The sequence below is a fragment of the Chiloscyllium plagiosum genome, unplaced genomic scaffold (assembly GCF_037043375.1).
Source record: "Chiloscyllium plagiosum isolate Xiang-an unplaced genomic scaffold, Cpla_swu_hap1 HiC_scaffold_30, whole genome shotgun sequence".
NCBI lineage: Eukaryota > Metazoa > Chordata > Chondrichthyes > Orectolobiformes > Hemiscylliidae > Chiloscyllium > Chiloscyllium plagiosum.
In genome coordinates, this window is record NW_028270168.1 from 40247514 (window position 1) to 40391692 (window position 144179).

At 41.0% G+C, this 144179-nt stretch overlaps 1 protein-coding gene across 4 annotated transcripts; it reads left to right on the forward strand.

The window, feature by feature from the left end:
• Positions 1-2743: 2743 nt before the first annotated feature.
• On the forward strand, positions 2744-74447 carry LOC122563731 (uncharacterized). Of its 4 annotated transcripts, none has more exons than XM_087976901.1 (9): positions 2744-2841; positions 8132-8320; positions 9499-9555; positions 22584-22674; positions 24784-24959; positions 31725-31899; positions 49275-49446; positions 66834-67073; positions 73053-74447. In XM_087976901.1, the coding sequence occupies exons 2-9, from the start codon at positions 8246-8248 to the stop codon at positions 73108-73110; spliced, it is 1044 nt and encodes a 347-aa protein (XP_087833027.1). In that variant the 5' UTR covers positions 2744-2841; positions 8132-8245; the 3' UTR covers positions 73111-74447. The 4 variants fall into 4 exon arrangements, with proteins under 4 accessions (XP_087833027.1, XP_043573813.2, XP_043573812.2 ...); XM_043717878.2 differs by having other exon boundaries at positions 2745-2841; positions 8132-8323; positions 73053-74445; XM_043717877.2 differs by lacking the exon at positions 2744-2841 and adding an exon at positions 2868-2945 and having other exon boundaries at positions 8132-8323; positions 73053-74445.
• Positions 74448-144179: the final 69732 nt, after the last annotated feature.

Here is a 144179-nt window from a genome sequence, read left to right on the forward strand (position 1 = left end):
GCTACTGCGGACAGGCCAGGAACCTCTCCTGTGTTCAGCAGCTGGCACCCATACTGGAAGTGCTGTTGAATCACTAAAGAGCACATTTGAGCTTTTTGTGTGACAAATGCAACCAAGAAGGAAAGGCCTGCATTTGGGTAGCAGCTGACTTGACCTCAGGTTATTGCAAAGTACTTTGCATTTAATAAAATGCTTCACAAGTGTAGTCATTGTTGCAATATAGGAGATGCACAATTTGATAATGATAGGATCATCTGTGATGGTGATGTTAGTCGAGAGACCACTGGGAAGAACTCTCCTCCTTGTTTTTGTAATAGTGCCATTGGCTGTTTAGCAACTATCTATTAGAGAAGAAAGGGGGCTTTAACAATGATACCTCTGACAATGTATAACTTCCTCAACTATACAAGAGTGACAAACTACGCTCCTACTCTGTGAACTACTTTCATACACTATAATAAATTGTGACTTCCTTGGGCTTGTGTTTAGATTCTGCCCTGCTTCCCTGGCATGAAATTATACATAAAAATCATTAATATGTTCAGTCATCACTGACTCTATTTAATAATTGGATCGCTTTGCTTTTAATCATGATTTGAAATGAGAAAATCTTCAAAGTAAATGCAATTTGTTTAAAACCCAACTCCTTTATACAGAACGTCATGATTTGCAAGGCACTACAAGAGAGTAAAATAGATTTCCATAGGCAATTGCTATTTGAAAGTTACTATTTGCTTGATGAGAATTAAATTTAGGGGGAAATAGCTAGGTATGGGACTAAATTGGACAGTTCTGACACAACAGATTGAATAGCCTTCTGTGCTACTGTGCAATTATATGATTCTAATAAGCTGTTAGCAAAGACTGTGGCTGACTCAAAGTATCTCATCAAGGAAATTCATGCATCACTCACTTGCCCTTCAAATAAAATGATAACATATATTTTCCTCTTGGTTCTAACCATGCAGATATAGATATTGACTGAGGTCTGTAACAGGTTTTCCTGTTTGAAAACATTTTGTTTTGCCTTTCTTCTTCACTCTCTGAAGAAGTGAGGAATGATGAGGTTATAAGATCACTGCAGTGAAACCACATTGATATGCTGTGGTGTCCTTGTACAATATGTTTCAACAAAATACAATGATTCTCTGTCTTTACTGATAACTCAGTAGCTAAGTGTGCTACATGGTGGTTGTGGGTTCATATCCCAATCCTGGAATTTGTGCAGAGTATGTCAGCTGTAATCTCATGGGTTGCAGTGACAATTTCTGGGTGAAATGTTAAGCCAGTTAGTCCCCTCAAGTGAACAATAAATACCCCATAACACTGTTTTGAAAAACAAGTGAGCTCTCCTCTGTGTCTTGGCAAATACTTGTCTTAAAAACGTCCCTTTAAGTGCCCACATAATCTGGTTATTATCACATTATTCTTCATTGGATCTTGCTGTGCAAACATTGGCTGCCACATTTCCTCCATAATGATAGTGTCTGTACTTCAAAATTACTTCATGGACTGCAAAGCTCTTTGGATTTTTCTAAGGGTGTGAAAAAGAATATAAATGCAAGCTATTGAATCATTCCTCCCTGAAGAAATTTGTAACTGGGATGGGCAGTTAACTTTGACAAGGTGCAAATATTGTCGTTGACCTCGGAACCCTAGGCTAAGAGTGGCGGAATCGGTCAATGTCATATTGCTGACCATTATTCAATGACTCTTGGAAGGTAGACATGTAGGAAGATGGAAATTGGTGGGTGACTGATCAACTGAGCAATCGTACTGAATCTCAAAGAGCTTCCTGACATTCAGTGGCATGTTTCCATGGTACGAAAAACGTCATTTTGATGAGATAATGCAGACTACTTCCAATTTAATCAACTTGTGAAGGAAGGCCAAAATATTTGGATTGGGAGATGATGGAGGTGGGTGGGGGGGTGAGGAGGGGTGGTGTTGAATCTCTGCATTAAGATGGATGATACATAAGATACTCCTGAATTCTTTCAAAATGAGTTGTATTCTTTTTCTTTAATGGCTTTGATCAAAACTTTGAAAAACTTGTGAAATCAATTGTAGGAATTGCAATTTCCTCTGTTGGATGCTATGTGAAGTGCCAATTTGGCAAAGGTATAAACAGGTTCTAATAGAAATTTCAGCTCGAAAAGCAAAGCTCAACCTCTTCATGGTTCTATTTAATGGTTAGAACCTAAATCGATATTTTTATAAAGAATAACTGCTATGATTTTGCTTCACTTTGCTGTTTATTTCCTTGTTCTCCAGTTTTCAAACAGTGATGTCTGGTATAATATTATTTTTGACAATTTAATTTTCTTTCAATTTGTAACATGTCAATATTGTTTTGTTTTGCAGTTATCTGTGTACTTCAACTGTCACAATAATCACATGGATGATTATTTTTAAAAAGCTTCTCCAAATCCAGTCGTGGAGCAGTTTAACAGGCCAACTTACTAAAGCTCTTAAATCTCATCAAATAAGGCACTACAACTGAACAACTAATTGTTGTGCATCTAACTGCCCCCGCAGTGTTTTAGAAGTGGGGGAAAAGTACTTTCTTTCGACAATTTTTTAATGACAAAGCTTTCATGAAAATAGTGGAATTAAGATGTGGAAGATGGATTAAAACGATGTATGATTATAAAGCCCTGGATTATGTTTTGCTGCCTCCTGTGTTTGTTTACTCATCAGATCAGTCATGCAGTTACTAAGAGTGACATGGCAACGTTAGGCGGTATGTGTACACACTTGGAGGTCTCACATGATTAACAGATTGAGAGCTGGCGTACTGCTGCTCAGAATGACCATGTGTCAGGAAACCAGGCTGAAAAGGTAATTGAAGTAATCTGTGCAGGATTCTTACACTGCTCCGAATGACCAAACAAGCTTTGCTCAGATAAGATCATTCTATTTCTTTTCAACTCTGACATACAAAGGTAGGATTTTGCATGATGCATGCTGTGCATTTTTTTTGATAGAAGATCTCACTTCTCTATATACACAGCATTTATTACCAGCTTGATAGAAGTTCAAGGTAATTGGTGTAAGTGTACTTCAGTTACTCTCTTATCCCCAGTTGTACATGATGTGTTAAACTGTACCTGTTGATGTTGCCTTCCTCTGGTGGTATTATGTTGCTCATTGTACAAGTCAGCAACAAGGCAGTAGCAATCATTGCACCAGCTGTCCTTGTAACCCCTTCCTTTGCCAATGTCAATTTAAACAGAAACAGGCAGAGGTTTTGTCCTATCTACAAGATATGCTGAAAGTGAGAGACCAGCTATGTGTTCTAGACATAGTAGGAACAGATGAAATATTGAAAATTTTGTGCACATACTATATGTAGAGATCGAACTCCAATAATGAATGACAATAAGATAGTAAATATTGTTTCTTTTACAAATTATGGTAGTCACAGAAATCTTAAAGTTATTGATTTATTTTCGTTGAACATTGGTTGCTACACTATATGTTTCTATTAATAAGTCACAGTTATCATGGTCAATGTTGCAATATTATCGTACTTATGTTAATGGACCAATGATGCAGTGACCTAGGCTATTAATCTGGAAACACAAGCTCAAATGCCACCATGGCAGCTGGTGAATAAAACTAAAAAATAAAGCTAATATTCATAATAGTGACCATAGAACTATTAAATTGTTGTAAATCTGCCTTCTCCAGTCTGTGACTCTAGGCAAGGTGATTAACTCTTAACAATGAAATTGTATAATAACTCATTCAATGATATTCAAAATGGCAGTACACCACCATCTTCCAAAGAAGAATATTAAATTTATGGAAGAATATTAAATTCTGTCCTAGAATTATTCTTTAAGCTCATGAAAGAATTACAAAACAAAAACCATACAAAGCAGTTTAACAAGGACATCAGGGTATTATGAATCCAGTGTCAAATTTGATCAAATGGAACTTTCTATTTACCTTTATCTTGTGATTCAGTGTAAATTATAAACTATTATTTAAACTTGGAGGAAACACAGGGCTAATGACACTGTTTACAAAGAAGTAAAAGACTATTATCTAACTGAAAAAATGTTTACCAAATAAACAAAATGAATAGGATTAATATTGATAGTGTGCATTTAACACTGACAAGTTTACTGACACATTGATTGGAGAAGGCTCTGGGTTTTCTGAGATTCACAGGAGGGTGGTAAAATTGAAGGAATAGGTTGGAAGCTGCTTTGAGGAAAGAGCTAAGTTTTCCCTACACTTTTACCCAAAATTGATATTTTACTCGCTACTTCCACTCAATCAGTTATCGCTAGTCTGTTTGCCATGAAGTCAAACTATAAAACACAGTGGGGAAGGAGAAAGTGAATATAAGAATAACAGCAAACTCCTAACCAAGGAGATTGAAATGTTTCATAAGTTCTTGAAAAACAAAAAGCTTTTTACATATTAATTGAAAAAATGAACTAAACACAACAGCTGTCAGCACAATCTCGGGCAGGTTATTTATGCTTTGTCCATTCGTTGGCAGTTAAGAATTAGAATTAGAATTCCTACATTGTGGAAACAGGCCCTTCGGCCCAACAAGTCCACACTGCCCCTCTGACACCCAGACCTATTACCCTACATCCCCCCCGACTAATGCATCTAACCTACAGATCCCTGAACTTTATGGGCGATTTAGCTTGGCCAGTTCACTTAACCTGTACATCTTTGGATTGTGGGAGGAAACCAGAGCACCTGGAGGTTAATTTTGCAGCAGAAGCATCAACTAATGTTCCACAACTGTGGTAACATTTCATGGCCAGCAGAGGATGCAAAATAGTTTGAAAGTTATTCTACCAGCAAAGAGAAACAGCAACATCACTAGTTAGATATATCTCAACCAATCTGCATTATTTGTAAAAGTGTTCTCCCTCGCCTGCAATTTTGGACATCACCTTTTAGGTGTGTCACATTTGTGACACTTTTGCACATGATTTTTCTCAAGTCTGTTTTCCTAAAACAACAGGTAGCGAAATATACTAAATGCAAAGTGGAAAAATAAGAAGTGGAACTATCAATCACAAAGTTCAAAAGCGATCTCAAATGGACAGTCACCAATCAGCAGACAATAGCAAAAAGCTGGGATAGCCCCAGTGAAACCATGCTATATAGATCCTGAAAATTCCTCTCCCATCTTTTTTTCCTCTCTCTTTCATTACACTGAGGACCCATTATTGGAAATCAATGCTGGAACTTTTAGTTTCATTGGAGGAATAAAATCAGCTTTCTTGGACCAGCAGTTTGTTGTATAAAACATCTGAGTCTTCCATTTGAGCTATAAGGAGAATTAGAATAGGTTGGGATACTTTTTCTCGAGCGTCAGAGGCTGAGGGGTGACCTTATAGAGGTTTATAAAATCTTGAGGGGCATGGAAAGGGTAAATGGACAAAGTCTTTTCCCTGGGGTGGGGGAGACCAGAACTAAAGGGCATAGGTTTAGGGTGAGAGGGGAAAGATACAAAAGGGACCTAAGTGGCAACCTTTTCACACAGAGGGTGGTACACATATGGAATGAGTTGCCATTGGAAGTGGTGGGGGCTGGTAAAATTGCAACATTTAAAGAGCATCTGGATGGGTATATGAATAGGAAGGGTTTAGAAAGATATGGGCCAAATGTTTGCAAATGGGACTAGATTAGGTTTGGAAATCTGGTCAGCATGGATGAGCTGGACAGAAGGGTCTGTTTCTGTGTTGTATGACTCTCTATGACTCTATGACTCTGACAGTGCAACACTCCTTCAGTACTGCATGAGTGTAACCTTGCTTATCTATTTCAGTTTCTAGAATGGGGGTGGGAATGCACAAACCTCTGACACAGAGACACACTTTGCCCACTGAGCTCAACACCCACTTCTTCCCTGTCATACCCATACAATCATAGTTTCCAAAAGAGCCTTTCATGTGAAACCTCCAGGCTTTAACATTATGCAGCTTCTCTTTCAATTTGGTATGCCACCACTTCAAAGGTTTGCTTAGGTGAAATCTGCTCTTCAGAAACCATGTTTTCTTTATTTATTAAATTATTTTCATTTGGATTCTGAAATAATTCTTTTTCTAGGATTGTCAATTTTTCTTTTCCCATTTTCCATTTTGTGTGCTCGTACGAAGGTGACAATTTTCAGTTCTGACCTTTTTGCAACTGAAAAATCACAAAGAAACAAATTGCCTCCTATAAATAATCCATATGTATTTGACACATTCTATTCATTGTCAGGCTTCTTCAATCCTGCTGTTTGTATTTGAACATAAAACTTCTCGGGGGAGGGGAAAATGGAGCATTTCTGCAATACTTTTACAGTTACCTAGTTACTTGTAACTACAACATTGGGCCAATGGCCTCCCAATCACTTAAACTGTGTTCGAATTCCCATCTCCATTGACAGTCACATCATAGCTTTTTTGCAACTGAATGTCAGCAGCTTTTGTTCAGGGATAAGTGGGAGGGGTTTTGATGTCAACAAGGGGGAAGATGTTAACACAAGGTTGTCACCCGTTGAGTATAAGTACATGAAGAATAGGAAACACAATCTTTTGATAGAGAACAAGGGCAGTATCAATGTCACAGTTTTGGTTGGCTGGCCTACGTTCCTCAAGGTCCCAGTGCATAATTTGAAAACCATTCGATGTTTTTCTTTTCACTTGGTGTTCTGATTTAGTGCATATAAATCTGTTCAGTTTGTTCCCATTGGAAGGTCGTGTGGGGGGGGGGGGTGGTGGGGGGGGGGGGGGGTGGTGGTGGGGGGGGGGGGGTGGTGGTGGGGGGGGGGGGGGGGTGGTGGGTGGTGGGAGGAGCACTTTAAAGGAAACAGAACACAACAAAATGTTCATAGAATTCCAACAATGTGGAAGCAAACCATTCGGCTTATTGGGTTCACACCAATCCTTCGAGTAGCATCCCACCCACAACCAACCGTCTTGCCCATCCCTGTAACCTTGCATTTTCCATGGCCAATCCACCTAACCTATCTATCCCTGGGCACAATGGGCAATTTAGTATGGACAGTGCACCTAACCTGTACATCTTGGAACTGAGAGGGGAGACCAGAGCACCCGGGGTAAACCCATGCAGACATGGAGAGAATGTGCAAACTTCACACAGTCACCCAAGGGTGGAATTAATTGTGTTTGTGAATTCCTCAAAAATACAGAAAGGTAAACAATCTGAGCACCTTGACTTTGACATTTTGAAACATCAATGCCATTTCTCTTTGCACAGATTTGCTGAGAATATTAAATGCTTTCTATTTTTATTTCGAGCATCGACAGATTTGGCTTTAGCTCTTGTGAAGCCATGTGCTCACTCCAGGGAATCTGTTACTCATTTTGTGTGTACGTCATAGCTTCAAATGGTCCATCTAAATTGCAGAATTAGTCTTGGACAGCTTCTACTGCATTGAGTGCTGAATTCCAATCAGACAGGTTTGAAACTGGACCTTCTTGGACCTTAGGTATCGTCCTGTCCCACTCAATGCAGGCCCCGCTATGGGCAGCAAACACAGCACCAGGGACTCAGGGTCGATTCCACCTTCGGTTGACTGTCAGCGTGGAGTTTGTACATTTTTCCAGTGTCTGCATGGACCTCCTCTGGGTGTCCTGGTTTCCTGCCACAGTCCAACGATGTGTAGGTTAGGTGGATTGGTCATACTGAATCAGTGAACTGTATACAGGGATGTTCAGGCTAGGTGGATTAGCAAAGGGAAATGCAAGGTTATAGGGATAGGGTAGGGGAGCGGGTCTGGATAGGATGCTCTTCAAAGGGTTAGTGTGGATTCACTGGGCCGAACGGCCTACTTCCACACTATAGGGATTCTGGCTTATTGGGAGCACCTTTGCATCTACGTCAGAAGTATACAGATTCATTCTCATGTTAGTAATTTGGGTTGGCTGTGTGGCGAAATTTGCTCTATCTCTCCTGTAATTTTAGACTAATGTCACATCTGTAAATTGGGTGGATGTTAAGATCTATTCAGTCTACCCTCTCTTATATGTGACAGGGTTTTCTATTATAAGCAAAATCATCTGAAGAAACTAATTATGCAATAGGGTTAGGGTTATATAGTACATAATGAAAGGAAGAAATCGTGTTGTTCATTCTCTTTCAGTCCCATCACGAAGGTGGATAAACACCACTTCCCCATTGTGTAAACCACCTGCAACATCCATCAAGCCAGTAGCAGATGTACAATTGTTTACCACAGAAAGACGCCAAATAGACCATGGTCCTGCAGTACACCCGCTCAGTCTTAAGGAAGATTTTCAACAGTGTTTTATTCTGGTGGAGATATATGTTGGTGGTACTGATTTTCTTTACTCTTGAAATTTTCAGCACGCAATATTGTCACAAAATATTTCAGTAAAATAAATTTGCTATCTCTGCTGAACTAGTTTAGTTATTTGTTTATCTCAAGCTGATAATGCATCAACATTTGTGTGAAGAATGCTATATTACAAAATGTGCATATACTATTGAAATGTAAATATAAATATTTTTATTTAAATAGCAGTTTGGAAATAGTGAATGTCTAACCATTATTTGAGTTAAATTGAATGTCATGCAGGAATCTGTGCTGGAACCTTTGCTTTTACTATATCTGTTGGTGACTTTGAAAAAAGAATAGAGAACTTTCTCACTACATTTGCTGATAGTACCTAGTTAGCTTTGACAGTAAAGGTGACGAAAATTGTCAAAGGAGCAGAAAATTGCAAAGAGGAACAGAAACTTGTGAAACAAGGTTGATGATTAAGTGAGTGGGCGAAACTGTAGCAGAGGGAGTTCCATCGGGGAAAGTGCAATGTCATCCATTTTCCATCTAAGGAAGTTAGATCAGTGCAGTTTCTGAATGGTCAGAAGCTAGGAACCATGAAGGAGCAGAGAGATGTCAAGGTCCATGTACAGAAATCATTGAAAATTTGTGAGTGGCTAAGCAAAACGTAAAGGTTCAAAAAGTGTCCTTTATCTTAAGAAGACAAAGAGCAAGAGTTGAAATTTATGTTATACCTGTACAGCACTTTAGTTAGCTCCATCTTGAATGCTGTGATCAGCAATCTATAATGCACCTTAGAAAGGATATATTCCTTAGAGCAGATATAATGTGTGATACAGCAACAGATTGCAAAGACTGAGGTTTCATTCCCTTGAATTTATAACAATAAAGTGTGACCTAATTGAAACATTAGTAGTTGACATTTAGTCACTGTTTCCTGGTAGGGGAGTGCAGAGTGAGGAGGCATAGCCTCATGATGAGTATCAAATTGTTCAGGGGTAAAATGAAAAAAACTGAGGGAGATTGATTTGCTGTTAGGTCAAGGTATTGTATAGTGGAACCAAAGCTGGCAGATGGAGTTAGTTCATAGACCGGCCATGATCTAATTGAACAGTAGAACAAACTTGAGGGGCGGAATAGCAAGTCCTGTTCCTATGTTTCCTTGAATGTATTTAACGATTAATTCTTTTCTACCATCCTCACAGCCCAAACTGCACTCGACCAGATTTAAAATTGAACCTTTCTCCTACTTGACAAAAGCAGTAAGTCTTAATTTTCCTTAATAAAGCATATTAAATTAAGTGAATAATTGTGTTAAACATTTTACATTTTATAATTTCTGGTTAGATTGTATTGTAATGTAATGGTGAAGGAGGTGAAAACTCCTCATTGTGGTTGTGATGTGAATGATTGAGGAACAAAACCACCAAGTGTATTTGTTAAATTTGAGCTCCCTGTTAGAGAGGAGTCCATGAGAATGTAAACCAAGGTGCAATGTACAGTTGCTGGAGGCTCTTAGTTGAAACATCTCAACATTGCTGCTGTGCAAACTCCTTCAATGGTAATGTGTGTGAATATATCGAATGTCGTTATAATGTGCTGTTCTGTATCAAACAAAACAGATGGCAGTCTGAAGTGGAAGAAAGCTTATGGTACCTGTGAATTGATAGCTCAACAGCAGTCAGGAGAAGGATTAATAAACTGAGTTGAACGTCTGAAGTGATCAATAGGGGTAACTTAAATGTGGGGCTGGGGTTGGGGCGGGCAATAAAATCAAAGATAGGAAGACATATCGATGAAGAACATAGGGAAAAGGATCTGAAGTAGGCTTTGGGTCTTTCAAGCCTCCTCACTAGACAGTGAGACTATGGCTAATCTTCAACCTCAACTTGATTCCCCACTGAAACCCCTAAGTTCTTTAATTCCCTTTGAACCCATATTGAGTTTACTTATTTATAACCTCTTGAATTTATTTGAAAAATATTAATGTAAACTGGACAGTTTTTGCTAACGAAGCGGATGAAAGGTTATTGGAGATATGCAGGAATGTAGAGTTGAGGATAAAATCAGGTCAGCCATGGGTCTTATTGAAATGCAGAGCAGTTTCGATGGCCAAGTTGCCTATTTTTGTTCATTGTTTGTACATTGGAGCACTTGGTCCATGAGTTGGGTCACAGCACTGCCCACGCCATTGTACAGGTAACTACCAGGTTTCTAGGCAAAAGATCTAAACATCTAACACCAACCTACACTATCTTACAATAGTATGATAACACTTAACAATAGAAAAAAAAAGAAAAAAACTGTATTAGTCATTTCTTAAATATTGTACAAATAGTTATATACAAGGTAAAGTGGAGTCTGTACGCAGTGGTGATCAAACGATTTACAAGTTATTTGGAATTTTATACGTGATAAATTACATGAGGATGTGTTGACCTCAGTATCAGGGTAGAGTCAATGTATGAATGGGGCTTACTGTGCTGAGGGAAGCTTCCTGCCTCACTGGGAGGGTTGCCCTAACCAGGGCTTTGTTCCTCCATGATATCTTGGCTGGAATGCTGGACTGAATGCTTCATAGAGGGACTGGCTCATTCAAGGGCTCTGGGCTAGAACACCACACTGGATCCTCTCTCGGGTAGTCTACTTTTATCCACCCCTTTTATTTCAGGCCTGCTGTACACTGAGACCTTTCTCTCCCAGTCGGGGTGGGTAGGAACAGCTCTGAGTCAGCTTCTGAGGTCATTGCCTCAAAAGAGACAGGCTCAGAGATAGAGCTCGATCAGTGACTGGGACTTATCCGGGATGAGAAATGGGATCAGTGACTGGGACTTACTCAGAATCAGGAACAGTGACTGGGACTAGCACTAATCAACAGGAGCTGCAGGGTAAGGATCGGGATCTGCTTCTTCCAATCCCTCTAAAAATAGGTGGAACCGATGGCCATTGCCCTGGACTCTTTGGGTTGTCTCACTGCAGTCGTCTCTGGGTCTGGTCAGCCTGATGATGCTCATCACGAGGCACAAGGAGCTGGAGATGCTGTGCAGCTCAGCTGCTGGTCGAAAGTGCTGTTGAAGAAGATTCAGAAAGCAAAGTGAGGTGATGATGTTCCAGGTTGTCCCTTTAATCTTTCTCTATATGCCTTTCTCAAAGGTATGGTTGCCTGTGTTCAATACGAACATCAGGCAGAGACAGGACGATCCATTCAGGTGATCACTTTCCATATTTGGAGGACACAGAACAAGGCTTTGAACCTTCAACTGTCAAGTGCTGTCCTTGTCACGTTGTGCCTCTGGCCTCCCACTGAGCTGGTGCCACCCATCTGTGTAACATTCTTATAACAAAGCAGGTCCAGTGGAGGTGAAGACAATGATTCATTCTGGAACACTGTGGCCATTAGCACCTGGCCAGGCAATTCCAGCCTGTCGGGTTTCAATGCAAAGTTGATTGTCCAAGATCTGGCTACAAGAATATTGTCTGTTTCAGCTCTGCAGTTTGCAAATTGCGGAGTCCATCTATGTTTAAACTTGACGTTTCACATTTCAAGATTTTATCAATGAGAAAATATCAATATTTCTGAAGTAATCCTGGAGATCATAGGTCATCTGGACACAGTTAAGGGATAAACTAAAAAGGAAAATCAAAGAATCATAATTTGACTGTTTGATAACCATTTCAACAAGAATGCCAGCCTTCATTAAATCCTTGGACAGTGGGTCAAATGATAGACACTTTGGACTGGATATCTTTCTTGAGTTTCAAAGTCACCAGCCAATGGAAACAGTCTCAGCAGATTTGCAGAATTATTCACCCACTTACCATAGAATTCCTACAGTATTGAAACAGGCCACGTGGCTAACAAATCCAAACTGACCCTCCGAAGAGCACCCCATCCAGACCTATCCCCTTATCCTGTCCCTGTAACCTTGCATTCCCCAAGGCTAATGCACATAACCTACACATCCCTGAACACTATGGTTAACTTAGCATAGCCAATTGATCTGACCTGCACGTAGGGCAGCACGGTGGCTCAGTGGTTAGCACTGTTGCCTCACAGGGCCAGAGACCCAGGTTCGATTCCAGCCTTGGGCAACTGTCTATGTGGAGTTTGCACATTCCCCCCCCCCCCGTGCCTGAGTGGGTTTCCTCCCACAATCCACAGGTCAGGTGAATTGGCCGTGCTAAATTGCCCATAGTGTTAGATGCATTAGTCAGAGGGAGATGGATCTGAGTGGGTTGCTCTTCGGAGGGTCGGTGTGGACTTGTTGGGCCAATGGGTGTATTCCCATATTGTAGGAAATCTAATCTAATCTTTGGACTGTGAGAGGAAACTAGAGCACCTGGCAGAAATTCACGCAGACACTGGAAGAATGTGCAAACTCCACACAGACAGCCACCTAAGGCTGGAATTGAACCTAGATCCCTAGTGCTGTGAGGCAGCAGTGCTAACCACTGAGTCACAATGCCACCCATCTACTTCTTATAGACTGAGCTTCTCCTCTCAGAGCATTCAACAAATCAATAATTGGAATAAAACTAGTGACAGAGAACAAAACAAGAGCAGCATAATCCGAAAATTTCACAACACAAAACTGCCTGCTGCTCAAAACCCAATCAGAACCAGTTCTTTGTTTTTCAAATGTCTCTGTGGTTTGCAGGCCAGCATTTGTCCTCCCTTGATTTGCCAATTCATCATCCAACCAGCTATTTATCTCTGAGAACAGCAATATCTTGGTGCCGAATCATTGGTGGTATCCTTACAGCAGCAATTAACCTGCATTATCTTTCCAGGCCAGTTTCCTGTAGTAAACACCTATCATTGTTCTATCCTTTTAAAAATAAGTAGCTGTTCAGTATTCAATTCTCAACTCACAGTTTCAAACCAAAAATAAGGAAAACTAAAAGAAGAATTGTGATAGTTTCAAAAATCAATTCATACAGTAGACTTTATTTTAAATTGTGAATACTGGCATTAATCGAAATAAAGAATTTCTCTGTTTCTCAAACAATTAAATAAGGTGGTCTGGTGAGCTTTTTTCCTGGTAATACATTTATGCAGGAAAGCTACATAGATAAAAATGCATCTTGGTGTTGACAAGATGCTGCAATTACTTAAATAGAAGATGTGTTCTCATAAGGCGTAGGACCTGCACATTTTCTCAATGCTTGGTAAAAACACAGCTACTAACATGCACTGCTAACTGAGTAAAATGTGTCACTGTTTGTATTTGCCACAAAGGTAAATATTCCTGGATGGGCGACTCTGATGACCTAACAATTTAAAGAGTGCACTATTACAAAACAACACAATAAATTATTTAAAGCAATAAATGTTAAGTGTTGGATACTGAAAACAAAGAACAGATTTTTTTAACTATATAGAGAATTGTCAGACTGGGGAACCACTTTCAGGGCTAATAGTTGAGACAGAAATTGTGTTCACAGTCTGAATGAGATTATACGATTGTTGAAAGAAAAGATGATATAGGCCAGGTAAATGTGATTGGAAATATTTGTTCATGCAGAAGGTAAACATAAGTATAGACAGCTTGACCTGAATGGTCTGACTCTTTGTTCTAATTTCTATGTTTGAAGTAACTAATTCTGAACTCTGTGATTCAATCAGTCATCATGCCAGACTTATATGACATGCATCACATCAACAATTTGAATCAATTCATCCCAAGTCTGAAACAGAATGACAGGTTGAACATAGGCAGAATTGCCAATCCAGTTACTCTATTGCTTTCCATGTACAGTACTTTCTAAGAACACATACTCTGTCAGGTCTTTGCTAATTATATTTACCCTTAATATTTATGGTCATGAGATTTGTCACATTATTTTGTCCATCATAGTTCAATTGAACCATATGTAAATAGTTGTTATATCCTGCATATTCTCTGCTCTGTGTTTAATATTTTTTATATTTCTGATGATGGTGTGAAACATTGTACAAAGTTAGTCTGGTAGTCACGGTGCCATTTTTGGGGTCCTTGAATCTTACAAGAACCGATTCCTGAAATTTTGCAGCTTTCAGATTGTAGGGGTAAAGATTAAATTCTGGCAATTGCTAAGAACTGGTTGAAAGAGGAAATGGCTCCAAATAATCAAAATATCTGCATCACAGGTAGACAGGGTGGTTAAGAAAGTGTTTAGCATGCTAATCTTCATGCTCATGGAACATCATGTTGAGGTTGTAGAGGACATTGGTGAGGCCACTTTTGGAGTACTGTGTACAGTTCTGATAGAAAGGATATTTTAAAACTGGAGAGAGTTCAGAAAGACTTACCAAGCTAATGCCAGGACTGGAGTGTTTGAGTAATAAGGAGAGTCTGGATAGGCTGGGACCTGTTTCACTGGAAGTTAGGAGGTTGAGGTATGACCTTACAGAGGTTTATAAAATCATGAGGAGGATAGATCCGGTGATCTGCAATGACCTTTTTATTGAGAGTGGGGTGTTCAAAACAAGGGGGCTTATTTTTAAGGTGAAAGGAGAAAGTTTAAAAGGGATTTGAGGGACAACTTTTTCAAACAGAAGCTAGTTTTTTTTCCTTTGTTCTGTCATAGGATGAGGGCATGGCTGGCTAGGCAGCATTTATTGCCCATCTCTAATTGCCCAGAGGGCAGTTGAGAGTCAACCACATTGCTGCGGGTCTGGAGTCAGACCTGGAAAGGATGGCAGACTTCCTTCCCTAAAGAACATTAGTGAACCAGATGGGGTTTTCCTGACAATTGGCCATGGATTTTAGTAGTCATTAGATTCTTAATTCCAGGTATTTATTGAATTACAATTCCATCTTCTGCCATGGTGGGGTTTGAATCCAAGTCCCCAGAGCATTACCTGGGTCTCTGGATTAACAGTCTAGTGGTAATACTACTAGGCCATCACCTTTTTGTATGTGGAATAAGCTGCCAAAGTGGTAGATGCAGTTAAAGTTACAACATTTCGAAGAAATTTGGGCAGATACATGAATAGAAAAGGTTTATAGAATCATGGGAAACTTGGTTGGTATGGACGAGTTGAACTGAAGAGTCTGTTGCCATACTGTATGACTCTATGACTCTGTGACAGCAGATGGGGGTGGTGGCGTTTTAAATCTGTTAGAGACCTTGCCTATAATGGAAATGCATAATCTCTTTGTACAATTAGTAGAACCAATAGTGCCAAAAAAAATATCAAGAACTTATTTCTGAAAAGTCCTACAGGTAATTTAATCGACTTCTGCTGTAGTACATGCAGTTAACTGAACAAGCATAGAACAAGTTCATAGTTGATTTTAATTTAAACTCGATTATATCATTCACCCCTTGTTTAATAAAATAAAAGGGCATTTAATATCATGACTTTCATCTCAGAGTAATGTAACAAACACCTCCCTGTTGCATATTTCTGCACAATGTTATTTCTGCTCTCTGGTCTAACACAGGCATCCTTTCAAGTAATCAGGCTGGTTTCACATATGAAACATCTGATTTCACATGTCATACATCTGGTTTCACATGACATTCACCTGGTTTCACATGTCATACATCTGGTTTCATATGTCATACATCTGGTTTCACATACCATATATCTACTTCATGTTCAATCTCAAAACAATGTGCCCTAATAACTTTGAAATGAGAAAGTCTTCAAATGTTGATTTTTTTAAACAAACAAAAGCAGGTCTAGCCTTGGGCTACTTTGTTGAAACTAATGTCTAGCAATATATCTATCAGCTTTGGAGAGTAGTCATTAAGTGAAACACATTTTTCTGATGATGCTGCATTCATGTAATGATAGTATGAGTGAATAGCTGCAGTCTGGGAGGTGAATTGAGAACTCCCTTTTCTTTAAACACAGAACATTTATGGAAGTGATACCTTATAAACAGAATCATCCAAATCAGTACAAGGCTATTCAGTCCCAATTGTAGGGTTAGCAGTGTTGAAGTCGCACATTTATTGCTGCACGATAATGGGGAATGGCCACAATTTGGTGCTCTTCTGTCATTCTACATTGAGGGCCTGCATCCTGTGTAAAACCATTAGTCAAAATGTTTACAAGCTATCAAATATTTTCATTGAAACAAACTGTACCTTGAATGAAATGGAATGACATGATTTGAAAAATTAAATGTTCCAGCACCAAGCATGAAATGTTATTGAAAGTTTCATTACAGAATGTACTTCTTGTAAGAATACATTGACTGTGCACTGAATTAATTCAAGATGGAGGACTGGAAAAAGTTGTGGCTATAAGAACTGCTCCTTTTATGCGGTATTTTAGGTGCTGGAGGTGATTTCCTCAAATTCCAGGAGCAGCAATCACTGTTTTATATGCTGTTGCATTGTTTTGAAGCTTTGAAGGGAAAAGGATCAAAACAATGACACTTTTAAAAAGGAGGAAGACAGACAAAAGGCAGTGACCACATGGTCAGTGAGGAAGAGAGAGAAAGAAACCTACCCTGCTAACTGATACAGCAGTGAATCTGCACAGTCACTGACTGTTTGAGTTCATGTATCTCTGGATATCGGAGTGCATCTAGGAAAAATGCACAAACAGTGAAATTTACAGCTGACCTTGGAAGAACATGTTTGGGAGAGCTCACAGCACAGGAACAGATAAGTGCTTAGTTTTTAACGTGTAACCTTGCTGTGAGTCTGCAGTATTGAGCAGAGTGGATTCTTTCTTGATTATATGTTTTATTGAGATCTGTCTCTTGAGTAAATTTTAAAATATAAACCATAAGTACTCAGTTAGCCTGGAGTACTTTTTTTAGAGCAAAAGGATGGTGCTATTTTCTGGGTCTGTAGATTATGAAGGACCAAAGATGGCCTTTGGTAGAGTGATATGCCATTCTTGTTGGATGTGGAAGTTTAGGGAGAGTTTCTATGTTACTGATGATTATGTCTGCAGGAAGTGTCTTTGGTTGTGAATCCTATCAGATCACATGGATTGGTTAGAGTGACAGTTAGAGGCAATGAGGAATTTACTGGAGCTAGGGGGTGTGATAGATGGTGGTATAGGAAGGGAGAAAAGCTGGAGATACAGTCAGGTAGATGGGTTAACTCCAGGAAAGGTAGGAGGGGTAGGCAGGTTATGCAGGAGTCTTCTGTGGCTATCCCCAATTCAAACAAGTATGCTGTTTTGAAAAATGTAGGGGGTGATAGACTCTCAGGGGAATGTAGAACAAGACAGGCTCGAATGTAATGAGGGTACGTCAAAGGCACAGGCAGACATTTCTGCGGCCAGCAGCAAAAGAGCAGAATAGTGTGTTGTCTCCGTGGTGCCAGGACCAAGGATGTCTCAGACAGGGTGTAGGATGTTCTCAAGGGGGAGAGGGGCCAGCAGAGACATTGGAACTAATGACATAGGAAGAGAAAAGGATGAGATTCTGAAGGGAGAATATAGAACGTTAGGCAGGAATTTAAAAAGGAGGTCCTCGAGGGTAGTAATATCTGGATTACTCCAAGTGCTATGAGCTGGTGAGGGTAGGAATATGAGGATAGAGCAGATAAATGTATTGCTGAGGAACTGGCGCAGGGGACAAGGATTCACATTTTTGGATCATTGGAATCTCTTCAGGAGTACAAGAAGGACTGATTGCACCTGAATTGGACGGGGTCTAATAGACTGGTAGGGAAATTTGCTCAGGATGATTTAAACTAGTAAGGTGGAAGGGTGGGAACCAGGGAGATAGTAAGGAAAGAGATCAATCTGAGACTGGTACAGTTGGGAAAAGGAGCGAGTCAAACAGTCAGGGCAGGCAGGAACAAAGCAGAGAACAAGGTAGCACTGATCAATTAAACTGCATTTACTTCAATGCAAGAGGACTAACAGGGAAGGCAGATGAACTTAGGGTATGGTTAGGGACATGGGATTGGGGTATCATAGCAATTACAGCAACATGGCTCAGGGATGGACAGGACCGGCAACTTAATGTTCCAGGATACAAATGCTACAGGAAGGATAGAAAAGAAGGCAAGAGAGGAGGGAAAGTGGCAGTTTTGATAAGGGATAGCATTACAGCTGTACTTAGGGAGGATATTCCTGGGAATACATCCAAAAAAGTTTTTTGGGTGGACCTGAGAATTAAGAAAGGGATGATCACCTCATTGGGATTGTCTTATAGACTCCCTAATAGTCAGCGGGAAATTGAGAAACAAATTTGTCAGGAGATTTCAGTTACCTTAAGAATAATAGGGTGGTTATGGTAGGGGATTTTAACTTTCCAAACATGGACTGGGACTGCCATAGCATTAAGGGTTTAAATGGAGAGGAATTTGTTAAGTGTGTACACGAAAATTTCCTGATTCAGTATGTGGATGTACCTAGTAAAGTAGATGCAAAACTTGACCTACTTATGGGAAATAAGGCAGGGCAGGTGTCAGTGGGTGAGCACTTTGGGGCCAGTGATCATAATTCTATCAGTTTTAAAATAGTGATGGAAAAGGATAGATCAGATCTAAAAGTTGAAGTTCTAAATTGGAGGAAGGCTACTTTGACGGTATTAGGCAAGAACTTTCAAAAGCTGATTGTGGGCAGATGTTTGCAGGTAAAGGGATGGCTGGAAAATGGGAATCCTTCAGAAATGAGATAACGAGAGTCTACAGACAGTATATTCCTGCTCGGGTGAAAGGAAAGGCTGGTGGGTGTCAAGAATGCTGGATGACTCAAGAAATTGATGGTTTGGTTAAGAAAAAGAAGGAAGCACATGTCAGGTATAGACAGGAGAGATTGAATGAATCCTTAAAGAAAGTAGGAGTATACTTAAGAGGGAAATCAGAGGACAAAAGAGGACATGAGATAGCTTTGGCAAATAGAGTTAAGGAGAATCCAAAGGGGTTTTACAAATACATTAAGGACAAAAGGGTAATGATGGAGTGAATAGGGCCCCTCAAAGATCAGCAAGGCAGCCTTTGTGTGGAGCTGCAGGAGGTGGGGAGATATTTTGCATCAATGTTTACTGTAGAGAAGGAAATGGAAGACATGGAATGTGGGGAAATAGATGTTGACATCTTGAAAAATGTCCATATTACTGAGGAGGAGATGCTGGATGTCTTGAAATGCATAAAAATGGATGTATGCCCAGGACTTGATCAGGTATAGAATTCTGGGAAGCTCGGAAATGATTGCTGGGCGCTTTGCTGAGATATTTGTATCATCGATAGTCACAGATGAGGTGCCAGAAGACTGGAGGTAGGCTAACGTGGTGCCACTATGTAAGAAAGGTGGTAAGGAAAGGCCAAGGGACTATAGACCGGTGAGCCTGACATCGATGGTGGGCAATTTGTTGGAGGGAATCCTGAGGGACAGGATTTACATGAATTTGGAAAGGTAAGGACTGATTAGGGATAGTCAGCATGTGCGTGGGAATTCATGTCTCATGAACTTGATTGAGTTTTTCGAAGAAATAACAAAGGGGATTGACGGGGGCAGAGGGGTAGACATGATCTTTATGGACTTTATGGATTTCAGCAAGGTGTTCGACGAAGTTTCTCATGGGAGACTGGTTAGCAAGATTAGATCTCATGGCATGGACAGGTTGGACTGAAGGATCTGTTCCCGTGCTGTACGTCTCTATGACTCTCTTTGGCTCAGAAAATGTTTTTGAGATAAAGTGAGGGCTGCAGATGCTGGAGATCAGAGCTGAAAATGTGTTGCTGGAAAAGCGCAGCAGGTCAGGCAGCATCCAAGGAACAGGAGAATCGACGTTTCGGGCATAAGCCCTTCTTCAGGAATAAGGGCTTATGCCCGAAACGACGATTCTCCTGTTCCTTGGACGCTGCCTGACCTGCTGCGCTTTTCCAGCAACACATTTTCAGCTCAGAAAATGTCTGTTTGTCCTTTTGTGTTACAGTTGGCCTAAAACAGGTAATTCAGCTCAATCCTTCTTTCCAACTCTGAACCTTAGCCCCTGAGTTTAATGATGTAATAGTGGCATCAGTGTTCACCACAGGAATTGCCTGTTGAAAAGCAATCATTAAGAGCAATGATTATTGATCCCACCCTCGCAGGTGCTTGGTAATACATAACATGAATATTCCTGAAAAGAGAAACATATTGCCATCAAAACAAATACAAGAATGTCAAATTTCAAATGATTACAACAATTTATACAACAGGAGAAAAATGGTACTGACTGATTGGTAAGTTGACGGTGATTGTTCAAAGCATTGCTAAGAAGACAACAATGGGCTTCAAAATAGTTCAAAATGCAAAAAAGCCTCAATGTGTTCTTCTGTTTGTAGAGACTAGGTTCTGGTATGTGAATGTAGATGACTTCTAGCAAATGTAACGAAGCCACATTATGAGCAACACTGAATATCTTAAATTGATTATCTTACCTTAAAATTAGCTATTGTAGCTGTTACAATATTCAAAATTATCCAACAAATGCTGCCAAAAAACACAGTCCCATCTCTGTGACCACTTGTATTGGAGTTTGTAAGCATGGGCTGGTTGTGTACAGTTTATACTTTGCCTGTTACAACCAAGTCATTTGATTAATTCAGCCATTCATTGGGACAGATGTCCCATGCAATTGGCATCATACTAATATTGAAAATCATACATCAATTATATGGTATTAATGGAAAATAGCGCTCACTTAACACTGCACTTGCTGAATAATCCTTAATGTATCACTGTCTACATTAACAATCAATTTAAGACAAAGACTTAAGCTCATAATGTCACTCATTTATGCATGCAACAAGTGACATGCATTCTTCCTTTCTCTGCCATCAAAAGGAATATAGCCAATCCTTGTACCTTTTATTTTGAATTACCCAGGAGCATGAGGAACCTAGGGCTCCCCACTGGTTTCTCCATGGAATTGCCTTCGGCAATCTGAGTCAACCTGCTAACGTATCAAAACCATCTTCTCCTGTAATATAGGTTGTTGTGATTTCTTCATAAAATTTGGCATTCTAAAATTTGTCTTGATGAGTGGAAGACAAGAATCTTTGGTGACCTGTCCCTGGTTACAACTTGTTAGTCTAGTACTATTGGATTCCAAATGCTCCACTGCCTTGAGTTGTAAAACCATGCTTGCAAAAATTTTATTCCAAATATTTATTACCATTTGAAAACTTATTTTCTTAAATTCCAGGCAGGTACATTTCTCTGTGTTCAGAGACAGCTCAAAATGGCCACCAAGAAAGATGAAATGAAGTTCTTTCAATAGTTCCCATTATGACTTCTTCAAATAATCTGAGCAGGAATGATCATACAGCTTAATTTAAGGAAATCTAAAAGAATAGAAGCAAACTCATTGGTGATTACGTTTGTGCCATTTTGATCAGAAGACGCTGTTACATTGCACAATGGATTGTACTAATTAGAAATAGACTAAGCATGGTGATGATTTTCAGTTTATTGAAAATCAATGTAAAAACTCAGAGTGAAATTAGTCATGCTGAAATTGTAAATACCTGCTTGACACATGTGCAGCATGTTGAGTTTAGTGTGAGCTGATTGGAGGACAAAGAAATGGATTATTTAATTTCAGGTCTTTTAAATTTATTTAGCTTTCTACAAGTTGTGGACCTAATTTCCCTTGAGCACACCTTGAGAACTGAATGTGCAAATTTACAGAGCCAATAATACTGGAAGTTTTGTTATATTCTCATCACATCTCCCATCAAATTAGTAGGACAGAAAATATCCCCTTGCCTACATTCTCTCATGGAGGTTAAGATAATCATAGCCATGTTGAATTGGAGGGTAAACATTTGCACAGTTAGATCTGTTTAATGTACAAGTCATCCTATTGAAGAAGTGGAACATATATAATTTTAACCATTATCATTTTAGATACAGAGGCTTCAAATACCCTTCACATTGTGCAAATAGAGCTATACGTTTATAATATCTCCTGGCAGTTATCATGGGTTATGTTTTGTTTTGTCCCTGCACAACGATATTTCTGCATTAACTGGTTTCAAGGAACCTCACACACAATTCTCATTACAAACTGAAACCAATCTGTGCTCTCATGTAATCTTGATTCAAAAGTAAATTGGATAAGTTTAGATTTTCATGAAGAAATGATAATCTTTTATGGTTTACCGTACTTCTGAATATCTGCATAAGTTATATCGTAAAGAGCAGAAATTGATAATAAATGTGGATTTAACACTAATTATTTCTGAACTCAGTTTTAAATATATATAAATATTTCCCATCTCTTATCAGGCTGTATTCTAATGGAAAGAGTTCATTGATTGTTGGCGCATGTTGGTGAAAAGTGAAACCCATTGTTTACATTCTTGGCAACTCATCAAATGCTTTGCTTTAAAGGTTGAGTTTAAAGGCCCAGCTCCAAGTGCAGCAACAAGACAACTGTATGAAGATCTCGCACTCACTTTGGAATCACAGCAAAAGCAGACAGGTCTGTTTTTTTAAATGAGAAAATTACTAAAAGATACCAATATTCCCCCATGAGCAAAATCAACATTAGGCTTTTTGAGACAACAACATTTCTGCGTTTGTAGAAATTTGGTCACATTAGATTTCATTGCAAAATAATCAGATTCTCACGTTCAGAGTTAAGAGACGTGGAGCCATTGTCAGTTGATCCCATTAAGCTGTAATATTTTAATTAATGATTGTTAAAAGCAACATCTAAAGACAATGTAGAAGATACTGCATTGAATATCCTCGAAGTGAGCAAGAGCCAGAGAATTGGAACTTCTTTTGGCCCACATCTTTTTGAATATAACCTCTGAAAAGACAAGTTCAGTGACTTACTATAAGTCAAGATTTCAAAGCTTTCACGTGTATAAAAGCAAAATATTGCAGATCCTTGCAGTCTGAAATATAAAAAGAAGGAGCTGGAAATATTTAAGAAGTCACATAGCATCTGTGGAGGAAGGAACAAAGTGAAAACTGCTGCCTGACCTACTAAACACTAGTTATATATTCTGCTCATATATATAAAGCTATGTTGCCAATTAATCCCTCACTTCCTTTAAGGTTTGTATGCAGCCTATATGATGCTTTGGCATGATTGCACTGTGACAGTGCAATGTTAAGCTTTAATCATTTTCAATCCTTGAATACTGTTACTTCAAAAAAAAATAAATGTACATTTTTTTCACATACTTTATTCTGAGAAGTGGGAAAGTCTCATATCTGTCACCATCATATTCAGACTTGGTATGAGTTAGTGATGCAACAGACATGCTTGCACAACATATTAAACCTCAAATTCACAAGCAAAGAACTCTTGTTAACTGGTCACATTTCCTGTAAAGTCAATTGAAATAGAAAAGCAGCTTGCATATTGAAAGCATTTTTCACATTCTACAGATGTCCCAAAGTGCTTCACAGCTAATACAGAATGTTTTAGATTAACTTGCTGTTGTAAAGGAGAAAACAGGACCACCAGATTGTGCACTGGAAGCTTCCACGGGTAACAATTGGTTTTCAGTGCTTTTTAGTTGAAATTGGCCTGGCCTTAAAATCCACTCTAACAAATGGATAGGATCTTGGTTAAAAATCTTTACTGTAAGATCGCACCTCTGGCTGTGCAGTGTTCCCTCTGTAGCAAGCGTCAGTTTCTGAAGTGGAATTTAATCCTGTAATTTTCTGCTTGGATCAAGTCATTCAGATATGATGAATAAAATTCATGGACGTTGCAAGAATTAATCAGATACTGAGGTCACAACAATTTTTGGCCAAACCAACCTAAAGGTTCTAAGGGTGACCGGTCCAAAGCCAGTAAATTCTGCACAAATAATTTTAAGCAAATTTTAATGGAAATACATTGGTGGTAAAGTGAGCTTCATGCAGTATATCTTAATCAAGGCCAATGTTGTGTCTTCCATATTCATTCATGGGACGAAGGTGTTGCTAGCAAAGCCACCATTTATTGTGCTTGAGAAGGTGGAGCTGAGGCACTTCCTGGAATAAAATTGAATTATTTGCTTGCTAGGCCACTTCAGAGGTCAACTAAGAGTCACCAACTAGAGTCATATGTCGATCAGGTCAGTTAAGGACAGCAGATTTCATCCCCAAAAACAGAATTAGTGAGGTTTTTTTTGAAAGTTTGATAGTTTTCTGATTTATTTTACTAATTTACTTTAAATTCTGTGGCTCTTGTGATGGAATTGTTATTAAGGACCATTTCATTAGAAAAGCAAAATACAGCAAATGTTTGAAATTTGAAATAAAAGCTAAAAGTGTTGAAAGTGTTCAGTAGGTCAGACAGATCTGTGGAGAGAGAAACAGTAAATACTTAAAAGTATTGTACCCTGCATCATATCTGAGGGGCCTTGAAACATTCATCTTGTTTCTCTCTCTACAGCTGCTATCTAACCTGCTAAATTTTTCCAGCTTTTTCTGCTTCTAACTCCAAGCCTTTGAGGTTTGTTACCATGCTGTATGACTCTCTGATACTACCAGTCCAATATTGTAATCAACAGCTACCATAACCAATGCTTAGTTGTTTTTTGCCAGTCTCCTTCATTCACTTATGTTTGATTTAATGTTTCTGCAGATGGGGTGATTCAAAAGTTCATTAGCTTGCAAGAGGAAAGTAAAGAGTCGAGGAAGAGAATTATAAGAATTGAAAATGACATTGAATGCATTAGATCAGGACTGGCCAAACTGCAAATGGAGTGGGAATACAGACAGCACTACTTATTGACAGAATGGAGTGACACCAAAGAGCAGGTAATCAAACTATTTCTTCCTTTCCAGCTTTAGAATCCAATATTCCTAATCTTTAAACGTGCATTCAATGCATCCATGACAATGCCACCTTCACACTTAAACATTCAAGAACAATATTTATCAATTTAAAGTTATAACCAGTGATAATCTATAAAACACAGGCATAGATTCAGTCAGGCACATATAAATATGTTACAGTGAACTTCTATCATATTCTGAGCTAACAAACTAGCAATGCTTCCCTTCCATCTCCACATACATTCTTCTCTCAACACATGCACACACACCACCACACCGATATCCACATTTATTCACACATATATCCACTCAGACAAACGCATGGAAACACTCAAGCACACACAAGTCACAAGCAATCATACAGATTCACCCACACACACAAATCTCAAATGTGTAACGTGGTGTTTGTGGATAAAAAGATGTTATCACATGATGGTTGGCATGGACTGGTTAGACCAAAGGGTCAGTTTTCGAGCTGTATAACTCTATGGCTCTTTAACTAATCGTCTTTCCAATGACTGGTTCTAAGTTCTTAATAGTGTACAGTGGCAGACAAATAGCAACTATTGTGTCTTAACAAGAAGATGATCTTCACTGAATAAGGCATAGTTTATCTTGCAACAATAACTGGTTCATTAGGCATTGAGAAAGTTTCATGGTGGTTTCTCTCTTTAAGCCTTTGCGGGCTTTCTTACGCTACCTTCCCAACCTTGCTTTATTACCTTTGCACCACATTGTTATGGTGGCCCACTATAGTATTTTCCTACCACAGACATAAGTATTAGCCACTGCTGGGACTTCCCAGTATTCCTGGTATCTGTACCCCCAGTCAAGGTGCTGTCAGGCCACAGCTGCCTTGCACGGTTCCTGTCAATTGGCCTTGGTACGTCAAGTAAAAGGAATTAGGTAACTGGAGTATACCTTGAGATTTTGGTGACTGATGGAGGTCTGGAGGACAAGCAATAAGCTGGAGTCACATAGTTACTGCTCTGACTTCCGCATTGGATTTTGATACCCTCCAGGTTCTACCTGTCATGTGGAAATATTGAAAGCTGCATATTGATGGGGCAGGATAGTTATAATCAGGATGTTAATGGTTGCTAATGCATGAAAATAGACCTCTCACTGCTCACCAGTGAGAATCTCAACTCGCCGTTCAATACTTGGTTGCAGAATGGAATTTTTTTTTTACTTTTGACGTTCAGAAGCTCCTCACTCACCGCCTCTCGTGCCTTTCTCGCCTTTGCCCTCATTATTCAGGCACTTACGAAGGTTTTGCCATTGTTACTAAGATTATAACGAGAGCTATAGATATAAATCTGTCTGATATCCCACCTGGGCCAGTGTAATCTCATCAGAGTGAGTGGAGTCAAAAAGTGTTCCTGATGAGGAAAAAGGAATTCCTGATAAAGAGCTTATGTTCAAAACGTTGACCCTCCTGCTACTTGGATGCTACCTGACCGATTGTGCTTTCCGACACCACACATTTGGACTCTCATCTCCAGCATCTGCAGTCCTCACTTTCTCCTCAGAGTGAGTAGAGCCTACTGCAGTGTCCAATGTTAGTTGCTTCAGAACCATTACCTTGTAGAACATATAATATAATGAATAAAATCAGAGACTGGGGAGTGGGGGGGGGGCGGGTGGTGGTGGAGTGTAGTATAAGAGGTTAAGTCTGACTGAACGACAGGGTAATATAATACATTATCAAAAGAAGTATTACAATGTCACATGATCTTCCAACTTCATGAAGTTTCATGGCAGGGTAAAGCTATAGTATAATGTTTCTTAAATATAATTAATCCTTTCCTGACCTCAGAAGACTCTATAAGGATTGCTTAGTGCCATAACAAAACCAAGGATATTACAAAATGCCGTTAATGAGGGCAGCGTTTTCTTAAAAAGGTTGGCATCTTGGAAAGAACAGTGCATTGGCAGTATCCACAGCTGGCCAATGGGATTGCCCTCTTACTTTCACAATGAGTGGGTCATTGGTGAGCTCCTCCCCATACCCACGTGACAGAGCTGCCAGCCTGATCAGAATTCCATCAGTTCAGCGGCGTCACCAGGAACAGTGGCTATGTCTGAGAAAGGCAGGTGCCTGGTAGTTTGCACCAGATAGACCGAAAAGGTGTTTCTTAAAATACACAAATTATAATCACAGAGGGAAATCCTCTCCAAGTTCATCACTCTGTACAGCGTCCACTCCTTGAATGCTTTTCCTCACCCACTCCAGCTGCCTGCATTTAAATGGAAACTTCCCCATCCAGTGCTGAGTTTTTGGCAAAATGCTGACAGGGGCGGTAAAATGGTCCAATGGGGTATTTGAATGCTTAAGTTTGCTTTCCACCTCTTTGTGATAGCAACTTGTTTCGAATTGGCTTATCCCACTGTAGATGAAATGCCTTGGCCATCCAGGACATGGTTACTAAGCCGTTCTGGCACAGGTCCCATCCCCCTCCCCCAAACCTCTCCATTTTACTGGCACCTCTCCCCAGTCTCCTACTTCTGGTGTATTCTGGCCTTTGTGCATTTGGGAATATTTTGCTCTGAATGAATATTCAACAGTAAGAAAATAAGAGTTAATACTAATAAAGTCTTGAACTTACTTGAAAGCTTTCAAACACATTTATTATATTAGTAGTAAATCCCTTGTGCATGGTGAATTAGAGAATTGCTTTTTTCTTATTCATTTGCGAGGTGTGGGCATCGCTGGCTGGCCAGCATTTATTGCCCATCCCTAGTTGTTCTTGAGAAGGGGGTGGTGAGCTGCCTTCTTAAACTGCTGCAGTCCATTGCTATGGGTTGACCCATAATATCCTTAGGGAGAGAATTCCAAGATTTTTACCCAGCGACAGTGAAGGAATGGTAATATATTTCCAAATCAGGATGGTGAGTGACTTAGAGGGGAAGTTGAAGGTGGTGGTGTTCCCACTTATCTGCTGCCCTTGTCCTTCTAGATAGATGTGGTTGTGGGTTTGGAAGGTTCTATATGAGAATCTTTGGTGAATTTCTGCAGTCCATCCAGTAGATCATAAACACTGCTGCTACTGAGTGTCGGTGGTGCCAATTGAGTGGGCTACTTTATTCTGGATGGTGTCAAGCTTCTTCCATGTTGTTGGGGCTGCTCTCATCCAGGCAAGTGTGGAGTATTTCATCACACTCCTGACTTGTCAGTGGTGGACAGGTTAGAGTGGGTCAGGAGGTGAATTACTTGTCGCAGTATTTATCACCTCTGAACTGCTCTTATAGCCGCCGTGTTTATGTGGTGAGTCCAGTTGAGTTTCTAGGTCAATGGTAACTCACAAGATATTGATAGTTGGGGATTCAGTGATGGTAACACCGCCAAGGGGCAGTGGTTAGATTGTCTCTTATTGGTGATGCTCAAGCCTGGCATTTGTGTGGTGCAAATGTTACTTGCCATTTGTCAGCTCAAGCTTGGATGTTGTCCAAATCTTACTTCATTTGAACATGGACTGCTTCAGTGTCTGAGGAATTGCGAATATTGCTGAACGTTATGCAATCATTACCGAATATTCCCACTTATGATCTTATGTTGGAGGGAAGGCCATTGACAAAGCAGCTGAAGGTGGTTGTGCCCAGGACACTACTCTGAGAAAATCCTGTAGAGATGTCCTGGAGCTGAGATGATTGACCTCCAATAACCATGATCATCCTCCTCTGACTCCAACCATTGGAAAGTTGGCCCTGATATCCATTGATTCCTGTTTTGCTGAAGCTCCATGATGCCACATTTGGTCAAGTGCCGCCTTGATGTTAAGGGACGCCACTGTCACCTCACCTTTGGAATTCAGCTCTTTTCTTCATGATTGAATCAAGGCTGTAATGAGGTCAGCAGCTGAGTGGCCCTGGCAGAGCCTAAACTGGGCAGATTATTGCTGAGCAGGTGCTCTTGATAGCACTATTGATGAAGCTTTACATCATTTTACTGCTGATTGAGAGGAGGCTGATGGGGTGATAATTAGCCAGATTGGATTTGTCCTGCTTTTTAAGTACAGGATATACCAGGGCAATTTTCCACATTGGCATGTAGATACCAGTGTTGTAACTGTACTGGAACAGCTTGGCTAGGGGAGCGGCAAGATCTGGAGCACATGTCTTCAGTACAATAGCTGGAATGTTGTCAGGGCCCATAGCCTTTGCAGTATTAGGTGCTTCCAATTGTTTCTGATGTCACGTGGAGTAAATTGAATTGGTTGAAGACTGGTATCTGTAATGATGGGCACTGCTGGAGGGAGCTGAAATGGCATTTCTGGCTGAAGATTACTGCAAATGCTTCAACCTTATCATTGATGTGCTGAGCTCTTCCATCACTGTGGAGCCTCCTCCTCCAGTGAGTTGTTTAATTGTCCAACACCATTCGTGACAGGATGTGGCAGGACTGCTGAGCTCAGATCCGATCTGTTGGTTATAGGATCACTTAACCCTGTCAATCACTTGCTGCTTACAATGTTTGGCATGCAAGTAGTCCTGTTTGGTAGCTTCATCAGGGTGATACACCATCTGTCCAGTGCTGCTCTTGGCATGGCCTCCTGCAACCTCCATTGAACGAGGGTTGATTCCCTGGCTTGATGGTAATGGTTGACTGGGGGTTATGCTGGACCATGAGGCTACCGATTATACTGGAGTACAATCCTGCGCTGTTGATGGCCCATAGCACCTCGTGGATGCCCAGTCTTGAGTTGTTATATCTGTTCAAAGTCTGTCCCATTTAGTATGGCCATAGTGCCACACAACACGATGGAGGTTATTCTCAATGTGAAGGCAGGACCTCATCTCTACAAGGACTGTGTGGTGGTCACTCTTACTGATATTGTTATGGACTTATGGACCTGCAGCCGGCAGATTTATAAGGATTAGTTCAAATATATTTTTCCCCTCTTGTTGGTCCCATCTAGCAGCTATGTCCTTTAGGGCCGACCAGCTCATTCAGTAGTACTGCTGTTGAGCTACTCTTGGTGGTGGACAATGAAATGCCCCATCCAGGATACATTTTGTGCCCTTTCCATCCTTAGTGCTTCCTCCAAGTGTTCTTCAACATGGAGGAGTATCGATTCATCAGTTAACGGAGGACATTACATGGTAGTCAGTAGGAGGTTTCCTCACCCATGTTTAACCTGACGCCATGAGATTTCATGGGGTTCAGAGTCAATGTTGAGGACTTCTATTTCAGTTCCCTCTCGACTGCATACTACTGTGCTACCATCTCTGCTGGGTCTGTCCTGCAGGTGGGAAAGGACATATCCAGGGATGGTAATGGTAGTGTCTGGACATTGTCTATGAGGCATGATTCTATGAGTATGACCATGTCAGGCTATTTCTTGACTAGTCTATGAGACAGCTCACCAATTTTGGCACTAGCCCGCAGATGTCAACAAGGAGGACTTTGCAGGGTCAACAAGGCTATTTCTGATGTTGTCTTTTTTGGTATCTAGATCAAGGCCAGGTGATCTGTCTAGTTTCATTTCTTTGAGACTTCGTAGCAACCGGTAGAACTGGGTGGCTTGCTAGGCCATTACCAAGGGTATTTGAGAGTCAACCACATTGTTGTGGTCTAGAGTTACATGTAGGCCAGACCAGGTGAGGATGACAGATTTCTTTCTCTGAAGGGCATTAACGAATCAGTTTTTCCCAATAATCAACAGTAGATTTTTAATTGCAAATTCTTTTCTTATTGAATTCAAATTCCACCATTTGGGTTGGTGGGATTTGAACCCAGGTCCATAGAACATTAGCTGAGTGTTTTAATTAGATTAGATTCTCAACAGTGTGGAAACAGGCCCTTCGACCCAACAGCCCACATCGACCAGTAACCCACCCAGACCCATTTCCCTCTGACAAATGCACCTAACACACTATGAGCAATTTAGCTAGGTCAATTTACCTGACCTGCACATCTTTGGACTGTGGGAGGGAACCCACACAGACACCAGGAGAATGTGCAAACTCCACACAGACAGTCGCCCGAGGCTGGAATCGAACCCAGGTCCCTGGCGCTGTGAGGCAGCAGTGCTCGCCACTGTGCCACCCGTGGATTCCTAATCTAGTGATAATATCATTAAGCCATTGCCTCCCCTTTAAAAGTAGTAGAAGTGTTATCAGCTTAGTGTGGTGTAACAAGCATTACAAGAAGTGTACATAAAAGCATAGGAACATTCAATCCCCAGCTTATTCTGACACTCAGAGCTGGTCTGCATCTTAATTTCAGTTCCCTTCTTGGTGACACATCCCATGCTACTTTACCTAACAAAAGGCTGTGGATAGAGTATGGCTGATATATTCTGCAATTTGCCCACAACCGCAGCTGCACTTGACTTGAGTAGTGGGTACCCTACAGTGAAGGTTTTGTCACTGCAGCCAGTTTCATACTGATGTGTAACAGGCTTTAGAGTAAAACATTACATTCAAAATGTAAGTAAAATATGCTGGAAAGCTTAATTTAAAATCAAGCTGTTTGAGCATTAAGTCAGTCAGATTTTAAAGGGAAAAGATCATTTAAGCACTTCCAGTGAAAATCTTTGCCACACCTTCTCACCTGAAACGTTTACTACTTTTTCTCTTACAAATGCTGACTGATTTGTACCTTGCTGCATTCAGTACTAGTGACATGATATTGCAATCCAATAAATCTTGCGGATTATGAATCCTTGATTACTAGGAAGCAAAACAAGGAAAACGATAAAATAAAACTCAGAACAATCTGCTGTTCCTCATTGAATTCTGCAGGTGTGTGATGATTGCAGTGAGCAGACAGTGGAGAGCAAGGAGATGGATGAAACATTGAAACCCAAGATGTCAAAAGTAGCAATCCAGTCTCAGCATGTCACACGCCAACAGAGGAAAGATCATGCAATAAGGAACGGAGTGGATCATGGCTGCAGTGAACAGGTTACTCAGACAGGTACTTCATGAATAATTTTCAAATGTACATTATTATTCTTTATTGTTTTTCTTTGTTATTGAATTTGAAGTCATTAAGTTTTAGTGACGATGGTTCTGTTACTGGCTCCTGACCAGCAGGATATTATGACAAAATAAAATTCAAATCAATCTGGTTTCGAACAAGGGAAATCATGTTTAACTCATTTATTCAAGTCCTTTGAGGAAGTTCTAACCAAAGTGGCTAAAGCGAAATCTGTAGCTGTGGTAAACTTGGATTTCCAATTCAGTAAGGTGTGACAGTAACATTACACACAACACATGGAGTTGGGGTAACATATCAGCACGGATAAAGAATTACTTAACTAACAGGAGGCAGAAAGTGCGGACAATTTTTCACTTTGGCAGTACGTAAAGTGGAGTGCCACAGGAACTATCGCTGGGTCCTCAATTATCGGGTGGTCTATACTAATTTGGATAAAAGGGCCAGCTGTATGGTAGCTAAATGTGTTAATGACAACAAGATATGTAGGAAAGTAAATTAGCAAAAGGGGGTAAAGAAAAGTTTTCAGACTGGGAGAACAATTGGCAGATGTGGGAAAATGTAAACTTGTGCACAACGGCAATAAGATTAGAAGAATAGTATGTCATATAGCTCATGAAAGATTCAAGAACTTGAAGATGTAGAGGGATTTGGATGTCCCAGTACATATGTTAAAGAATGCTGGTGTGTGGTTGCACTAACTGACTAGAAAGTCAAATAGAATGTTCGCACTTAATGCAAATAGAATTAGAAACTGTGTTCGGCTTTGGTCTCATTATTTGAAAAAGATGAATGCATTAGAAGCAGTTCAGAGAAGATTTCTACAACTCATTCTGAGATGAAGAGCTTCTCTTATGAAGACATGTTGAAAGGTTAGGTGAGTCACTGTTGGAGCCTAGTTTAGAATGAGAGAGATCTTATGAAAACATAGAAAATCTTAAGGGAACTGAAAAGGTTGGACGCCTGGAGGATATTTTCTGTTGTTTGGGAGACTAAAACTGAGATATAGTTTAAAATTAAGAGCTTGCCCTTTTAAAACAAAGAGAGAGAAAATAGTTTTCTCTAAGATTATCATTGGCCTGTGCAATTCTCTTCCCTACTTAGAAAGTGGTGGGGCCTGGATCGTTGAATTTATTTAGGCTTGAGTTAGATTCTTGACTGACAAGTTGGCAAGGCGTATATGTGAGGCGTGTGGAGCACAGCGAGGAAAGAGGAGATGAGACCATAACCAGATCACCCATGGTCTTAATGAATGGTGGAGCAGGCTCAAATGGCTGTACAGAGATTGGAACAATGTCAGTCAGGAGGATCTCATAGAATATGAGTTCCCTGACTGGGGCTGTTAACCTAGTCCAATCAGGGAGCCCCAGCTGACAAAGAAGAATGGGCACGTCAGGGGTTCTGTTCACTCTAGGGTCAGCTCTGACCTAGCTGAGTCAGTGCACATATAAGTGAAGGATGGCTTGGTGAAAGGATACTGGCTTTTGTGAGGTTACTTTAGTGGTGACGAGTGTGGGATGCTGGGATTAATGATGTGACCATGCAAATGTGTCTAATAGCTGAAGCTGAATTGGACTTCAAACGCGTATGATGACGGGCTTTATTGTTAGAAAATGGCAATGCTTTGAGCCGCTTCTCCCCGGAAGATCCATGACCGGTGGTGTCATCGCTAGAGCAGTCATTTCTGGTATTAAACTTTCTGGACACCCAGTCACTGTTGACAATACCAGACTGTGGACACACAATGGTTCAGTCCTGGCAAAACTAAAACAGCTGGTGGTGATGGGACAAGCAAAAAGGGCCATCACAACCAGAATTGAAACCTCTCTGGATCCAGGGAAACCAGATCACAAAAGAGAATGACATTTCATTATGGGGAGCAAGAACGATTGTCTCGAGCAAACGGTCACCACCAGATAACGGCTGAAATCTACCAAGGTCATCCAGATGTTTCCAAAATGAAGACACTGGCAAGAAGTTATATCTGATGCCAACATTGCCACATTGGTTGGGCACTGCCCAGAATGTCAATAAGGACACATTACTGCCTCGCATTCATGGGAATGGCTGGGTAAACCCTGTACTTGGTCACACGTTGACTATGCCAGTCCTCTCATTGACTCTATGATTTTAGTCATTGGGGATATCCATTCGAAATGGTTGCTCATGCATAGAGTTAATTTGTCAAACACAGGGTCGATGATTGAAAAGTCTTTTTCTTTGCATCTTTTGCAATTCACGGATTCGCAAAGGTGTTGGTCACAGACAAGGGGCTATCATTAACCAGCAGAGCTTTTGTGTGTTTCCAAAAGTCAAATGTCATTTGGCACGGAAGGACAGCTCCAGACCGTCCATCATCCAATGGTCTGGCAGACAGAACAATCCAAACTTTGAAGGTAGGCTTAAACAAATAGCCTACAGCTTCACTCGATACCAAACGATCCCAGTTCCTGTTTGATTACAGGACCACTGCTCATGCAACTCGAGGGACATCTCCAGCAGAGTTGCTTATGGGGAGACGACTCCACACCAGCATAAGTCTGATCATCCTGGACCTGGGAGGGAGGATGAAATGGCATGGGGAATTCCAATACCGGACACAAGACTCCTCTAAGCAAGACAGGTGCTTTACTTCATGGAAAAAAGTTTGCTGTCAAAACCACGGTAATGGCCCTGCATGAGGCTATGGTTGAAGTGAGGTCAGGTCCCGTGATGTGCAAAGTTTGGGCCAGTGAGACAGTGCTGAACAAGCATGTGGACCACATGAAAGCTGCAGCCTTGCAAACGGGGCAGGGAGCAAAAACATATCTGGTTCCTCAGAACATCTGGCAAAGCTGTCAGAACTTGTGGGTTCTCCCTCTCTGCCTAGTGTCGGAGGAACCTCTGAGGCCAAGAGGGACACGGCAGATGTCGCAGCCCCAATACTGTTACCGCCTGAGGAAGAAGAATTTCAGCTGAGACGCTCTAGGCGCAAGGGGCGGCCTACAGTCTAGGACAGACTGCCAGAATCTGAGGCACAGTCAGAGGAACCAGTTTGGTGACACAATGCCCCAGTAGAAGCTTCAAGAAAAAGAATGGGCCTACATTCCAAGAGAGGAGGATACACTGATAGGAACGAGGCCAGTCAGGTGGACCTCATAGATTATAAGTTCCCTGATTGGGGCTGTTAGCCTGTTCCAAACAGGGTGCCTTAGCTGACAGATATAAACAGGAGTTTCAGGGGCTCTGTTCACTCGAGGAGCTGGCTCTGAGCTAGCTGGGTAAGTATTATATACTATGCATGTATAAACAAAGGGGGACTTGATGACAAGATATCGGCGTTCGAGGAGTGATTTCAGGCTGAATGGCCTACTTCTGCTCCTGAGACCTATGTTATTGTGAAAGTAATTTTATTGGAATTTGCCATGTCAGTTGTCAGTGAGCTCTGATAAAAATGTAGCATTCTGGAAAATATTAGCGTGATCCAAAGCAAACGTTTGATCAACACATCTCTATATGTCACTCAATAATCTCTCTCTTTGGAAGATCTAGAGTAACAGTCCAGAAACCGAGACACAAAACTGGAAGAGAGAATCAATGCTGTGCCAACCCCTAAACTAGTTATAAAGTCATAGAGTTATACAGCATGGAAACAGACCCAGCGGTCCAACCAGTCCACAATCCCAAACTAAACTAGTCCACCTGTGTTTGTCCCAAATCCCTTCAAGCCTTTCCTATTCAGGAAGTTATCTAAATGTCTTCTAAATGTTGTAGCTGTACCTGTACCCACCACTTCCTTTGGCAGTTCATTCCACACATGAACCATTCTGTGTAAAATAGTTGCCTCTCATGTCTTTTCTAAACCTTTCTCCTCCTACCTTAAAAATAAGCCCCATTTATTCATGCCTGCTCTGGCCCAGGCTAGACTGTGCACTGCTACAATGGTGTAGTGAATGTATGTTAAAATTTGATAGTGTTACCTCAGGTTGTTTGTGAAGGAGACAGCAATCTATCCTTTGAGATCTCAGTAATGAATACATTGATTCATTAACAGTCACTGAATGATTTTTGTTGAACCTCTATATTTAGAGTCAGAGTATGATCCAGTTTCATATTGTGCTTACGGCAGAATATATTCATTGAATCCCTCCAGTGCAGAAACAGGCCATTTGGCCCAAGCAGTCCACAACAACTCTTCGAAGAGTAACCCACCCAGACCCATTCCCCTACATTAATACTCTACATTTACCCCTGACTAATGCACCTAACCTGCACATCCCTGAACATTATAGGCAATTTTAGCATGGAATGTGGGAGCACCCGGAGAAACTCACGCAGACACAGGGAGAAATTGCAAACTCCACACAAACTGTTGCCAGAGGCTGGAATGAAACCCTGGTCTCTGGTGCCATGAGACAGCAGTGCCAACCACTGAGCCACCATGCCGCCCATAATTCTATATCCATGCTTCACTCCTGATCCCACCCGGGAGCTTATTGTAGAGTATTCAGAGCAGTTTATAGTTTGAGATATTGCCTCAGGCTGTTTGCCATCTCTCAAAATAAAGAGCATCCTCATGTTTACTTTTGCTTTAGCAAATTGCTTGTTGCTGCCTGTCCGTTGAAGAATCATTGAGTCCATGTAAATTCTTCCAGAAAATGTATTTTTTGAAATGCTTAAAAAAAAGACCAAATTAATCACATTAAAAGACATGTCGTCAAATTGACCACATGTCGATCATGCCTCTTACTCATGCAGGACCATTTCTATGGTTTCAACGCCAAACTTTGTCCCCTGAAGTAAACTGTGTCTCTCGCTTAGCTGACCTTTGTATCCAGTATTGGCATTCCTGATGCTATTTCGTCCTCCCCCCTTCCCTTCAGATCCAGGAAGATCAAGTTTAACCTAATGAGCAGTCTTCTCCCCATTAGTAACTCTGCTGGAGCTATCCCTGTAGTTGTGTGAGGGGTGGTCCTATAATGTTCCTGCCATCAAGCACCAAGATATCTTTAATGTATTTTTCCATGGCAATTATTTATTCAACAATCTCTTTGTGTATTGTTGAAGTCAATCACTTGCTTTTGATTCAGATGTATAAAGTTTTACAGATGGTTGATAGCAAATGTATCAACTACAGTTCATTTTTGATCATTTTTAATTAAGTGACCATATACTCAGCTCCTCTCCTTGCAGCTTTTGCATTATCTGAAAGTGCGGAACAAATGATTTCTGAATCATTCTCTCTATTCTACATTAATAACTAAAAGAAATATTGAGTTCTATTTTGATATCATTAGGTACCTTGTTAGGATTAGTCACATTCTTAAGTATGTTGTGATCATCAAAATACATTGTTCACTTTTTACAAAAGTTCAAAGTTGTCACAATGGTGGTTAATGTGAACTATCAAGTTTCAACTTCCATTATCTGATTTAGTACATGAGACATTTATGGACTAAAGGTGTTTTTTATAAAGGAAGAAACATTTAAAATAGCTGTAGCTGATCACTTGACCACAGACTTCTACAGGTTTGGAAGCCAGTGTGGAATAAATAAAATTATCTGAACTGAAATTCCCATTTAATCAAAAGGCATGAAACCAACTGAGTCAAGCATCACAAAATTGATATCTCCTGTTTTAATTTAGACATGTATGATAGATTATACATATTGGATATGAAAGGTTACCTGCAGCTATCTAAATTGCAAAGACAATGGAGACAGACTCAGGAACATGCAAATAAATCGCATGTAGCTGCTTGGCAGAGCAAGTAAATTATTAGGAATAGTGGGGATTGGGCAACTCTCTCTCTTTCTTTAAAAACCAGCACCAATGATAAAACAAATTGGAAAACCTTCCAGAGAATTCAATACTTGCACAAATTTTTCGATTGCTGAAGATACAAGACATGAACTAAAAAGCTGTGGTCTCAGGTTAACTATAACAACACAACTCTAGAACCTTTTAAAACTGCATTTTCTTCATCTTCCTATGGTAGTAGACATCTTCTCTTTTTAAGCTTTATACATGTGCTTTTATGTTGGATGTTGCATTTTATTATTTTTCTCAGAGTTAGTAGATAATAAACTTCCTCTTTCTTTCACTCAAGTCCACATTGTACGTGGCTCCTTCAATTTGGTCTAGAGAACTAAGAGTCACCATAGTTCTACTGGATACTTTCTGTCATTAGAGAGAGATGGGTGGCAGTAGTTTAACCTGAAGGTCACTGCACCACAGATGAGGACAAAAGTTGATGAGGACAAAAGTTGAGGAGGACAGTCCTCAAGGTAACCTTAGCCAGTGCAGACATTGAATCCACACAGCTGTTATTACTCTGCATTCCAAACCAGCTGTCTAGCCAAGTGAGCTAACTTACCCCCTCTCAAGTATAGCTGCATACTAAAAAAAAACTTTGTTGTTGTCAATAGAGGGGTTAAAAAGAGGGAGAGCTGATTCACACCTCCCCCCCCCCCAAAACAAAACATAGCAAAGTAAAAATTGGAAATTTGTACGCTCTGTTTAATTTCACCACAGTTATGCAGGAGAACTTCAAGATAAATTTAAGACTGCTGTGCAACATTGTGTCTTCAAACTGAGATTGCCAAGTGATTCTCCATGTGGTAAGGATTTCAGCCAGAAGAGAAGTTTAACTCTATTGAAGATGTTGATAGAACACTTGCAGAAGCAGTCAGTGGGCAGGGAGGATGGAGACTGTTAACACAGAAACATACTTTTTTCTGTTACATCTCACAGCGTCTTCTGGCATTGAGTTTCATCCTTCATTTTCTGGCTGTCCTTGGACATAATGTTCTGAGACTGATTTCAAGCTCAGAAGACACATACTTGTTTTTGTTGCATTGTTGTATCCAATCTTAGAAACTTTGCCTGAGGATCCTCAAAATCAGAGGATACATCCTGACTTCTCTGTTGAGTTCCTCTGAACTAAAATACATGGATTTGATCCAGGAATTACAGACATTTACTGGAATTTGTGGGGTGCAGTAACATGAAGAAAGTAAGGACTGCAGATGCTGGAGATCAGAGTCAAAAAGTGTGGTGCTGGAAAAGCACAGCAGGTCAGGAAAGGAGCAGGAGAGTCAATGTTTGGAACACCTCCATCCAAGGCCCCAAAGGATCTTTCTTCCATCTGGCAGAGATTTTCCTGCACATCCAAACACCTGATCTACTGTGTCTATTGCTCTCGATATGGCCCCCTCTACATCAGGGAGACAGGACACCAACTCGCAGAACATTTCAGGGAACAACACTGAGACAAATACACCAAACAACCCCACTGCCCTGTGTCTGACCACTTCAACTCCCTCTCCCACTCTGCCAAGGATATGCAAGTCCTGGGCCTACTCAACCATCAAATCCAAGCAACCCAACGACTGGAGGAAGAATGCCTCATCTTCCGCCTTGGGACCATTCAACCATATGGCATCAACATCAACTTCACTAATTTCCTAATGTCCCCCCTCTCCACCTCATCCCAGATCCAACCCTCCAACTCGGCACCAGCCTCTTGACCTTTCCTACTTGTCCACCTTCCTTTTCACCTATCTGCTCCACCTTCCCCTCCGACTTATCACTATCACCCCCGACCTGCATCTACTTATTGCCTTCTCAGCTACCTTCCCCCAGCCCCCAGCCCTACGCTCCTATTTATCTCTCAGCCCCCTTTGTGCTCCCCAATATTCCTGATGAAGTGCTTATGCCCAAAACGTCAACTCTCCTCTTCCTTGGATGCTACCTGACCTGCTGTCTTTTCCAGCGCTACACTTTTTGGTGCACTAACATACTGATTATTTTAGCTGACTAGTAATAGAGTCCTGGGCTAATGGAATTCCAACACTACTGTGGCAGAGGGAGAATTTAAATTGACATTGAAATTACAGGATTATTATAAATAACCACTGGGTTTGTTCATGTCCTTCAGGGAGAGAAATCTGCTGTCTTTATTGTGTCTGGACTATTTGTGATTCTAGACTTAGAGCAATATGATTGACTCTTACCTGCCCTCTGAAATGGCTGACCAAGTGACCCAGTCATGAATAATCTGCTACAAAGCTTTTAGGTCTTGGTGGAGGGTTGCTTTTCAGACTGGTGGCCTGTGACTGGTGGTTGCTACAAGGATCAGTGCTGGGTCCACTGCTTTTCATCATTTATATAAATGATTTTGATGGGAACATAAGAGGTATGGTTAGTAAGTTTGCAGATGACATCAAAACTGGAGGTGTAGTGAATAGCGAAGAAGGCTACATCAGAGTACAACAGGACCATGATCAGATGAGCCAACGGGCCAAAAAGTGGCAGATGCAGTTTAATTTAGAAAAATATGAGGTATTGCATTTTGGAAAGGCAAATCAGTGTAGGACTTATTGCACTGAGAGTTACAAACACCTGTCATATGACTAATTAGCAGTCTCAGAGTGTATTGGAAAATTGAAAATATGTAACATTTGGCTGTGAAATAGATATCAGAGTCGGTTACTGTTTAGACAACAATTTGAATTTGACAAATCGGTTCATATTAGGCCACAAGATACTAAAACCCAACAAAGTTTGAATTTATTGTTTTTGCCAACATTAAGCCAGTGAGACCATCCAATGTTGGGGATATAAAAAAGGCAGCATTTTGAAAGTCAGACAGAGTAACTGCCTTGAGAGAGTAACTACAATTGATAGTAACTACCATCAAAACACACTCTATCAAAGATACTTTTTCATATGAAACATCTTCGCAGTAAAACAAGATGACCCAGGGAGATCTTCAGCCAGAAGAAGACACACCAATGACGATAACTGCTGTATGGTTTTGAAATTAAGTTGATGTAATTTTAATAAGTGTTTTATTGGAACAGTATATTTGTATAGAGTTGGGGGCAGATCATAAGCAGCTAAGAGAAAGGTGGGAGGGGCTTAGAGTTATGAATAGTTATTGTTTCATATTCATTTTTAGAGTTAAAGAATAAGTTGGTATTAGAGGTACACAATTCTTTATTCAAAGCCCTCAGGGCTAGCTAGTTTTCAGAATTCGGAATTTTTTGGATTTCAGAATACGTGGCAGTTTCACGGTGAAATAACAAAATTTTACCGAACAGCAGACGCACCTGTGAGTACTGTGAGTCCTGAGACATCACTGCCAGTGCTGGGCTACGCTGCCACGTCACATGTGAGTGACATGGGCTGAGTGAGTGTGGAGTTGGGTTAACTGTTTGCATGCCAAACAGCCTTGCTAATGAGAAACAAACTTTACAAAGAAAGCTTCGGATTTCTGAGCTTTTCAGATTTTGATAAAGGATTGTGTCACTTTATTTTCCCTTAATAGTGGAATTTTGGAGTTCTCTGTTGCTTATATTTTAACAGATTATGAGGCGTGGTGAGCTTTTCTGGGTGTTTGGTTTAATTTACAGAGGGGTTTACCACCATGTCATAACATTATACACTTAATGGTAAGGTCCTGTGAAATGTTGCTGAACAAAGAGATCTTGAAGTGCATGTTCATAGTTCCTTGAAAGTGGAGTCACAGGTAGATAGAATAGTGAGGCAAGTGTTTGGTATGCTTTCCTTTATTAAGTATAGGAGTTGGGAGGTCATATTGTGGCTGCACAGGACATTGGTTAGGCCACTTTTGGAATACTGCGTGCAATTCTGGCCTCCCTCCTATAGATAAGATGTTGTGAAATTTGAAAGGATTCTGAAAGATTTAAAAGGATGTTGCCAGGGTTGGAGGGTTTGTCCTATTGGATGAGGCTGTATAGTCTGGGGCTATTTTCACTGGAGTGCCGGAGGCTGAGGGGTGACCTTATAGTGTTTATAAAATGATGAGGGGCATGGATAGGGTAAATAGACAAGGTCTTTTCCCTGGGGTCGGGGAGTCCAAAACTCGAGGGCATAGGTTTAAGGTGAGAGGGGAAAGACATAAAAGGGACCTGAGGGGAACCTTTTTCATGCATAGCATGATGCATGCATGGAATGAGTTGCCAGAGGAAGTGGTGGAGGCTGGTACAATTACAACATTTAAAAGGAATCTGGATGGGAATATGAACAGGAAGGGTTTAGAGGGCAATTGCCCAAATGCTGGCAATGGGACTAGGTTAATTTAGGATATCTGGTCGGTGTGGATGAGTTGAACTGAAGGGTCTGTTTCTGTACTGTACATCTCTATGACTCTATAACAGTCATAAACTGCAGGGCCACAATATGGCAGCTTGTTACCACCTTCTCAAATAGGAATGGGCATTAAATGCTAACATTTCCAATCATTTTTAAATGTCGTGAATTTTAACAGAAGTCCCCATCTTGCAAAAATGATATCATGCCTTCCTTAACAAGCTGATACTGAATGTCCCTGCTCTTTCCAACTGCAGTCCAGTAATAACCTCCCCGCAAGGCCTTGTTACTGACTATAATTCCACTGGTCCCAATTTGAATGCATCAGTGAGATTCTATATGAATCCAAGCGTAGAATGTTATTTAAAATCTTCAACCTTTCTGTGCTTGTACAATCATTACATTTACTACCCGATGCCTCCTCTGTGGCCTGCCTACATAACACCAGTGTCTCATTCCCATCCAGATTTGATTCCTCTATGTGCCAATATAATCAATGCATCATTAGCAATGACTGTCTACTCCACTGCAGTTATTCTTCTCTTATTCATTGCCCATGTGCTGCCTCCTGGAGACATCTTCATGACAGGAAGAGGAATCATTGAAGTGAAATTATTTTGTTTTTATTGCTTTGAATGGGATTTGAATACATTCCAAGATTAGAAGGATGGTGTCATGAAGATTAGTATATTCAGCTTCTCCCACATCTGTCTCAACTGTCTGAATTATTATGTTATTTCATTGCATGTCCAATAACAATTCAAGGACAGGAGTAAACTCCCAGTATTCATCCACTAATCCTGCACAAATTGGTTCCCAGATTCATCTGTTATAGACCATGCTGCAAATTAGGTGGGAATTCCTAGAGGCCTGGCACTCCAACCACAATGCCATAAACAAACACACAGATTGAGATACCATCTATCAACCCCTCAGAAAATGAACAGGAAATGACATCACCACAAACCCCAGGAACCCCATCCAGGACAATCATATAAATAGAAAGCAGGAGACAACAGCTTCGCTTCACTTGGAGGTCGCCACTGATGATGTTACCTAGCCAGGTAATGAAACGTCTGGATATCAAACCTACAGCTCAGCGAGCAAACCTACACCCTAAACCTCAACCTAAGCTACAAACCTTGCAAAAACCTATTTGCTTGTTCTCCCCACATCCGAGTAGGTTTCCTCCCACAGTCCAAAGGCATGCAGGTTAGGTGGATTAGCCATGGTAAATACAGGTATACAGGGATTGGTTGGGGCATGGGTCTGGGTGGGACACTGTTTGGAGGGTCACTGCAGATACAATGGGCCAAGTGGCCTTTTCCCGCACTGTCAGAACTCTATGGTTCTAAACTTTGGCACTGGTTTGAGTGCACAAATCTGACTTAGTTACAAAATAAAAAAATCGTTTGTATCATTTGATAACCTGCTCTCAAATAACTACTCTTGAAATGAATGAAGATCTGCTCTGGCTGATTTCATAGATTACATGCCATAAAATAAGCAGAGGGAGATGAATTATTTTCAACACAGCTCAAAATTGATGTGACCAGGATTGTTTATAATATCACTTTAAGAAGGAATATGCCAATGAGCAAGTCATCATGATGTTTAACATTTGGCCAGCAGCCAATGCACAAAGATTACAACATGTGGTGTGAGAGCGTGGCAAAACTTTTATCGTGAATCTGTTTGTTGTGACATCCTGTAATAAAGCTTCAAATAAACAGAACCTGCAAGTGGTTTACTAGTCCTGGTATGAGGCTGGTATATTTGTGCTAAGCAAACATGGAACCACAACCAAATGCACTGTCTGAAAGGTAGATGTGATTAGATTCAAAGAGAACTAAATAAATACTGAAAAAGGATAAATATGCTGGACAATAGTGGGAGAGTGGGAGCGTGTGATAAATTAGGGTCCAGATGAGAGTGGTGCTGGAAAAGCACAGCAGTTCAGGCAGCATCTGAGGAGCAGGAAAATCGACGTTTCGGGCAAAAGCCCTTCATCAAGAATATTCCTGATGAAGGGCTTTTGCCCGAAATGTAGATTTTCCTGCGCCTCGGATGCTGCCTGAACTGCTGTGCTTTTCCAGCACCACTCTAATCTAGAATCTCGTTTCCAGCATCTGCAGTCCTTGTTTTTATCGTATGTGACAAATTAGCCAGCCCTTTCAAAGACCTGCAAAGAGAACAATAGATCGAATGGTCTCCTGCTGCACTATTTCACACTGTTGTAATTAACCATATAGAACAGGGTAGGCCGTAACTTCATTTCTGCTCTGCTTCTACTATGCTGATTTCAGCAAAGATTTGTGGAGGAGATGGCAAAATAGCCTTTGGTTCATGTTCCTTCCTCCTGTTCCTGATCCTCATCTAATAGCTGCTTTCTTCATAACAAGAGAAGGAATCAAAAAGCTGTGGCATGGGTTGATTTTAATCTCTTTATAAAAGATCTGAATACAATCCAAGGTTACATAAAGAACAACTTATTAAAAACAAGTTGAAGTATGGGAAAGTGTTTTTTAGAAGGTTTTAGAATTTATTTAAGAAGGTTTTTTGCCCCTTTACAAAATATGAAACAAATTGCTGAACTTTTATTGCAGTGGATAGTAAATGCAGTTTCTGCAGAAGATTGCAACTACACTGTGTTTGATCATTTCCACTGTTGTTGATGGTATCCTTAAGCACATATTTGATGTTGACATGTTCAGGCCTGCATTCTATTGTAACCATTACCATGGCTACGACCCTAAAATAACATTTAAAAACAAAGCAAACTAAAGCACAGTCAAAAATCACAGGGTTTATTTTTCACGTTCAGAAAACAAAGGCGATGCCAGGAGATTTCCCATGGAATGTGTTTGGATTCCTGCAGAGGTTGAGAATTACTCGAAATTTTGCAATGTTATAAATCTGAGAATACCTCATCCTGTTCACCATTTCAGCTAAAGGCTCTACAAGAACATGTTAACTGTTTACCTCTGTAGAGGATCCTTTCAAAAATGTGGTTGCACATGGTAACTCATACTATGTTGGTGATGTATAGACTGGAGGGAGAAGTGCAAAGCACAACGACTAGGAATTCAAGGTTATTCAGAGTCTGAGTTCAAGAGTTTTCTTTCATGCTTCCCAGTGATGGTGGATTCAAGTCCCATTATTGAGACTTGAACAAGTCATTTAGTTTTTCCATAATGGAACATTTCAGCCAATAAAATGCAGTAGCTGTTGTTATGTAGGGAACATGGCAACCATGTTTCGCACAAGCATTAATGACCGAGATATTTGTTTTCTGTGTTGTTGATTGAGCAACAAATTCTGGCCAGGATATTGGGAATGTCCCTCATTCTTATTCAGATTAGTGGCATAGGATCTTTTGCGTTCACCTGTCAAGTCAGATGAGTTTTCAGTTTATCATTTCATCCTAAAGATAGCACCTCCCTCAGGACTGCAATGGAGTCACAACATGTGTTCAAGTCCTGGAGTGGGCATGCCACTTGGAACTTAGGGTGGCAAAGTGGCTCAGCAGTTAACACTGCTGCCTCATAGTGCCAAGGACCTGGGTTCAATTCCTGCCTTGAGCGACTGTCTGTATGGAGTTTGCACATTCTCTCCATGTCTGCTTGGGTTTGCTCCGATTTCCTCCCACAATCCATAGATGTGCAGGTCAGGTGAATTGACCATGCTAAATTGCCCATAGTGTTAGGTGCATTAGTCAGGGGGAATGGGTCTGGGTGGGTTACTCTTCAGAGGGTCGGTGTGGACTTGTTGGGCCGAAGGGCCTGTTTCCATACTGTAAGAAATCTAATCAAAAATTTTGTTCCAACAATGGGACGACAGTTGACACTTCAGTGCAACATTGAGATAGCTACCAGAAAGTGCCACTCTTGGGTGTGATGACACAGTGAACATAATCTCAGCTCCAGGACATCTCTGCAGGTGTTCCTCAAGGTAATATCCTAGGCCCAACTATCTTCAGTTGCTACATCAACAGCTTTCCCGATGTCACTAGGTCAGACGTGAGGATGTTTACTGATGAGTGTGCAATGTTCGGCATGATTCACGATTCCTCAGATACTGAAAGAGTTCAGATCAAAATGCAGTAAGACCCAATCAATATCCAGGTTTGAGCTGACAAGTGACAAATAACATTTGTGTCACACAAATGCCAGGCAATGATCATCTCCAAGAGGAGATAATCTAACCATTGCCCCATGACATTCAATGGAGCTACCATAACTGAAGCCCACAGTATCAACATCCTATGGGTTGCCATTGGTCAGAAACTCAACTGCACTCACCATATAAACACAGTAGGTACAAGAACAGGTTGGAAGCTCGGAAACTGGCAGTGAATAATTCACCTCCTGACAACCCAAAGCCCGTCCAGATCTACAATTCGTGAGTCAAGATTGTGTTAAAATACTCATGACTTGCCTAGGTGAGTTTAGCTCACCATTCAAGAAGCTTGACACCATCCTGGACATAACAGCCCTCTTGACTGGTACCACATCCACAAGCATCCATTCCCTCCACCACCAATGTTCAATAGGAGTAGTGTATACCATTTACAAGATGTACTGCAAAAATTCAACAAGGCTCCTTATCAACACCTTCCAAACCCATGACCACTTCTAGCTAGAAGGACAAGGCCAGAAAATACATGGAAACACACTCCAAGTCATTCTGACTTGGAAATTTATCACATTCCTTCAATACTGTTGGGCCCAAATTCTGGAATTCCCTCCTTAGGGTATTGTGGATTTACCATGGACTTCAGTGGCTCAAGAATGTATTGCATCATCACTTTTTCAAGGGCATCTAGGAACAATCAATCAATGTTGGCCCAGCCAACAATGCCCATGTCCCACGAGCGAATAAAAAAAAGTTACACTGATGCCCCATCAAACCTTCAATCATACACAAATGATCACATGGTACAATTTTGAAGAAATGCTGGCAGATTCTCCACAATGTCATGACCTCTCGCAATCAACATCACAGAAAAAGATTATCTGATTATTTTCAAAATGGTGGTGGTGGGAGTTTGCTCTGTATAAATTAGCCCATTAATTTCCCACATTACAATATTGACTACACTTCAAAAAGTACTTAGTTAGAACAACCTGAAGCTATGAAAGAGATCACATAAATGCAGGCTTCTTCTTTTGGTTATTGAGTAGTAACTGGGTTAACTTTGCATCCTTTTAAAATTAAATAATGAAAGCTAAAGACAGACAGAATTTTAAATAAAAGGATATAAATATTCAGAAAAAGAGATAAGAGTAAAGGTAAACAGTTAATAAAACAATAACAAATATGACAATTGCAGGAGAAACATCTTGATTAAGTTTTTTGAAGAAGTGGCAAAGAAGATTGCTGGAGGCAGAGCAGTGAACATTGTTTGTATGGACTTCAGTAAAGCGTTTGATAAGGTTCTGCATGATAGACTGAATAGCAAAGTTGTGTCACATGGAATCCAGGGAGAGCTAGCCATCTGGATACAAAATAGGCTTGAAAGTATGAGAATGGTGGTGGAGAGTTTTTTGGACTGGAGGCCTGAGACCCACGGTATGCTGTAAGGATTGGTGCTGGGTCCACTGCTTTTTGTCATTTATATCAATGATTTTGATGTGAATAAAGCAGGAGTAGTTAGTAAGTTTGCAGATCACACTCAAATTGGTGGTGCAATAGAATATGAAGAAGGTTTCTCAGAGTACAATGGGACCTTGATCAGATGGGCCGATGGACTGAGAAGTGGCAGGTGGAGTTCAATTTAGATAAATGTGAGGTGTTGCATTTTGGTAAGGCAAATCATGGCAGGATTTAATGGTGGGGTCCTGGATAGTGTTGTCAAACAAAGAGACCTTCGATTGCGGCTTCATGATTCCTTGAAGGTGGAATCACAGGTTGACAGGGTAATTGAAAGAAGTGTTTGGTACACTTGTCTTTATTAATCAGTGCATTGAGTACTGGAGTTGCGAGGTCATGTTGTGGCTGCACAGGAAATTAGTTAGACCACTTTTGGAATATTGCATTCAATTCTGGTCTCCCTGTTATAGGAAAGATTATGTCAAACTTGAAAGTGTAGACAAAGGATTTACAAGGATATTGCCAGGACTGAAGGGTTTGAGCTACGGAGAGAGGCTGAACAGGCTGGATCTATTTTCCCTGGAGCGTTGGAGTCTGAGGGGTGACCGTGCAGAGGTTTATAAAGTCGAGAAGGGTATGGATATGGTGACTAGCCAAGATCTTTTCCCCAGGATAGCGAAGTCCAAAACTGGAAAGCATAGGTTCAAGGTGAGAGAGGAAAGATTGAAAAGGGATTGAGGGGGCAACTTTCTCATTCAGAGGGTGGTGCGTGAATGAAATGAGCTTTCAGAGGAAGTGGTGGACGCTGGGACAATTATAACATTTAAAAGGCATCTGGATGGGTATATGAATAGTAAGGGTTTGGAGGGATATGAACCAAATTGGGACTAGGTTAATTTAAGATATCTGGTCATCATGGACAAGTGGACCGAAGGGTCTGTTTTTGTGCTGTGCAGCTCTATGGCTCTATAACAAGTGTCACTTGTGAGTCAGACTTTGATGAAAATGACCCACAGGCATTCACTGTCCTCTAATTCATCAAACACTTTGTCTGACACTATTTCACAAAGAAATTTTTTTTCTCACCTTCCGGCACTGGGATATTGATTGAAAAAGTCCAGTAAGTAGTAGAAGTTACAAAAATTCAACAAGCTGTGCTCAATTCATTTTAATTTTAAATAGTTGACCTCTGGAGACTTTATAGATGAAGAATCAAAGCCATGTGTAAGTTTAGGCAAAGTGCATGTTCAGCCATAAGGGCTAGAATTCAATTTCAATTTTAAATTTAATACTTTGATTTTACATTATTAGCAATATGTTGCAAAATTTACCACTTCTTGGAAGTTAGAGTTGTGTGGAGCAGAAAGAGTTCCCTTTGCAGTATAAGCTGACAATCGGGAGATACAGCACCACTACTGGTTGGAGGATGTGGTTACAATGTGACAAGTTTACATAGATAATTACCATTGTAAAGTGGACATTAGAATTTATATTGCAAAAACTAAATAGAAGTGTAACAAAAAACTAATAAAAGGAACTGCTCATATGTGTAAGATTTTTCAAATATACTGTAAATTATTTATTAAAACTGTTCATTTTTCCCTAATGTATAAAGAAGCTGTTTGATTAATGTAAGACATATTCTGCTTTGCTTGTAATCTAACAGATTTCCTATCACAGTTTGACGAAAGTGATCAAGCCGAGATGATGTCATTTAGAAGTGAGCCCAATGTCAAGCATTATATCACGGCAATGCCTTTATGTAGCTTTCCACATGGGCCCACTTCTGTCACCTCATCACTGGAAAGCAACAGCTCCATTGTCTCGCTTCCATACAGGTCAGTTGTCAGTGTTGTAAAAATAAAAGAACTGGTGACCAAGAGAAACTAAGGTCCATACAGCTCATCTTCTACCACTGTGGTAGTTATTATAATGACACTGAAAGATGTTCATTGATCATTGCAATTACTCTCGATCAATTAGTTTGCAACAGACTCATTCAAGACAGAAATGATGGAATACTTTCCATTTACCAGGATGAGTGCATTGACAACTCTCAATGTACTCAGCAGCATCTAGAACAATGCAGCCCCACTTAATTTGCACTCAAACCACCACTTTCAACATTCATTTACTTGCAGCAGTGTGTATTGTTTACAAGATGCACTCCAGTAACACACCAGGGGTCTTTCAACAGCACCTTCCAAACCCATGACCTATACTACTTAGAAGGAGAAAGTGCAGCACGTGCTTTTGGAGTATCACCACCTGCAAGCTCCCCTCCAGGTCACACATCACCCTCACTTGGATCTATATTGTTCATCTTTCGCATGCAACCTCTTTATTACCAGCACTTACACCATATGGAATGCAGCATTTCAATAAGGCTGTTCCATCACTACCTTCTCAAGGGCAATAAATGCTGGCAATGTCAGCAGTGCCCGCATCCCTTGAAAGAATTTTAAGAAAGCATAACTTGTACTTATAAGACACATTAACACAGTATAATGTCCCAAAGTTATTTCACAGTAGCATCATCAAACAAAGTTAGAAGTTCGGGAATATTTAGCAGGTGAGAAGTAGATTTTAAGTAGTTACTTAAAGGAGAAAATAGAGAGGTATATGGTGAGGTAATTTAGGCCCTCAGCAGTTGAAGGGACACAACTAATGGTGAAACAATTAAATTAGAAATAATAAGGAGGCTGGAATTAATGTAACACAGTCTTGGAGGACTGTTGGAATTGTAGGAGTGGAGGTAGTTATGGAGGTAAAGAGACAAAAGTCTATAGACAAATTTGAAAGTGAAGAAAAGGATTTTAATACTAAGGTGTTCAACCAGGAGTCAACATAAGTCAGTTGGCAGAGAAATAATGGATTATCTGAACTTGGTGAATGAGGGTCTGGGTTGGAGTAGTCAAGACTAGAGGCAACAAAGATATTAAAAGATGAATGTTTTGGCATCAATTCATCACAGGCATGGGTGAAGCAGGGAAATATAAAGGTTGAAGAATAGTATTGATATATAATCAGAATCTCACCTCATCATTAGAAATGAAACCAGGGTTGCAAACAGTTGACCAGGAGAGGATAGGATTTGTGGTGGAGTTCCCAATATTTAGTTGGAGAAAATTTCTGCTCATCTAATACAGGATGTCAAACAAGCAGCGTAGTAGTTTTGAGGTGGAAGATGTGTCAAGAGATCTGGTGCTGACTTGGACCTGTTGGGGGTTGGTTAGCTCAGTTGGCTAGATGGCTCATCTGTGATATAGAGCAACATTAACACGCAGGTTCAGTTCTTGCACTGGCTGAGGTTACTATGGAAGTCTTGCCTTTTCCACTTCACCCCTCACCTGAGGCATGGTGACCATCTGGTTCAACTCGCCATTAGTTGTCTCCTTCTAATGAGAAAGCAGCCCTACGGTCTTCTTGGATTATCACAAATTTACCTGACTTGAAACTGACATTACCAGTGTACTAGTGTTAATTAAAACTGTTTATTTATGGAGTGTATCACTAAGAGGCAGTCTAGGATAAGAAATAGGGGAGTCTTAATTATATCTTAAGGGAACACTGGAGGTAATGGTTCAGGAACAGAAAGAGAAGCCATTGCAGGTGAAACTCTGGTGACATGTATAAGAATGGAACTCGGTGTTTGCATTGTATCCAGCTGCACGGTGCTTGAGAGCTTTTATAAGTTGATGATTTGGACAACCATGTCAAAAGCTGCAAAGTGATAAAGTGGGAGCCAGGAAGAGAAATTGGGTGGTCATCAGTTTCATGGGAATAGGGTTGAGGGAGCAGGAGAAAGATTTCAATGACAAGGTGGATTTGGATAGTTTGAGTGCAAATAAAAGAGAGAAAAATCTGGGTTCGGGGCTGGAGCAGGGAGTGCCTTGGAGGAGACTGGTTTCATTGGCTAAGAAAAATGTGGCATGTGGTAGCCAATTAGATGGCCTCGTTCTCATGAATGAGTTAATCTTATATATATATATATATATATTTGGGAACCGTGACCTAGAATTTCAGATCTGAATGATGAGGCCTTGAGGTACCTCCAATCTTGGGCGTTGGAGCTCATTTCCATGCAGAAAAAAAGATCACATCATTGTGACACTTAGGCAAATGAGGGAGGTAGTTGAAGGAAACTGCAGTTGCTCGGCAGAGAGATTTGCAGACACTCCAATCATACTCCAGGACATTGCAAGTTAAATACCTATGGAATTAATTGCCTCCATGAACTATGCTGTCTCAGGTTATTGTTAAGCTGGCCATACACCAGGTCTCAAGAAATTATCTTTTGTTCTCCTCAAAATGAATGGCAGACCCAATGTATCTTTAATGAGTCTTGGATGAGTTAATTGACATACACTCTCTCAGTATGCAACAAGGGGCTCACCTGACTTTCCATACACACTCTAAGCCTTTTATCATTGTAAGACTGGGATCTGCCAGGAACAGGGGAGCTCAGTATCACCTTACAGGATGTTCCAACCTTTCCACCCAGTTAGGAATTTGAATCTCATAGCGTGCACACGGTAGATGGATTGCCTGATCAAGGGGTGTCTGATTGCAGAGTGGGGTATTCTCATCATGAGACTGAAGAGAGGGTGTGTAGGAGAAGTTTATGATAATGTGGCTGTGGGGGAGGGAGTGGTGGTTAACCTGTGCAAAAGTACTTCTTGGGAGATTTAACAGAGGTATTCAAAATCATTAAGGTCTCTAGACAGAGTGAATAAAGAAAATACATCACTGATGGAAGGATTGAGAATAAATGGGCACAAGTTTAAATTCACTGACAAAAGTAGCAATGGAGACATGAGGAAATTTGTTTTCATCGCAGTGAGTGGTTAAGATCTGCCTGAGAGTATGGTGGAGGCAGGTTCAATTGAGACATTCAAGAAGTAATTGGATTATCTGAAAAAGTAGAATATGCAGGATCACAGAGAGAAGATGGGGGAATGGTTCTAGGCGAATTGCTAATTTTTCCTCATTTGCTGTTACCACGAAATGAGAATCAGCTCTCCTCTTTTCAGCATCTTCTTTGGCCACAATGGATATTTAATGGTCTTTCCAGCAATTTGCATCAATATAAATGTGGTCAACCTGTTCACCCACACGAATCAATTAAGGAGTCAATCACAAGAGTTTTTTGAATGATAATCAGATCAATTTAATTAGAACAAAGGAAAAAATGCTTGCAAATATTTACAAGGAAACAAGAGAAAAGGCAAGAGAGCATGTCCAGTGTATGAAAAGCAGTGCTCCAACTACAAGATTAGATTCCCTACAGCGTGGAAACAGGCCGTTCGGCCCAACCAGTCCACACCGACCCTGTGAAGAGTAACCCACCCAGGCCCATTTCCCTCTGACTAATGCACCTAACACTCTGGGCAATTTAGCATAGCCAATTCACCTGATCTACACATCTTTGGACTGTGGGAGGAAACCGGAGCACCCAGAGGAAACCCACGCTCCCACTACAAACTCCACACAGACAGTCACCTAAGGCTGGAATTGAAACTGGGACCCTGGTGCTGTGAGGAATCAGTACAATCCACTGAACCACAATGCCACCCTAAGAAGCTGTACTACTTTGCACACAGGTATATATTTTGAAGGAAACAAAGCAATCAGGTAAGGATGGCTGCTGGATTCTGCTGAATGATCACAGATATAATGGCATCTGGTTTAAAGGTGATTAAAAGCTTGTGACTATTAGAATGATGACAGTAGAAGGTGAGCATTAAATGAACATGAAGTTGCCAATAAATGGCATTGCTATGTGGAAGATAATGTGTTTCTCCAACTTTTGCAAAGTGACGCAGGATGATGACCCTATAATGAAGCTCTCGCAGGTAAAGCTGAGGTTATATAATAGAATGATTCGTGTTCCCAGAGGACAAATAGAGCTGAGAGCTCAGTGCAATGTGAAAAGTTAACATCTGGAGTTTTAGATAGTTTAGACATTCATCTCAGTTGAAGAAAATTTAAAGTTTGGAAAGGTAATGCTACATGTACCAGAAGAGATTTGCAGCATTTTGCAAGCCACATTATGCTATTGACTGCTGACCAGAAGAGGTTGCAAAGATTTTTTTTCAGGTTGTAGATGTCTTCCTGGTGAACATCCATCAAAGTGGATGAGAATGGGAAACCAACTTCATATCTGTGGAGGAGAGTTCCAGCGGCCCTCAATTTAGCCTAAAAGACAAGATAGAACAGGTCAAAAAGAAGGGATTAATCAAGGAAGTGATAATTCCTACCAACTGAATTAGCAGAATGGTAACAGTGAAAAAGACTGGAAATCTGACATTATGCATAAATCCAAACAATCTCCATAAAGCTTTGAGGTTGCTTCACATCAATCATTTAATAAATGTTGCCACAACAAGACAGAAGTAAAGGATGGTTACTGGCAAGTGAAACTGGGTGAAAGCAACAATTTTCTAATTACATTCTGAATGCCATTCAGGAGCACAGATGGCTCTGCATGTTGGTTGGCATTTCCGCTGCTATGGAACAGCATCAATACAAAGGAACATGAGATAGCCAATGATCTTCCTAGAGTGGATAATTTGATTGATGATCTGCCAAGTCTATGGATATGGAGATACAATGAAGAAATAATCATAGTCATAGATCATATTATAGTGTGATGGCTAAAGGTAGATTGCCAGATGAGCCTGAAGCTGAACAGAAAAAGATAAAATTGATTATTCTGAGGTCAAGTATATAGATTATTGTTGACAAGGTGATAACTGCAGCAGAAATACAACAACTAACAGAAAAGTGATGCAAATGATTTGTTGGATTTGTGAACTCTCTGATAAACTCCTTGTGTAATTCGTCATCAGAATATGAACCTCTATGCAAGCTCACTTGTAAGGGTATACAGTGGCATTGAAGCAAAAAGTAATTTTTACTAGAAACAAACTACAGTTACCATAGCAACTGCACTTTCAATGGGACTAGCTCTCCCTGGAGAAGGAATTGCAGTCCAGGAATGAACAGATATTAGATGAACCGCTAACACCAACTCATACATATGCCATTAAAAGATCAGAATGTTATAGAGATTGTGGGTGACATTTAACTGCTGGAACAGACATATGTGGCACTGACTGGAAGAAATACAGTGTTTATTTATAATTTATAATTTTTTGTTTTATTGGGTAACGTAACGGTAAAGGAGGCTGTTTCGACAAATGTGTTTGTAAGAACACTGTAAATGTGTCACTTTCTGCAGTCATGTAACCTTTGTTATAAGTTGCTTACACTTTAAAATGAACTGCCACTGAAAAGACTACATGAAATAACCTGGTTGTTATTGCAATGCTTTTGTTTGGACCATGTTGTATGTAAGTTGGCTGCTGAAATTCCCCTATAACGACAACATTACACTCAAAAGGTTTTTAATTGGTTGTGATATCCTTCCTGAGATCCTGAGGTCACAAAGGCACAAGCTTTTCTTTCAAAGAAAAGTTCACTAACGTGTTTTGTCCTTAAATGTCAGGATTACGCATGCCAGCTTTTATTTGGGTACACTGTCAGAAATTTAAACTTGTCACTTGATACAAGAAAGTTCTCACTTTGATGTTTACTTGCACAGGTAGATGGCATATTTGTTTTCATTTGTTTATTGATGGATTTGTTTCTGCTTTATCTCAGCTACCTCTGCCAATAAAAACAGCTACAAAGCCAAGAAAAACAGAGCTGCATTTCTGTGGGCCTGATTAATGGATGCAGACGTGCAATGTCGCATACTCTTAAGGAAGGAAACCGAAAGAACCGCAGATAATGTAAATCAGAAACAAAAACAGAATTGCTGAAAAAGTTCAGCAGGTCTTGCATCATTTGCAGTTCTGAGGAAGGTTCACTGGACCTGAAACGTTAATTCTGATTTGTCTCCACAGATGCTGCTGGACCTGCTGAGCTTTTCCAGCAATTTCTGTTTCTGTTTGCTTAAGGGAGGAAGTAAGTGTCTCCTTATCTAATTTGGCCTGCATGTAACTCCACATTCACGGCAATGTCATTGGCTCTCAATTGGATTCTGAAATGGCCTAGCAAGCCAAATGTGTCAAAACTGCTACAAAATCCAAAGAAAGCAATGAAAGCAGCCAGACCACTGGATCAGTATTTATTACCCATCCCAAGTGATCTTGAGAAGATGCTGCTTGAACTGTTGCACTATGTGGTATAAGTACACTTACAATGTTGCTCGGGAGGCAGCTTCAGAATCTTGCCATAGTGATATTGAAGGAAAGGCAATATATTTCAGGGTCAAATAGTTTGCGGCTTGGAGATGAACTTGCAGCTGGTGGTACTCCTAGATAGCTATTGCCCCTGTGACTCTAGATGGTTGTTGGTTCAGGAGGTGCTGACCAAGATGCCTTGGTGAAAAAATACATTGCATTCTATGCAGTGCTGTTACTGAGTGTCTGTGATGGAGAGAGTGGATGTTTGGGGATATAGTGCCAATCAAGTGGGCTGTTTTGAAGTGAATGGTGTCAAGTTTCTTGAGTGTTGTTGGAGTGGCATTCATCCAGGAAACTGGAGAGAGTTACATGATACTCCTGACTTATGCTTTGTAGATGGTTGAAGTGCTTTAAGGAGTCAGGAGCTGAGTTACTTGCCTTAGAATTAGCAGCATCTGCTCCCATGGCTACAATATTATTATAGAGTCTAGTCTAGTTATTATAGGGTCTAGTTGGTCAAAGGTTGGTGGTAGGGGATTCAGCGGTGATAATACCATTAAATGTCACCGGCAATAGTTCGATTCTCTCTTGTTAGCAATGGTCATTATCTGCTACTTGTGTGGTACAAAAGTAATTTGCCACTGGTCAGCTCAAGCTTGGATGTTGTCCAGATTTCACTGGACAAGTGAGACTGCTTCAGTATCTGAGGAGTTGCAAATGGTGCAGAACATTGTACAAATATCAGCAAAAATTCCCACTTCTGACCTTACGATGGAAGACATCAGAGCTAGAGATTTTCAGCCAATCTGCAAAACTATGGATCATGAAGCTGATAGTTTATCTACCAACATAAACATTACAGGTAACTTCCACTGCTACAGCTGCAAAGTTCAACTGCTTGCAAGTAATTCGTCATAAACAATTCAGAAATTGATCCCTTTTTATAACTTTTAAACACTGGTAAATACAAATGGACTTGGTTACCAGTGGCAAATTACTTTTTCTTCTGGTAAATGTTTGATTAGATTCCACTGCAGTGTGGAAACAGGCCCTTCAGCCCAACCAGTCCACATCAGTCCTTTGAAGAGTAACCCACTCAGACCCATTTCCCTCTGACTAATGCACCTAACACTATGCGCAATTTAGCATGGCCAATTCACCTGACCTGCACATCTTTGTTTCAGTGGGAGGAAACTGGAGCACCCAGAGGAAGCCCACGCAGAAATAGGGAGGATGTGCAAACTCCACACAGTCACCGAAAGCTGGAATTGAACCTGGGTCCTTGGCGCTGTAAGCAGCAATGCTAACTACTGAGCCACTGTACCACCCCTTTGGTATCAACTGTTAGTGCATATGTGTGTTGGGTTACTAATAGAAGGGAATTCTTCTTTAGATTAACATTTTTGAAACCATTTGGGAGGGTGAGTGAACAAAGAAGGAAAGTCAGTTCATCAGAAACTCAGCTGGACTCACCACATAAACACAATGGCTACAATAATAGGTTAGAGGCTAGGAGTACCGCAGTGACTAACTCACGTCCTGACTGCTGAAGGCCTGTTCACCATCCGCAAGGCACAAGTCAGGAGTGTGATGGGATACTCCCCACTTGCCTGGATGGGTGCAACCCCAACAACACTCAAGAAGCTTGACGCCATCCAGGACATAGCAGCCTGTTTGTTTGGCATTGCATCCACTCCTTCCACCACTGATGCTCAGTAGCAGCAATGCGTACTGTCTGTGTGATGCACTGCAGAAATGTACCATAGATCCTCAGGCAGCACCTTCCAAACCTACAACCACTTCCATCTAGAAGGACAAGTAGAGCATATGTATGAGAACATCATCACCTTCAAGGTCCCCTCCAAGTCACTCACCAACCTGACTTGGAAATACACCACCGTTCCTTCAATCGCTGGGTCAAAATCCTGGAATTACCTCTCTAAGGGCATTGTGAGTCAACCCACAGCCGGTAGACTGCAGCCGTTCAAGAGGCAGCTCCCCACCATCTTCTCAAGGGCAACTAGGGATGGACAATAAATACTGGCCTAGCCAGCGATGCCTACATCACACAAAATGAATTTTAAAAAACCCTCCTCACTTGGGAGCTAAACAGTTTATGGTATCCCATCAGGAACCATAACAAATTGAGGAACCACCCTGGGGATGGATTGGCAACAACCACCATCCATGGATAGATGAGGCAGGACTGCAGAACTTTAAATCTGGTCAGTTCACCATGGGTTCACCTTGCTCTATCAATTGCAAACTGGGGTTCTGCTGTTTGATGTGCAAGTCATCTTGTGTTGTGGCATTAACAGGTCGATACCTCAGTTTCAGGCATGCCTGGTGCTGCTCCAGGCATCCCTTCTGCACTCTGCTCCAATAGACTTGATGTAAGGTTACAGCGACTGACAGAAAGTGCAACAGGCTTGATTGGAATGGTAGTGTGTGGATTACTGGGCCATGAGAATACAGGTTCAGGTTGAATACAAAATCTCTTGTCTTTGATTGCTCACAGTCCCTAGGGATGCCCAATATGAGTTAAAAAATTTGTTCAACATTTATGAGACCTTTTCTCCAAATGGGGAGAAAGTGAGGTCTGCAGATGCTGGAGATCAGAGCTGAAAATGTGTTGCTGGAAAAGCGCAGCAGGTCAGGCAGCATCCAAGGAACAGGAGAATCGACGTTTCGGGCATTCCTGAAGAAGGGCTTATGCCCGAAAAGTCGATTCTCCTGTTCCTTGGATGCTGCCTGACCTGCTGCACTTTTCCAGCAACACATTTTCAACTTTTCTCCAAATGATTGTATTCCAGTCACTCCCACCGATAAAGAGAATGCCAGAGTGTTAAAGCAGGACAACTGTCGGGTCTTCCCACAAGTAAAGCAAAGTGAGGAAGCTGGATGAAAATTAAAGGGCTGAAGTATGCGGGAAGCAATATAAGGAAAGTGTATAAATTCAGTAGCAGTAAAGCTTGTACAGAGATAACAATAAGACCTTAAGCTGAATACATGTGGGAACAGGAAGCCATTGTCAGTTGCAAGATTGGAAGTTGGCGGCTGTGTTTTGGTCTGAGTGTAGTTTGTGGGGAATAGTGGATTAGGATGTCAAGGAGAATTTAGAAGAATTGATTTGAAATAAAAGTATGGAGAGAGATCCGCCAATGCAGATGAGGTCAGAAGTGATGGAAGATTTAACAGCAATAGATGTAAACAGTCTTGGCAATGAATGAATCGAAAGGATGACATATTTTCCTGATTTGGTTCAATGTGAGTAAGCGGTTCAGATTTGCATTTGAAATTACAATAGCAAAGCTAATAAATTTTTAAAAATGCAAAAATCAATGTGTGTCTGCATGGGCTGGGCATGAGTACAATAACATTACATATATCACATGATTCACAATCCCTGACAGGTAAGGATTACAAACTGTAATGGCAATTTCATCCAATAATTTGTTCTGTTAATATCACACTTTCATCTGGAGATCTACTTTTACCATTAAATCATACTATGCTATTCAAAGCCTCCATCCGATACCAAGTTCCACTTCACCAGTTCTCCCCTCCAGTTCTACATTGGCTACCAGTGACCCAGGAACAACATATCACAATCGTCACTCTCATATTTAAATTCCCTCATAGCCTAGCCTCTCCAAAATGTTTTAAACCATGAACAGACACCCCTCATAGATCATTATATTCCTCTGACTCTCACCTTTATCAGTCTCCCACTAAAGCTTTCCCATCTCCATTGTTGTGTGTTTGTTGTACCTTCCAACACTTTTGATTCCTTTGTGATCTAGGGTGTGTGAGTTAACCACATTCTGGTCTAATGAGAAGAGTCTTGTAATGTAAAGATAATGTAGTTTACTGTTTCCCTAAAACTATTTGTTGTTTTCGAAAAATAGATTCTACATTACTACAAAGACTGTTGGGAGGATCTCACCTTATTTCTGTTTTTCACATTATCCTACCTTACACTGTCATAAGATCATCATAGTGGGTGGTGCCCGTTGCATTCAATTGAATAGTAAGCCTTTCACACAACAACTAAATTCCTCTCCCTCCTTTAAGACCCTCTTTAAAACCTAGCGATGAAGATTTGGTTTCCCCTCCTTATATCATTGCAATTGAGATCAATGTTTGCTTCATGACTGCTTTTTGAAGAACCTCAAGATATTTTATGCTTCGCCAGTTGATAATTCACATAAATTGTAACTTCTTGCCCATTGAAGCTGCTTTAGGCACCTAACCAACTTACGATCTGTTGATATTTTAAAATCTCAGTCCATATCTTCTAATTGAAAGATTGTCATTGCTTAACTGTTGACTTCTATTGCATGTTGGAACTGTGTAGGATTTCTATACCCCAGCAATTGCCCAAAAAGTTGAAACTTCCAATGGGCATCTAGAACGCAGCATCTAGAACATTCTGAAAAAGTGCCCAGTCCTGAGTCAGTATCAGAAACACTAGAGTTTCTGACTTACTTACCTTAAGAGTTTGTCAGGAAATGTTAGAGAAATTAAAACCTGCTCCATTCCTTGGGTAATTTTCAGGAAAGTCCTCGCCTAACAACACCCTTCCAACTTCGCATTGGCTGCTGATGACAGCTACTCCCAGCACCCAATACAACCCACATCCAACCTGACAACTCTGCCTCCCAATTGACACCCTAGTCACCTAACCTATCCCGACCCTAACCCCCATCCCATCTCATCCCACGGATATCCTTTTGGGCTCCAATCTGACTAACACTATCCCTCCTGACCTGATTACAAACTCCCTGCTCCACCCAATCCCTAAACAATGACCCCTGCAACTGACCCACCCAGACAAGTCCCACTCCTACCCAACAGTCACCTGGGTAACTCACTTGACACCCCCTCTCCTTTTATACCCTTCTCCCCCCACCTCACCACCACCACTATCTCCCCTCAGTCCTCCCCCACCAAGCACCCTACCCCAAATCACTGGTTATCCTACCTCTTTGCCCAACCTGTCTTCCTATTCTCCACTCATCTGGCACCCATACCACTCATTCAGTAGGCACATTACCCCCCACAAACCTGGTATCCTAATCCCTTAACCCACCTGGCACCTGCCTCCCCTCATCCACCAGACACCTGTACCTTTCACCACCTGGCATCCTGCCCTTCACAAATCTGTACTCTATCCTCACCCCTCCCTCCCCATCTGGCACCCTACTCCTCTCATCTTCCTGGCATCAGTAACACCTTATCAACCTGCCATCTTACATCCCCATTCACTTACCATCTTAGCCCCCAAACCCTGACACCCCTAGACCTCTCTTACTTGGCACACATAACCCATCTTACCTGCTGTCAAGTAGCTTGATGATTTTTAAGCCACAGAATACAGCAGCTTTTGCTGCAAAAGGGGAAGTAACCTCAGCATCAATCCACTCTGCCATTGTCTATGTGGTTTGCTGGATTACCTCCAGTGTTCAGCCATCTGCCTTGGAACATAAGCCAGGAAACCCCTGTAAAGGTGAATGGGCAACTTTCAGTCTTTCTGGATTGGAAATAGGGATTCCAATTCAAATCAAAATAATTGGCATTGTTTTCGTGATGGCAGTGCAATTACACAGTTATTACACAATTACACAATTACAATGACTTTTCCACCACATCTCTGTTTCAGTTTGTAGCATTCCTCCCTCTGAGTTTCTGGGCTCCAACATTGAGGCTGACTCTCCAGTACAGAACTGTGGGTTAATTCTAGTTGCATTGATAGAGGTCCTATCTTTTGGATCAAATTTTATGTTGAGGCCCCTAACCCTAACTGCCTGATAGGTAGGTGTAACAGAGTATCTACATAACCTACTATGTGAAAGGTGATCAAAAGAGTTATCCCCAACATCCTGGCCCATATTTAACCGTCAGTCGACATCACAAAATCAATAATCTGGTCATTATTCCATTCATCGTTGTGGGAAAGAGTTTTGCTGAGTGCAAATTGACTGTTTCATTTTCTGCATTACAATCATGACCACACTTATAAAAGATACTGTATGGCTGTCAAGTAATTGAAACATCCAGTGCTCAAAACATGAGAATTAGAATTAGCTTTATTGTCACATGAGTACACTGAAAAGTTTACAATTCGCCACTTATGACACCATCTTAGGTACAAAGTTACCGAGGTAAAGATTCTTGAGTACAAATTCTTCAGGATAAAAAGGCGTTACAGACCTTCAAAAATATAAAACCTTAATAATAAATTAGAAAAATAAATAAATATGCGGAATATACATGCAAGTCTTAGTTTCCTATTTTATTGTGAGAATTCTTTTCTGTTTATTTTCTCATGGGTCATGGATGTGGTTGGCAAGGCCCGAATTTGTTGCCCAGGTAGTGGTCAGCAAAGTGGCACAATGGTTAGCACTGCTGCCTCATGGCGCCACAGACCCGGGTTCAATTCCTGCCTCAGGTGACTGTCTGTGTGGAGTTAACGCATTCTTCCTGTGTCTGCGTGGGTTTGCTCTCACACTTCAAAAATGTGCAGGTTAGGTAAGTTGGCTATGCTAAATTGCCTGTAGTGTTAGGTGAAGGAGCAAATGTCAGGGGGTGGATCGGTGTGGACTTTTGTGGGCGGCACGGTGGCACAGTGGTTAGCACTGCTGCCTCACAGCGCCTGAGACCCGGGTTCAGTTCCCGCCTCAGGCGACTGACTGTGTGGAGTTTGCACGTTCTCCCTGTGTCTGCGTGGGTTTCCTCCGGGTGCTCCGGTTTCCTCCCACAGTCCAAAGATGTGCAGGTCAGGTGAATTGGCCATGCTAAATTGCCCGTAGTGTTAGGTAAGGGGTAAATGTAGGGGTATGGGTGGGTTGCGCTTCAGCGGGGTGGTGTGGACTTGTTGAGCCGAAGGGCCTGTTTCCACACTGTAAGTAATCTAATCTAATCTAATCCCCTGGAACTGAGTAGCTTGCTCTGCTCGGCCATTACAGCAGAGAGTTAAGAGTCAACCACATTGCTGTAGATCTGGTGTTGCATATAGGCCAGTCTGGCTCAAGATGGGTAGATGTCTATCACTAAAGAGCATTAAGTATTACAAAAGTTGTTAATGTAGCATAATCTTTACTTCTGGTACTAATATTCAATTCCAGATTTATGAACCGCATTTAAATTGCACGGTGGGATTTGAACCCATGTTCCCAGGGATGCCAGTATGGTGCCATTACCATTACACCATCATCTCCCAAGAGTAAAGTTATTAGAATTGCTGCCTGAAAATAGTAATAAAGTAACCTGCAAATTGTGGTAGTGAATCTTATGAGGCAGTTACTATGTTGCAGCTTCATGACTGAACTCTGAGCTGGATTGAGCCAGGTGTTCACACACCTTAGACGTTAGACACAGAACCACAACAGTGCAGTATATTTGAGACCTATATGAACAGGGCAAACAACAGTATTTTCCGTAATAAATTAGATTGAAAGATTACTAACCAGATTAGCCCAAAGCTTGAACCAGGATGTTCACTTGAGAACAGTGAATTCAAGGTCAAATAATACAGAAAATACAAATAGAATGAGGGAAAGAATGGGATTAGTAGAAATAAAAGAGACAAAAAATGTAATTGTTTTATGTTTAAATGTTGAAGTAACAAGAGTATAAATGTTAATCTTCAGTGTTATGGGGTTGTTCTGGCAATATTTCACATTTGTCACACTATTAAAATAGTACTTCAATTGGAAATAGGCAGTAATAACTTGTATTGGTGAGTTCATTTGGTATGTATGATGTAAAGATACATGATTCACAGCATTTGGGAGATTATGGGTGGGTGGCACGGTGGCTCAGTGATTAGCATTTTGTCCTTACAGCACCATGGACCTGGGCTGATTCCACCCTTGGATAACTGGCCATGGGAATTTGCACAATCTCCTGGTGTCTGTGAGAGTTTCTCCGGGTGCTCTGGCTTCTTCCCACAGACCAAAGATGTGCAGGTTGGCTTGATTGGCCATGTTAAATTGCCCATCATGTTCAGGCATGTGCAGGTTAGGTGGATTAGCCATGGGAAATGCAGAGATGAGGTAGGTCTGGTTGGGATGCTCTTCAGAGGGTTGGTGTGAACTCAATAGACTGAATGCCCTGCTTACACACTGTATGGATTCTATTTGAGTAGGGAATCAGGTGGTGTGCTGACTCTTTGAAGGCACATTTGAACAACAGTAGGCCACATGGCTCTTTAGTCTTGCTCTGCCATTCAATAAAATCATGACTGATCTGATTTTAACCTCAACTCTACATTCCTGCATATCTCTGATAATCTTTCATCCTCTTGGTAACCAAGAATCTGTCTACCTCACTCCTTAAAAATATTTAAAGATTCTTCATCCTCTGCCTTTTGAGGATGGGAATTCCAAGGACTCACAACTCTCTTAGAGAAATAAAAAAATGTTTCTTATCTCTGTCCCCTTATTTTAAGTGGCCCTTTATTTTAAAGTATGACCCCTATTTTTAGATTCTTCCACATGAGAAAACAACTCTTGAGTTAAATCCTCTCAGGATCTTCAATGTTCCAATGAAATCACCTCTGACTCTTCTAAACTGCTCAGGGTACAGATCTGGCCTGGTTAGCCTTTCCTCTTTAGCCAATCCACTCATTGCAGGTATTAGTCCAGTAAACCTTCTCTAAATAATTTGCAACATATTAACATCCTTCTCTAAGTGCAATGTCAAGTAGTATAAACATTATTCAAGATGCAATTTCACTACTACCCTGTGTAACTGAAGCATAGCCTCCTTTCTCTTGCATCTTATGCCCCTCATAATAAAACATAACATTTTATTAGCTTTGCTGATTACATGCATGCTAGCGTTCTGTGAGACATGCATTTCAGAACATAGCAACCTGTCACCATTAAGATAATATGCTTTTTTATTCTTTCTGCCAAAATGGACAATTTCACACTTTCCCACATTGTAATCTATTTACCAGATATTTGTGCACTCAATTAACTTATCTCCATCCCTCTTCACAATTCACTTTTTCTTTCATCTCTCTTTCTGCCATCTGTAAATTTAGCTTCCATAACTTTGTTCCCTCTCTCCAAATCATTGAGTGGAAATGTCTAGTGGCCACACAGGCAACTTCCTAACTTCTTGTTGAACTGTGATTGCTGAACATTGATGTCCAATTTCCATTTAAATAATAGTGCTGTTACCTTTGCCATTGTTTCTATTGCAAAATCTGGCCCTGAGTCTGAGCCAAAATGAACAGGTGCTCTCAAAGCCTCGCAGAGTTTAATTGTTCTGTTTATGTCAAATTGAGTTCAGTTCAGTTGCTAAGTCAGCTGGAACAAAACACCAGATATGATAATAGTAATGGAATGTACTAAGTCAGTTCTGATTGAAAAGCTAACAACTGGTGGCCAGTGAAATTCCCCACTCCTCTTCAGTGATCCTTGCAACATCTGTTTTTTTTGCAGGGGCTTGCTATTAACAGAGTGTGATTTTGTGTTTTACATCCTCTCCTGTGAGTGTGCTTATGCCCAAATCAACAACAGCAATTCTACTTATTTTGCCTGTGTAGGTTCAGCTAACAAGGCTGGGTTACAGAAAACCCCTGCAGGAATCCGACAGAAGAGAGTCTCCAACCTGGCTGTATGTCCAATCTCTAGCAATATTCTAAGATAAGATGTCTCACAATGGCAATGCACATTCAGTGCTTTTAGTAAGAAAAAGGCAAAAACTACAACATGGATCACTTGTACATACCAATATACACTATGTTCTGCCAAAACCACTTTCAAAACATAGAAACCAGAGTAGGAGCAGCGTATTTACTTCTTCAAGTATGATGATGGCTAATCCTCTACATCAATGCCATGCTCCTACCTTCCCCCCATATTCCTTGAATCTTTTAAAATCTCAATATTTACCTATCCCTTTCTTAAATATATTCAGTGGATGGGGGAGTGAATTCCACAGGTTCAATACATTTTGCATAACAAAAAGGTTTCCTTATCTCAGTCCTAAATGGTCTACACACATATCCCAAGACTGTGATCCCTAGTCCTAGAATCTCCCACCAGGGGAAAATTCCTCCCTATACCTAGTCTGTCCAGACCAGTTAGAATTTTATATGTTTCAATGAGATCCCCTCAAATCCTTCTAAACTCTGGTGAATACTGCCCGGTTGAGCCAACCTCTCCTTACAGGACCGTCCTGGTATCCCTGGTATCAGCCGAGTGAACCACCACTGCACTCCCTCAATGGCAAATGAATCCTTTGCTAGGCAAGGAGACCAAAAATGTACACAATGCTCTGGGTGTGGTCTCACCAATGTCCTGCATAACTTCCATAAGACATCCCTACTCTGAACTCAAATCCTTTTCTAAAAGGCCAATACATCTGAATGTTCTGAGGAAGGGTCATTCGACCCAAGCATTGACTCTGATTTCTCTCCACAGATTCTACCAGACATGCTGAGCTTTTCTAGCAATTTCTGTTTTTGTTTCTTATTTACAGCATCTGCAGTTCTTCTGGTTTTTAAGGCCAATATATCAATTGCCTAATTACTTGTTGCACCTTCCTGTCTAGTTCATTGACTGGTGTTCAAGAACACCCAGATCTATAGCATTTGGTCTTTATCATATTGTGTGACTGTACTGAAGTTTTTGAGTGAGTGTGTCAATGACTGAATTCCGTTATTGCTCATATTTTCCTCTCAATTTGTAGAATGTTATTTTCCCTCTCTTCTTCAGGCATATTCCATTAACCCATTCTCTGATTGGAAGGTTTCCCAGCTCCATGCTCACCTTTATGATAACAAAATGTGTGTCAATGGGTGCAAGAGGCATGGACATTTTGAGGGTATGCACTTGGGGGCTGTGTATGTGCCTTTATGTGCAAGTAGGATACCAGCCAAGATCAAAATTACCTCTAATGTCTCCAGTTGGTAATTATTCCATGCTGCGTCCTAACTCTCTAAATATTGCATCCGAAAACAAACAATTGCCAGGCAATGCTAAAACATCATTCAATATTTTCTGTTTCTCTCACAGATTTAAGGCTGACCCTGGAAGTGATCGACCCCTGAAAGCATATGCACCTCGCTCTGTCTTAGATATACAGGTTGGACACAGAGTTAAAGTTATATTGCCAAGTGGCAAAATTGGAGCAGGTCTGGTGAAGTATATTGGTGGTTTGCCTATGGTGCCGGAAATCTGCTTTGGAGTGGAACTGGATTTTCCCGAAAATGGTCTGCGTAATGGAGTGTTCGCAGGGCACTGTTATTTTTCCTGGTAAGTTATAAGCTACGTAAATATGGAAACATTTCTAATTTGGGGTTACTATTTTCTTCCCGCTGGTATGTTTTAATAAATATCTCTGCAAACATTTTCTAACTTTTGGAGATGTGGACTCTCCTAAGTACTCTCAGCCATCAGGTTGTATGATTTAGTGGATAAAGTGTATTGACATGTCTTCTTCTTTATACCTAAGGGGCTTGGCTTGGTAGACTCCAGAAGCATTGGAAAGTTTTTGCTCAACCCTACAGGGAGAATCACAAATGTTTTTCAGAAATGGCAAACGATAAGTCTTGATCACTGAAAGATTCCAACGAACATAGTGTTACTAGAAGTTTACAAACTAAGTTTACAAAATTATGAGAGACATGGACAGAACATATAGTCGGAATCTTTTTCCCAGAGTAGAAATGTCAATAATGAATGTGTAGGTTTGAGGAAAAAGGGGTAAGTTTAAAGGAGATGTGGGTAGCATGTTTTTTTGCACAGAGGGTGGGAAGTACCCGGAATGCATTGCTAGATGACGTGGTGGAGGCAGATACAATAATGATATTAAAGAGGCATCTTGACAGATATATGAATAGGCTGGGAATAGAAGAATACAGACCAGATAAAGGCAAAAGGCATCATGTGTTGACGCAGGCTTGGTAGGCCGAAAGGCTTGTTCCTGAACTGTTTTTTAATCTTTGTACTACTGCCAGAAGCATCAGATTGCTGTTTGAATTTTTATCAAGCAAGTAATTAATTGCATGCATGTCAGGACAGCCCAGTTAATTACAACAGGCACAGGAAGATGACATTTGAGAACTATCAATCCATATCCTTATGTACAGAAAATGATTAATGACCAGTTAATGGATGACTGCAGGCACACAGTTCCGTGTTCTAGTATTCAGCATGCAAAGACCTACTCTGGTTTAAACCATGTATATCATCCAGTGGTAGACTCAAACACAAGGTACTGAATGGTGTCCCTGGGACCAGAAAACCTCATTAGATAGAGTTTCAAAAATGTTCTGTTGTATTACTGTTGTTGTACCTGAAATAATAATATGAACAATGGGAATAACTTAAATGAACACATCCTTCAGATCTCAATGTTTAAAGTCCTTTGGGGGTTTGAACCCCATTGTCTTTTTTTGGTATCGCTGCAGTAATCAAAGTCAATGAACACTAAAACAATATGTTTGATAATAACAATCCTGAAGTTTCTGCATTCTTTGAGTGAGTAGAGGATCATTGAATGCGTGATCCCATGCTTCTATCAAATCCAACACCGATTCTGAAGACAGATTCTTGTTATCACAATTATTTCTGAAAGTGAAGGATTCTTTTATTAACAAATGATTTTTGTTATAAGAAATCATTTTGATCTTTTGCCACCCTTGCAATCTTTTGTTTTCACTCGTTCTACTATAACTCTTAATTGATTGAAAGCTTGAAGTCCTCAGATTGATGTATGGATGGATATCCATGATAACAAACCCTTGGGCCAGAGGTCACCAAGGCAGAATTGCCTCCCTCTAATGGCTTTTGCTGTTTCTCCTAGGTTTCTGCTGACTTTATGCTGACATTGAAGTGGGATATCAAGAGAAGTTCATGACCCTGATGTTTTACTTCATATACTGCCTTTGCTTTGAAATTTTCCTCTAGTTCTCTCTTTTTTTCTCCTTCTCCTGAAGTACTGAGGTAGGATCTGGGCATTGCCAACCATTTGACATATTGCCAAAGTGTCATTCTAGATAGAGAATTCCAACATTCATAGTCATTCTTGGATCTGTGTTCACTCCACACCAAATCAGCATCTCCCCAGCAGGTCTTAACAAATACCAATAAAATTGAGAAACCCTAGAGAATTGTTGCCATACTTTTCGCTGAGTTTGAACTCAGCACTTTCACTGCCTTACCTTTTAAGGATCTGCAATTTGATTGATATGCATGAGACTTCCATACTGAGAGAACAGAGGAAAGCTTGCTTCCTGCACATTATTGGCTACTTAATGTCTGAAGCAGCTGAATCACTGAATTACAAGAAATAATTAACATCATAACTAATTTCCATTTTTGAGCAGGCAATCAGATGGGTGACTGTGTTGAAATTAGAGGCTGGGCAGACTGAAACTCAGAGGCAGTTTTTTTGCTGATGGTTAAGATGACAAAATTGAATATTGGCTTAGGAGAGGGAGAAACTTGGTTGCCAGTTATGATCTGGGGAAAAACTGGCAGAAAGTATTCAGGGCTTTGGTTGCCTGTGTGAGATTTATCTTCCACCTTGATCATGTACTGTACATGTAGGATTTGCCAAGCTCTCCTTGCCAACGAATCAGGCTATTAATTCTCCTTGACGATTTCACCCTTTACTACACTTTGAAGTTCAGGAGTGCATTTGGCCAACTTACTGTCAACGTTTGTGTTTCTTCTCTCAAGTCAGATCATTGATGTTAGATCTTCCCAAGAAAACAGTTGAGGACAAGTGAGCCTGTATAAAATACAGAGTGCAGGTAGGGAAGGGAAGAGGAGATGGTGTGTTTTTAAATTGGAGAATGTGACAGTGGGCAGGAAATGATATCCTTGTGGACAACTGCATCAAAACGAGCAGAGTCTCTGATGGTAGCATCTTTTTTCCTCTTGCGAGACTGTTTGGTAGTCAAATTCATGTTTAGTCAGTGAATAGGGAGCCATGACTTGGCTAAAACAATAGCTCAGACCCTCCAATCTCCAGATGATCAGAGACTGGATGACACAAGATGCATATCAGAACTGTGCAGAAATCATGACATAGTGACTTTCCATGGATTGTCCAGAAAAAGGTAAATTCTACTGGTCCCTGGAACCCTCTGCAAAAATCTCTGATTCCAAGTTAGAGCTAGACGCAACAGTTCCAAAACACATTGGATGAGTTTACTCAAAGTGTTGGAGGCCTGAGTGACCAAGACATAGAAGCCCTTTCAAAGGCAGCAGCTGATGACTTGTTTGCGGCAACAGAGAGAACATCAGTTTGCATGGAGAGTATGAGTATCAACTTTACTCAAAATGCAATGCCCATGCAGATAATATTAGGAGTTGGGAAGCAGAGGGTTGTCTGCACAAGCAAGATAGAAAGCTAATTTAAGAGATAACTGGTTTGTGAGGAATCTTCTTAGAGGATCCATCTCATTCACACCACTGTAATTTCAACTGAACCGTTTCCATGGAGAAAACATATTATTTAGAAATCACAACACAAAAATAGATCCTTTGGCCAAAGCAGTCTGTGTTGGTGCATGTCACCCACATAAACAGAAATTAAATCCTGCATGATTCCCACATCCCTTTATCCCCTTTTATCAATGTATTAATTTTATTAGTTTTGTTTCATGAGTTGTGCAGATCAAGAAGCACCCTTTATTCTGCGTTTTTGTCAAAGGCTGTAAAATGAGACATTTTTAACTGTCCTTTGCATTCACTGTCAGGAAGAAACAAATTCATGCATGTTTAGTTATACATCATCCTGGATTGGCTGTGTGTCCATTTACAAGCATAGAAACATAAAACATTTACAGCACATTTTGCCAATAATGAGCTATCCTGTCTAACCCCACTTTCCAGTTCTTGATCTGTAACCCTGTAGGTTATGGCACCTCAAGTGCATCATCAGTATATCCTTTGTTGTTTGCAATATATGGAAATCTATTAATCTCAGTCCTGAACACTCAATGATGAGCCTCCACAGAAGATTCAGAAAATTTGTCACTGTCCAAGGGAAGAAATTTCACCTCAGTGCTTAATGGTCTGCTCTTTATTATGAAGCTGTGTCACTTGGTTCTTAGTGAGGGGAAACATCCTTCTTGCCACACTGTCAATCCTTGAAAAAATTCTGCATGTTTAAATGTGATCACCTATCATTCTTCTAAACCCCAGTGGGTATAGGCCCAAACTATTTAATCTTTCTGCAAAAGACAATCCTCCCTTTGGAGAACCTTCCTCAATGACAAGTATATCTTTCCCTGACTAAGGAAACTGAAAATGCACTCAGTATTCCAGGTGTGTTCTGTGTATAACCGCTGTAAGATATCATTACCCAAAATCTCTTGTCGTAAAGGCCAATGTTTCATTTACCTTCTTAATTGTTTCCTGTAGCTCAGCCTTAATATTCAACCCCTCATCCTAGGAGCTAATTGAGTGAAGCTTCACTGTACTGTCTCCATTGCAGTTGTATCCTCACAAAGTTAAACTTCACTGTCCAACATTGCTATGGAAGCATCATCAAAGCTGAGAATTAGCAGGTCCAACAGCCCAACTTGTTTCCCTGTCTAGATTGTTAAACTGAATGATCAATTTTAAACATCATGCACGGTTTCTTTACATAAACACTGAATTTAGAATGATTTGAAAATTTGTTTATTTTTATGTCCTTTACTCAGTATATGTTACTTTTTAACTCCTGTGTTTATTTTGTCTCTCATTAAGACCATGTCCAGTCATTTCTTTCCTATGTTCTAATCAATCTCCCTAACTTTCCTTTATGATGTTTTTTCCTATCTCCTCTCTCCCTCTCTCTGCTGCAGTTCTCTAACACTTAGCTTATTTATCACTATGATCTTAAAACTTCAATAAGTTATGATCATAGATTATACAGATAACCATAGAAGAAGAAAAATGTTAGAGATGCAGTTGTGGCTTCTTGCAGAGTTTCCCAGATCTTTTTCTTCTGATTCCCTCAATGCAAGAGTGCAAATAATTCATAGTCTTTAAATGAGACATGTTGGTCTTTAGAATTTTGTTTGGTGCATGAGGAAGCAGAAATGTTCAACTTGTGAAAGGTGTATCTCTGCAGGCTAATTTATCAGCTTGAAAAGCTGTGGATTTATTATCAGTTTGTGCCCTCTGCTAATCTCATACGCATTGAAACAAAATCCGTTTGATCTGACCTGAGATAAACGAAACTGCATGCATTAGCAAACTGATATGAAAGTAGAAAATCGTGGAAATAGACAGCTGTCCCATCAGCAGATGTAAAAAGTAAAGATAGATTGTCTGACAGAAGCATTCTGTCATAATTCCTGTTGCTTGCAATAGTTTTAATGAAACGTACTAATTTGTCTTTACACTTTACAAATAGGTTTGATCGGTATGTTATTGACACGTAAAATAAAGCAAAATAGTTTGGATGCTCGAAATTTGAAATAAAACAGTAAGATCTGGAGAAATTGATCACTCAGAAGCAGTCATATTCGACTAGAAACATTAACTCTTTCTGTCTCCACAGATTCTGCCAGGCTGCTGAACATTTTCAATGCTTTCTGTGTTTAAAAGTGCTGTTTGCTGATGCAGATCTTTCTGATTAATGTGCAGCTGAAAAGTATAAACCTGAGGCAACTGAATTCCCCATTGCTTTGCTCCTTCCAGATCATGAGTTAACTCCCCTCACATGCACCGATTATGTGTACATCTTTGACAGAAATAGTTCCCGTTCGTACAGTTGCACAGAGGAAGGCGATATTTAGGTCCTCCTTCTAATATAGGCACCGGAAACTGCCTTCTAATTAGTCCTAATTTCGTGCTCTTTCACCTGAGCTCTCTAAAATTGCTTTTATTTTTCACGTACACAACCCCAAAAGTTGAACTATTATCTCAGTTGATTCTTTGGTTTGCCGTGCCTTCCTTTGCCTTTCATAGGTAACATAGATATATTGTCCTCAAGTGAATTATGTAAATTAATGAAATAACTAACCAGTCCCAATTTGTCTCTAATCAAGTCAGTACTAGTGTGACCTGGTAAAAACAATGACTGCAGATGCTGGAAACCAGATTCTGGATTAGTGGTGCTGGAGTGGTCCTTGGATGCTGCCTGAACTGCTGTGCTCTTCCAGCACCACTAATCCAGAAACTAGTGTGACCTGTTCTACTATCTGCAAATCTTGTTACATGTAAAGCTTTTTTAAAATTGAAACTTAATGTTCTGACCTATTACTGCCTTTGTTTTTGATCATACAGCAAGCCCAGTCAAGGAATTTTCATCAGTTTTAGCAAAGTATTGATGGTTCTCGAATAGCAAAGATTCCTTAAAGGGGAAGGCTTCCTGGATTTTGAGAAATCCAACCTGAACTTGTATTAACATCTGAAGTATTAATCGAAATTTAGTCTCTGTTCAGCTCAAGTACTGAATCCAGCAAACCAGATGTTCTACTGAAGAAGATTCCAAAACACAACTAATTCAATATTTTGGCTCCATTATTTGTTTATGACCAACAGTGAAGATATTTGTTTCAAATTCTGAATTACTATGACAAATGATACACTTTCTCCTCTGTTCATAAATGTACAGCTCCTAGATTTTATTTCCATTGTAAATTTCTGATATTTTAATAAAACTGTCTTTCAGGAAAACTTCACACACAATATGTGGAGTGGATTTTGTCACATGCTTCTCCCTTTTAGACATTAAATGTAACCCATCACACAATGGCTTCTGCTAGAGACTGGTTGGATGGCATCCAAATCCAAAATTCCCAATGTACTGAGCCCTGACGACTGGATCTGGTCACTACCTCCTGCAAATAGAAACATCATCTTTTCCTTTACCCTGCCAAACTCTTTAATAATCTTGAAGAATTCTATTAAATCTTCTTAATATTTTCTTCTTGTTCAAACTGTTTTGATGGGTATAACTTCTCAGTTTTGTTATCAAGTACATCTTTCCTCCTATGACTCTCTATCCTTTTTTATAATACAGAAACCACAACTGCTCCCTCCAATTGCAGTCTAACCAAGGTGCTTTACAAATTTAATACAACTGCTCTGCCTTTCAGTTTTATTTCTTGAGAAACAAGCATCAAGTGCTAGGTTTTGTTTGATTATCGTCTTATTATCCTTAATCATTAAATCTCGCTATTTGGTTAACTGAGTTCCCAGATACCTCTGCCCCCTGTATCTTATTTAGAAATCTTTTTTGCGAGATTGTTTTGCGCTTTTATTCTTTCTACCAAGAGGTAGTGGCTCACAGTGTGTCATGGGTTATAACAGGTGTTTTTAATTTGTAATGAATTAATGTTAAAGGAGTGTGTTCAATGTAAGCATTACACATACGCATATATTTGTGTGCATTTGTATTTAGCATTTTCAAAGATTGCATGAAAACAGGTTATTTTTGAACTGAGGCATGTAAGCCATACTTAAAGGAATACATGTATTTTTGAATGACACATAATATTTTATGGCAAAATAAATTTAATTCCTGCTGTCATCATTTGATGAAACACCGGGAAGTAAGTTTTTGATTTTGTGTGAATGTAAAACAAATGGCACCAACATCAACAGCTCATTTTATGTTGCAGGAATTGTTTAACATTTACCTTGCTATCAATAGAAATAAAAATTGTGAGACGTGTAAATGGGTTGAAAACAGAAAATGCTGGGAATATTTGACAGGGAGGCATCATCTATGCAGAGCCAAGCAGAATTAGACCTGAGGAAAGATCTCAGATCTGAATTGTTGGGTTGAATTTTCCTGTCAGCGTCAGGGTTGTTTCCATATTGTGCCATCACTTGTATCTTGACATCAGCATCCAGCCATGCTTAAGCTGATGGGAAATCTAAAGGAAGAGCAGCAGGGGGTCCCATCCAGCTTGCTCATCCACCATTCAATAAGATCATCACTGATCTGTTTGTGATCTGAATTGCATGTTTTTGTTCCCCTCTTACCTCTCTCGTCAACTAAAAATCTCTCTAACTCATCCTTGAATCTAATCAGTGGCCAGGCCTGCACCACAGAATCTGGGAGAGAATCTCAAAGTATCACCATACTCTGAGAGAAGAAATTGTTCCTCACCTTCATGGGAGACCCATAGATGTAGATTCCATCATGAGAGGAAACATTGTCCCTGCAGTCCTTCTTAGAATCTTATGTTTCTACAGGTTGACCTTTCATTCTTCGAAACCCCAGTGAGTGTAGACCCAATCTGCTCCTTCCTTCATCTCAGGAGTCAGCCTAATGAAAATTCTCTGAACTGCTTCCAATGCAATACAACCCTCCTTAAATAAAGTGTGATCTCTCTGATGCTCTGTACAGTTATAGCAAACTTCCTTATATTGATGCTCCATCCAGCTTTTAACAGGGGCAACTTTCTAGTTGCCTGCTTGATTATTTGGACTCTACTTTTTTTGTGATTCATATACAAGGACTTCCAGATCATTTTGTACTGCAGCATTTTGCAATCTATTTCAATAATATTCTGCCTTCCTATTCTTCCTCCCAAAGTGCACAATCCCACATTTTATCACATTGTATATCCATTTGCCAATTTTTTGCCCCTTTTTACACAAGTATATCCCTTTGCAGACTCTAGCCTTCTCACAATTTGTTTTTCTACCTGTCTGCACTGGTAATAATTTGTGAAGTACACTATTCAGCTCATTGAGCCTGCTCAACCATTCAATGATCCAATAATCTTTAACTACACTTTTCTGCCTTTTAGCAATAATCCTTGATTATCGTACTGATCGACAATAACAATAAGCATCTCAAATTGCCACTCTCAGAGAGCACCATGCAGAAAATATTGGCTTCAAACTTGATAGCAGTGGGATTCAAGCCTTTAACTTGATAGAGACTTATATTCATTTGGATGTAATACCACCTTTAATACCACCATCTTCTCTGGTGAGATTTGAACATGTGCCATCAGAGAATCAGTCTTGATTTCTGGATCACTAGACCATCATTTCCCCTCAATTTGGCCATGATGCTGTCTGTCTGTTCACTCAAGTCATCAGTGTAGATTGTAAACAGTTGAGATGCCCGTACTGAGGCTGTGCAAAAATTTACCCCCTAATAATCACCAATTGATCTCTCCTCTCTGTTTCCTGTTAGTTATCCAATTCCCTATTCAAGCTAATATATCAACCAAACACCAAAAGTTTTATCTTGTGCAATAATCTTTCATGTGGCACCTTGTAAAATGTCTTATAGAATCCCAAATACACTGTATTTACCTGTTCTCCTTTATTCATCCAAAGTTTGGAACATCCTCAAAAAACCTTTTCAAACAAATTTCCCCTTCACAAAACCACGTAGGCTCTGTCCGATTGTATTATAATTTTCTGAATGTCCTGCTGCCACTTCAAGAATAATAAATTCTAGAAATGCCTAATGATCGATGTCCAATTCACTGTCCAATTATGGGCAGTAGGCAGAAAAGAAATTCAGGAAACTGACTCTGAAAACCTGCAGAATTGGTTGACCAGCCATCACAGATGTCACCGGACTGGCTGAGTATTTCCAGTATTGAATTCAGATGTACATCATCCTCAATAATTTGTTTTTGTGAAACAAGTTGCCAATTTACTATCACGGGATTTATACTATTACACAAAGTTTGGACCTGTACTCTGACATGAACCAGTCCAAATGGTAGCAACAATATCCCAGACCTCTTCAATATCTATGCCTTCAGTGTTCAGACCACTACCATTCCTTATATTTCTTAAAATGTTACCCAATGTAAGGTCCCAATTTTGTTAGCATTATTTAAAAGGCAGCTGGAAATGTGTTGGAAAGGTTCCTGAAGAAGGGCTTATGCCCGAAACGTCGATTCTCCTGTTCCCTGGATGCTGCCTGACCTGCTGCGCTTTTCCAGCAACACATTTCCAACTCTGATTTCCAGCATCTGCAGACCTCACTTTCTCCTTATTTAAAAGGCACACTTGTCAAAATCGACAATAAACCATTTTGCACAAGTAGCTTTTTGAAATTTGAGCATATAATCTTGGTTGGCATTCCAGAGGAATACTGAAAGAGTGCTGTACTGTCAGGGGTGCAGTGTTTCGAGTGAAATGTTAAACTGAATCCAGTATTTGCCCTCTCAAGTGGATATAAAACATCCCTTGGCACCATTTTAAGCAACAGCAGGTGACGTTCTATCTGGTGTTCTTAACAGAATCACTGAAGTAGGTGAACTGGTCATTAATATTTGCTGTTTGTGGGATCTTGCTGTGCACAAAGTTAGCTGTGGCATCTCTAGCATTACAACAATTGCTACATTTTAAGAATATTTCATTAGTCATAAAGCTTCTTGGAAAGTCCTGACGTCATGAAATGACTGAAAGCATTGCAAATTCTTCCATTCTTTAATTAGTCACTAGGACTTCCGCATTTTAAAGGTGTCTTGGCGTTCAGTCCATGTTGTAAACTTGGAAACAATAGAAATAGAGTAGTTTTATATTTCTTTCTTTTTATGGGGTAGCCTGTGGATAGTATATAATCAAGATGTTTAGACAAGCATTTCATTAAGAACTGTATTAAAACTCTGCAATAAACAAAGCTTCACATGGTTTCACTGATTCATTTCCATTTGACATGTTGTACTGAACTTTAAATAGATCACCAGCTTTTCATGCAGAAAGATTAATAGAATCATGAAGATGCTTGAAGAATAACAAAGCTAATTGTCAGGAATATCCAGAAAGCATTATACAGTCCTGATTTTCATCTGCAACTGTGGAGAGTTCTCTTTGCGTTACAAACCATGTTTTAGAAAAATATCAGCAGAGATATATAAACAAAGGTTCCATCTGTGGTTTCCAGAAAGGTGGCAAAAAAAAACAAGGTAACAGATTGTGGAGATAAGGGGAGATCAAAGATGTAGTTTGATCAGAAATGTGTTTTTCCCAGCTCTGAGATCCTAGTCAAATCCAAAACGGAAAATCCCAATAAATTAAAAAAAAACAAGAGGTACATTTAAATAGGTCAAGTACCTGTCAGAGTTGAAATAATGCATAGGAGCATCTCCCACAATTGAGAAAAGTGATAGGCACAAATTTGATTGTTTACCTGACACAGCTCATTATTAATCCTTCAAACAGAACTCCACCAACAACCTAGAAACACACACACCAAAAGAAATGTTGCTAAGCCTGATATTGCTCAGTGGTAGGCTCTTCTGTTACTGTTCCTAGTTATTTGTTGTTGCTTTTTGGGATGATGGATCAATGTTCAACCTGTGTGTACATAATTTAGGGAAAAAAAATGTACTTTTCACAATTACTTTCAAGAATAGATAGGAAAAACATTGTCTTTAGGACTCTAGGAGCATTAAGAGTGATAGTAAGCCCTTCAGCCCCTTGAATCTCTTTTTGCTATTCGGCTAAATCATGGCTGATCTGTATCTCAAACTCCATTTACCATCACTTCTCTACATGACGTGATATGCTACCTAACAAAATTCTACCTTGACTCTAATGTTCAAAGAGTTGATAAATTATACAACTAATACAAATTGCATAGGATAAATCTAACTATTCATTACTTGGTCCTACCCAGACTCCAAGAGAACCTGTGTCCCCAGGGATCTTGTGGATTAAGTGTAACCAGTTTGGGGATTACAGGTAGGTCAGTCAGGGTACAGTGGAGCTATCAGTCAAGGGGGTGAATCAGTTTGTTCTGTAATGACACAATGGAGGGAATGAGAATGATGGAAGTGGATGAGAAAGCAGATACTGGCGATGAAGGAGCAGCTAATGGTGAGGTATCCCGAGTGAGTGATTGGTGGAGTAGCAGATAGTGAAGGGGACTGTCAGAGAATACAGCAGAATATAATAGATTTGAGAATTGGGCAGAGAAATGGCAGATGGAGTTCAATCCACGGATATGTGTGGTGATGCATTTTGAAAGATCCAATTCAAGAGCGAACTATACGGTAAGTATAAAGATGTGCAGGTGAATTGGCCATGCTAAATTGCCCATAGCAATAGGTGCATTAGTCAGAGGGTAGTGGGTTTGGGTGGGTTACTCTTCAGAGGGTCGGTGTGGACTGGTTGGACCGAAGGGCCTGTTTCCATACCGTAGGGAATCTAATCAAATCTAAAAATGGAAACGCCCTGGGGAAAACTGATGTACAGAGAGATATGGGTGTTCAGGTCCATTGTACTCTGAAGGTGTCAACACAGGTCGATAGAGTGGTCAAGAGACATACAGCATGCTTTCATTCATCAGACAGGGTATTCAGTACTAGAGTTAGCATGTCATGTTATAGTTGTATAAGACTTTGGTTCGACTACTTTTGGAATATTGCGTACAGTTCTGGTTGCCACATTACCAAAAGGATGTGGATGCTTTGGAGAGGGTGTAGAAGAGGTACATCAGGATTTTGTCTGGTATGGAGGGTGTTAGCTATGAAGACAGGTTGAGTATATTAGGATTATTTTCATTGGAAAGACAGAGTTTGAGAGGGGACCTTATTGAGATCTACAAAATCATGACAGGTATAGACAGGATGGATAGCAAGAAGCTTTTTCCCCAGAGTGGGGGACTCAATTACTAGGGATCATGAGTTCAAGGTGAGGGGGAAATGTTTAAGGGAGATATGCATGGAAGGTTCTTTACGCAGAGGAGTTCCTACATCAATGTCACACCCACACCAACTACTTTAAGTGCCTGTTTAAAGTTCAGAGCTGCCAGCACAGTAAACTTATTAAAATGGCCTTTAGCTTTTAAAAAATGTTTTTACATTTTTCACTTTATATTACCTTTGCCTGGCTCTATGGAAGGCACTCCAGCCACTGTGCTGGAGTTTGGGACAAACTTTCAGGAGAATCCACACATTCCCAAGAACCTCACAATCTCTCGTTTTGTTGTGGGAGAAGGAAACTGCACTGCTGTTTCTACTTTTACAGACCTGGGCAGCTCTTATTCTTGATCCACTACATATCCTGCAGAGGTCCTCTCAGTCACTCTTCGTTAAATTGACCATTAAGGGCAGCTGACTCTTCCTCCTGGTAGAGAACTTTGTCACTGTACACTAGGAGGCTGTCTAGGTACACTGTATAGTTACTCTACATCCAATCATCCAACTCTCAAAAGTGACAAGGGAATTTCAGAGACTGAAAGGCATGACACAACATTGATACAGAGAGATGTTTGGCTTGTGCACAAGCATAACTAGGGAGTTCCAGCATAACGTTCCTGAATTTCTATACAGACAGCCACTAATTTACATCTGCAGTCATGAGTCTGCTTTGATAATATACATGCTGGAATTAAAGTTCGATATATCCACAGTCAAGACTCAGAGTCAAAGACTCTTCCAGCAACTGAGATGGGCTTCAAATATGGTTTAAGAGGCATGAAAGCCCAATGTTTTGGCAGTGCAATCACTTCCATCTATGTGATTCCCTGACAAAGGCTTATGAGAGCCTGGCTGAAGGGTTCTCATGGCGAAGATCAAAAGTTTGCATAAGATAACTTGCTTTGAGCAGTAGCACACAGAACACCATGAATCCTGTTTGATGAGACTCTTCAATTGATAATGAGAAAATTCAGTCAAATTTGTTTTTAACCCTGTTTTGTTGGTGAAACTTATATTTTAGAGTTTTAACATTGCAGGATGATGGAATTTTTGATTGCTTTTTGAAGTATCAGGGAGATGCCAGAGCAGCTTCCCCCCAAAAATATACAAACCTATTCAGTACTTGGATGGTTTTTGGTCTTTTATTCAGCACTAAAAAGTGTTGAGGATTACAATGCAGGAGACATCTTGGAGACATTGTAAGTGATAAAAGATCAGATGGTTCGTAATTGTGGTGGGTGAAAAAGAAGTTAGAAGTCAGCTAGGACCGAAATTAAGTCCAAGACAACATATACTCTGTCTTCAAAATAAACAAAGAAACCAACTTTTAACTGAGTTAAGAAGAAAACTCAACATGCTTGTTGGAGAAAGATTTCTTTATCATTATGAAGGCATCTTTGAACAATTATTGAATTAACGATTGCTGGCTTTCTAACCTTTATTGGTGATGTATTTCCTTGCATCATGCGCATTCTTTGCTAATAATATTTACCATTTTTTTCAGAAACAAAGCGGGAGTCATCCTACACCTTTGGATGACTCCCTGTGTGGAGTTTGCACATTCTCCCCGTGTCTGCATGGGTTTCCTCCCGGTGCTCCGGTTTCCTCCCACAATCCAAAGATGTGCAGGTTAGGTGGATTGGCCATGGGAAATGCAGGGGGACAGGGACAGGGTAAGGAGGATGGGTTGAGGTGGAACGTTCTTCAGATGGTTGGTATGGACCTGATGAGCTGAATTGCCTGCTTCCACCCTGTAGGGATTCCATGATTCTACGTAAGATCAGTGAATATATCTTCTCAATCTACGTGTGGGACAGAGAAGTAGGGGTCTAGTATATTCAGTTGAAGGCATTTGGGCTATATCATAACAAACATGCAATAGCAAAATCTACAGCCTCTGTTGTCTCTATTGTGGTGCAAAAGGACTTGCAAACTCACCATCAGCTGGTGCAGAGTGTCACACAAAATCAAGAGTTGCTCCCTTCAGTTAATTAATCAGTCATTTCAACAACTTGATTAACAAAAACTGATCCTGAGCAGTTATGCATTTACATAACATTTAAAATCAATCAGCTATTGAGAAGTCATGTCGCTGACAGTGCTGCATCAATGAATAACAACTCTTCAAAACCTCATCATCCATGCCTTTGCTGTCTTAACTCAATGGGAGTTTGTGTTAGAGCAAAGCTCAACCTACCCGGAGGAATATTTCTCTTTAAAGCAGCAACACTTGAAATTGCAAAGCAATTATCATCAATAATTTCTGTACTGAATTTCAGTGAAATAATCTTGTACTTTTATTGGACACATGTCAAGGCCACCTGCAGTGATTCATCCATACCTCAGGGAAGAAATTGAAATGCTTTTCAGATGTTAGCTTAAATCAGGTAGACTGAGTCCTAACATGCATACTGTGCACTCCTGTTCACAATGTTACATATAAAATGACCAAACAATGAACACTACAATAGTGCAGTTGGGATGGTATTTGGAGCCACAAATTTTGATGGGCATTTGAATTGAATCTGATTACACACTCCTTCCAAAGTTGACACACATGCATCATCCACATGTCACCACTAGGTTGTGATGATGAGCAAGGGTGAGGTAACAACTTTGGTCCATAACTGAATCTGTGATCTTCCTGTTTTAAAATGTCTTTAGCAGGAAAGGTTAATTTATTAATCATGTCAATGGGTGTGCTATAATTCAAACACTCATTTTGAAACTATTTATTCTAAACTTTGACAAATAGAAAGAAAACATGATATATAAAATTAATTTTAAACCGGTCAACTGATTCTGTAATGTCACACACAAAATGTATCAATGTAGTCAGGTCTACATTTAAACAGAGTGGTTAGGAGTTGGAGAATAAATTATTCTATCACTATTCTCCAATGACAAGGAAACCTGACAAATATATATAATAAAAGCAAAATACTGTGATGCTGGAAATGTGAAACAGAGATAGAAAAAGTTGGAAATATTCAACAAGTCGAGTCGCGACAGTGGAGTGAAAAACACTCTGTTATGAGTCAACTAAAAGATAGAAATACAAACTGTTATGATCCCAGCTGATGGTATTCCTGGATATGTCAGATTGCAGAGTGAAACCTGGCTTGATAGTTTATATTTTTTTTTGCAATTTGATTTACTGTAGTAGTCAGTTATTGAATACATTCACACAAGGTTGCCAATGTATGTTCAGCAAAAGAATACAGGTTTATGACACTAACGAAAAGAAATAAACAGATAAATGACAATTTGGAAAGACCTTATCACAAACAGTAAAAAGAAAGATTCAACCTTTTTGTCCCCACAATATACCTTCCAGACACTAAAGCCCAATGAAATATCACTCAAATCTTTACTTTTTAATATCTTGTTTAACTAATAAGGTTACAAGTGTTACGTCTTGGTGACTTTTTACGCATTCAAATGTTCTTCTTTCCATCTCCCCCAAGATGTAGACATAGGGTGACTCACTGAATTCTAAGAAAAGCTCATGTTTTTTCCTGTCTTGCTTAAGAACACACTTAAGATTAATTTTGTGCTTTGATGCCCTGGAATCTGTCAAATTTACATTGTCCTTCTGCTGGTGTAGGTTTTTTCTTCTCAATTGTACCGGCTCCTGGCTTCTCCCTCTCTCTTTCTCTGGGTAGTCAAGCTCAAAACGTCAGCAATTAGCTCACCAGGTATCTGTTCAAATAATTAAGTTTTAAGTCACATGACTTCTTGGAAGCGCTGGTTTGACTCACTGTTTAAAGAAATTAATTTCTGAATCTTAAGAAAAACAAGTTACCTTCACAGACCTAAAGACCAAAAGCCAATTTACTTTTATTGTAGGATGAAAAGTCCTGGACAATAATAATGAATAATAATTATAACCCTTCAACACCACACCCATTTCTGCCTTTCCTCAGTTGTATTTGACTTGAAACATTAAATGGTTTTCCTATTGAAAGATACTGTTTGATCAACTGAGTACTCCCTGCATTTCATGTTTTTGATTTAAAATCTCAAATTCTTCTCTCTTTAACGAGTAACAATTCTCATGTTCCAAAACTCTATTCAACTGTGACTCTTCCAATTTTGTGTTTTGTTTGCGGTGTGGTAAACTCAGCGTTTGACATGGAGATCAAACACATATGTTGAAGCAGATTGAGACAATCCCTGTGGAATATGTAAGGAGATAGCGACATAACCTGATTTCCTGCTATGTGTGCGGAGAGTAGAACAATTTCAGGAATTAGGAGATTCATTCTCAGAATTCACATACCCACTATTAACAACAATGCTTCCTGATTCAGAAGCTACCTTGAAATTAAAAGCATTATTGGATCAAGGAGGAAATTATTTCCTGATTGGTAAACAGGGTTGAAGTGCAACATTGAAATGTGGAACTGTTTTCTCCCCATGATGCAATAAACTGTTTCAAGGCTAAGTCTGTGGACAGTTTCCACACTGTACAGGATGGAGCCAATGCAAAATAATACCTCAGTGTTGGATAACATATACAAATATTAATCTGAGGCAGAATTAATTGGCATTTGGAAAAGTATGGACTAGTCAATAAGAGTCAGCATGGATTTTCTAAATGAAAATAATGTTTGACCAAGTTGGTTCCATTTTGATGATGGTGATGTAATGAAATAGTTTGGTGAGTTAGATATTGCTGTTGGTGTGCATAAAATTACTAGAGATTACTGTGTAAAAGACTTATGTTCACATTGGGTGGCACGGTGGCACGATGGTTAGCACTGCTGCCTCACAGAGACCCGGGTTCAATTCCCACCTCAGGCGACTGACTGTGTGGAGTTTGCACGTTCTCCCCGTGTCTGCGTGGGTTTCCTCCGGGTGTCCGTAGTGTTAGGTTATGGGTGGGTTGTGCTTTGGTGGGGCGGTGTGGACTTGTTGGGCCGAAGGACCTGTTTCCACACTGTAAGTAATCTAATTTAAAGCTCATTAGATTAAAAGGACAGTGGCATGAACGCAGAATTACAAAGTATGAATGATATTGTTAAAAAAAGTTAACATCAAACTTTATAATAAATAGAATTAAAGGAAGTATTATGGGTGACACAATTATGATATTAAACTATACTTAGAACTAATAAAAGGGAAGCATCTTTGGGAAAGTATTAGCAAATTACAGTGTTGCATACATTAATTATGTCAAAAATAATTTTATTTCTCATATCATGAAAATAGCAATCAACTCTTCTTAGTTGTCCCATCAAAGAAAATCAGCATGTTTTAATACATGTCCTATGATACTTAAGTTGTGCCAAATATTAAAAGCAATTATCAATGGCTATGGAGTACCATACAGTGTGTAAGCACAACAGATATCGCCAAATCCCTACACTTAATGCTTATTTCCTTATAATAATTCACTGTGATCATTACATTAGATTCCTACAATGTGGAAACAGGTCCTTCAGCCCAACAAGTCCACACTGACCCTCTGAAGAGTAACCCACCCAGACCCATTTCCCTCTGACTAATGCACCTAACGCTATGGGCAATTTAGCATGGCCAATTCACCTAACCTGATTCAAAGATGCCGGTGTTGGACTGGGGTGTACAAAGTTAAAAATCACACAACACCAGGTTATAGTCCAACAGGTTTAATTGGAAGCACACTAGCTTTCGGAGCGACGCTCCTTCATCAGGTGATTGTGGAGGGCATCTCCGAATCATGACTACTATCGACACCGCTAACCGCCGGCTTAAAGTGGAGAGCATCTCCAAGAAGATCGCACATATCAACACAGACATCAAGTTTCTACAGGAATGCAGGCAAGCAGGAAAGATCCCAAAAGGATTCTAACACCTTCAGCATATTGTCTAGCTATCACCATTGTTAACAGCTAACCCGAGAATGCAACTTTAAAAAAAGGGTTTTGTGATTTACACATGAAAGAAGTGAAACTATCAATGTATTCTAACAGATGAAAGGCTTAACAGACAATCAATTCCTCAATGTATAATTTCAGTTACATCACACTGCAAATTTTTGCTATAAATTCTGTGTTACGATCGAGCCCTCCATAATCACCTGATGAAGGAGCGTTGCTCCGAAAGCTAGTGTGCTTCCAATTAAACCTGTTGGACTATAACCTGGTGTTGTGTCATTTTAAACTTTGTTCACCTAACCTGCACATCTTTGGACTGTGGGAGGAAACTGGAGCACCCAGAGGAAACCTATGCAGACACAGGGAGGATGTGCAAACTCCACACAGACAGTTGCCTGAGGCTGGAATTGAACCTGGGAACTGTAAAACCTGTGCCCACACCTCCTCCCTCACCTCCATCCAAGGCCCTAAAGGAGCCTTCCACATCCATCAAAGTTTTACCTGCACATCCACTAATATCATTTATTGTATCCGTTGCTCCCGATGCGGTCTCCTCTACATTGGGGAGACTGGGCGCTTCCTAGCAGAGCGCTTTAGGGAACATCTCCGAGACACCCGCACCAATCAACCAAACCGCCCCGTGGCTCAACATTTCAACTCCCCCTCCCACACTGCCGAGGATATGGAGGTGCTGGGCCTCCTCCACCGCCACTCCCTCACCACCAGACACATGGAAGAAGAACGCCTCATCTTCCGCCTCAGAACACTTCAACCCCAGGGCATCAATGTGGATTTCAACAGCTTCCTCATTTCCCCTTCCCCCACCTCATCCTAGTTTCTAACCTCCAGCAACACTGTCCCCTTGACTTGTCCGGACTTGTCCGACCTGCCCAGCTCCTTTTCCACCTATCCACTCCACCCTCTCCTCCCTGACCTATCACCTTCATCTCCTCCCCCACTGACCTATTGTACTCTATGCTACTCTATCCCCACCCCCACCCTCCTCTAGCTTATCTCTCCACGCTTCAGGTTCTCTGCCTTTATTCCTGATGAAGGGCTTTTGCCCGAAACTTCGATTTCGAAGCTCATCGGATGCTGCCTGAATTGCTGTGCTCTTCCAGCACCACTGATCCTTGAACCTGAGACCCTAGTGTTGTGAGGCTGCAGTGCTAACCGCTGAGTCAACATGCCACAACAAGCTGAAAAATTGAGACTCAGACAACAGCATATGTACCTCACTCTTAAACTCCCTGATCCAGTATCTGGTCTCTGTGTATGACTTGCTATTTGGCTGATTTCTCATGGCATCCAGAAGGTTATACCATATCTGTGAAGAGCGGTGATTAGAATGCATCTCTTTTTGAGGGTTTCTCTTGGGGTTTTCTCTAGAGCTACCTTCCAGTTTTTGAAGGCTACTTTCTCAGACTCACAAACTCATCAAATAGTTGATATCATCATGGGGTACAACATCCTTCTGTATTTGTGTTGACATATGGTATTTGGACTCACTAAGAAACAGAATTAGAATAATTCATGAATAACCTTGAAAATAAACAATTCTGTATTAAACTTAAGGCAACATTGCACAAGGATATGAATTTTGTAGATACCAGGGTATCTAAATTGGTACAAGGCAACAAGAGTTGAACAGTGTTGTCCTGGAAAAGCACAGCAGGTCAGGCAGCATCTGAGGAACAGGAGAATCGATGTTTTGGGCATGAGCCCTTCTTCAGGAATGTGGACTTATGCCTGAAACATCGATTCTCCTGCTCCTTGGATGCTGCCTGATGTGCTGTGCTTTTCAAGCTAATGTGTTTCTATGAGCATATGCAACAAGTTGTAATATTCAAACTAGGTTGTTACTATGTTTTTCACTATACCTTAGATATCAAACAATTTAACAGTTAATGCAATTCTCATTACAATAGGATCCATAACATTTTTTTGTCCAGTATTGTAAATCCTGAACTTACACAGCCATTGCCTAAAGATTCCATATTCATTTACAAGGAATACATTCAGAAACAAAAACAAAAACTGAGGAGGGGTCTCTCAACCTGAAATGTTAACACTAATTTTTCTCCACAGATGCTGACCTTTTCCAGCAATTTCTGTTTTTGATTCTGATTTACAGCATCTATAGTTCTTTCAGTTTTTACAAGCAATACATTACTTCGGGGATTTTAAATTTTCTTGAATTCCAGTGTATTTCTTTATTGACAGATTAAAACTGTTCTTTCACCTTGGCAGCATCCCTTTGTCTCACCTACCATCTTGTAACTTGATAGTACTTGCTACCCTCCTGTCGCTGCCTCCCTTCCTTCCTGCTAACCTAGGCCTAGCAGGCAGAACTCCAAGATCTGGCAAAAGTTTCCTGATCTTGGCCTGGCAAAAGGAGGCCTGTGGTGAATGTATCATTACTAGCATTTATTTTTCGAGCTGTTTGCTGCTCCTTCATTCACAGGTTACTTCCCTACAAGTGTTTACTGCTGATCAGTTTGTATAGTGAAACTATCACCATGGCGAGAACAAGCCTGAGATTGGAGGCTCAGCTCTCTACCACTTCCTTCCATTCTCTTTGTAGGGAGGACTTTTCTCTGGTTGGTCTTCCTGATCAATGAATTTTCCAAGATGATTTGGGGACTTTGAGACTTTGGGGACTTGCTCTGTACCCACATGTATTTTGACCAATGCTGAAGAGAAAACCAGAATAAATGCTTCAGGTCGAATTAAAGGTTAAATAATTAAAAGTTAAAGACGCTGAAACACATTGATTGCTGTGGCATTTTCCCAAATCCTGGTACTCTGCAGTATTTGCCATCTCCATTAGCCATCTCTACATGCCATCTGGCATGTGATACTGGTTAGAGTTCTTTTAATGTAGTTTTCTGTGACTGATCCCCCTTTATCTTTGCTTTGTCTTCAGCCTATGTAATGACTAGTGGTAAAGAATACACCATCACCTGAACTCTTAGATAACAAGAAGGTTTATTGCATTATAGCAGTAAATACAACTATATTTGATCAGGTCCAATTACTAGGACTTTCGGGAACTGTACAGTGATATGTCTGCCCTCGGAAAGAGAGTAGAACTCGTTCTCTCTAACGATAGACTGTGGGTGACATCAACAGAACAGAGAGAGTCAAGCAACATGAACATTAACCCCTTCAGACCCAGTACCAATGTAACAATTAGTTTGTTACATAACAGAAGCTGCTTGATGTGTGGGGTTTTTCCAATATTTCATATTGCTGTTACTGCAGAATTCCAGTCTCTGCAGTCTTGTATTTTTGTCCCGTGTTTGCCAAGTTTGTGTTGCCTTTGATTTCCTCCTCAACAGCCATTAAAAGCAGGTAAACAGAATTCCCCATCTATCACCTATTCCTCGCTCCTCCCCCCAACTCTATCTTCTGCATATAATCCGACATTTTCCTAGCTGCCATCAGTTCTGAGGAAAGGTCACCCAACTTGAAATGTCAACCCTGATTTTTCTCCACAGATGCTGCCAGACCTGCTATGCTTTTCCACCAGTTACTCTTTTTGTTTCTAATGGGAAACTGCCTTTTTACTCCAGAACCACATATGTGCAACAGACTTTTAAGTCACCCTCTGAAATAGCTTGGCAATGCACTTAGCTTGAGGGCAGTCATAGATGAGCAATGATATCTGGCCTTGCTGGTGACACTCACATTTATTTTTATCATTTCTACATGGGACGTGGGCATCTCTGTTTGGACCAGACTGTCTGCATGGAGTTTGCACATTGTCTCAGTATCTGTGTGGATTTCCTCCAGGTGCTCTGGTTCCCTCCCACAGTCCAAAGATGTGAAGGTTAGGTGGATTCACCATGCTAAATTGCCCATAATGTCCAGGGATGCGCAGGCTAGGTGGATAGCCATGGGAAATACAAGGTGACAGGGATGGGGTGGGCCTGCATAGAATGTTCTTTGGAGAATCAGTGTAGATTAGATGGGCTGAATGACCTGCTTCTGCACTATAGGGATGCTATGAATCTATGAACACTTCTTTCCTACAAACATGCAGATCAGTAAATTGTGTGATGCTGGAAAAACACAGCTGGTCAGTCAGCATCTGAGGAGCAGGAGAGTCAATGTTTCGAGCATAAGCTCTTCATCATGAATATTGATATTCTCAGAAGAGAAAACTGTAAAAGGTGACTGGATCCACCAATGTCTCCATGGTGACAGGCTCGAAACATTGATTCTCCTGCTCCTTGGATGCTGCTTGACCAGCTGTGCTTTTCCAGCACCACACTTTTTGACTTTGATCTCCAGCATCTGCTGTGCTCAGTTTCTTTTATACAAATCAACAACAAGAGCGTGTCGAGCCTACACCACCATTCAATGCTGTATTCAAGCCTGTTGTAGCCAGACCATCCAGGAGATGTTTGGTTTAACATAATTCATATCTTTGGAAAATCAAGAGTGGCCTTGTAGACTCTGTGATCCACCATGGAGACATTGGTGGATCCAGTCACCTTTTACAGTTTTCTCTTCTGAGAATCTCAACATATATTGAGCCCAGTCTTTGGCAGGGTTCATGTCATACTGGGATCAGCGTGTACTTCTCACTTTCATCATACTTGTAGCTTCTTGCTATTGTCCTGGCTGATGCTGGGTGTCTCATTGTGTGCAAAGACTCTTCAAACTCAATATTGATCTCAATGTTCAAGTTGGTACCTGGGATGGATTGTCCTGCTCCAAGGCTGTTTTTTTATTGTTAGAGCAGATGTCATCCATGGCTTCGTTGTTAGGTCTCTTATCTCTGAACCATAAGGCCGTACAGGTTCATATCCCACTCCATCAGGGTGCTATTCAAGAGCAGGTACGGAGGGAGCACTCCACCCTCCCAAGCACCATCTGCATGTACTGCAAAAAGATCTTTTATCATTATATTGAAGGTGAGTAGGAAATTATCCCGGTATCCTGACCAATATCTATCCCTCAATCGCCATCACAGAAACAGATTATCTGCATATTGTTCAACACATCACAACCAAAAAAACAGTTGGGGGGAACATGGGTGTCATTTGGTGAAACTGACACAACCAAAGTTGAAGAAGCCTCTTGGCGTTGAGACAGATCTATAGAGATAGAAGTTCAGATGAAGTTGGAATTCTCTCCAACCTCCCTTAACTAATACAAACCAGCATTCCCCTCTGTTGAGCCCTTTTTAGGTTCAAACAACCAGAGGTCTCTGACCATGAAATGAGGAACATCAGTGTTCCACCAACTATGCCGAGACCACTGAAAGAATGGTAGTATTAGCCAACCTTCCATGAAGGAAAGCACAAATGATTGATAAATCCAGTTCGAAATTAATGACACAAATCAAATCACTATTATTACATCTGTCACTTTGTCCTGCATTATAATTTAGCAGCATCTTCTGGTAGCTGCCCCAGAAAATTGTTGATATGGAAGTTAGATATTGAACATTTTTAATGCTGCAAGTTCTGAGGGCAGGGAGTCACTATTAATTCATCTATGATATATCTGGTAGCAAGGCTCCTCTTTCTTTGTTGCTTCTTTTTCTTCCCTCAAGTCTACCTTGTCTGACAATAATGGCTGTGGCTTCTAAATGCAGCACTCAGTGCAATGGGACATTGTGAGATATGCAATAATTTAGATGTTTGAAGTGTCTGTTTTGATTGTTAGAAATCAAAGGCAGGCTTTGATGATTTTACATAGAACAAGGGATATTATATTTATTCTAAGTGAAAATAACACCAGCCTCTGAGTATATAATGGATAGACTTGAAGTCTCCTAAAATCCCAGAAAGGTAGTGGTGGTATTGAAGTTGGAAATAGTTATGAGATAAATGGTCCATTTACTTTTAAAATGAAAGGGAGTTGGAAGGGGTTCTGAGGATCTAAGATTGTTCATTGATAATTATGTTTGAATGTAAGGTTCATGTGCATCATATTGCCATGGAGTAAAAACAGGTGCAGGAAGTCATTTTTGAGATCAGGCTACAGGCTTCCCTACAAATCAATGATTATCTCAGACAAACACTAGTTCTTTGTGGTCATCAGAGAAAATAGGCTGATTGGCTTGGTGAGGTACAACTGGTTGTGGGTTGGAGACTGACTCTATTTGAGCTGTTGCATGCTAGAATCTTCAAGAATGCCAGAGAGAACAGTCAGGGAGAAGGAGTTTCACTGGAACAGCTTCACTGCTGGAGCTGAATTGAAGAAACTTTCTGAGATCTGAAGGTAGCTCCTGGAGAGAGTCACTTGAAATTGCTACTTGATAAAACAGGAATCCAGAAACTCATTATTGTATTCAGATTCTGATTCAAGAGGTTAAAAAAAAGCAATATATTAATTCACCTGATGACCAGTTCCCCTTCAACTCCTCCATTTATCTTTCCCTTATTTCCTGAAGATGTTGGCTCATGCTTGGGCTCCATCTCACAGGAATTCTCAACTCTGTGGGATTTCATCCAATGGATTATTCTTTATGGGTAGTTCTAGACAGAGAACATTGGTGTGAATATCCACATGTTACAACTCAGATCTCGTTATTAATCAATCAGAAAATTTTCTTGTACATACTTAACAAATTCCCCTCTATCTAAACCCTTAACACTATGGCAGTCCCAGTCTATGTTTGAAAATTTAAAATCCCCTACTATAACCATCCCATTATTCTTACAGAAAACTGAGATCTCCTTACAAATTTGATTCTCAATTTCCCACTGACTAATGTGGGAAACTAGGGAAGTGATTGCTGGGCCCCTTGCTGAGATGTTTGTATCATCGATAGTCACAGGTGAGGTGCCAGAAGACTGGAGGTTGGCTAACATGGTACCACTATTTAAGAAAGGTGGTAAGGAAACGTCGGGGAACTATAGACTGGTGAGCTTGGATATCGGTGGGCAAGTTGTTGGAGAGAATCCTGAGGGACAGGATTTACAGGCATTTGGAAGGGCAAGGACTGATTAGAGACAGTCACCGTGGCTTTGTGCGTGGGAAATCATGTCTCATAAATTTGACTGAATTTTTTGAAGAAATAACAAACATGATTGATGAGGCCAGAGCTGTGGACAAGGTTCCTCATGGTAGAATGGTTAGCAAGGTTAGACCTCATAGCATACAGGGAGAACTAGCCATTTGGATACAGAACTGGCTTGAAGGTAGAAGACAGAGGGTGGTGGTGGAGGATTGCTTTTCAGACTGGAGGCCTGTAACCAATGGTATGCCACAAGGATCTGTGCTGGGTCCACTGTTTTTTGTTATTTAATTAATGATTTGGATGTGAACATAAGAGATAAAGTTACTAAGTTTGCAGATGACACCAAAATTGGAGATGAAGTGGACAGCAAAGAAGGTTACCTCAGAGTACAAAGGGTTTTGATCAGATAGGCCAATGGGCTGAGGAATGGCAGATGGAATTTAGTTCAGATAAATGTGAAGTGCTACATTTAGGAAAGGCAAATCAGGACAGGACTTATACACTTAATGGTCGGGTCCTGGGGAGTATTGCTATATAAAGAGATCTTGGAGTGCAGGTTCATAGCTCCTTGAAAGTGGAATTGCAGGTAGATAGGATAGTGAAGAAGGTGTTTGGTATGCTTTCCTTTATTGGTCAGAGCATTGAGTACAGGAGCTGGGAGGTCATGTTGTAACTGTACAAGTCATTGGTTAGGCCACTTTTGGAATATTGTGTGCAATTCTGGTCTCCTGCCTATCGGAAGGATATTGTGAAACCTGAAAGGGTTCAGAAAAGATTTACAAGGATGTTGCCAGTGTTGGACGGTTTGAGCTACAGGGAGAAGCTGAAAGGGCTGGGGCTGTTTTCCCTGGAGTGTCGGAGGCTGAGGGGTGACCTTATAGAGGTTTGCAAAATTATGAGGGGCATGACTAGGGTAAATAGACAAAGTCTTTTCTCTTTGGTGGGGGAGTCCGGAACTAGAAGGCATAGTTTAGGGTGAGAGGAGAAAAATTCAAAAGGGACCAAGGGGCAACTTTTTTCATGCAGAGGTGGTGCGTGTATGGAATGAACTGCCAGAGTAAGTGATGGAGGCTGATACATTTGCAACATTTAAAAGGCATCTGGATGGGTATATGAATAGGAAGAGTTAGAAGGATATGGGCCAAGTGCTGGCAAATAGGACTGGATTATGTTAGGACATCTGTTAGAATGGTATGGTGGTTCAGTGATTAGTACAGCTACCTCACAGCACCAGGGTCCTGGGTTCAATTCCCACCTGTCTGTGTGGAGATTGCACTTTTGCCCCGTGTCTGCATGGGTGTGCTCTGGTTTCCTCCCACAATCCAAAGATGTGCAGGTCAGGTGAATTGGCCATGCTAAATTGCCCACAATGTTAAGTGCGTTAGTTAGGGGAATGGGTTTCTCTTCGGAGGGGCGGTGTGGACTGGTTGGACCGAAGGGTCTGTTTCCGTGCTGTACATCTCCATGACTGTCGGACTCTAAGCAGAACTTTCTTGAGGTGTGGCAGTCAAAGATTTTCTGATTGTGGAATCATCTGAAATAAAGGCCTATTCCATGGTCATCTACGTCTTCAGTATTCTCCATATAATTTTGTTCTGAGAAACAAGCATTGCACAATTGGAACATTTTGAAGGTTACAGACATGTTATGATCAGAGTCCTGACAGACAAACAGATATCCGTTTGCTCTTAGTCATGCTGGAAAACCCAGGAAAGTGCTGTATTGCAGAAACAAGCAAAATACATTGAAGTTATGCAACAGGAACACTTCAACAGTGTTCAGCTGTGCCTACAATCTGAAATGTATGCACCCAGACCAGTATGAAATTATACCTTTCCACTCCCAGTATCTTTCAGGACACAGAAAACAATGTGACTGACTCAGATAAACAGGTATTATCTCTCAGTGCATTAATGAGAATCAAGACCTCAAAGAATTTAAGCAGAAGAGCAGAATTGCACTTTTTAAAAAATCGCTTTAGTCATGTCACGTGGTCCAAAGTTTGCAAACATTTATTGAAATTTTATAATATTGTAAATTCATTCTCAGAGTGAAGTATTGCCTGCCATCACTCTGGCAGAGCACTTCTGATGTCATTGACATAATGGTGGATGAGAATCCTGAAGTGCTATGGGAACATTATAACTTTTCATTCTAATTTTTTTCAGAGTACTGGAATAGATTAAAAAAGAAGTTTAAAAACTGACTCCAAGCCTGGCTCCCGTGTGCTTATGGAAGAAGATGCAGCAATGGAAAAAGGTGTATCTATGACCAGTCTTTTATGTATACCAACCTACATTCAAACACTGTGTGCTATGAAGATCACAGTTTCAGAATCAATCACTAGTCACCCCTGTCTTGCAGATAGGAAGACTCTCTATGTCTAGTGCTAGAAGTGCTAGAAGTCAACTTGCCAGCAAGCCAGTCAGAAAGAAACTAGACAAAAGGATTTTGACTAATTGCAAACTTGAGAAATCAGCTGTTAAACTATAATATTCCATATGAACTCAATTTTTGTCTTAAGCAGTCTTTTTTTAAAGGTATCGAGATTTCACAAACCATCCAGAGAGACTGATTAGTTTATCCTTTAGCATTTATCTTTTATTGAACTCACTAATGTGTGTGTGCGAGAAGGAGAGAGAGAGGCATTATTATTTATTTTTGTGTTAAATAACCAATAAACTCAGTCTTTTATTCACTCAAGAAAGAAGCCTGGTTAATTTAGCTCCTCTAAAACCATGGCAAAGCAGCGCCATGTATAAGTAGCTGGCCATTTTTAAAAATTTGTTCATGATCTGGGCACACTGCTAGTTAGGCCAGCATTTATTGACTCTTAAAGACCATTGATCATCAACCACATTGCTGTGGATCTGGAGTCATGTGTAGACCAGAACATGTAAGGATCTCCTTCCCTGAAAGGACTTTGCATGAGCCGATAAGGGTTCAGAGTTATTCTGTATCTGCTTCTGAAAGCAGGAAGGTGGGGTTGAAATGGGGAAAGAGCTCAACACAGGATTGAGCTTCCACATTGCTGGATACAGCATCAGAAGACGTTTCATGATCACATGAGGGCAGGAAAGGATGATACATTGACTCCAAACTATGTTGCATTGTCTTCCCTCACTCTGATTCTCCACAAATGTAGCTTTTCCACCCTCAACATATTCCATTGCTCACTCATGGACCTCTTCTCTCTCTCTCTTCTTATCAGAGAAAAATGTACTGAGCATGAGGGAGAGTGACAAAACCGGAGGTGTTTCTCCACTCATTTCCACTTTGACAACTGCATTCCAGATCCCAACCACAGGCTGCATGAAACAATTCTCCCTCATGTTGCTTTTTGTACATTTCCCAATAGTTTTACATTAATGCTCCCGGATTCTTTATCTTGCTGCTCATAGGATCTATTCAGTCTACACCCTCATGGTTATGAACTAGATACTCTAGGTTACCTCTGGAATGTCTTGTCTAATCCACAGAAAAGAGCTTATATTTTGATTAATTAGAGATCAACTAACTCAGCACAGACCCATGAATGTACTGGGAATTTCTTTGGTTCATGCTGCTTCAGCAAGACAAGCAGTTCCTTCAGTCTCCGAATAACTGAGAGGTCATGAATTGTGTTTATATAGTCATAGTATATGAATTCAGATATTTTAATTACACTGATGGGTCTGAAACTTATGGTAGGACAATAACACAAGAAACAGAAATGCAGAAATATTAAATGCAGAAATGTAGCACTTCATTTTCCATCTGAGGACCATGCAGCCTTCTGGACTGAATATCAACTTCAATAATTTTAGGGCTTCAGCTCTTCCATGTCCTTACTGAAAACTCCACAATCAGTCCTTGCTATTGCACATCACCCATTGTTAACCACTAACAGTCCCCATTAACAGCTATTCACTCTCCTCACTAGATCATTATCCACTCCTTTGTCTGTGTAACTGCTCTTCCCTCTCTGGGCTCTATTCCCATCTATTATTTACTCCTTACCATCTTCTCTATCTTCTGCATATAAACCAACACTTTCCCAGCTACCATCAGTTCTGCGAAAGGGTCACTTGACCCAAAATGTTAACTCTGAAATCTGTCCTCAGATGCTGCCAGACCTGCTGAGCTTTTCCAGCAATTTCTATTTTTTGTCTCAATATTATAAAATTGCTAATGTAAGGAGAGTTTATTGATCCATCTGTGGGATGTTGAGAACATTTTGAATTGGTATCCTTGATTCTATTGCTTTTAGTTCCAGTTAGGTGATTGGTTTTGACTGACCCCTCAGACAGTACTTTCCAAAGGTTTCCTGGTGTGACTCCCTTTTCGATATACCGTGACCCTGGGGTGAAATGTTTGGGGTACAAAAGTTAGGTAAAAACAATGACTGCAGATGCTGGAAACCAGATTCTGGATTAGTGGTGCTGGAAAAGCACAGCAGTTCAGGCAGCATCCGAGGAGCAGTAAAATCGACGTTTCGGGCAAAAGCCCTTCATCAGGACTGAAGGGCTTTTGCCCGAAACGTCGATTTTACTGGGGTACAAAAGTTGTCAAGTGTAATAGAATGAGTTGAGCATGCTCTTCCCCCACTCCTACACCCCCACATTTCCCTCCTTCACTCCCTCCAGCTAACCTTCCTTTCCAGGGTTTTTCTGCCTGTTCACAGACTTTTTGTTATAGCATTAATCAGGCCTCTGAGATCAGTCCTGGACCATGTTCACCAAGAGAGAAATTGTGAGGATTTAGCTCAGAAACCGGTTTGAGCTTCACGCCATTATTGCCTCAGGTTGTACGATCAAAAACTTGTTTTGCAACTTCGTTGGCGGGAGATGTGGCAACAGTCAGGACCCAAAGGTTGAGATTTACTTCCCAAGGAGTCCATGAGATGACTTCTGAACATTTCCGTTTGACAAGCTTACTGTCACTGAGCACCTAAACAGCCAGCTTTCTGCAATATTGGCACTCCATTGCTTTGGGTAACTTTGAAGGTTAAGATCAAAGTTTCCTTTTTCCTATGGGGGTTGCTGGTCACTCTTCAAGATACAAAGCACAAGTATGCACCATCCTAGGTGTATAGTAGGCCACCTGCATGTGGCTATGTACAGACTTTTCAGCATTTGCAACCTGAATACAGAAGATCCTCAATTATCCGGCATTCGATTATTCTAATATTGGATTATCCGGTAAGATCGCAAGGTCCCGATGCTTGGCTAAACCATAATATCTGGCATTCGATTATTCAGAATTCAATTAACCGAACGAAATACTCCCCACTTGTGTCCTTCGGATAATTGAGGTTTCTCTGTACTCGTTCCAATGAGAATCAATTAAACGCAGGTAGTTCAGCAAAGGAGCAGAAGGCAAGGTAAGATACCTCTCAATTTGTCTCAGATATTGGAAAGTGTGCAGAAAAGATTAGTGAAACGGAGGCCAATTTTCTTGCAGAAGAGAAGCTGAAGAGGAGATTTGATAGCGTATTCATAATTCTGAGGTGTCTGGACAGAGTGGTAGGTAAACTGAGCGGAATCTTGCTTGTGGCAAGTTTAGAGACGGAAAGGCAATTCAACTTGATGGATGGCGTCATATCCCAGCTCCACCAGAATTACATTCTGGGTGGGAAGACTTTCCTGTTCTGTCACCAGATGAGCCCATGAAAAAGTTAATTATGGTCCACTTAAGAGCCTCATCTCACTGACACTGGGATTAAACTGAGCCACAAGTGAGCCTGTTGTTATATGGCACCTCTGAGGGGTCGAAATGTAACAATCGCTCATCTCCATGAGGAGGTCACCTCAAGGGACTGGACCTCAGAAAAGGAAGGGACCCAATGGAAACATACCCCTGCCCTTTCATTTCAACCCACTGCACCCTGTTCTGCCTATGACAACCCCACACAGCACTGAACATTAGCAACAATGCGTTTGCCCTCTGCAATCCTTGAATCTGAGGTTGTCCTCCCAGCAGCATCCACAGCCTCCTCAGTGATGCTGCTAAGCTCAAGAGCTCATATTGACAGGGAGCACTCACGCTGCTACCCTTGCGGCCATAATTCCAAAGAAAGTCCTTCTGGTGACTTCACCACACTCTGATTGGCCTATTGTTCAATGGGCCTTCCCATAAAGAGACCACCATGGGACCAACTCCATCTCTCCAGTCAGCAGGTGAGAATTCTGGCACCTGAAAAAAATTCTGTCCAATACTGGTGTCAATATCAGGTGCTAGAGGATGACAATTCAAGGCCATTGACAAAAGAAGCAACAGGGACATGAGAAAAATCTTTATTAGGCAGTGAGAGATTAGAGCTCGAAATGCACTTCCCGAAAGCATGGGCCAAGTAGATTTGGTCAAGGCTTTCAAAAGAAACTTGGATAATTACTTATAGTAAAAAATAAAGTGTTGAGTTGTTCTTAAAGAGAGTCGGATTGAACACCATGGGCCAAATGATCCCTGAGTATAGTGATAGTGTTGGATGATTTGCAATGTATGTTCCTAACAGCAATCTGGTGTCTTGATCTATCTGTGCACATTCAGTTGCAGTTGTAATGTCAAGTTAATTCCTATTTTCTGCCCGTGCAGACTCAGATTCTGCTCACCATTTTAATTCCAGTGCGACAGAATTGTCCACACTTGCTTTAATGCAGTAATCCTTCAGTAAACTTTGGTTTTAAAAAACATTCTTTCCTTCCTTCAGTCCACAATCAAAACTCCAGAAAATTTTAAAAATACAGCCTTTACTGTCAACTAAATATTGCTGTTGTGTTGACCCTACTTCACTATACATCATTTTAGTGATGTATAAATTATACGTGTACTGTCAGGTCATTTTGAGTTGTCTGTAATTGTCTGATTTGCAAATAAATTTTACAAATAAACTGAACATGACTGATGTTGATAATAACTAATACTCTACAAGATGGGCAAAATATCATAAAATGCCATTTTAAAGGGTAAACATTGTTCATGTGGCATAACAGACTGCCCTTGTTCAGCACAGTCTTTTAGACTCCACTTCATAGGAGACATGTGTCATGTTTCAGAATATAAGTTTAATCTTTGAGAAGATATGAGTTTGCTGAGAAGTGTGGGGAGGGCAGTGTAGGAGGTGGGGAAAGTCGGAATTGTCACAATTAGTGACAGTTAAGATAGGATCATTTAGGATGTTTTCTGCTGTTCTACTCTTGGCCTGGGGTTTCAGCTGGCATTGAAAGGTAAGGAATTGAGAGCTTGTACTGTCATATGAAATAATTCACTACCAAGACACTGAACCAGCCTACCATCTAACACTCTGTTAGGCCTGTGTTGCAGGCTGGTAGAAAACAAAGAAATGGCTAATGGTTGTAAATACAAGAAGTTGGAATCAAAATAAATAATGTCTGCTGTGAAATCAAGCTTGATGCACAATTAAAGTGACTGAGTGTTCCAATGAGGTACATGTACAGTTATGAAGAAAGGTTGACTTGATAAGTCAGCATTGATCCATGGTATTTTGAGAGTAAATGATTTGTCCTTTGCCCATACGTAGCCAAAATGCTCAATTTGAAGGGGGAATCAATTCCACCATCTTTTCACTTTGCTGCATGGCTGATTAATTATTCAATTATTGATGTATCTGTAGCCTGTTCAGTTATTAGGGAACAAGCTAGGGTTGGAGAAGAGAGCCATTCTCATGTAGTATCAGAGCTGACAGCCACAATGGATGATATCAGTGCTCAACAGCGGCAGGTACTTCATCGTCTCAAACAAGGTCTAGAAAGGTCAAGAGGTAAGGGATCTGCTGAATTAATTCTGAGCACTGTTGAGGCAGCATCTCATGTCACTCAGCACACAACTTCTCTGGGAAACCTAGGTAGTGTCAGCCAAACTGGACTGAAAGCTATTCAATATGCCATCCCTACATACAGTCTCACTCAGACCACTTGTCTTGTAGCATATTTTGAGCTCTTATCCTGAGAAGAGGCTTTGGTTCATCCAAGTGAATGATATTGAGCCAAAACCATATATTTTCCACAAAGAGAAATAGTTACAGCTACAGTTTGTAAGAGATTAGAGTTACCCCAATGCAGGATGTTTGCTCTGAACAATGCCTGAGAAGAAGCTAATATACCATACCAATATATACAATAATAGTTTCTCAGATTTATATAATGCCTTTAACAGAATAAAATGACCCAAGCACTTGTCAGAAGCATTATCATTTATTTCTTCTTAGATTAGCTATTAGCTGTTGTCTACCCTAAAGGAAACAGCTAGAAATAAATTTACTTCATGTTTGAGACACAATCCTTCTCAGCACAAAGGTTGTTTGGCGTTTGAATCAGATTTATACACTAACAGTTCATTTTACATCCAATTAGCCTATCATGGACTCTACATCGTGTGATAATCTGAGAAAAGGTTGAATCTAAGTACTGCTTGATTCTTCAAAAAAACATACAATTAAGTAAAACACTGTGATATATCACTTTCACAGTTTTGCTACTGGCTAGTGAGTCTCAACAAAGAACAAATTTACCAATCCAGACTCAAAAGGGGTAGCTGTGCTCAGAACGTTTTAGTCTAACCTCGACTCATACTCCCTATGAATGCAGCTCTCTGATGGGAGTGTGGGATCAGAAAATTCATCACAAAACTTTTAGTCCCCTTTAGATTTGTCACATGGTTCTTGCACTGTTCAAGCAAATACACACAGAAGTAGGCCATTTGGCCCTTTGTGAGCCTGCTCTCCCATTCAATTAATTCATGGTTGATCTGTTTTCTGTTTCAAATTCCAATTCCCATTGATGCTGGATAACCTTCGATGCCCTAACCTACCAAAAATCTTCGACTTCCATTTTAAAACTATCCAAAAAGCCCACCTTCACCACCTTCTGAGGCAGAAAGTTCCAGCCTTGCAAAACCTTCCGAGGAATTTTCTTTTCCCTTCATCTCTGCCCTAAAAGGGTGAACCCTAATTTTAGTTTTAATTTAGAACTGCCCCTTAGTCGCAGACTGATCCACAAGAGGAGGTATCCTTTCCGTGTCCACCTTGTCAAGACCATACTTGTAAACTTTTAATCTTATTAAACATCAACCAAACCACCCCTCGTTCTTCTGAACTCGATAGCAACAAGCTGAGCTGGTCCAATATTTCATAATAAAATAATACATTCATTCCAGGTATTAATCGAGTAATCCTCCTCTGAACTTTCATCAACACAATTACATCTTTGCTTAAATAAGGAGACCAAAGCTCTACACAGTACTTGAGATATGGTCTCACCAATGCTTTCTATAACTGGATCATAACTCACTTACTTTTATGTTCAATTCCCCTTATAATAAAGGCTAGCATCCCAATAGCCTTCCTGGTTACATGCTGCACCTGCATACAGTACTAACTTCTTATGACTTGTGCAATGGAACAAGTCATCTTTCTACCTCAGAATGCTGCAGACATTCTCCATCTGAAAAAAGGGTTGTCCAAGGAAAGTAAATTGGAAAGCACTTATTGAAAATGGGATGCCTTAATTCAGTGAATAGGGAATAGTGGAAAGTCAACTGATATAATTGCAAAATATTTTACATTAATGCCCATGTTGCTGTTGATATGAATTCACTTCGCACGCATTGTATTTAATAAACCTTTAGTGATTCCCTCACTTCTTCACATCAATGCAACTTGTTTAAGATGAGACTAGACCAATCAAGAAAAATGCCCAGTTTTTGGAAAATGCTGCATTTTGGTTGCCAGATTTGAGATAGTCTACCTGCCTATTCACTGTTTAATTTAGAAAATGCACAGCACGTACATAACAAACAAAAACGTGAGAACATCTGGATACCGTGTTTTGATGTTATTGATCGAGTAATAAATATAAAGATACCAAGAAGGACTTCTCTGTTCTTCCTCAATATAATGTGGTGGAGCCTGATTCATCCACAAAAGAGATAGTCAATCTAACTTGTCCTCCAGAAGACAGCACCTCCAACAGTGCAGCACTTGCTCTCAACTGCACTATGTGTTTAGACTAGATATTAGGCTCAAGTTTTGTGCAGTTTAACCCATAGGCTTTTTGAACATGCCATCACTGTGCTAAGGCTAACATCAAAATCTTGAAGCTTTTACATCTGTACATAGCTAGAGGCTAGACAGCAGATTGTATGGTGGCTCTCCTTCATAAGTTAAGGGAAAAGATGATGGTCTCTGAACTAAAAAGGCAAAAGAGCTTCTGCATGCAATACCTTGCATAAAATTGAAGGTTTGCATGGTTCAACCGCTGACTTGTGGTTGATACAACTATTAACAGATATTGGTTTATTGTTGCAACAACATGATTGATGTGAAAAACTGCACTTTATTTGCCTGCGCTGATTAAAAACCCAATGTTACACAACCAGCCAACCTGCCCAGTTCTCAGCAGGCCTAACCGTGTGACTGAATATTTTGAATAAGTAATTGGATTGTGAAAAGCTTGTCAAAACCTGTTTCCAGTGTCATCTCCTTAAACTGATGGGAAAGCTGAACTCTAAATGAGCAAATGCTACATTCATTGCAATTAGTCTGGCAAATGTCTGATTGTGATTGCTTAATCTCAAGACTTAAGTACAATGCATGCCCCTGAAGTGAGATTCTTTATTTCAAGACATTCGTAAAACTGCCCATGACAAGTTGCATTTCAAATTTGTAATTGTGAAGATCAATCATATCATAATTCATTTGGAAATTTGGAAGGGAAGAGGAGACAAGGAATTTGACCATGATTGTTGTGCGCATTAACTTCCAAAATACCTTTTCATCTTGATTTTCTAAGAGTTTTGCATATTCTTGGTCATACAACATTTCAGAGGGCCAATGGATTCTTCATAAGCTAAGGTCTGAAAAATTGCAAGAAGAAATCTATAATTTATAATATAGCTCCTACACTGAATTGATTTCATGTTACATTCACATAAAACTCTCTGATTGCATTGGCTTTGAATGGATTTTCAACCTGTACAGTGCAAGTCTATGTTCATGTAATGGTTGTGAAGGGATTAATGATCATGAAACATTGTCTCCATCCATTCTATTGATTACACACAAGTCTGTGTTTGCAGACAGCAACTTCTACTCCAGCTTTCGTAGGAAGTATATATATCAATACCAAGTCCTAATAATTGCATCGAACCAAATGATGTTGTAATTGTTATGTAACTTATACACTGGCATTGGAGGCAGTCCAAATAAGGTTCATGAGCTTGCTTTCAGGCATGGAATGTTTTTCTTTTGAGGAGAGGCTGGCAAGATTGGGCTTGTATTCTCTGAAGTTTAGAAGGATGAAAGGAGTCCTTATTGAAATATATAGATTCTTAAGGGACTTGCCAGGGCAGACGAGGAGTGGTTATTTTTCTTTGTGTGAAATGGTTACATAAGTCCAAAAACAAAACAAAGACAAAGGAGGATTGGTGGCAGGAAACATCCCTTACCTTGTACAATGTAATGGCAGAAGTGGCAAGCACCATAAAGTACTAGAAAGACCCCAACATCAAATGTGCCTTCTTGCCCAGAGTTTGGACTGGATTTAATCTAGCACCACCAAGCTAAAAAGAAATGAACCCATTGAGCTCTATAGGTAATCTGTGATGAACTTTGTAAATATTATCTTAATCAGAAATGAAACAAGTAGCATAAAGAAATGGAAGAAACTAATTTAGTTTGCACCTTGTGTAATGTAACTTTGAAGTGTTATTTTTATGTACTTTTGTAAACAGTGAGACTATTGATCTTTTGGGCTAAGTAGCAGCATGAAGGCATCCGGAGGTCACTGACTGCCAGAAAACGTTCACTGACCTTACATCTGATAATCCACCACCAAGCTAGGAATTCTGTGGCATGCCATTCAACTTCAGATTCCCAAAGCCTGTCCACAATGTACAGGGCACATATCAGGAGTGTGTTGAAATGCTCTCCAATTGTCTGAATAAGTGCAGCTCCAACAACACTCAAGAGATTCTACACCATCCAGAACAAAGCAACCCACTTGGTTAACAGCCTATCGATCACCTTAAACATGCATTCCCTAGATAGCAACACATAGTGGCAGGAGTATGAACCATTTGCAAGCATGACAGCACCTCACAAAGGTTCATTCAATTGCAATTTCAAAACCTGTGACCTCTAACATCTCAAAGGACAAGGACAGCAGATAAATGGGAACTCCAACACCTCATGGAGTCATAGAGGCAAAGAGCTGTACAGCACAGAAACAGACCATGTGGTCGAACTCATCCATGCTGATCCCAAAATTAATCTAATCCCATTTGCCAGCATTTGGCCCATATCACTCTAAACACTTTCTATTCATGCACCCTTTTAAATGTTGAAATTGTACCAACCTCCAACACTTCCTCTGACAGCTCATTCCATACATGCACCACACTCAGCGTGTAAAAGTTGCCCTTTAGGTCCCTTTTAAATCTTTCCCTCTACCTTAAACCAATGCCCGCTGGTTTTAATTCCCTTATTCTAGGGGAAAGACCTTGGCTATTCACCCTATCCATGATTTTATAAATTTCAAAAAGATCACCGGTCAGCCTCTGGCACTCCAGGGAAAAAGTTTATTCCTGATGAAGGGCTTTTGCCCGAAATGTCAATTTTCCTGCTCCTTGGATGCTGCCTGACCTGCTGTGCTTTTCCAGCAACACTCTAATCTTGACTCTAATCTCCAGCATCTGCAGTCCTCACTTTCTCATGGAAAATAGACTCAGCCTATTCAGCCTCTCCCTATAACTCAAACCCTCTTACCCTGACAATATCCTTGTAACACTTTCAAGTTTCACAGGGAGACCAGAATTCCATGCAGTATTCTAAAAGTGGCTTAACCAATGTCTTGTATAGCCACAACATGACCTCCCATCTCCTATTCTCAATGAATTGACCAATAAAGGAAAGCATACCAAACACCTTCTTCGCCATCCTGCCTACTTGTGACACCAATTTCAAAGAACTATGAACCTGTACTCCAAGGTCTCTTTGTTCAACCACACTCGCCAGGACCCAACTTGATTTATCTTCCCAAAATGCAGCACCTCACATTTATCTAAATTATACTCCATCTGCCACTCCTCAGCTCATTTGCCAATTTGATGAAATTCCCATTGTACGCTGAGGTAACCTTCACTACCAGAACTCGAAAAATTATCTGGCACTCAGCCTGACACTGTGGCTCAGAAGGGAAGAGCTGAGAATAGAAAGGTGCTAGTAGTAAGGGATACATTAGTTACATGGATTGGCAGGAGATTTTGAGGTCAGGAACAGGATTCCTGGAAGGTATGTTGCTTCCCAGATGTAAGGGTCCGGGATGTCACCGATCGGGTTTACAAGATTCTGAAGGGGGAGGATGAGCAGCCAGAAATCGTGGTACGTATTGGCACCAATGACATAGCCAGGAAAGGGATTGAGAATCTGAAAAGTGATGACAGAGAGCTGGGATTGAAGCTGAAGAGCAAGACGAGTAGACTAGTGTTCTCAGGTTTGCTACTGGTGCCACAAGACTGTGAGGTGAGGAACAGACAGCGAGTGCAGCTTAACACGTGGCTGCGTGGCTGGTGCAGGAGAGAGGGCTTCAGATACTTAGACCATTAGGATGCCTTCTGGGGAAGGTGGGACCTGTACATGAAGGACAGGTTGCACCTGAACTGGATGGAGGGACATAAATGTCCTGGATGGAAGATTTGCTCGAGTGGTTCACAAGAGTGGGAATCAGATCTACACATCTGGGGAGGGGGAGGGGGGGAGCGGTAGAGGAGTTGTAGATGAGGCAGTGACAGGATCTTGTGAATCTATCAGGAAGGTTTTTCATGTGATGGAACAGGGGGATTGGTGTCTGCTTTAATGCAAGGAGTGTTCAGAAATAAGAGTGAAGAACTTAGAGAATGGATCAGTACTTGGGTCAATGATGTTGTGGCCATAATGGAGACATGGGTTTCACAGTGGCAGGAATGATTACTAGACATTCCAGGGTTTCGAACATTTAAAAAGAACAGGGAGGGAGGAGAAAGAGGAGGGGGTGTAGCATTGCTAATCAGCGAGTGCATCACAGTTTCAGAAATGAAGTTTGTTGAGGAAGATTTGTTGACTGATTCAGTATGGGTGGAAGGTAGGAACAGCAAGGGAGCAGCCACCTCACTGGGGGTCTTCTACAGACCTCCTAATAGCAGTAGGGAGTTTGAAGAACTCATAGGCCAGCAGAATTTGGAAAAGTGCCAATGGAACTTTGTTGTTATGAATGACTTCAACTTTCCCAATATTGATTGGAACCTTCTTAGTGCAGATCGTTTGGATGGAGCCATTTTTTTTAGGTGCGTTCAGAATGGTTTCCTTACTCAGTATGTAGACAGGCTGACGAGGGGAGAGGCTATTTTGGATTTGGTACTCAGCAATGATCTAGGACAGGTGTCAGATCTTGCGGTTGGAGAACACTTTGGTGACAGTGACCACAACTGCCTCACATTTACCGTAGCCATAGAGAGGGAAAGGAGCAGTTACCATGGGAAAATACTTAATTGGAAATAATGGCGCTATCAGAAGGAGTTGGGAAGTACAGAGTTGGGAGCAATTGTTCCACAGAATGAGCACAATAGACATGTAGAGACTGTTTAAGGACCAGTTGTTGTGGGTGATGCATAAATTTGTTCCTCTGAGGCAGGCAAGAAGGGGTAAGATTAAGGAACCTTGGATGATGTGAACAGAGGACCTTCTAATCAAAAGGAAGAAGGCAGCTTTTGTAAGGTGGAGGAAGCAAGGGTCCAGCACAGCTTTAGAGGATTACAGGCTTGCTAGGAAGGAGCTCAAAAATGGACTGAGGAGAGCCAGGGTGGGGCACAAAAAAGGCTTGGCAGGAAGGATTAGGGAGAACCCAAAGGCATTTTACTCATACGTGAGGAATAAGAGAATGATCAGGGAAAGGTAGGGCCGATCAGGGATAGCGTAGGGAACTTATGCGTGGAGTTTGAGCAGATAGGGGAAGCCCTAAATGAGTTTTTCATGAAGAAAAGGGATCTTGTTGTGAATGAGAACTTTGAGGAGTGGGGAGACAGGCTCAAACAGATTGAGATTGAGGAAGTTGATGTGCAGGAAATTTTGGAAAACATTACGGTTGATAAGTACCCAGGGCCAGACCAGATTTATCCTAGGTTGCTCCGGGAAGCGAGAAAGATGGTTGCTAAGCTACTGGGGAGGATCTTTACTTCTTCAGTCTCCATGGGAGTTGTACTGGAGAGTTGGAGGGAGGAGAAAGTTGTTCCTCTTTTCAAGAAGGGGAATAGGGAAATCCCTGGCAATTACAGACCAGTCAGTCTTATGTCTGTGGTCAGCAAAGTTTTGGAAAGAATTCTGAGGGATAAGATTTATGATTATTAGGAAAAGCATAGCCTGATTAAAGGCAGTCAGCATGGCTTTGTGAGGGGAAGGTCATGTCTCACAAATCTTACTCAATTCGTCGAGGAGGTGACAAGACGTATTGATGAAGGTCGAGCAGTGGATGTGGTGTACATGGTCTTCAGCAAGGTATTTGATAAGGTTCCCCATGATAGGTTCATTCATAAAGTCAGGAGGTGTGGGATACATGGAGATTTGGCTGTTTAGATTCAGAATTGGTTTGCTGACAGAAGGCAGAGAGTGGTTGTAGTTGGAAAGTACTCTGCTTGGAGGTCAGTGGTGAGTGGTGTTCCACAGGGCTGTGCTCTTGGGCCTCTGCTCTTTGTAGTTTTTATAAATGACTTGGATGAGGAGGTTGAAGGGTAGGTTAGTAAGTTTGCCAATGACACAAAAGTTGGAGATGCCATTGATAGTATTGAGGGCTATTGCAGGCTGCAGCGTGACATAAACAGTATGCAGAGCTTGGCTGAGAAATGGCAGATGGAGTTCAACCTGGATAAATGTGAAGTGATGCATTTTGGAAGGTCAAACTCGAATACTGAATATAGGATTAAAGACCAGGATTCTTGGCAGTGTGGAGGAACAGAGGGATCTGGATGTACAAGTGCATAGATTCCTCAAAGTGGATAGGGTTGTTAAGAAGGCATATAGTGTATGGGCTTTCATTAACAGGGGAATCAAGTTTAAGAGCCGGGTGGTTTTGCTGCAGCTCTACAAGTCCCTGGTGAGACCACACTTGGAATATTGTGTCCAGTTCTGGTTGCCCTACTATAGGAAAGATACAGAGGTTTTGGAGAGGGTACAAAGAAGGTTTACCAGGATGCTGCCTGGACTGGAGGGCTTGTCTAATGAGAAGAGATTGACTAAGCTCAGACTTTTCTCTCTGGAGAGAATGGGGAAGAGAGGTGACCTGATCGAGGTGTAAAAGGTAATGAGAGGCATGGATAGAGTCAATAGCCAAAGACCTTTCCCCAGGGCAGGATTGACTGCCACAAGGGGGCATAGTTTGAAGGTGTTAGAGAGAAGGTACAGAGGAGATGTCAGAGGTAGGTTCTTTACGCAGAGAGTTGTGAGCGCATGGAAGCAAAGTCATTAGGGACATTTAAGCGACTGCTGGACATGCACATGGGCAGCAGTAAATTGAAAGGAGCGTAGGTTAGGTTATTTTATTTTAGAGTAGGATTAATCCTTGGCACAACACCGTGGGCCGAAGGGCCTGTACTGTTGCTATACATTTCTATGTTCGATGTTCTATGCCCACTACATCTCCAATTTTAGTGTCATCTGCAAACTTACTAAGCATTGCTTTTAATTCACATCTAAATTATTTATACAAATGACTAAAATCAGTGGTCCCAGCATTGATCCTTGTGGCATTCTGCTGGTCACAGGCTCCCAGTCCAAAAAACAACCTTTCACCACCAGCTTCTGTCTCCGACCTTCAAACTAATTTTGTATCCAAATGACAAGTTAGAGTCAGAGTCACAGAGATGTACAGCAGAGAATCAGACCCTCCGGTCCAACCTGTCCATGCTGACCAGATATCCCAACCCAATCTAATCCCACTTGCCAGCACCCGGCTCATAACCCTCCAAACCCTTCTTATTCATATACCCATCCAGATGCCTTTTAAATGTTGCAATTGTACCAGCCTCCACCACTTTCTCTGGCAGCTCATTCCATACATGCACCAACCTCTGCATGAAAGAGTTGCCACTTAGGTCTCTTTTATATCTTTCCCCTCTCACCCTAAACATATGCCCTCTAGTTCTGGGCTCCCTGACCCCAGGGAAAAGACTTTGTCTATTTATCCTATCCATGCCCTTCATGATTTTATAAACTTCGTAAGGTTACCTCTCAGCCTCTGATGCTCCAGGGAAAACAGCCCCAGCCTATTCAGCCTCTCCCTGTAGCTCAAATTCTCCAACCCTGGCAACATCTTTGTAAATCCTTTCTGAATACTTTCAAGTTTCACAACATCCTTCCGATAGGAAGGAGATTAGAATTGCACGCAATAATCCAAAAGTGGCCTGACCAATGTCCAGTACAGCCGCAACATGACCTCCCAACTCCTGTACTCAGTACTCTGACCAATAAAGGAAAGCATACCAAACACCTTCTTCACTACTCTATCTACCTCTGACTCCACTTTCAAGGAGCTATGAACCTGCACTCCAAGGTCTCTTTGTTCAGCAACACTCCCTAGGACCTTACCATTAAGTGTATAAGTCCTGATAAGATTTGTTTTCCCCAAAATGCATTTATCTAAATTAAACTCCATCTGACTCTCCTCAACCAATTGGCCCATTTGATCAAGATCCCATTGTAAATGGAGGTAATCTTTTTCGCTGTCCACTACACCTCCAATTTTGGTGTCATCTGCAAACTTACTAACTATACCTTCTATGTTCATATCAAAATTATTTATATAAATGATGAAACATATTGGACCCAGCATTGATCCTTGTGGAACTCCACTGGTCACAGGCCTCCAGTCTGAAAAACATCTCCCTTTGTCATCTACCTTCGAGCCAATTCTGTATCCAAATGGCTTGTTCTCCCTGTGCTCCATGAGATCTAACCTTGCTCACCAGTCTCCCATGGGGAACCTTGTTGAACACTTTACCACTCAACCCTCATGGATCCTCTTTGTTACTTCAAAAAACTCAATCACGTTTGTAAGACACGATTTCCCAAGCACAAAGCCATGTTGACTAACCCTAATCAGTCCTTGCCTTTCCAAATACTTGTACATCATGTCCCTCAGGATTCCCTCCAACAACTTGTCTACCACCAATGTCAGGCTCACTGGTCTATAATTTCCTGGCTTGTCCTTACCACCATTTTTAAACAGTGGCACCACCTTAGACAACATCCAATCTTCCAGCACCTCACCTGTGACTATCGATGATACAAGTATCTCAGCAAAGGGCCCAGCAATCACTTCCCTAGCTTCCCACAGAGTTCTAGGGTACACCTGATCAGGTCCTGGGGATTTATCCACCTTTATGCATTTCAAGGCATCTAGCTGTAATATGGACATTATTCAAGATGTCACCATCTATTTCCCTCCATTCTACATCTTCCATGACCTTCTCCACAGTAAACACTGATGCAAAACTCTCGTTTATTATCTCCTCCATCTCTTGCGGCTTCACACAAAAGGCGTTTTGCTGATCTTTGAGGGGCCCTATTCTCTCCCCAGTTACCCGTTTGTCCTTAATGTATTTGTAAAAACCATTTGGATTCTCCTTAACTCTATTTGCCAAAGCTATCTCATGTCCCCTTTTTGCCCTCCTGATTTCCCTCTTAGGTATATCCCTGAAATGGGTAAAGGTGGATAAATCCCCAGGACCTGATCAGGTGTACCCAAGAATTCTGTGGGAAGCTAGAGAAGTGATTGCTGGGCCTCTTGTTGAGATATTTGTATCGTCAATAGTCACAGGTGAGGTGCCGGAAGACTGGAAGTTGGCAAACGTGGTACCACTGTTTAAGAAGGGCGGTAAAGACAAGCCAGGGAACTATAGACCGGTGAGCCTGACCTCGGTGGTGGGCAAGTTGTTGGAGGGAATCCTGAGGGACAGGATGTACATGTATTTGGAAAGGCATGGACTGATTCGGGATAGTCAACATGGCTTTGTGCATGGGAAATCATGTCTCACAAACTTGACTGAGTTTTTTGAGGAAGTAACAAAGAGGATTGATGAGGGCAGAGCAGTAGATATGATCTATATGGACTTCGGTAAAGCGTTCGACAAGGTTCCCCATGGGAGACTAATTAGCAAGGTTAGATCTCATGGAATACAGGGAGAACTAGCCATTTGGATACAGAACTGGCTCAAAGGTAGAAGACAGAGTGTGGTGGTGGAGGGTTGTTTTTCAGACTGGAGGCCTGTGACCAGTGGAATGCCACAAGGATCGGTGCTGGGTCCTCTACTTTTTGTCATTTACATAAATGGTTTGGATGTGAGCATCAGAGGTACAGTTAGTAAGTTTGCAGATGACACCAAAATTGGAGGTGTAGTGGACAGCGAAGAGGGTTACCTCAGATTACAACAGGATCTTGACCAGATGGGCCAATGGTCTCAGAAGAGGCAGATGGAGTTTAATTCAGATAAATGTGGGGTGCTGCATTTTGGGAAAGCAAATCTTAGCAGGACTTATACACTTAATGGTAAGGTCCTAGGGAATGTTGCTGAACAAAGAGACCTTGAAGTGTAGGTTCATAGCTCCTTGAAAGTAAAGTCGCAGGTAGATAGGATAGTGAAGAAGCGATTGGTATGCTTTCCTTTATTGGTCAGAGTATTGAGTACAGGAGTTGGGAGGTCATGTTACGGCTGTACTGGGCATTGGTTAGGTCACTGCTGGAATATTGCGTGCAATTCTGGTCTCCTTCCTATCAGAAAGATGTTGTGAAACTTGAAAAGGTTCAGAAAAGATTTACAAGGATGTTGCCAGGATTGGAGGATTTGAGCTCTCAGGAGAAGCTGAACAGGCTGGGGCTGTTTTACCTGGAGCGTCGGAGACTGAGGGTGACCTTATAGAGGTTTACAAAATTATGAGGGGCATGGATAGGATAAATAGACAAAGTCTGGTTCGTGGGGTCGGGGAGTTCAGAACTAGAGTGCATAGGTTTAGGGTGAGAGGGGAAAGATATAAAAGAGACCTAATGGGTAACTTTTTCATGCAGAGGGTGGTGCATGTATCAAATGAGCTGCGAGAGGAAGTGGTGGATGCTGGTAAAATTGCAACATTTAAGAGGCATTTGGATGGGTATATGAATAGGAAGGGTTTGGAGGGAGATGGGCCGGGTGCTGGCAAGTGGGACTAGATTGGGTTGGGATATCTGGTCAGCATGGGCGGGTTGGACCGAAGGGCCGGTTCCATGCTGTACATCTCTGTGACTCTATGACTCTATGCTGCCTTTATACTCTTCTAAGGATTCACTCGATCTATCCTGTCAGTACCTGACATATACTTCCTTCTTTTTATTAACCAATCCCTCAATTTCTTTCATCATCCAGCATTCCTTCCACCTACTAGCCTTTCCTTTCTCCCTAACAGGAATATACTTTCTCTGGACTCTCGTTATCTCATTTCTGAAGGCTTCCCATTTTCCAGCCATCCTTTGACCTGTGAACATCTGTGCCCAATCAGCTTTAGTTCTTGCCTAATACTGTCAAAATTAGCCTTCCTCCAATTTAGAACCTCAACATTTAGATCTGGTCTATTCTTTTCCATTACTATTTTAAAATTAATAGAATTATGGTCACTGGTCCCAAAGTGCTACCCGACTGATAGGTTAGTCGCCTGCCCTGCCTTATTTCCCAAGAGATGGTCAAGTTTTGCACCTTCTCTCGTAGGTATAGCCACATACTGAATCAGAAAATTTTCTTGTACACACTTAACAAATTCCTCTCCATCTAAACCCTTAATATTATGGCAGCCCCAGTCTATTATTAGAAAATTAAAATCCCTCACTATAACCACCCTATTATTCTTACAGATAACTGAAATCTCCTCACAATTTTTTTCTGAATTTCCTGCTGAATATTAGGTGGTCTATAATGCAATCATCCCTTTCTTATGTCTCAGTTTCACGCAAATAACTTCCCTCGATGTATTTCCAGGGATTTCTTCCCCCAGTACAGCTGTAATGCTATCCCTTATTAAAATCACCACTCCTGCTCCTCTCTTGCCTCCCTTTCTATCCTTCCATTTCTATCCTGGAACATTAAGCTGCCAGTCCTGCCCATCCCTGAGCTATGTCTCTGTAATTGCTATGATATCCCAGTCCCATGTTCCTAACCATGCCCTGAGTCCATGTGCCTTCCCTGTTAGGCCTCTTGCATTGAAATAAATGCAGTTTAATTTATCAGTCCTACCTTGTTCTCTATTTTGTCCCTGCCTGCCCTGACTGTTTGACTCGATCCTTTTCCCAACTGTACCAGTCTCAGATTGATCTTTTTCCTCACTATCTCCCTGGGTCCTGTCCCCCACCTTACTAGTTTAAATCCTGCCGAGCCTCTCTAGCAAATCTCCCTGCCAGTGTATTAGTCTCCTTCCAATTCAGGTGCAATCCATTCTTCTTGTATAGGTCACTTCTCCCCCAGATGAAATTCCAATGATCCAAAAATGGGAATCATTCTCCCATACACCAGGTCCTCAACCACGTGTTTAGCTGCTCTATCCTCTTATTCCGACCCTCACTAGCTCATAGCACTGGGAGTAATCCAAATGTTACCACCCTTGAGGAACTCCTTTTTTAAATTCCTGCCTAACTTTCTGTATCCTCCCTTCATAATCTCATCCTTTTCCCTTCCTATGTTGTTGTTTCCAATGGCCTCCTGCTGGCCCCTCTCGCCCTTGAGAACATTCTGCATCCTCTTGGAGAGATCTTTTATCCTGGCACCTGGGAGGCAACACACAATTCTGGTTTTTCGCTGCTGGCCACAGAAACGTCTGTCTGTACCTTGGACTAGACAGCCCCCTAACACAATCGATCACTTGGAACCTGACGTACCTCTCATTACATTAGAGCCTGTCTTGATACCAGAAACTTGGCTGTTTGTGCTACATTCCCCGAGAATCCATCACCCTCTACATTTTCCAAAATAACATACTTGTTTGAAATGGGGATAGCCACAGAAGACTCCTGTCCTAACAGCTTACCACTCTTACCTTTCCTGGAGCTAAACAATCGATGTAACTGTATCTGCAGCTTTTCTCCCTTCTTATAACTGCCATCCATCACATCCCGTTGCTCTTCTAAATTCCTCAACGCCTTTATCTGGCACTCCAACCAATTCATTTGATCTGATAGGATTCACAACCAATGGTATTTATTGCAGATATAATCCTCAGCAACATGTAAACTCTCCCTAAACTCCCACATCCAACAAGAAGAGCATATCACTCTACGAAAGACCATTTTTGCTTCTTCCAATCTACAGACCCAGAAAATAGCACCATCTTATTCCTCTATAAAACACTGCTCCAGGCTAATTTAATATTCTCCTTTTATCCACGTGATTTTACCTTGCTAACCAGTCTACCATGCAAAATCTTGTCAAATGCCTTACTGAAATCCACATAGTCAACGTCCACCGCACTGCCTTCGTCAATCTTCTTTGTCACTTCTTCAAAAACTCAATCAAGTTTGTGAGACATGATTTCTCATGCACAAAGCCATATTGACTATCCCTAATCTGCCCTTGCCTTTCCAACTGTATGTAAATCCTTTGCCTCAGATTTCCCTCCAACAACATACAAACCATTGAGGTCAGGTTCACCGGTCCATACTTCCCAGGCTTTTCCTTACCACTTTCTTCAATAATGGCACCATGTTATCCAATCTCCAAGTTTCCAGCACCTCACTAACGGCTATCAATGATAAAAATATCTCAACAAGGGGCCCAGCAATTTTCCTTTGCCTCACACAAGGTTCTGGTCTACACCTGATCAAATACTGGGGATTTATCTACCTTTATGCATTTTATGACATCCAGCACCTCCTCTTCTGTTAATTGGACTCTTTTCAAAATATCACTGTTTATTTCCCAAGTTCTCTAGTTTCCATAGCCTTCTCCACAGTAAATACTGAGGCAAACCACTTGTTTCGTATCTCAGCCATTTCCTGCAATTCTACACATGCTAGCTCCTGTGGAAAGCATGTACCATCCACACACACACACACACACACCTTCACGGGGGAAATTAGGTATGGGCAATAAATGCTGGCTTAGTTAATGATGCCCATATCTTAAGAAGAAATATTTTTTAAAAACTGTTCTAATTGTTATTTCCTCAATGTTAAATTGGTTTCCTTCCATTGAGCCCTTTGGCAACATACTTATATACTGTCAAGTTGCAACAGAGTCAGGTTTAGCTGTACTCCTCTCCAAACATCCCAGTGATAGTTATTATCCAGATCCACGCAATGAGAAAGATAATATTTACAAATCATTTCACTTTGAATCACTGCGTCAGGAAGAGAAAAAAAATCTGAAGGGATTGTCATGGAAACATCTAAGCGTTGGCTTTATGCATGGGTTTAGATGTAAACCTGGAATCTAGGTTAATTCAAACTGGTTTGGTACAAGTGCCGAAACGAAATACTTTTCAAGTAGTTCTCATATAAGGTGCATTTCGGCAGTGCAATTTGGCTGTAAGATTGCTGAAGAATTAGGGAACGGAATTTTCAAGAATGCTTATCTCTGTTCACAATAGCGCAATTCCAGCAGCAATTGTTTTGCACGTTTCGTTCTGCAAATGCGCTGATGTCAGCACCATCAGAGCATGTGAGAGGTACAGTACTATACATTGAAGCAGCTTCATCTCAAAAATTAAACTAATGAATGTTCATTGCTGTCCCTCTGAGACAAGATTATTCTTGTATAATTCCTGTATAAGGCCTGTATAATTCCTGTATAAGGCCTGTATAATTCCTGCAGCACTGCGTTACTTTTATATATACCATTGCCTTTCTAATTTGTTCTTGCACCTGCATATCACAGAATCTAATCCAACCCCCAAGAAACAGTCAGAAGACAATCAACCACAGCCATCCACTTCTGCAACCACAACTGCACCTGAAGGTGGTGATGACGATGATCCTCTGTCCCTGCATTAACAATATTTTTTTTCAATGTAATGTGCTAAATTTACTTTTTTTTCATAAATAAATATGATTTAAACCATCATTCAGGCTGTGCTATACTTTGTGTTAGGCTTTTGGATGATTTTTGAGCGATTGTGAGTGTTTTCTCTGTTGGTCTGCCTGACTCCACTTTTCCCATGGGCCCATTTTCGCTATTAAGTAATTTTCTTTCAAGCGAGGTTTCACTGGAACGCAGCTACAGCATTAGAGAACTACCTCTAGGTACTGTTTTCAACTGCAGGACAAGATATTAGAATCAGAATTCTGTTGCTAATTTCTCTGATGATGTAGGAGAATTCTCATGCATTCATTTATTTCAATTACTTGTTCTGCAAAATAATTAAGTTAAAACTGAAAATGCTAGAAATGCTCAGCAGTTTTGTTCCCACTGCGGAGAACAAATGGGAGTTCACATTTCAGGTTGATGGCCTGTGGTAAACATTTCACAGCCAAAACTCAGATCATTACTGGTATATGACGTTTATAAGAGATGACCTCAACATCAGCCATATCCTTCTCCTTGGTGAATACTGATGCAAAATACTCATTAAGGATCTTTTCCACTTCCTGTGGCTCCAGATGTAACTTCCCACCTTTGTCTTTGAGTAGCTCTATTCTTTCCCTTGCTACCTGTTTTTTCTTCTAATATATGCATATAAAACCTTGGGATTCTCCTTAACCCTGTTTTCTAAGGGCATATCACGACTCCTTTTAGCCTTCCCAATTTCCCGTTTTACGTTTCTTCCAAGTTTCTCCGCAAGGGCGTTGTCAGTTTATAGCTGCCTAGACCTTTGCTTCCTTTTTCCTTTTGACTAAGAATCTTCTGAATCTTGCCATTCCTAACCTTCAGTTTTGCAGGGACATGCATGTCCCACACTTTAATCAACTGGTCTTTAAAAACCTCTCACACACCAGACGTAGATGTGCCCTCAAATAACTGTTCCTAATTTACATTACCCAGTTCCTGTCTAATTTGGGTAAAATTGGCCCTTGCCCAATTGAGCATCCTCAACTGAGGGTCACTCTTGTTCTTGTCCATGACTACTCAGCCCAAAATGCTCTCCTACTTAAACATTAATCACCTATCCTGGCTCATTTCCTGATACGAAGTCTAGTATAGCCTCCTCTCTGGTTGGATGGTCAACATACTGTCACAAAAAGCCCTCGTGGAGGCTTTTTGCTCCCCTGGCTCGAAGGGAATCCCAGTCAATAAAAGGAAAGTTGAAGTCACCCACCACAACTACCTCCCTTTTTTCACATCTTTTCAAAATCTGACCACATATCTGCTCTTCTGTCTCCCATGGGCTGTTGGGAGGTCTATAGAAAACATTGTGATTTTCCCCTTCCTATTCCTGAGCCTCCACCCATAATGCCTCACTGCAAGATCCCTCTGAAGCATGCTCCCTCAACAAAGCTGTGACATCATCCCTAAACAGCAATTCAACTCCCCCACACTCTTTTGTTTCCCTTTCAGATCCTAATTACAGAGTATCAAAAGGATCTCAGTATGTATGTCCACAGACATTTGAAGGCAACATGACAAGTAGATAAGTAGGAACAAATTATTGCAGATACTGGGAATCTGATCAAGAGCTCTGATGAAGGCTCATCTAGACTCAAAATGTTAGTTTGCTGTCTCTCCATGGATGCTGCCTGACCCATTGTGATCTCCGGTATTTGTTATTTTCATTACAGGTAAACAGGGTGGTTAAGCTGTTGTATCGGATACTTGCTATCATTCAATGAGATATTGATTACAAGAGCAGGGAGGTTATGATGAACCTTTATTAGATGTTAATCAGGTCACAGCCAGAATACTAAGTCTGGTTCTGGTCACCCCACTATAGGAAAGATGTGATTGCTCCAAGGAGAGTACATGGGAGATTCACCAAGATATTGGCCTGGGTTGAAATTCTTTGTTTATGAAGAGAGGATCAATAGTCCATTTGTCTGTGGGGCCAGAGGACTGTGGTAAGACGTTCAATGAATACTTCACATTTGTCTTCACTTTTGAAGAGTAGATAGGTACAGAATTGGGGGAGTGGGACGGTGGGGTTCTTGACCAAACTGACATGGATGGTAAGGAAGTATTGGAGGTTTTGCCAGGCTTAAAAGTGATCCAGATGAGTAGTATTGTACGCTGCTGTGGGAGGTGAGAGGAAATTACCAGAACTCTGACCCAAAATCTTGATTCCTCTCTGACCACAAGGTAGATGTCAGAGGTCTGGAAGATAGCTCATGCGGTTTCACTTTTCAAGAAGGGTGGTAGAAATAAACCAGAGAATGATAGTCCAATGAGTCTCACATCAATGGTAGGCAAACTACTGGAGAAAATTCTGAAGGAGAGAATTAATCAGGGATAGTCAGCATGGTTTTGTCAGAGGGAGGTCATGCCTAACAAATTTGAATGAGTTTTTTGAGGAGATGACCATGTATGTAGATGAGGGTAGTGCAGTTGATATAGTTTATATGGATTTCAGCAAAGCCTTTGATAAGATCCCACAGGGGAGGTTGATAAAGAAGATTAAAGCACACGGAATCTGAGGTAAGTTGGTGAATTGGATCCAAATGGACTTAGTGGTAAGATATGAAGGTTAACTGTAGAACTCTGTTTGAGTGACTCACGTCCAAATGTCTAGTGGATACTGGAAGGATCAGTGCTGGGTCCCTTATTGTTCATGATACATAAAAATGATATGGAGGAAAATGTGGTGTGGAGGGGAAAGGGAGGAGGAAGAGGAGGAGGAAGGATGATTAGTGGTTTGTGGATGGCACAAATATTGGCTTGGTGGTTAATAGTGAGGAAAATATAAACAAATTGGTCAGATGGGCAATCAGTGGCAGGTGGAATTATAATCCTGGTAAATTGGAGACAAGGGAGTACTCATTTAATGGAGGGGCACAAGAAAGCTCGGAGGAAATTAGGGATCTTGGGGAGCTAGTTCACAGACCCCTGAAGATAGAAGGACAGATTAATAAGGTGATTAAGGAGACATATGGGATACTTGTCTTTATCAGTCATGGCATAGGTTACAAGAGCAAGGAGGTCATGTTGTTGCTTTACTATACTTTGGTTGGGCCACAGCTGAAGTGCAGTTCTGGTCACTACTGTAAAGGAAAGATATCATTGCTCTGGGTGGTTGGTGGATGGGTGCAGAGAAGATTCACCAGGATGTTGCCTGGGGTGGAACATTTCAGTAATGAAGAGAGGCTGGATAAGCTCAAATTGTTTTCTGTGGAGCAGAGAAGGCTGACAGGGTCACTGATTGAGGTATATAAGTCTGTGAAGGGCGCGACATGGTGGATAGAAAACAGCTGACCATTTAGTTGTAGGATCAATAGCAAGGGGATATAATTTTAAGGAGAAAGGCAGGACATTTCAAGAGGGTTTGAGGAAAATACCTTTACCCAGAGGGTAACGGGAATCTGGAATGCACTGGCTGAGAAGGCACGAGAAGTAGGAATCTCACAACTTTTAAAAGTACTTGGATGAGCACCTGAAATGTCATAAAATTCAAGGGTATAGACAAAGTGCTGTAAAGTCAGACTAGTGTTGATTTAGCGTAGTTTACTTAAGGGGCCAAAGGGCCTCTTCTGCTGTATATGATTCTATAATTCTATGATTTAGTAATGGCCACAGAGAATCCTGAGGCAAGGGATGCACCACAAAAGATTAGAGAGAACGAGGTGCCTGTATGAAACCGCTGAAACTAGCTGTCAGGATGTTTCCTCAGCAGCTCAGCTAAAGTAACTCTAAGCACTTCAGGCAAAAAAATGTTACAGACAAAATTTGGATGCATTCACGTCCAACATTTGAGCTCAAAGTTTCAGGATTGACACCCATACTTCAGGAATATTTCAAAGCTGACATCTGGTGATCAACTTCAATTCCGAATTTGAATACTTGCCACAATGTCAATAAAATAAATCACACAGGAATAATTATGTAAGGATGAAATTTGCTTACTAGCCTAGCTGTTTTACTGCATATCGTTCTGATCTCATTATATTGGAAAATCTGACCAATTATTAACTTTCGGCTGACTTCGTTGCTACAGGGAAATACCTATTTAAATTTAAGTGTTCCATGCAAAACACCACCTGACCTGCAGAGCAAGATCTTCAAGCTGTGCCAAGATTAACTTCTATGCAAATTATTGGCGAAGTATCAGGTCTACATGCTCCAGTGGACTCAAATTTCCTTTATGGGAGCCTCCCTGAAAATTTGCATCAAGTTTATTTCTTCCAATAACAAGGAAATAATTGAAATAAATGCCTTGATTTACAATGTGTGCAAGTCATGAAGCATATTGGAACCATATAGTACTCTGTCATAATTCTGGAATAACCCTCAATAGGCAGTTTGAGTTCCTTGTTGTATAATGACTCATGGTCATTCTCAGAAAAATTTCACTCACTGTGTCAAATTAACTACTCTGGGTGACCTTTTCACTCATTACTCTCTGTACCCTTTCATGCTTTGTCCCCGAATGACCCTTACTCAACAAGCTCCTTAGGGACATCAATTAGTCATTGTCTTTCACCTGGTAGAGACTACTCCACCAAGCCTTTTTTGAGTTTACAAAAACATGTGTTTCTTTGCTCTGAATGTGAAAAATAATGACTTAGCACGCATACATACAGGATTGAGTTCAAAAATAGTGTTAAATTAAATCACATTTGGAGTGGTATCTCTGGGTGTTTTTGAAGTGGAGGAGTTAGTGGAGTGTTGAAAGTTGCACTCAGATAGAGAGTGAGACTTTTACCTGAAATGCAGACATGACTAGTGGGTAATTCTTTGATTGTGATACTTGTGCTTGTATACATGAACTGCAATTTACCAGCTCATATTCTTTTGCAAATGCACACAGACCAGGTTTGCAGTCAGTTTTTTGTAATCCCATTTCTTTTTGTATGTTCCTGGAAGGGCAAAGCACAAAAAATGTCTGCAAGATATGTCTTTTTTTCTGTGAGGGGCAAGATAGCCTGCACCCTCATTACCTCATCCTGTTACGTCTCTCTCTGTTTGAAGTATCCCTGACATTCGATGGGTGTGACATTTCCTAGGTTCAACACAAAACATTGCGTGACAGCGTTGATTTTAAATCCATAGTTTCTGTTCAGGCTGTAGCAGTTCTTTTTTTGAATTGAAAGTCAAAAGAATTACTGTGTCACTTCAAAGCTCTGATCTGTCATCATCACACTTGGCTGCAGAATGAATGAAATGACATCTATTCTCATTTCATTACAAGTGAAGAAGGCGTTTGGTATGCTTTCCTTTACTGGTCAGAGCATTGAGTACAGGAGTTGGGAGGTCATGTTGCGGCTGTACAGGACATTGGTTAGGCCACTGTTGGAATATTGCGTGCAATTCTGGTCTCCTTCCTATCGGACAGACGTTGTGAAACTTGAAAGGATTCAGAAAAGATTTACAAGGGTGTTGCCAGGGTTGATTTGGAGATGCCGGTGTTTTCTGGGGTGTACAGAGTTAAAAATCACACAACACCAGGTTGTAGTCCAACAGGTTTAATTGGAAGCACACTAGCTTTCGGAGCAATGCTCCTTCATCAGGTGATAGTGGAGGGCTCGATTGTAACACAGAATTTATAGCAAAAATTTGCAGTGTGATGTAACTGAAATTATACATTGAAAAATTGATTGTCTGTTAAGCCTTTCATCTGTTAGAATACAGTGATAGTTTCACTTCTTTCATGTGTAAATCACAAAACCTTTTTTTAAAGTTGCATTCTCGGGTTAGCTGTTAACAATGGTGATAGCTAGACAATATGTTGAAGGTGTTAGCCCCCTGTGTTCTCTGTCTATGACCTGATGTTTAGATTGATTCTAATTTAAAAAGTGAGATGACAGAGTTTTACATAAATTCATGCAGTTTTTGAGCTCAGAGTTCTACATGAATGTATGCAGTTTTTGAACAAAGTGCAATGTAACTCTGCAAGTACAAATTCACCCCACAAAATATATGTGTGCATGTGGGTCTTTGTCTGTCTGTGTGTGTGTGTGTGTCTGTCTGGGTGGGAGTTGTGAGTGTGAGAATGTGTGTGTGTAGTGAGTGCAGAGTGTCTTAAGTCTGTGAGGGGGTGCATGTGTGAGTGTGGGAGTGTGAGTGTCTATAAGGGTGTGTGTGGGTGTCTGTGTGCGCGTCTGTGTGTACCTGTGTCCGTGTGTATGTGAGAGTGTGTGTGTGTGTAGGAATATCTTTGTGTGTGTGTAGTGCAATGGTGATCACCTGTAATGTGACATGACCCCAAGGTCCCAGTTGAGGCCCTCCCTATGGGTACCGAACTTAGCTATCAGCCAGGATTGGCGGACTTGAGCAATAGGGAGAGGCTGAATAGGCTGGGGCTGTTTTCCCTGGAGCGTCGGAGGCTGAGGGGTGACCTTATAGAGGTGTATAAAATCATGAGGGGCACAGATAGGATAAATAGACATAGTTTTTTCCCTGGGTTAGGGGAGTCCAGAACTAGAGGGCATAGGTTTAGGGTGAGAAGGGAAAGTTATATAAAAGAGACCAAAGGGGCAATGTTTTCATGCAGAGGTTGGTACATGTATAGAATGAGCTGCCAGAGGAAGTAGTGGAGGCTAATACAATTGCAACATTTAAAAGGCATCTGGATGGGCATATGAATAGGAAGGGTTTGGAGGGATATGGGCCAAGTGCTGGAAGTTGTGGCTAGATTGGGTTGGGATATCTGGTCGGCATAGACGGATTGGACTGAAGGGTCTGTTTCTGTGCTGCACATCTCTATGACTGTATGACTCTAAGCATGAAGAAGAATTAAATGTATAACACAACAAACACATGCAGCGTGCCTCCGTCAGGGTAATTTGATCAGTTCTAACTGCGTCTCTTTAAGTTCTGAACAGAGTACCTACAATCTCATTCAATTTCCTGATTTGCTGTAGGAATGGGAAGTTGTGTCACTGCTTCTCTCCTTGCAATCCAGGGTGGTACTCATCCTTGAGCCCACAACATGGTCACTTGAATCTTAGTGAATTCATTGTTTTTAAGATTGATCACCAGATGAGTGTATTTTCTGGAAGGAGGCTTCAAGTTGCTCCTAGTATGTTTTCTATGTGTCACCACTGTACACTAGGAGGTTACCTTGGCACACTATGCAATTATATAAGCCTGCCATTATTTGGTTCATCAGCCCTTGACATTTCAGCATCCGACGCAACACTGACATAACCCATCTGGAGATTTCCTTCTTGTAGGCAGTAAAGGGAATCTACTAGTATTCTTTGAATAAATGAATGTTAGAAATGCAGGCTGCTTTATCTGTCCTGTGTTTTCAATCTTCAGCCTGGGGTAATGGCTCTGGTTCTTGCATTAACATTTTGGTAGTCAATGAAGATCTTTATGGAATCATCCAGCTTGGGCATGAGTGAAACCAGGATGGTCCAGCTCCTGCTACTAGGTACTATTCATTGCCATTAATCCAGCATGTAGCTAATGGACAGTCAATTGGCTTAGTTGATCGTTCTCAGCATCAGCCCTCACCCCTCCCCTGAGGCGGAGTGACCTTAAGGTTAAACTACCAATAGTCATCTCTCTCTAATGAGTGAACGGGACTAGGGTGACTTTACCTTTGTTATTTGTCTCCCAAACCTGGGCAGAGATGGCAGAGATGTTGTCTTATGGGAAGAGTGTTTCCCATATCCAGATTATGTCAAGTCAAAATCCTGGAAAGTATCAGTACTTGACATTCCTAAGAGCAATGCAGGTATAAACACATTCAGGAAGTTAGCATTATCTTCTCTACTGTTTCTCTCAACTGAAATATGAGGAAGAATAATCATTGACTAAATAATCATGTGGACTGCAGCAGCTCACCACCACCTTTTCCAGGACAATAAGTGCTAACCCAGCCAGCAAAATCCAGATCCTTAGTTGAATCAAAAAAGATGGCTTATCTCTGCAACAGCTTTTGAATGTAGTGAGCAGTGCATTGTCTCTGTTCACTGTTCTGTAGCAAAATGGACAGATAAAGAATCTAAGTTAGCTGGTATTTCTCTTCAAAATTTACCGTCACAGCCTTTTCTTTGTTAACCACTGTTTGGAGGGTTAATATAACGACATTGCCTAGAGTTTAGGAGATCCAGTTTTCTTCAAATAGTAGAATGGAATCCTTTTGATTCATCTGTGTGGACAGACAAGACAGAGCCTCATCTGAATATCTCAGCTGAAAGATAGCATCTCTGCCAAGAGATGAGGACTATCAATAAAGCTCTAATCAAAATATATTTGCTGAATTGCAAACTGAATGTTAAGTAAATAGCCACCTGACTTAAGGGCAAGACGCACCAATTAGCAAAATCTTAAAAACCTTCATTTTTCCCCAAAAACAAGTACCAGGAATATTCATCCAATGGCTTCATCCTTTGAGGAAAGCAAAATTTGGGAAATTCAATCCCTATACTTTCTCAAACAGACAGATGGTTAATCACCATGGCAGCAAATCGTACTCTGAACAATGGGATTATTAGCTTGATCATTAGCTTTGCAACATCTAATTCATCTTAATCTGATCTCAAAAACATAAACAACACTGTCATCCAACAGGTTAGTTCTCCCAGAGATGAAAAAAAGTATGGCCAAGGAGTTAACACAGTGAGAGGTGAAGGTACTGGAAAGTTTGTCAAAATGATTGTTGAATCTGGTACAGAGATAGTTCAAAAGAAACAGTTGGGAAGTTCTAAATGGGAAGTCATTATTGACAGAGTTCTCTGGTGGGGAAGTGCAAAATGGAGAAAATTAAGGTGTGGGAGATGTTAGCATTTTTCAAGTTGCTTATTGACTAACAAGAAGTAACAGGATGAGCAGGCAGGTGATATATCCTTAACCATCTGTCAATGTAATTCTATTGAGTGCTGGCAGCTAGTGAAGAGAAGCCAAGTGAAAGTTGGTATTAAATTATACATTTTTTTTATGCAGGGAAGTACATATCTGGCTTCTTATCAGTGTTTCATCAGAACTCACTCTTTGGGTAGAGACTGGACAACATTATTTATCACTCCTTGGCATCACTCGCCACACTGTGTTCAGAGCAATAGAAGCAACTTTTCCACTTATTAACTATTCTCTATTCCGTGTTCTATAAACACATTCAAGAAGTTGCACATTATCTTCTTTACTGTATCTCTCAACTGAAATATGAGGAAGAATAATCATTGACTAAAATTCTTATGTTTCCTTCAACTAGATGAAAATGTGCCCTAAATTTCTCAAGAAGACTGTTGTTTTAATTTTATGAGTGAATACTAAGCAATTGGGAATCACAGGCATAGTGCTCACTAATTACCTGCTAGTGAATGTAACTAATATTTTTTCTGCAGTTATAAAATAATATGCACAACTTGTAGTGTAAAGGGTTAATTGCTGAACAGTCTGTAGGAAACTATGAAATTGATTTTGGCCTCATCAAATGATGATGAGGAGATTTGAGATAAAGGCCAAAAGCTTAGAGCTGGTGTAATGTAGATTACAGTTCAAACTCTAGTCCCAGCTCTGTGGGAGCTACCATACATGAAGTGCAGCAGTTCAAGGAGGTATCTCACCACTGCCTTCTCAAGGGTTATTGGAGAAAGGCAACAATGGCTTAGCTACTGGAATCCACATCCTTTGAACAAATAAATTTAAAATGAATGCAATGACAAACACAACATAGAACAACCTGTTAAAGTAAATTTCTTTCAGTCATTTGTTATGGACCTGACCAGACCTCCTCAAAATATTTTAAGAAAGTAGCCTAGATCTTAACTTTTTCTTATTTTAAAAGTAGATGTGAGGTTTGTGCTCCAGATGTGATGTGACTGATCAAACTACTTGACGTTAAGCAGAACACAATTTACTTAAACACTATAGGTAAAATACAAACAAAGTAAAGGGAAATTTAGAATAATAACTATTGGAAAATGTAACTGAAAAATAACATCCCATAAACATGCACCTTTTCAAAAAGGTAAATTCAGACACAGATTTTTACAAACAGTTCTCCAATCCAGAGGAAACAACATCTAGAGAGATTTCAGAGGCTGTTCAGATGAGAATCATTTGCTGAAGCCTCCAGCCCTTCTGGAATCCCAAACAGCTTCTGAGTGCTACAGCTAAAAACTCCCCAGAAAACCCAGTCCGTGAGAGCTGGCTGCTGGTCTTCCATTGTTCCAATTGTTTAAAAAAAAACAAAGTTATTTACTTAAGCTATTTTAATAGCCAGGTCAACACCTCCATCTTTACAACCACTCTCCAAAAAAAAAACCCAGGACAAAATAACCTTTTTAAAGTGACAACATCGTCACACATGCTAATAGATAAATATCAATAATCTGTAGACCCAGTAAAGCAGTAGACTCCATTGTCAATTGGAAATCTTTTAGGTAAAGTTTTACTTCATCTCTGAATTTGGTCAACTTTGTCGAGGCTACTTGATTTAAATTGCGTCCTTAGCAGAAGGTCTACTGTTCCTGTTAAAAAAGTGGGACTGAATTTCTCCAAAGGTTCTTCATTGTCTTCAGCAGATGGTCATAGACTAATCCTATCCTCTTTTGCTCCCTCTATCCCCCTCTCCTGTGGGTAAATATTGCAGCTATGTCTTTGGTTTCTCGATGATGAGAGTGAGAAGATGATGGAGGGCATGAATCACCGGTGTGGTCGTTTTGAGCAGATGTCGTGCTGAACAAGACATAAGCTGTTTGTACTGGAACTTGGGACATTTTCTGTTTTAGGCATAAACAAACGTCGAGATTACATGAATGACATTCAATTATTCTTCCCCGGCACTATAACTCGTTGTGACATTTCCCAGCCATTCTGTATATATTTTAACAATTACTTAAAATTGCTTTCTTCTTTTTTCCTTTGATCCTTTTATCCTGGCTTCTTTCTCTTTCTTGTTATTTTGCTTATCTGGTATCACACCAAAAATGAATCTTTCAAGCAAGAGGATGCAATAGTGGCTTGTGGTAGCTATTACATGCAACAACCACTATAGTAGTCCTTCTGAGAATGGAACTGACCCCTTTCGAAAGGCCTTGCGAAAGGAATACAGATGAATACAAAAGCAATGCTGCCTTTCTGATTAATAACTTCATGTCTAATGAAATATCTGTGCTTCTGAGAAACTGGCTTGAGACTAAGCAAGGACATTTCATAGATAATTTAAAGAGATGAAAAATACATGCAAATTTATTCTAGAGTTTTTACAAATATCCAATGTGATTAGGAAAATCAAATTTAAGTGACTACGCAAAGTAAACTCTCCCAGCTCTGAATCAGAAGGCTTGAACCTCACCCCAGTGACTTGGCCCATAACAGACAGGCATAGGTCAGGGTAATTTACAACTGCAAAATAATAGAGAACGTATGACCAACTTGCAGCGTTTTTCCAGTAGCATGCTGCACGAGTGTCCAAACTTGGAGAATCTGTGCGCTTCACTGACATACAGAGCTGACCTTTGGCACATTTTGGCTAAGTGTTGATTTTGTTGACTTTCACAGAGCATTTCTCTCTGCAAAGCCCACTGGGAGTTTTCTCCATATTGTTCTAAACTCGCCTCAATAACTACCTACCCCACCCTAAAGTGAAGCTCCCAACTGAAGCGAGCAGGACTCTCCCATGCCAGACCCAGAGAACATGCCACAGCCATGTTATCCTGGAATGACTGCATCCCTGGTGCTGGCATTAGCTTTTACAGACTATTGGGCACCCAGATAAGATGATCAGTTTGGTGCTATCCTGCATGGTGACTGATATTTGGCCTGGACATGGCAGAGAAGAAGAAAGTGCCAATCTCACTTTGTGGACAGGGACCTGGAGGTCCTGGTTAATGGGATGATGTAGAGGAGGATAATCCTCTTCCCTCAGGATTAGCAGTGAATGCCACAAGACCAGAACCTGAAAGTCTGATTCGAGGTTTCCACCCAAGTGAGGGCACCTGGAGGTTGCCCAACACTGTAGGAAGATGGTCAATTATATTCCTCACTCCAACAGTGTAAGAGCCACCATCTTCGGTCTGCTACCTCACGCTCACTCTGTCTTTGCCACTGATTAAACCTTCAGTAGGTCAAGCTCTAACCCACTCGCTATTGCCTGTAATATTTTCCCTCATGAGATGGATCTTCAGTCACCTGACATTTTTATCCTCACTACTCACAAGGAGAGGATCCTGATGCTGACCACACCAAGTAGCTGACTAAGCATGTCCTGCCAGCTTCAGATGAGGAGCATGGGATAGCCTGCAATAGTATTAGATGTTCAACTTTAAGGGCATTCAAATGGTCATTGGATAGACATATGGAAGAAAATGGAATAGGCTAAGTTAGATGGACTTCAGATTGGTTTCACAGGTCGGCGCAACATTGAGGGCCGAAGGGCCTGTACTGTGCTATAAAATTCTATGTTCTATGTTCTAAAACTCCTGGACACATTTCGGAGTCTGCCATAGTTTTAATGGGGCTCCCAGCTGTTGGGTGCATCTTTGGATGTGACTGAGGACTGCTGATAGGAATGACAAACTTCCTTGCTTTGTGTCTCTACTAACTGGCAAAGACAGAAGTAATGTGAGTCTGCTATCTCTGGCTGAGAGGACAAAGCACAAAAAGGCAAAGCAAGGACTCAGTGAGCATTCAGATAGGTTCAAATTGAAGGAGTGCTAAGAACAGTGGGTGAACAGTGGTGAGATGCATCACTCCCTCGAGTGAGTGAGCATTTCCCTGAGTTCAAAGTGCCTTGGCAGCACCTCAATGCTAGTTGTTGGCATGCACTGAGGAACAGCATTCTGCAAGTTGGTCAACGAGGTGCCATGAGGGTTGAAAGAGGTTGGCAGGTGTCAGATGCCAGTGTCTCTGTACAAAAGGCACATGGAGCTGTTGTCCTGGAAAGTAGTGACCAAGATACAAGCCTGGAGGTACAAGCAGTGAGGTTCCTGCTCAGACTTACATGTCAGGAACTATTGATGACTAGTTTCCTTTTGGCAAGTGTGAAAATAAGAAGCTGTATTAATGAGGCAAGAATCGGTGTTAATGAGGCTGTTCACATATATTAATCTGTGTTAACAGGCACCTCACCATTACTGAGCACAAATCTCGACACTCAGAACTAGTGAAAAAAATAAAATTAGATGCTCCCAAAGCTAAGATAGGTCTCTCTGGACCTAATACACAATTTCTCATCACACCTAACATTGTTCAGACCCTTGTAAGTTTCTGCCCTTGAAATCAGGCTCTTAGGTTGCAAATAGGATCCTGATTTAAACTTAACAACAACAACACAGGTTTGCAGGTGCTCCTCAACAATGGAAGGGAACTATTGCCTCTGGTAAGGGTGCTATTTCAAGTGTTTCTTGACAGTCAGGAAGAAAGGGAGACCCCAGCTACAACCACAATCAACATTGCCAGCGACTGTGCCTGAAGAAATTGCTGGGGTTCATTGAGGTAAAACATTTCCCTGAACCATGCCCGTAAAATACTTGTGATTGAGGTCCCCCGATAACTGAATAGATCCCTATTTACCTTCAGCAGGAAGATCTCAGATGGTGGTCTTTTCCCACTGCACCTTGGCAGCAGCTGCCCCAAGCTTTAATGCATCCCTCAGCACGTAGTCCTGGACCTTGGAATGTGCCAGTCTGCAACTCTTGGTTGAAGTCAGCTTCTTGTTCTGGAAGACTAGCAAGTTTCAGGCAGACCAGACAGCATCATTCACCGAGTTGATGGTCCTCCAGGCGATGGTTGTTTCAGTGTGCGTCTCAGAGAACAGACCATAGAGCACAGAGACCTGTGTCATGGACAAATCCCGACAAAAACCATCGCATCTCTCTCTAGGCTTCCTTTGCAAAGGCACATTCCAGAATGAAAGATGTGATAGACTCTACTCCGTTCCCCCACATCCACACCAAACCCCCCTCCCCCAGACCGCCCACACCTGCTTCAAGGCGTGTGGTGCTTCTGAGAGTCAGAATGTATATGAAGGATTTCACAGATAGTGCCTTTGTCTCCAATAGCCAAGCAATGTCTTGGTGCTTGTTGGAAAGTTCTGGTGATGGGGCATTCTGTCAAATGATTTTGACAGTCTGCTCAGGGAACCAAGTGACAGAATCCACCCTCTCCTTTTCCCCCAGCTATGTCTTATTCACAAACAGCAGGATAAGTCCATCCTGACCAATGAGCATCTTATCCATTCACTCCTGTGCGCCAGAAGACTGATGCATGATGTCATTGACATGCTATCAAGTAGCACTTACACAGCAATAATCTGCTTACCGATCTCAACTTGATTGGGCCAAGCTCCCTCAGCTTCTGATCTCTTGTTTATACATGGGGCAAAAGAGCTGAACTCAAGAGAGGAAAGGTCAGAATGCCTGTCCTTTACGTCAGGGCAATATTTCACTGAGCATAATATCAGGGAGATCTAGAACAGTTGAAGTCAATAATAATGTTTACCATCTCTGAATTCCCCACCAACAACTGCTCAGCAAATAACATTGACCATAAACACCAAAACATATTGTAGCTAACAGGTCGTGTCTATCGCTGGGAACTCAGTAGCAAGTGTATGGTTGTCCACAGGTAGTTAAGTAGCTTAGACTGTGAATAATAGAGAAAAGTACAGTGTGTTCTGGCATAATATGACAATTATGTTCCTCTGCAATCTCGCACTGTAGAAAAATTGTGCCATGAAAAACTATTATGGAAAATTGCGCTGTAGAAGATTGCTATAGAAAAGCACTATACCCATTCAGTAGAAAGTTGCCATTATCCAAACAATGTCCACAATTCGTCAATCACATTACAGCCAATCACATTGATGAAATATATATTATACCAGAGCAACCTGTGGGACAGACCGGAAACGAAGTGAGCAGTTCTGCAGCAGAGAAACCCTCTCCTTCAGTTCTCTGCACTTAGCCACTTCAAATTTGAGATAAACAATTTAATATTTCCTTCAGCAGATGCTAGAAGTTGTGAATTTGAATTGGCTAAATCAAAAACCAAATGGCCCAGCCACCCTGAGCCTTTTGCAAAACAATGAAATGAATCTGAAAAAATGAAGGTTGGGGAGAAACCTTCTGAACAGCAAGAATGTACCAAACAAATCTTGTAAACAAATACCATAGAGCTGTTTTTCCAGTTTCCCTTTGCCTTTTTTTTTCTCACAGTTGATTATTATATAAATAGATCATGACTTCAGTTCCTTTGCATTCCAGTCCTCTGGATACAAAACACACTATTCCAGTAGCCGCTCAGAAAATATTCTGTACTTGTTTGTGACATTTTAATGATTAATGAATTTTGTATCCCTGAGCTTCTTCAGTCCAACATTGTCTCTCATTTTTGACCATTTAAAATGTACTCTGTTGCATCCTTATTAGGTCCAAAATGGATGACCCCACATTTGCCAAATAGAAACCATCTGCCACAGACTTGCCAATCCATTTAATCAAACAATATCTTTGTAACCTTGTGCTTCCAACTACATTATTTTTGTACCATGCTTTTCCATATGCTATGAATGAATTTTAAGGGAAAACATTTGTGGCTTTCTATTCCTAAATGCAATAAATAGTTGAGACTGTGACACAAATTCTTTTGAGATATGGCTTGTGCATCCTGCTATTTAAAGCACCTGCCCATTAGCCCTGCTTCCTCTGTTTTATGACTCTACCACATTCCAAATCAGTTCAAAAAAATTTCCCTTCAGTTCCATGTACTTTAATTTTTGTGACAGTCTCAAATGAGGGTCTTTATAAAATGCCTCTGGACATTGAGATAAATAAGATACCCTTGGCATTCTCTTTTATATTAGTCATTTATTTAATATTCTCAGGACTTCCCTAAGTGCTTTGTGGACAAGTAAATACTTTCAAAGTATAATCATTGTTATATTTTAGGAAAGGCAGCAGTCAATTTTAACACAGCAAGTTGTAACAGCCAACAACGATATAAATAACCAGGTAATTGCTTACAATCTGAAATGTTAGCTTGGTTTCTCTCTCCACAGATGCTACCTAAACTGTTTAAATTGTCCTTGTTTTATCCTTGTTTTCCAAAAATTGCTGTATTTTGGTTTTGAACCATCTAATCTATTTTGGATGTACAGTTTGAGAGATCCATGATTCCCTTGAAATTCATCTTTCCTATAACACTTACCAATCTTTACAGAGATTCTGAACTCTCTGTTGCCCATGCAGACCCCAGATTACTTTTCCAGTCCTTGTTTGATGAAGGGACCAGTTTGACTGAAGCATTTCTCTTGACAAAGCCTGGGACTGGTTCTTGCCCTTGTTGTTTGTTACTGTTCCTAACCTTGAAAGAGGTAAGGACAAGTTTGGAGAATGAAGGAAGTCTCTGTGCAGAGATTGGAAGAGAAGTAAGCTTCGCAGGAAGGAGAGATCACATCAGAGTGAGGCACAGTCTGAGGATTTTGAGACTGTCTTGGCTGATTCAGAAACTCTCATACCCACTTCACTGCATTTTCCACGTAAACTATTAATCCCCTAGAAGGCAAGAATCTATCTCAGCCTTAAATATACACAAGACCTCTGCCCCCACAGCTATCCAAGGCAAGGGGTTTCAGAGATGTGGGGGTGCCTGGGATGGACAAAGTCAGAAGTCACACAACAGCAAGTTGGAGCCCAACAGGTTTATTTGAAATCACACAAACTTTCGGAGCGCAGCCCCTACACTCAGGGAAGAAATTCTACCTCATCTCAATCTTAAATCTGCACCCCTGCGTTCTGAGACTATGTCCTCTGATCCAGACTCTCCCATGAGGGACTTACCCTGACAAGCCCCTTAATAATCCGATATGTTTCAATGAGATCACCTCTCATTCTTCTAAACACCGATGAGTAGTCTCCTAATCTGTTTTGATTTTTGCTCATAAAACAATCTCTCATACCAGGGATCATCTTAGTGAACCTCATTGAACTGTCCCAAGTGAAATGATATCTTACTTTAAATAAGGGATGAAAACTGGTCACAGTATTCTAGATGTAGCTTCCCCAGCACCTTGTACTGCTGCAATAAGTGTTCCCTACTCTCATACTCCAACTGTCTTGAAACAAGGAGCAATATTCCATTAGCTTTAATAACATGATTTCCTGCTGCCCCTGTGTGCTAACTTTCTGTGTGTCGTGCATAGGTTCCCCAAGTACACCCTATAAACCCAAATACCCCCTGTATTGCACCCCCAAGTACACCCTCTACCCCCAAATTTCGTCTGTACTGTACACCCCAAGTACCCCCTGTACCCCCAAATACATCCTGTACCCCCAAATATCCCCTGTATTGCACTCCCAAGTACACCCTCTACCCCCAAATATCCTCTGTACTGTACCCCCCAAGTACCCCCGTACCCCCAAATACACCCTGTATCTCCAAATACACCCTCTACCCCCAAATATCCCCTGTACTCTCCCCACCATGTACACTCTGTACACCTAAATACGTCCTGTACTCTCCCCCACCAAGTACACACCGTGCCCCCAAATATCCCCTGCACTGTACCCGTCAAGTGCACCCTATATTTCCACTGTCCCTGCTCCATACCTCCCAAGTACCGCCTGTGCTCCCAAGTACCATATGTACTGTACCACCCAAATACCCCCGTACCCTCAAGTACCTTCTGTACTGTACCCCCCCAAGTACCTCCTGTACTCCACAAATACCCTTTGCACTGTACCCCTACCAAGTACCCTCAAGAACCCCCCACCCTCCCAAACCCTTTTGTCTTGAAGTTTCCTGCAGCTTTTCTCCATTGAAATAATATTCTCTCCAGGTATCCTTCATTCCAAAATGAACAACTTCACATTTTCCCTCATTAAACCATATTGGCCAACAAGCATTCCTGAGGAAGGGCCTGTGCCCGAAACGTCGAATCTCCTGTTCCCTGGATGCTGCCTGACCTGCTGTGCTGTTCCAGCAATAAAGTTTCAACTTTGATCTCCAGCATCTGCAGACCTCACTTTCTCCCCACTTAATTAACCCAACTACATAAACTGATTGTATTCCTCTTGAACCTGCCTTTCTGATTATTTTCAGGTCCTCTGAAAATTTGGCTTCCAGAGGACATGAAAATTCCTTCCTTCAAGTCAGAGAATCATAGAGTCAAAGAGACATATAGCATGGAAACAGTCCATGCTGATCAGATATCCCAACCCAATCTAGTCTCACTTGCCAGCATGTGGCACATATCCCTCTAAATCTTTCCTATTCATATACCCATCCAGATGCCTTTTAAATGTTGTAATTGTACCAGCTTCCACAACTTCCCCTGGCAGCTCATTCCACACACGCACCACCCTTTGCATGAAAAAGTTTCCCGTTTGGTCCCTATTATATCGTTCCATTCTCACCCTAAACCTATGCCCTCTAGTTCTTGACTCGCCTACCCCAGGGAAAGTACTTTGTCTATTTATCCTATCCATGCCCCTCATGATTTTGTAAACCTCAATGAGGTCATGTCTCAGTCTTTGACATTCCAGCGAAAACTGCCCCAGCCTATTCAACCTCTCCCTATAGCTCAAATCCTCCAACCCTGGCAACATCCTTGTAAATCTTTTCTGAACCCTTCTGATATGAAGGAGATCAGAATTGTACACAATATTCCAAAAGTACCCAAACCAATGTCCTGTACAGCCACAACATGGTCTCCCAATTCCTATCCTCAATGCTCTGAACAATAAAGGAAAGCATACCAAACACTTTCTCGACTATCCTATCTACTTGCGACTCTACTTTCAAGGAGCTATGAACCTGCACTCCAAGATCTCTTTGATCAGCAACATTCCCTCAGACCTTAGCATTAAGTGTATAAGTCCTGCTAAGATTTGCTTTCCCAAAATGCAGCACCTTGCATTTATCTTAATTAAGCTCCATCTGACACTCCTCGGCCAATTGGCCCATTTGATCAAGATCCCATTGTAATCTGAGGTAACCCTCTTCGCTGTCCACTACACCTCCAATTTTGGTGTCATCTGCAAACTTACTAACTATACCTTTTATGTTCATATCCAAATCACTTATATAAATAACGAAAAGTTATGGACCCAGCACTGATCTTTGTGGCACTCCACTGGTCACAGGCCTCTATTCTGAAAAACAACCCTCCACCATCACCCTCTGTCTTCTACTTTCAAGCGACTTCTGTATCTAAATGGCTAGTGCTCCCTGTATTCTATGAGCTCTAACCTTGCTAACCAGTCTCCCATGGGGAACCTTGTTGAATGTCTTACTGAAGTCCATATAGATCACGTCCACCGATCTGCCCTCATCAATCCTCTTTGTTACTTCTTCAAAAAACTCAATGAAGTTTGTGAGACATGATTTCCCACACACAAAGCCATGTTGACTATCCCTAATCAGTCCTTGCCTTTCCAAATACGTGTAAACCCTGTCCCTCAGGATTCCCTCCAACAACTTGCCCACCACCGATGTCAGGCTCACCGATTTATAGTTCCCTGGCTTGTCCTTACCACCTTTCTTAAATAGTGGCACCATGTTAGCCAACCTCCAGTCTTCTGGCATCTCACCTGTGACTATCTCAGCTAGGGTCCCAGCAATCACTTCCCTAGCTTCCCATAGAGTTCGAGGTCCTGGGATTCATACACCTTTAAGCGTTTCAAGACATCCAGCATTTCCTCCTTTGTAATATGGACATTTTTCAAGATGTCACCATCTATTTCCCCACATTCTATATCTTCCATTTCCTTCTCCACAGTAAACATTGTTGTAAAATACTCGCTTAGTATCTGCCCGATCTCCTGCGGCTCAGTAATATTTATTGTAAACAGGAGTGGCTCTAGCCACTGATCCCTGTGGAAGCCCACTGGTCATGGTTTGCAACCTGAAAAAGAATCCTTTACCGTCATTCACTATTTCCTGCCCATTAGCTAATCCTTCATCCATGCCAATGAACTACCTGCATCAACATTGACTCCAACTATACTTCTCACTGCCTCGGGAACATAATCAAAGACCCTTCCCATGCCAGTTATAGTCTCTTCCAAGCTCTTCCATCTGGCATAATATACAAAAGCTTATACACACCTACCAACAAATTTAAAAACAGCTTCTTCCCTGTTGTTATTAGATGTCTGATTTGACCTCTCAAATGTTAAATTTAATGTTGATCTTGCTGTTTGTGCACCTTCTCTGCAGCCGCAACGTTGTATTCTTCGCTCTGTTCTATGAGCCTAATCCACTTTGTATGGTACTGCACATAAAACAAAGCTTTTCACTAATTTAACAGCGATTCATTTGTTAAAAGTTAAATAACAAATGACATTTGGGTTGTTCATTCAGAACCTTGAATTGAAATGGGTTTCACCTCTTGCAGAGTACACCAGAAACTAGGTGTGAGTATGAAATTGAAGACCGCAACAGATGTTTATTACCGATCACTGATAGCTTCAACTATTAAGTCACATGCCTAGAAATGTGTAGGCTGGTATTAGGCAATTGGTTATAACAGAGCAGCATGCTTTCAATAGTATGTCATGTTGCAGGCGATCTCTAGTAAGTTAGTATCTGAGAACTTTACACCCTCAGGTCATATCATAGTGATGATATCATGAGAATATCTTGTAAAGGTATACAGACACACTGTATCTCTTAAAGGTATACAAATTGTGGAACATCACAGAACAATGGTTGCTGCAGTGCCATAACTGATCACCATCTGTTGTAGTCCTTCTGGGCTCTGCAAGTCACTGGAGCAGCAACTGATGCTGAATCTCAGTTCATGAACTAACTAAGCTTTTCTCTCTAGCAAAGTGAAAGAATAAGAGAAACAACTGTGGAAAGTGCAAGTGGTGTACACTTTATTAGGAAAGTTAACTTCATGACCTGAGACAGAAAGTTTCAGCAATCTTAATCATTTTGATAGTTACCGTACCAACTTGTTTTTATTGTATCTAAGTGCAGATAAATATTTGAACAGGAACACTCTGTAATTACACGATTAGCATGCAGGGCAAGACCTGAACTAAGCAAATTGGAGGTATTTGATGTTGTTGAGAGACTGCAGCAAGGCTAGAAATCCATAGAACCATAAAACTATGGCATCCTTATAGTGTGGAAAGAGGCCATTCATCCCGTCGAGTCTACACTGACCTCTAAAGATCATCCCACCCTGTCCCCATAATCCTGCAATATCCCTACTATACTTAAAAAAGCAACAAAAACACTAACCACTTGATAAAAACGAATTCTTTTTCCCACAAAATATGATGAGAATTACAAAGATGCTCAATGATACTTGGACTAGGACAAATGTGGGTTAATTTAGGAAAGGCAGTAAGGATTTGTGGAAGGCAAATCCTGTGAAACCAACTTGACTGTTTTTTGATGAAGAAGCAGGGAATGTTGATGTGTGTAATATGGTGCACTTCAACTTCCAAATGGCATTTGTTAAATGGTTTGTCAGCAAAATTGAAATTCACGGACTGGAAGACTAACTGACAGAATGGAGACTAAAAGCAGAGTTGTGGTGATGGATTATTTTTTGGATTGGAGAGAGGTATACAAGTGTTTCTCAGGTGTCAATACTGGGTCCAGTAACTTTCTTGATTGATATTAATGTCCTAGTTTTGAATGGGCAGGACACAATTTCTGGTGACACAAATTTTGGAATTATCAGGAAATGATAGATGGATATTGACAGTCCTCAAGAGGAAATTGATTCTTAATGAAGGGCTTTTACCCAAAATGTCAATTCTCCGGCTGCTCGGATGCTACCTAACCTGCTGTGGTTTTCAGGCAGCACACCCTCAACTCTAATCTCCAGCATCTGCAGTCCTCACTCTTGCCTTAAGAAGAAATAGACTGGTGAAAAAGTCAGACATAAGACAGTTAAATTTAATCTGAAGAAGTGTGAAGGAAGGACAAGTAAAGGTCATGTAAGAAAATAACAGGAGAAAGGGTGGAATCTTCCCAACCCCTAAATGGTGTGGGCAACAGCGGGAAGGTTGAGCAAGTTATGTGAGATGTTCAATGAGGACCTTATTGATATTGAGAGCAAAAAGACCTATTTCCAACCAATTGTTGAATGGCAAGATAAGGTTCTTGTTAGTGAGCAGTGAGAGGCCTATTTGCATATATGATCATCACCTGATCTCACGTTATTAAAATACAGCTTCCCATTCTCCCATTCTTGTGGTGCTGTAGCAATGTCCTTACCTTTGAGCTAGGAGATCTGGGTTCAGGTCCCACAGAGCTAACATTAACATCGCTGAGCAGGCTGATTAGAAAATATTTTCCCCATTCTCCCAACTGCTGACTAGAATCTAGGTGGTACAAATTCCCGACATGACAGTTAGAGCAGTTACCTGTAAACTCCAGCTTCCCCTTGGCTCATTCAGACCTACGTCTTGGACGCCAGGCACCAACATCTTCATGGCCACGTACCACATACCTTGGTATCTGCCATGTAACAACCTCATTGCATCAACGTGGTACAATCCAAATCACTTATATTCTAACTTCAATGCTTCACTTTGGAGCTGACTGGCACCTTTCATTGTAATGCTGCTGCAAGGACACTTTGTCTCCTCAGCCAGAGCAGAAAAGCTACTCTGTCTTCTGTCTTGTCTTGCTGCGTAGCTCAGACACAAAGTCATGCAGGTGGTTGTGCTTGTTAACAGTGTTTCCCTCAAGGGAGTGGACATGTTACTGTCTGGCATACCTACAGAATGTGTCAGCAAATTACATGGCAAATACACTGTTTGTACATCAACCAAATGGCCATGTCTCAAAGTCTATGGGAATTTTCTTCAGTTAAAAGGGGCTGTTGTCATTCAGGGTGTCCCAGTACAGCCAGTCAAGGGCATTGTTCGATCTCAGTCCAGGGGCTGAGACACAGTCGGTCGATCACTTGAGACAGACACAGTTTGGGTCTACATCCTGGGAGAGGGACCCAGTCACTCAAGCAGGTCCAGTGCAAAGGGTCAGTGGGTTCGTGACAAGCCAGTCGGGGAGCTGCACTTAAGTCAGTAGGGGCTGTCTGTCTAAATCTGTTAGGGGCTGGATCACGGTCAAGTCTGAGGGTGAGTTTAATGCAGGTCAGATGGGATTATGAAGAAACACTTAATGCTGAGGAACTTAGTGCTGGAGATTGGAGATAGCAACTTGAGATGCAGAGGAGATGAGGATTATCAAGGAGAATATTTACATATGAGGTGTGGGGAGATGTTAGCGCATGGGAGGCCAAGGGATATATAAAGAGGTTGTCAATAGCAATCACTGTGGCCTGGCAGGGTGACTGTGCAACATGATGGTGGGCATGAATAAAAGGTAAGGATGGATAGTGATGTGAGAAGCAAACGTAACTCCAGTTGGTATGTGAGAATCAGTACCAATGGGATGGAGTGTCAGGGAGAAAGGGACATAAAAGTTCAGAGATGATAATCATGAATCACTGGACCAATCATGAGCTGCATTGTCTTCCATATTCAAGAGGCATATAACTGCTCATGGCAGATGGACAAGTGTTGTGATCACACCCAGAGTGGGGCAGAGTGAGTATTCATTTTCTGTCTGAGCACATAGAATTTATTTGTGCATGAAGTGAGGCCCATCAAGGGACAATTGCATTAATGAGATACTTTCACAGTCATGTTGGAGTCATCTGTAATCATAGCATTGTGCTTGTGAAATCTGTGCAGTGCAACTGCATGGAATGCAAATGGTGGCCCCAAGCAACATTGACCATGTCATGAATCATTGCAGAATGAAAATAGTCATCTAGAAGGGAAGGTGGTGTAATGGTTACTTCAGTATGATCTCATATTCCAGAATCTCAGGTTAGTGTTCTGACTACATGGGTTCAAGTCCCCCCATTGCAGATTGTGAAATTTGAATGCAATGAAAAGGGGAAAAAAGCTAGTCTAGTAATGACCATCCTCCAATAATTCCCTCCCTAATGACATTGTGGGTCAACCCACAGCAGGTGGATTGCAGTGGTTCAAGAAGGCAGCTCACCACCACATCACAAGGGAATCTGGGGACAGGCAATAAATGGTGGCCTAACCAGCGATGCCTACACCCCACAAAAATGAACAAGTAAACGAAATTTAACCACGGTTTGTTTTTTGGTGTTGTAAAAACCTATCTGTTTCATCAATGCCCTTTATATGACTTCAGACACATAACAATATGGTTGACTCCTAACTGCCCTCTGGGCACTTAGGGATGGGCAGTAGATGATCTTTACTGAGTGGGCCCTCTGAGCTTTAAAGTACAAATATGGTGCAATATTTCTTAAGCTGCACAGGGGCAAAGAACAGATTCCTTCTCACTTTGAAACATAAGTATTCAGCAACATGCTCTTACATGCAATGAATCCTTTCTTGGATGATGGAGGACAAGTTCTTAGTTTTCTGACAGCAACCATAATCTCCTATTATCGCTTTATGACATGACTGGTGCTGCACTATCTTAATAAGCTCCTATGTGAAATATCCATGTCTGACTGCTCCACGGCCCATTGCAGGAATGGATATGCTAAGCTGATATTTATGATTGTTGCAAACACTGATTGCTTGCATTGTTAAGGAGCTGTTCTGTTCTTTTTGTTCCCCATTCAGGTTCATTGGAAGTGTGACTGATAGATCCAGCTATTGCAGGGGTTATTGTTGCTGTTGCTGAGATGCAACAAAGGCCACAGAGAAATGGAGGTGAACAGATGTACCAGCAAGCCCAGGACCAGCAGATACCCAAGCAGCCTGCAATGTGAAGAGGTGACAGTAGAAGGTTCCACCCAGGGTATGCAGAAAGTTCAGAAGCGCCAATGTCTTTGGCCTCAATGCTATTCCCTCTGGATGAGTGAGATGGAGTGCAGTACAGGCTGAGAATGACCTGAGGCACTGTCACTGGGCTGCTGGAGTGGATACAGTGACATTAAATTCTGGGGTGGCTGTCCCATCCCAGTGGTTGTCGAGGTGACAGCCGTGCTATATTTTATGCAACTGGCTCCTTTCCTGGGGACCTTTGAGGAACCTCCCAATCCTCACCACACAAATGCATCAAGACAAGGGTTACTGAAGCAACTGGTGAGAGATTATTTTGGTTCATCTCATTTCTCCATGATGTGGTCAGTGTTGCAGCCTGGCTGTAGACATTGCCAATGTGCTGGCATCCCCCAAGTTGCAGGGCATGATAGACCATACATTGGTGAGCTGATATCATAATGTAACAGAGTTTCAAAAGAAAAGTTCCATTCCATCAATGGTCAAATGATCTCTGATACTGGTATTACAACATGGAACAAGGTTCTACATACCTGGGGGTACCATGATACCTATATTCTTTTGTAATCTTACGTTCTTGTTAACTTTCAAGGGCTGGATGCCTGACTGTAATTGGTAGTGAGAGCTAAGGGATCTGATAGGGTGAGTTTTTTTTAATTCACTCATAAGACTCAGGACGTCACTGCTGGGCCAGTATTGCCTGCCCCTAACTGCCCTCGAGAAGGTGGTTGTGAGCTGCCTTCGTTCTCTGATGCAGTCCACATGTCCTTAAGGAGGGAATTCCAGAATTTTGACCCAGCCACAGTGGAGGCAAGGCGATATATTTCCAAGTCAGGATGGTGAGCGGCTTGGAGATGAATATGCAGGTGATGGTGTTCTCATGTTGGCACGAAAAAGATTTTCAAGAATGTTACCAAGCGAGTCTAAAATTAGAGAGATTAGTTTCCCTACAGTGTGGAAACAGGCCCTTCGGCAGTTAGAGGGAATAGGTTGTAAGGTGAGAGGGGAAATATTTAGAATATTTAAAAGGGACTTGAGTGGCAACTTTTTCACATAAAGAGCAGTGCAAATATGAAAGGAGCTGACAGAGGAAGTGGTAGAGATAGGTAAAATTACAACATTTAAAAGATATTTGGACAGGTACATGAATAGGAATGGTTTAGAGGGTAAATGGGACTAGTCAGTTCAGGAAATCTGGTCCACATGGACGAGTCGGACTGAAAGGCTGTTTCCATCCTCTTTGACTGTATGTAACGCTACCCTTGTCCTTCTAGATGGAAGTGGTGGTGGGTTTGGATGGTGTTGTCTGAGGATCTTTGATGAATTTCTGCAGTACACCTTGTAGATACAGTATACTATTGCTTCTGAGTGCTTGTGATGGAGGGAGTGGATGCTTGTAGGTGTGATGTCAATTGAGTGGGTTGCTAGTCCTGGATGGTGTCAAGGTTCTTGAATGCTGCTGGGGCTCCACTCATCTAGGCAAATGAAGGGTGTTCCATCACACTCCTGCCTTGTGCCTTGTAGATAATGTACAGACTTTGGGCAGTCAGGAGGTGAGTTACTTGCTGCAGAATTCCTAACTTCCGACCTGCTGTTTATGTGGTGAGTCTAGTTGACTTTCTGGTCAGTGGTGACCACAAGAATGTTAATAGTGGGGGAATCAGTGATGGTAATACCATTGAATGTCAAGGAATGGGGATTAGATTGTCTCTTATTGGAGATGGTCATTGCTTGGTGTTTTTGTGTTGTGAATGTTACTTGTCATGTGTCAGTTCAAGCTTGGATATTGTCCAGATCTTGATATATTTGAACATGCACTGCTTCAGTATCTGAGGAGTCACGCATGGTACTGAACATTATGCAATCATCGGCGAACATCCCCATTTGTGACCTTAGGATGAAGGCAAGATCATTGATGAAATAGCTGAAGATGGTTGGGCCTAGGACACTATCCTCAGGAATTCTTGCAGAGATGTCCTGAGTTGAAATGACTGATTTCCAACAACCACAACCATTTTTCCATGTGCCAGGGATGACTCCAAGCTGGGGAGAGTCTGTCGCTTCATTCTCATTGACTCCAGTTTTGCCAGGGCTGCTTGATACCATGCTCAATCGAATGTGACCTTGATGTACAGGGCTGTCTCTTTCACCTCACCTCAACTACGTGAACCTAACAAATGGATTATCTCTTTTCTTGGGCAGTGGCACTCTGGTTGCCACCTGACATGCTTGTCCCACAATTAGGAGAAAATATGGGGAGGTATCGGTCAAAAAAACAGTAGCTGTTCTGTGTGGTAACAATTCTATGGTTGTATCTGAATTACCCAACAGGTACATTTCATGGAAGACAGGAATAGGGTTACATTTGAAATGTTAAATGTTTAGACTGGCTCTCAGTGGTACATAACTGCAGCCGTTGCAGAAAGCCATGGAGTTACTCAACCATTCAGCATTCCTGAGTGACCTGTGTGTGTTCCAGCTGAGGAGAGCATATGTAGGTGCTGTCATCCTCTCCACAGGAACTGGGCACATCAGACGTTCCTGAGGCAGCTGTACTGTTATAGTTGGGTGCCCAAGGAAACAAAATTGGCCTTAACACGTCTCACTTGGAAGAACTTCAAAGAAGGATGGTTTGCAAAACTCCAAGCAGATAAAAAAGACTAGATTCAACACTGTGAGAAATCATTTTGATTTTTGTAATACCAACTGAGGTAAATCAGGTAGTTGGCAATAGCTAATGACATTGTTCACAAATTCTTAACTTATCTTCTCTTCTCTCTAAAAGAGGGGTCCAAGTGGTGGTTCCAGGTTACCCTCAACCAGAAAATGCCTTTGAGCCAATTGACAGCAGAGATTATTGAGCTTCTCAATGTTCGTGCACATATAGTTCACAGCAAACATCAGTCCCTATGTAGCAAAAAAGCCACCTTTTCGACTGGGACAACACATCTATCCTGGGACAGGCTAAGCGAAGGCATGCCAGAGAATTCCTAGAGGCCTGGCACTCCAACCACAACGCCATAAACAAACACATAGACCTAGATGCCATCTATCAACCCCTCAGAAAACAAACAGGAAATGACATCACCACAAACCCCAGGAACCCCACCCAGGAGAAAGATATA

What these genes read in the sequence shown, in the direction of transcription:
- LOC122563731 (XM_043717878.2), top strand. Translation starts at nt 8,246, where the DNA reads ATGGTCCTGCAGTACACCCGCTCAGTCTTAAGGAAGATTTTCAACAGT. An exon ending in TCTCCTACTTGACAAAAGCA is followed by an intron (nt 9,556 to 22,583) that starts GTAAGTCTTAAT and finishes TTTGCTTTAAAG; the next exon opens with GTTGAGTTTAAAGGCCCAGC. An exon ending in ATTGTCTCGCTTCCATACAG is followed by an intron (nt 49,447 to 66,833) that starts GTCAGTTGTCAG and finishes TTTCTCTCACAG; the next exon opens with ATTTAAGGCTGACCCTGGAA.